The sequence below is a fragment of the Anomaloglossus baeobatrachus genome, chromosome 1 (assembly GCF_048569485.1).
Source record: "Anomaloglossus baeobatrachus isolate aAnoBae1 chromosome 1, aAnoBae1.hap1, whole genome shotgun sequence".
NCBI lineage: Eukaryota > Metazoa > Chordata > Amphibia > Anura > Aromobatidae > Anomaloglossus > Anomaloglossus baeobatrachus.
In genome coordinates, this window is record NC_134353.1 from 153,690,652 (window position 1) to 153,834,830 (window position 144,179).

Consider the following 144,179-nt stretch of genomic DNA (forward strand, 5'->3'; position numbering starts at 1 on the left):
ACAAACCATCAGTCCAGCTTTAGTTGTTCCATTGACATCATGTCATCACACTCAGAAGCTATCATGGTGAAGAGCAAGACAGCAATGGAGGTTGGAATGGAGGCCTATAAAAATCTGAAAATTGTGACTTGCATTTGTGTTCAGCCCCCCTGAGTCAATACTTTGTAGGACCACTGTAAGAGGATGACTGGATCTCTTAAAGCCTCCTTGAACACCTGCATTGTTATGATATGTAATTTACTGTTGTGGCTGTGCGTTGATGTATTTATTGGTGTTATTTGTGTGAAACTATCTGTATACTGTAATGGGTATGTCATAGTCCCACCGGCTACCACAAGATGGCGCTGAGCTCCACTAGTTAAAGGCAGAAGTGTCAGGCACAAAGTGATAGTGGTGGGGTTATTAGGGCAGGAAAGATAGCCCGGCCCACGGTAACAGGGAAAGGAGCGAGGAGGAAAAGGAGGAACAGTAAAAGAGAGCAGAATAAAAAGGTAGAAAGAAGCAGTGAATACAGAGCGGATCCTGGGAGCAAGTGAGGAGCGCTCCTGCGGACAAGGGACTGACGTGATGTGCACGGTACATGGAAAACGTGGGGGCCAAGCCTTAGGGGCAGCCGCCATGGGCACGGATCGTAGGGTCTCCTGGAGTGGGAATCACCCTAGTCAAATGTCCAAATTTGTAGTGAGAAGGGCCAGTGCTCCAGGAAGACGGTGGGACTCTGTGACTGCCAGAATGAAGAACAGGATATTGAAAAGTGTGTCTTGTCCAAAGAAAAATTGTGCCTCCCGTATGGGGAAAAAGTTGTAACTGCAGGTGTGATCTATAGTAAAGTTCAAGCGTTGGAAGAAAACTCTGCGTCTGTCATTGATTTATGGAAGCAACAGCTCCTGAGAGTGGGTTCCCAAACATCCATGTGCTACACCCTATCCCCTTTTCATGTAGCAGGTCGGCTGGGGACACGACTACAACCGCCAGCCTCGGCTGAACCTCCGGCCAACGTTACACCACCTTTTGCTGCAAATACTGCTGCAATTTTTTGAAGTATGAATACTTTTTCAACACACTGTACTCTTCAGTGATGAGTCTTGCTTTTGCCCTGGATGCAATGATACCTGAAGATTGCTCTTGAAAACACATTGGCAACCGTATATGGATGCCTTCATGGGAGAAGGAGAAAGTGTCCCAGGAGCTGTTTTTCAACACAAAACCAGGCTGCATGTAGATAGTGCTACTGTGAGCAGCCTGTATGGCTTAAACATGATGCGATGGCCTGCAGCGTTTCCGTATCTGTCTCCCATCAAACATGTCGGAAATGTCATTGGTTGGCAATTGTGAAGGGGCCTGCCAGCAGCTGATCTTGATAATTGCCCAAATGTATTTAGTGTGGCAAAGCATTCGTAAGACAACCATTACTAACCTCATGGTTTGCAGCCAATGTGCGTAAGTATGGAAATTTCTGCTTGTGACGCTTATACATGATGAATAAATTGAGATGTTTTGAAAACATTGTTTCCATTTTTTATCATTTGCATATCATTAACATGTTTATCCATCCTATTCCTATCATTTCTGATGTCATGAAAAGAGAGACTGCAAGGAGAATTAAATTTCTTTTTCTCTCTGTAGCCACTGCTCCAGTAAACCGACTATACAGGATTTACCGTATCTGTAGAATAAGCCTGTATGTGCAAGTAAATATAATTCCTGGATGTGAAATGTTCCCTTTAAAAAAATTATGTTGTTTCTTCTTCTTCATTCTTAAGATCGTTGACGGACCTAAAAGTCAATCCTCCGGTGATAAAACTGCAGTGGCATATTCTACATATTCTAGTAACTTACCATTAGTTTTAATATACAAAAATAAGAAAAAAGAAAACTACATTTGTTAAATTTTGCTGGACTTTCTTGATATATCCGTGACTTTAATATCACACTATTGGTAGGCTTTGTCAGATGCTTTCTTCCCTCCACTTTTTAATACATACTGATAATAACTATGGTGAAAAAAAGATATTGAATACATAACGTGTGATTTTTTTTCTTAGCAATTTTATTGAAAGGAATCTATAAGATTGAATTCAGAGACTACAGGCTCCCCAATCAGTTTAGATAGTTTGGCCCATCGTTTGGCTGGCAGCTATCTCAGCCATCTCTTCCATACACATGAGCGCTCCCTGCCACTGCCAGACATGTCTGGCTGCGAATTATCTCAAAAGTTCAAAAATCAGACATGCCTGATCCTTAAAGAAAATCTGTCAGCAGCATTTTGCTACCTCATCTGAGAACAGCATGATGTAGGCAAAGAGATTCTTAACCCAACTGTGCATCACTTAGATCACTGACACCAGCCATTCTGACACAATCTTAATTTTTTAGCTTCAGTCATCTAGCTGACCCTAGGGAGCTGTCCTCACCCACACCAGGCTCAGTAAGTTGTCAATCACAGCAGGGGGGCATGCTGGACTGCCAGCTAGACCATGCAATGATAATCACCAAGTGTTAAAGCCTTTAGTTTAAGTAAACAACAACATGGAGCCTGATACGAGAGGAATAGTTGATTTTTGTTATTTAACCCCTACAACATGCTGACTTCAGCTTACATAGCAAAAAAACTTGCTGACAGATTCCCTTTAAATCCCCCCAACAATCAACTTTCCGGGAGTCCAGGGATGCCATATACATTAGGTGGTCTGCCTGATCAGTTGATATTGGCAGGTTCGGCAGAGGTTGATCTAATGTTTATGGTGGGCTTAAAATACTGGCATTTATAATGATGGGTGAGGAAATATACACATGATTGCATTAAGCAGACAGATGTGTCTATGAAACTCTTGTGCATAAAAACATATGAAAAAATGATCATGTACTCAAAAGTTACCCAAATCCCCTCCACAATAGATTTGGTAAAAATAGAGATTTGACTATTTTTTTTTCTTTACGAAAATGTTTGCACAGTATTTTTCTCTAATTAATACTCATGAGAATATCCAATGTTTTTTTTCATACTAAAATTTCAGCTGCCTGGAAGGCATCACATTATTAAAGCACATATTGAAAAACATTATAATAGAGCTGGACAGCGACCTTCATCAGAAAAAGTGGAGGCTAGAAATATTTCTATATATATGATATATACGGTATGTGTATGTGCAGACTGACTATAAATCAATATGAAAATACACAAGGGGAATTCATAAAAGAAAGGCTCCTTGGTTTACTTCAGTGCATGTATTGCTTGTGCTTAATTATACATTACGGTAACGGTAATTTAATGTATTTTGTAATGTTACCACGAGATGGAAAAATTATGTTTTTTTTTAATCATGCAATTTTTTTTATTTTCGACAATAAAAAAAACCCAATTAAATGCTATCTCCACCAAAATCGTTAAAGGTGTCCTCTGAGAAATGTAATAAAATAACTATGTAAAACACTTTTAAAATGTAAGCATCATTTTAATTTTTATTTCATACATCAATAGTACACATGAAAATACACAACTTTTTAATATATCTTATCAGACAGATTTGCTTCTTTCAGCTCCTAGACTGAACTTTCATTCTCAAAATTCTCACTTCCGAGGTGAAATCTGTATTCAGTGAAGACTTTCCCATTACTGAGATAAGAGATGCAACTGTTACTGATGAGAATCTATGATGACAGGAGGAGGAAAGAGCTAGAGGCAGAGGGAGGAGCTAAATGCAGAGGGAGGAGCTAGGGACAAAGCTCCACCCCTCCACTTTTTTCTATCTACCTAGAATCTCATTATTAACATCTGCCATCTCCTGTCTCAGTAACGGGAAAGTCTTCCCTGAAAATAGATCGTTCCTCAGTATTGAGAATAGTGATAATGACTGATCAATTCTGGCAGAGAAAAAGGAAAATTGTCTGAGAAATATTACAAAGTTCATTATTTTCATGTGTACTATTGATTTATTAAATAAAATTTTAAACGACAGTTTCATTTTAAATATTAAACATTTTCCTATATACCTTTATTTAGCAAAACATTATGCTCTATCTAGTGCACTCTGTCAAGAATTTAAAAATGGCAACAACTATCTAGCAATGTGTAGCCTATCCTAGGACGGGCTGCCTGAAGAGCGGGACAGACTGTTCTCCCTTACTGCACTAAAACTGTCAGGCTAACTAAGATGGATGTTCATTCTCAGTCTGCTATAAAAAGGAGTTTATCGTCTCCTTTAGATCACTCGACTCCACGTCCTGTCAGGTTAACTAAACAGAGGAATGTGAGTCAAAACAGGACGCTGCTCTGACCTGACAAATGTGTCGAGCAGATATTCTTTACACAGCCTGTCCTACTGCATGTCCTCTGAAATCTAGGATTGGTGCACACTGATTTATGGCATCTGCCATCTTTAAAACCCAGACAAAGTGCACTAGATAAAGCATACCTTTTTGCTAAATAAAGGTATTTGGAAAAAAAAATATTTAAATGTGTATTATTTATTTTATTTATTGTAATTCTCAGAGAACCCCTTTAAATTTTTTCAGCAAAAAAATTAGTTGTATTCTTACATAAGTGTCACAGCAGAACACATACACTTACCATGTTACACATCTTGTACCAAGGTACTGAAATAATTTATTATTATTGTGAAGAAGAGGAGTTTACAAGTTTAGATTTGTTAGTTCATTTTAAAGAGTACGTGTTCAGACCTTTCAGTAATGTCACATGACAAATACGCCATATTACATAAAATATAAGATTCATTAAAGGGGTTATCTGGGACTATGTCATTTTTGTTTACTATGGACCTAAGAACTAACAGGCAGGTAGTTCCTAATCTGCCTGTTCTGCCCAGCGCCAACCTCTGCCGCCACAGAGCAATCACAGACTGCTCCTGCCGGCAATTCTGCCCCTTCTTCTGACTTCAAGTCAACAGAGCATCTTTTTCTGTTCCACTCTGCTCTGTTGACAGCTTGTTACTGCTGAATGACAGCTAGCTCCCTGCTGGCAAACTGCAGGGAGCCAGCTGTCAATCAGCATGACTTGGTGGTCACACACCATCAACAGAGCAGCATGGGAGAGGAAGAGCTCCTCCGTGGATGTGAAACTGCAGAATCACCAACAGGAGCGGTCTGGGACCACTTTGATCTGACAACAGGTAGACCAGGGAGGTAGTTAGTAGTTACATGTCTGTTAGTTCTTAGGCACATAGTAAATAAAAAAAAGCAATGGATAACTAACTTAAAGCCTAACCGTTGTTTTATTTTTTATGTCATAAATCAATAGTACGGATAGTATAGTTCCACCCTGCAGAGGTGGCAGACTATGTACGGATCTATATATGTATGTAATAAAGTCGTTGCTGTATGATGTCTGGCCACCAGGTAGCAGAGTGGCCCAAGTAACTGCTTCCCTGGTACTTTTTTGGTTAGGAAGAGGTTGGTTACAGGGTGGGCTGTAGGTTATAAAAGGTGCAAGTAAGGCCTGTTTCAGACGTCAGTGATTCTGGTACGTATGTGCTTTTTTTTATACATACCAGAATCACTGACATATGCAGACCTATTATAATCAATGGGTCTGCGCACACATCAGTGATTTTTCAATGACCGTGTCTCCGTGCGGCATACACGCGTGTCTGTGATTGCCGCATAGAGACAAGTCCGTTTTTTTCTGGCATCACTGATGTCCCACGGACCACACTATGGTGTGATCCGTAAAACACGTACCAGAAAAAAACGTACATATAAAATAAAAAACATTTTCAACTCACCTAGGTGTTTTTTACACGTCAGTAAAGAATGTCTATTGTTGTGAATACATTTGAATTAGATTCCAGTTTGGGGGCTCCCTCTTGTGGTCAGTGCTGGTAATGCAGTTGACTTGCTGAGTGGGAACTGGACAGCTGAGTAGGATTTGCAATCAGGCCATTTGGTTTGGGCCTATATAGCTATGTAACTTCCTTTTGCTCCTTTCCGGTGCTCAATTGTATTTCCTGTGTTCTAAGGACTTCCTGAAACCAGCCCTGTTCTCTGTGTCTACCAGAACTCCTCTCAGATAAGTTGGTCTGTACCTTTGCTTATGGTTTTTCACTTTCTTGTGATTTTGCCTGTGTGGAGTTCCTGGTGGGATTGGATTATTCCCTGCTGGGAGTATCTGTGTACCTTACTCCATGTTCTGTTATGTATTGTGTTTTGTCATGCTTGGTAAAATATTCAGTCCCCTCTCTATATCAATGTTTTTCTTGGATCCCAGTAACACCAGAGTACTGACATAGCGGGGGAGAGCCTGTTCAGGCTCAGTATTTTTCCATGTCAGGCGTGCTGGTATTTATTAGGGTTTTTACGGCTGCAGTCAGTGCTCTTTCCTATTCTTTCCTATGCAGATAGTTTTGGGCCTCATATTTGCTGAATCTGTTCTCTAGCTACATATTGTGTTTTCCTATATCACCGTAATCTTTACATGTGTGGGGCTATCTATATCTTTGGGGACTACTCTGAGGCAGATTAGCTTTTCTACATTTCTCTCTGTTAGAGTATTTAGTTCTCCGGCTGTGTCGAGACGACTAGGTCATCGTAGGCTCATCCCACGGCTACTTCTAGTTGTGTATCAGTATTAGGTCTGTAGTCTGTTAAGGTTCCAGCCACTCTGGTTATTTTCTGGGTTTCCTGTTATTGCTCTTTTCTGATCCTCCTCGATCACTGGATCACAACAGTCTGTGTTTTTTTACTGATGTGTGAAACAGGCCTAAGAGGAAGAGGATAGGAGAGTCCCCAGAAAGGAGCAAGTGTTTAGAAGCCTAAAGTATTGATTTGATCAGGCCCTCTGGGTCGAACTAATATCCCGGACACATGGGGTCCTAAAGGGGTAGGACTGAAGATAACAACGTCCCCTGCAGTGGGTTGTAGACCGGACGGTGTGAGTGTCGGCCATTCACCTGGAAAGAATTCCCAATGATTCCCTTCAAGAGACTAACGGTTAGTGTGCCCCTAAGGATAGGGTGGAACCGGGGGTGTGAGCAGAAGATGAGCCTGTCACGCGTTTTATTGTCTAAGGAAGAGATGAGGATCCTAGCAGTGTTCTCTGAGACCCAGGTGCCAGGGAAACGGTCAGCCGGAAAATTGAATTATGTAACGGAAACCAAAGTGAACCCCGCTAGGGTCAGAAGCGGTGCCCACAAGATGCGAGGTGATGATGTGGAGAAATTGCCAAGTAAAGTTCCAGTGTTTAAAAAGAATCCCTGTGTCCAAGTTATTGTCTTATGCGGGCGTCACACGAGACGATCTATCGTGCGATATGTCGTCGGGGTTTTCGTGACGCACATCCGTCATCGTTCACGATGTAGTTTCGTGTGACACCTAAGAGGGACTCTTAATCGGTTGTAAATCTTGTATCGTGTACACGTCGCTCATTTTTAAAAAATCGTTTAATCTTATTTGCGCAGATTGTTCATCATACCCAGGGAAGCACACATCACTCCGTGTGACGCACAAACGACTGGGGTGGGTACGATCGCTCGTGCGATCGCACGATAGATCGTATCATGTGATGCCCACATTAGAGGATGAACGGACTGACGTATGAACTGATTTGTACTGGAGTGGTGCCCGGGGTGAAAGGGGTTACTGTCCGGCTGCGCTGCGCCCTAATAGCCCTTGTGACGACTACAATGGCCCCCACTAGCACCCCAACAGCTCCACTTACATATCGCTTTTGATGTGAGAGCATCGGATGCAATATCCTAATGACCCTCGTCTCACGCTCTGCTGTGAATGTTAAATACTTAATGTGTTTAAGTTGCTTACCAGATTGCAATGCAAAAGTAATATACATAGAATGGACATTAGAGGATGACGTTCAGTGGGAACACGGCATCTACTGTGTGTGGAAAGCCTTATTGGCATGTATTCAGGAGTGAGTCAGTATGCACTACATAGTGAATGTGCTCCAGAAAAGACATGTGCAAGAAAATTATGAAAGGGACTGAAACAGCACATGTGACAAAACTGGCATGTGCCCGAATGGAGAAAGGAAACATCTGTACGAGCACTGGAAGGGCTATATAAGTCATAGGACAAGGTACTGTGTGGGTGCACATGGGAGATGACGTGTGCCTGTTGGCATTGATTGCAAAGTGGCACAGCATCATATGTCATATAAAGGAGGGGCGTCATGGTGTGAAATATCTTGTAAGCAGAAATGAGAATAAAGAATGAGTGATGTATATGAAAATGAAAACTTAGAAATGAGAGCAAAAGAAAGGCCCACATGTAGGTGAAAAAAATAATAAAAAAAGGAAAGATGAAAAACATAAATGGATAAGACAGAAGTGAGAAATAAATAAAGGAAAAGAAACAGTCCCATAATTAAAAGGAGTAGAAAGATAGGGGCTGCAACAGAGATTTAGAAGAGGAAGGCAAGGAAGGGTTATAGGTAGACTGGTTAGGAATGGGTTTATATAGGATTTGACACATACACAAACTAAAGTTGAGGGGGTGTTTGGGTTATAGGCTAGGTCACATAGTTTGGGGATTCAGCTTAGGAATGAATAGGAAGTTTGTAGGAAGATGTATGGTATGAGTGAGGGTACCTTTAAAAGAAGAGGATAAACTGTTGAGGCACAGTTTTTCCCTTGGATCCAGGACTAGCAAACGACCAACCCACCCTTATTTAGATATTTCATTTTGCTTAAAAATATAAATTTTGGTGGTGATGTGTTGGTTAGGAAAATATTATAATGTCATGGCAGCTGGAGGTGAGGAGGACAGGAATGGCCTTGGCTAATGGAGCAGGGTCACATCGAAGGTATGTTGACCCTTCATTATCAAGTTATACTTAAGGTGGTGTCACACACAGCGACGACGACAACGACGTCGCTGCTACATCACCATTTTCTGTGATGTTGCAACGACGTCCCGTCGCTGTCGCTGTGTGTGACATCCAGCAACGAGCTGGCCCCTGCTGTGAGGTTGTTGCTTGTTGCTGAATGTCCTGCTTCATTTTTTCGTCGTCGCTCTCCCGCTGTGAAGCACACATCGCTGTGTGTGACAGCGAGAGAGCGACGAAATGAATCGAGCAGGGAGCAGGAGCCGGCGTCTGGCAGCTGCGGAAAGCTGTAACCACTGTAAACATCAGGTAACCAAGGGAAGACCTTTCCCTGGTTACCCGATATTTACCTTCGTTACCAGCCTCCGCCGCTCTTGCTGCTAGTGCCGGCTCCTGCTCTGTGCACATGTAGCTGCAGTACGCATCGGGTAATTAACCCTATGTGTACTGTAGCTAGGAGAGCAAGGAGCCAGCGCTAAGCAGTGTGCGCGGCTCCCTGCTCTCTGCACTGTGACATGTAGCTGCAGTACACATCGGGTTAATTAACCCGATGTGTACTGTAGCTAGGAGAGCAAGGAGCCAGCGCTAAGCAGTGTGCACGGCTCCCTGCTCTCTGCACATGTAGCGACGTTATGATCGCTGCTGCGTCGCTGTGTTTGACAGCTAAGCAGCGATCATAACAGCGACTTACAAGGTCGCTGTTACGTCACAGAAAATGGTGACGTAACAGCGATGTCGCTGTCGCTATGTGTGAACCCAGCTTTACTTCCAAGGTACAGGTTATCAAAGTTGGAGAAGGGACAACATTCTGACATTTGTCAGCCCCGAGTTGGAACGGTGCAATTGAGGAGTAGTTATTCTTGTTCTGTTCAGTGGTTTTGAGGCCATCCAGGATCTCCTCAAAGTAGAAGGTGTTATGGTTAATGTGCTTATACTTTGTAATCAATGAAGGCGGCTATGTCTATATAATTCCATCTGTTATTCAGCATTGTTTGGTATTAATTTATGTCTTAGACACTTTAGAATACCCTAGTCAAGTCAAATTCTAGAGGTTATATAGAGGGAAACAAACCCCCTTCTTGTATCAATACAAGAAATGAGTTAAGGAAAATGCCGTATCTTTGGGAACAGAAAATAATTAATAAAGACGGGAAATTTCATAGTCTCTATTCAGTCCTTTCAGGTATAGTGTCTGTTAATAGTAGATCTACAAGGCTTCCCTAAATTTAAATTTCCTTGTACAGTCACACCTCTTCTCATTGGACGGACATGCTCTAATACCTGGAACATTAGCTATGAGCCAGTATGACCTGCTTTTTGAAAGTGGCGTGGTAATAGTAGACAAACTTTGCAACATATATTGGATGTTGTAACATGTGGACCGATATATGTTGGGGACTGAGTCTGAATAGATACTTAATAGCATAAACCTGAAAGGTGGAATCAAAGTGAACTGCCTTTAAGCCCTTACCAACATTGAATGTGCTGGGTATGTTACTGGCTGTCTGTGCCTTTGTGCGTTAGGCTCTGGAAAAATGCTATGGCCCCCACCAAAAAAAAAAATAAACCCAGCAAAATCTGATCTCCAAAATCCAAATGCCCCCTCCCTTCTGAGCACCACAATGAGCCTAAACCACAGTTAGTGTCTACATGTTTGGCAATGTTGTAGTGAGGAGAACCGTCTTAAATATACACAGTGCAGGTTTACAGAAGCACGAGCTATTCACAATATACAAGAACTACAATGTACTGGGCATGACAAAGGCTTATTTGCAATTTTTAATTCTGTAACATTCACTACGTTTGACACCATGGTTGTTTTCCAGAGACAAAATCGTCACTACACCTGTAAATGAATTCCCAGAGGAGTGTAATTTCCAAAATTTGGTCACTTGAGGTAATTTCTTCTTTTCTGGCTCTAAGGGGCTCTGCAAATGGTGTACGCAAACTATTCTAGGAAAATCCGTGCTCCAAAAAACAAATGGTGCTCCTTTCCTCCCAAGCCCTGAGGTGTGGCCAAATAGTACTGTACTGTCACATGTAGAGTATTGCCACATTCAGGAAAAATTATGCAACACATTACGGGGCCTTTTTTTGTAATTTTCATGGCTCAATGTTGCAAAATTTTGTGAAGCATCTGGGAGTTCAAGGTGCTCACCAAACATCTAGATAAATTCTGTGAGGGGTCTAGTTTCCAAAATGGGGCCACTTTTGGGGAAGCTCCACTGCTTAGTCACATCAGGGGCCCTCCAAATGTGGCATGACATCCATTAACGATTCCAGCAAATTTTTCATTAAAAAAAGTCAAATGACGGTACTTCCCTTCCGAGCCCTGCTGTGTGCCGAACCAATAGATTTCCACTACATGTGGGGTATCGGTGTACTCAGGAGAAATTGCATTGTATGGTGCTTTTCTTCTGCGCTGTCAGGCTATATATATATAAGCTAAGTACTAGCCTTCAAGAAGCTGATGATTTTATAAACTTTACTTTCTTGGATTTCAAAACCTAAACATCTGAGCTGAACGCTACAGGTATGTATAGAATCAGCCTGATTGTGTCAATATAGCAGTGGCTTTAGGTCATATACGAAAATCCTGATGATTGGTTCCCTTTAATATCCATCCCTGTCTAGGGATAATAGCTTATTCCCTCTTTAGGACATGAAGGCAATGCAGACGTGGAAACGTTTTCTGTGTGGACAGGAACGTATTAGTTTGAGAAGTTTGGAACACTCTTACTTGATTGAGTTTGTGTTTGAGGTTATGAGGAAGTTTCCCAGAATTTTCCTGGCTTACAAATTCTTAGTACAGACACATTTTCGTGGATCAATTTATGCATCCTGTAGAAGATCAGATGATAGGTATACAGTTAGGTCCAGAAATATTTGGACAGTGACACAAGTTTTGTTATTTTAGCTGTTTACAAAAACATGTTCAGAAATACAATTATATATATAATATGGGCTGAAAATGCACACTCCCAGCTGCAATATGAGAGTTTTCACATCCAAATCGGAGAAAGGGTTTAGGAATCATAGCTCTGTAATGCATAGCCTCCTCTTTTTCAAGGGACCAAAAGTTATTGGACAAGGGACTCTAAGGGCTGCAATTAACTCTGAAGGCGTCTCCCTCGTTAACCTGTAATCAATGAAGTAGTTAAAAGGTCTGGGGTTGATTACAGGTGTGTGGTTTTGCATTTGGAAGCTGTTGCTGTGACCAGACAACATGCGGTCTAAGGAACTCTCAATTGAGGTGAAGTAGAACATCCTGAGGCTGAAAAAAAAGAAAAAATCCATCAGAGAGATAGCAGACATGCTTGGAGTAGCAAAATCAACAGTCGGGTACATTCTGAGAAAAAAGGAATTGACTGGTGAGCTTGGGAACTCAAAAAGGCCTGGGCGTCCACGGATGACAACAGTGGTGGATGATCGCCGCATACTTTCTTTGGTAAAGAAGAACCCGTTCACAACATCAACTGAAGTCCAGAACACTCTCAGTGAAGTAGGTGTATCTGTCTCTAAGTCAACAGTAAAGAGAAGACTCCATGAAAGTAAATACAAAGGGTTCACATCTAGATGCAAACCATTCATCAATTCCAAAAATAGACAGGCCAGAGTTAAATTTGCTGAAAAACACCTCATGAAGCCAGCTCAGTTCTGGAAAAGTATTCTATGGACAGATGAGACAAAGATCAACCTGTACCAGAATGATGGGAAGAAAAAAGTTTGGAGAAGAAAGGGAACGGCACATGATCCAAGGCACACCACATCCTCTCCAAAACATGGTGGAGGCAACGTGATGGCATGGGCATGCATGGCTTTTAATGGCACTGGGTCACTTGTGTTTATTGATGACATAACAGCAGACAAGAGTAGCCGGATGAATTCTGAAGTGTACCGGGATATACTTTCAGCCCAGATTCAGCCAAATGCCGCAAAGTTGATCGGACGGCGCTTCATAGTACAGATGGACAATGACCCCAAGCATACAGCCAAAGCTACCCAGGAGTTCATGAGTGCAAAAAAGTGGAACATTCTGCAATGGCCAAGTCAATCACCAGATCTTAACCCAATTGAGCATGCATTTCACTTGCTCAAATCCAGACTTAAGACGGAAAGACCCACAAACAAGCAAGACCTGAAGGCTGCAGCTGTAAAGGCCTGGCAAAGCATTAAGAAGGAGGAAACCCAGCGTTTGGTGATGTCCATGGGTTCCAGACTTAAGGCAGTGATTGCCTCCAAAGGATTCGCAACAAAATATTGAAAATAAAAATATTTTGCTTGGGTTTGGTTTATTTGTCCAATTACTTTTGACCTCCTAACATGTGGAGTGTTTGTAAAGAAATGTGTACAATTCCTACAATTTTTATCAGATATTTTTGTTCAAACCTTCAAATTAAACGTTACAATCTGCACTTGAATTCTGTTGTAGAGGTTTCATTTCAAATCCAATGTGGTGGCATGCAGAGCCCAACTCGCGAAAATTGTGTCACTGTCCAAATATTTCTGGACCTAACTGTACACAAAAGAAATTCTTTTACCTGTTTGTTTCTTTTGTCTGGCACCATGGGATTTTCTACCCTCTACGAGGATTTTATTGAGATAGCCCTTTTTGTATTATTTACAATGCATCTCTTCAATCTTATCTCTCCTGTTTGTGTCTGAGATTATCCTGTTCATATTGTGAGATAACGATGGCTTTCTTTGTTCCCATAGGATGACAACTGGCGAAATATCAGAGGTTGTTATGGTCCGTATCTTTGCAATGTTGGTCAATGTAAAGGCCCAGTCACACACAACAACTTACCAGCAATCCCGAAAACGATGCGACCTGATAGGGATCGCAGGTAAGTCGCTGGGAGGTCACTGGTGAGATGTCACACAGTCAGATGTTACCAGCGATGCAGGAACAATACAGGTCGCAGTAGCGACCTGTATAATGATCTCAGCAGTCACTGTGACCCTGTCACACAGTGTCAAACACAGCGATGTGTCCTGCCAAGCAGGACATCTCCTTTAAAGAAAATGGCCTGGACCATTCTGCAACGACTAGAGATCTCACAGCAGGGGCCTGATCGCTGGTAGGTGTCACACATAACAAGATCGCTAACGGGATCGCTACTGTGTCATAGAAACCGTGACTAAGGGTGGCTTTACATGCTGCAATATCCGGCCCGATATCGCTAGCATGAGACCCGCCCCCATCGTTTGTGCGCGACGGGCATATCACTGCCCGTCGCGCACAAAATCGCGCACCCCCGTCACACGTACTTACCTGCCCTTTGACATCGCTGTGACCGGCAAACCGCCTCCTTTTTAAGGGGGCGGTCCGTTCAGCGTCACAGCGACGTCACAAATCGGCCGCCCAATGAAAGCGGAGGGTCGGAGATGAGCGGGACATAACATCCCGCCCACCTCCTTCCTTCCGCATTGTGGCCGGAGGCAGGTAAGGAGATGATCCTCGTTTCTGCGGCGTCACACGTAGCGATGTGTGCTGCCGCAGGGACGAGGATCAACTTCGCCCCAGCGACAGCAGCGATAACTGGCAGCGGACCCCCATGTCAGCGAGGAGCAATTTTGGCCATTTTTGCAACGATCCAAAATTGCTCCTAGAAGTCACACGCTACGACATCGCTACAGCGGCCATATGTGCGTCACAAAATCCGTGACCCCAACGAGATCGCTGTACCGAAATCGTAGCGTGTAAAGCCCGCTTTAGCTGTGATCTCGCTAGCGATCTCGTTATGTGTGACGGTACCTTACGGATTATATATATATACACTGTAGGAGAAGAAAAATGCTAAATTAGCACTATCACACCAACAAAGTGTAGTATCACTCCAGAGGTGAGGTAAATAATGCAATTTTTCATTCAATGTCCAGTGGCATACATGAAAATCAGAGTGCCCCATAGCATACATTCTAATTGGCCCCCTTCCAAATAAAAATATTCTGCATACATGGCCGAAAGTGTTGGCACCTTTGAAATTGTTCCAGAAAATGAAGTATTTATCCCTGAAAACTATCTGGAAGCCCAGCTCTGCTAGTTTTGCCGTGGTCACTTGTGCAGTGTGAGCGGAGGCGTTGTCTAGCAGAAACAAGATTACTTTGGACAGCTTTCCGCGCCTTTTGGCCTTCAGAGCTGCCTTCAATTTGTCCAAAAGTTGAATGTAATACTTTGCATTGATGGTGGAACCCTTTTCAAGGTAGTCCACTAGTAGCATGCCCTCTTTATCCCAGAACACAGATGCCATTACCTCAGTGGCTTATTTTTGCACCCTGAACCTGTTTGGACAAGATGAACCACTGTGCCTCCACTCTTTTGACTACTCCTTGTTTTCGGGGTCAAACAAATAAATCCAGGTTCTCATCCATAGTGACCAGTTGATTCATGAAGTTCTTTTCAGTCCAGAAACGCTGACAAATGGACCAGGAAGTGTTCACTCGCGTGCTTCTCTGATCTATTGTCAAACATTTGGGGACCCACTTTACAGATAGCTTCCTCATGTCCAAATGTTCATGGATAATGACACAAACACGTTTACAGGAAATCCCCATGATGTCTGCTATTACTTTAGTTGAAATTTGTCGATTCTCCAGTATGAGGTTGTGCACAGCATCGACGATCTCCGGAACAACAACCACTCTCGGTCATCCAGGAAGTTCCTCATCATTTGTGCTGAAGTGGCCCGTTTTAAATTTGGCAACCCAGTTCTTAATGGAATATGAAGGGCATTGATCAGGGCGGCACAGTGGCTCAGTGGTTAGCACTGCAGTCTTGCAGCGCTGGGGTCCTGGGTTTAAATCCTACCAAGGACACTATCTGCAAGGAGTTTGTATATTCTCCCCGTGTTTGCGTGGGTTTCCTCCGGGTACTCCGGTTTCCTCCCACACTCCAAAGACATACAGATAGGGACTCTAGATTGTGAGCCCCAATGGGGACAGTGTTGCCAATGTATGTAAAGCGCTGTGGAATTAATAGCGCTATATAAATGAATAAAATTATTATTATTATTATTATCTCTAAATGTCTGCGACATATCACGATGAATATCCTTTGCGGACTTTCCTTGCAGAAACAAGAATTTTATTACTGTCCATTTTGAGAAGGAACCACTAGGCACAATTCTATGTTATGTTAAGTCCGTGTGCACAGCACTCTTATCCCTCCCCTGTATGTCTAAAGAATAAAGTCTGAAAAACTCCAATAAACCGGTGAGTGCCTGCTATTTTTCTATACCTGAAGAATTTTATCACTCCTCTGCTCTCAGTTGCTGTGAATATTGCACTAGACTCCGCCATTTTGTTTTCCTGCATGCATAGAACACTGTTGTCATGAGCAACCAACACAACATTTTGAAAACATATTTTAGACACACAAGACTTTCATGTGATGTAATATTCTTTACCATAGAAACAAAAAAAGATCACAAACCCAAATACTTATCAGCAGCCCCTCGTAGAATAACAACATATTGGATTCTTTGCGACTTATGAAAAGAACGAATCTTTCAACAAGGATCAGAATAAATTATTCTATTCTACTCCCAATTCTAGGCATTTTATACTGTTTCATGTCCTGGACTGGACTCAATTGAGAGGTTGGGTGATATGCCAAATTAAGACCGGCATAAGAGATAAAGCATTGGATTCAATTGTATGGAAATGTGAGAGCAAATGTATTGTTAAGAACTCACTGAGGCCACAGGGACTGAATAAGAATTTCAGTTTTGGTTGTTTTTTTTTATAAGACAATTGTGACTGTTTATCATAACAGTCATTTAATAACGGAAATTTGAGATTTCCATAGGATTTCCCCATGAGAATTTGTCTAAATATATTTCTCCCTCATAAATCATTACAAGTGTCCTTAGAGATAAAATAAAATAACCTCACATATTTACAGTAGGTTGGTAGTACCTCCTCAAGCCTTCTAAACAGTGATACAATTAATTTTAAAGAAACAGAAAGAAAAATAAAACTGATTTAATATAATGTGATAATCGTGCATCCAGATGACCCATAGCTGAACCATAACCTGAAATTATACTTGTTTATAATTAATGATTCCAACATATCTTGCAAATCAGTCAAATATAATAAATCTCCTTTGTTTAGTCAATATGTTTTAAGGGAAAGACATTTGATTGATTACATAAACTGTCAACCAAGAGGTGACCTACTTATACAGAGACCCCACATCGGACAAATTATTCAAGTCCAAATTTTCGCTTTGATTATAATATACTAGGTATTCCAGTCTATTGCCCCTTCTCTAATTTGGGATACTACTGGTCAGGAATAGGCACATTTTAAAATTTAAAATTTTAACCCCCTTCACCCCAAAACCTGATTTTACCTTCATGACCAGGTCAATTTTATTCAATTCTAACTAGTGTATCTTTATACGGTAATAATTCTGGACAACTTCAATGGATGCCAGTGATTCTGAGACTGTTTTTTCGAGACAAATTGTACTGCATGGTAGTCTTAAACCTAGACAATATTTTTAGTGTTTATTTGTGAAAATATCAGAAACTTGGTGAAAAGTTTTCAATTCTCAAAGTTTTAATTTTTATGGCCTTAAACTAGAGAGTTATGTCACATAAAATAGTTAATAAATAACTAGTGATGGGCAGACTCACAGCTACCCAGGGATATGGGGATTGGAGCAAGCACGTTATACTTACCAAGTCTCCCAGAATACTAGCCCCCAGCTGTCGGCTTTATCATGGCTGGGTATCAAAATGGGGAGGGGGGGAGGACACGACTTTTTTTAAAATTATTTAATTATTTAAAAATGCTGCATGTGGTTCCTCTTATTTTAATGCACAGCCAAGATAAGCACACTGCTGGGGGCTGCAGCTTTATCTGTCCTGGGTATCATAATATGAAGGGACTCTACTCCAATTTTTTTATTTATCTATTTTACACCAATAGAGACGCACTCATAGTGCCTCTGATTGGTTGCAGTCAGACACACTGTCACAAAGGTTGGGGGCGCATCTGACTGCAACCAATCAGAGATGTGAAGACTGCAGATGGGCGGAGGAAGCAGTGCATATGCATGAAGGATAATGAACGGTCCTGGAAGTAGTATGAGCGAACCCGGAAGCAGTGTACAGCCGCGTGAGACACATGGTAAGTATACTACACCTACTTTTCACTTTTTTCTTTATTTTTCTTTAGTTACCCGAGTTGCTGGACCTGGATCACTATCCAGAGTTCCCTGAACACTCTGGGCCTGGGGTCGGTGCTCCAGTACTTTTGAACCCGTGCGGAACTGGACTTTTACTTTTTTGTTAGCAAGTTAAAAGGGTTAAAAGTTTATCAGCAATTTTTGATTTTTCCAACAAAATTTACAAAACCAATTTTTTTATGAACCATGTCACATTTGAAGTAACTTTGTGGGGCCTATGCAACAGAAAATACCAAAAAGAGACACCATTTAAAAAAACTGCACCCCTCAAAGTGTTCAAAACTACATTGAAGAAGTTAATTAACCCTTTAGGTTAATTAAGCTTCAGAGGAATTAAAGCAATGTGCAAGTAAAAAATGAAAATTTTTACGTTTAACACTAGAAGTCCCAGAGAGGGGGCATTTAACATTTCTACCTTTGGAACCCAGAGACGGGTGGAATAACCTGAAGGATTTTAGCTAACATCCTATAATCACCGTCTTTTGTTCTGTAATTAAGGCCATTGCTGTCGCACCACAGGAGGTTGTTGTTTTCCATTGAGTTTAGCCATTTAGTTTCTAGTTAGGGTAAGTTCACAAAGTGCGTTTTTCGCGGCATTGTTGCGCATTTTTCGGGTGCGTTTTTGCTCAGAAAACTGCATGACTTTGCTTCCCCAGCAAAGTCTATGAGTTTTCATTTTTGCTGTCTGCACACAGCGTTTATTTTTAGCTGCATTTTTGTGGTGCCCACAAAAACGCAGCATGTCAATTATTTTTGCGTTTTTCACTGCGTTTTCCACCCATTGAGTTCAATGAGATGTTCAAAAACGCAATGAAAACAGCAAATCGCAACTATAGCTGCGTTTTGTGCGTTTTTATTACTAAAAAAGCAGCTATAAACGCAAGGGGTGGGTAGTAAAGTGACATGTACAGGAAGAGGATTCCTTCTGTCAGTAAACACAGAAGCGTGAATCCTCCCGCTACCGTCACTGCTGCTTCCATTTCCTGCCCGGTGCCATGTCAGCTCCCGTGCAGGAGGTGGAAGCTGCTGCTAAATCAAAAGTGAACAGTAGAAAAGTGTCATACTCACCTGTCTGCAGACTCCCGGTGCCATGTCCGCTCCAAGCAACTGTCCCGGTCCCGCCACCCCCGCTCCGGCTGTGTGCTGGCTCAAAGGCACGTACGATAGCTGCATGACCTGGCCATGAGGACCTGGCGGAGATCACCTGATGCAGTCACCTGATGCATCAGCTGATCGTAAGTCTCACAGTGACGCCGGATTTTACCGCCGAGTGACTGATTCCCCGGCGCTTGCAGTCAGTTCATGACAGCTGCAGATAGGCCGGGGTGATCTCCGGAGCTCAGGTGAGAGCACCGAGATTAGCCCGGGATGTCTGCAACTGTCATGAACTGAATCGCAAGTGCCGGGGAATCAGTCACTCGGCGCTCGCTGTACAGTCTAGGCTGCAGTCTGGAGCTCAGGTGAGAACTCCGGAGTGCAGTGCAGGTACCTGAATCCAGGCCTGGCATTACTGGAGATTCCTCCGGTAGCCAGTCCGACGCCGCACAGAAGTGTTTTTTTTTGTTTGTTGTTTTTTTTTTTTTTGCACTGATGCATCAGCTGATTGTATAAACGGCTGTTATGTAATCAGCTGATGTGTGATGTGATTCACGTCCTTTAACCTGACACATCATCTGATCGCTTTGCCTTCCAGCAAACCGATCAGATGATATTGGATCCGGATTGGACGGCGCGGGACCCTTGACCTAGGATTACTGTGGAGGGCGGTTCTTTATTTCAATAAAGATGGAGTCACTAATTGTGTTGTGTTTTATTTCTAATAAAAATATTTTTCTGTGTGTTGTTTTTTTTATCTTTACTAGAAATTCATGGTGGCCATGTCTAATATTGGCGTGACACCATGAATTTCGGGCTTAGGGCCAGCTGATAATATACAGCTAGCCCTAACCCCATTATTTCCCAGCGAGCCAGCCGTCACCAGGGCAGCTGGAAGAGTTGGATACAGCGCCAGAAGATGGCGCTTCTATGAAAGCGCCATTTTCTGGGGTGGCTGCGGACTGCAATTCGCAGCGGGGGTGCCCAGAAAGCATGGGCACCCTGCACTGTGGATTCCAATCCCCAGCTGCCTAGTTGTACCTGGCTGGACTCACAAATTGGGCGAAGCCCACGTCATTTTTTTTAATTATTTCATGAAATTCATGAAATAAAAAAAAGGGCTTCCCTATATTTTTGGTTCCCAGCCGGGCACAAATAGGCAGCTGGGGGTTGGGGGTAGCCCGTACCTGCCTGCTGTACCTGGCTAGCATACAAAAATATGGCGAAGCTCATGTCATTTTTTTTGTTTGGGGGGACAAAGAAATACTGCATACAGTCCTGGAAGGAGGATGCTGAGCCTTGTAGGTCTGCTCCCCCTGACTCTCCCTCCAGCATACAGTCCTGGATGCAGCACGCTGAGCCTTGTAGTTCTGCAGCTGTCTGCTCTCCTGCATACACTAGTGGAGAATGAAGAACATATGGAAGAAGGAAATGACATCAGACCTTTTTTTTTTTTTCAACAATCTTTAATGGCAATGTTCACTGATAAAAAAACGCAGAAAAACGCAGTGAGCAAAAACGCACCAAAACACGGTTAAAATGCATGCGTTTTTGTCATGCGTTTTTAAAAGATACTGCGTTTCTGTGCGTTTTTAGTGCTAAAAAACGCACAAAAACGCAGCGTCAAAAAATTGCAGTGTGTGCACATAGCCTTAGTTCTATTCAGTTTATTGTATGTCATTTGACCCTCTTTCGGGACTTCAGGGGGGGAGCTCGAAATTTCTGGGACTTCTAGTGTTAAAGCAATGTGCAAGTAAAAAATGAAAATTTTTACGTTTTCCCCCAAAAATCTTATTTTAGCCAGAATTTTTTTATTTTCACAAAGGTAAAAGGAGAAAATGCACTACATAATTTGTTGCACAATTTCTGTTGAATATGCCGATGTCCCATATGTGGTTGAAAACTACTGTCTGGGCGCACAGCAGGGCTCAGAAGGGAAGGAGCACAAATTGACTTTTGGAACACAGAATTGTCTGGAATCAATATCTATCTCTCTGTCTTTCTATCTATCTATCTAGTGTAAAGTGGCTGGGTCTCACACAGCATAGCATGACCCGAAAGTGGCTGCTGGCAAAGCCTATGGAGTGTCAGAACTAGGCACCATAAGCTTTGTTCGTCACCTTCGCTAAACTACGTCGAACCTGCATGACATTTGTTTTTATTAAATAAAAAGGTGAACAAGGGAAAGTGTTGGGGAGTATTTATTTCATTAAAGTATTTTGTGTGTTTTTTCTTTTTATTACTGGACTATTACAGAGGGTGTCTGATATACACTTCTCCATTACTAACACCAGGAATTGATGCCAGATATGTTTTTGGACACTACACAGCTGACAACCCCAAATACTATTACCCCGATTGCCAAAACACCAGGGCATCTTATGTGATGTGCCATTTCTGGGGCAGCTGATGGTTGGTATTATTAGACTGGGAAGGAACCAATAACCATGGACTTTCCCAGCCTGGTAATACCAGCCCCCAGCTGTCTAACTTACCTTTGCTGGTTTAAAAAAAAAATAGGGGGACCCCACATGTTTTTTTTTCATTTATTTTTTTGGTTAATACAAAGCTGGACAACAAGCTCCACATGCCAAGCACTAAAGGGAGCAAGGGTGGTTGTAAAGTAATATAATGTACCTAGTAGATATCTATCCATCTCTCTATGATCTATTTATCTATCTATTATTTATATACCTATCAATTTTCATTGCACATCTTTAACATATAAAAAACATTTAAAAATCAGTAATTACCTTACTGCATTTTATTCCGGTACGTGTCACACGAACGACACACATATACACACGGATGGTAAAAACAGACTGTGCCACATGTGCGTGTTCTCATGCATAAATTTGAAGGAAGTCCAAGATTTATTGTGGGGTTGTGCAGGAGCTGAGGAGTCTATCATGAGTTTTTGTAGCAGCTAAGGTATCTAATGAGGCTCTGTAGCTACTGGTGTGTGTATTACGAGGTTCTGCAGCAGCCAAGGTGTGAATTACAAGGTCCTGAAGCAGTGGTTGATGTATTATGAGATTGTGTAGCAGCTTGTGTGTGTATTATGAGGTTCTGCAACAGCTGAGGTGTATTATGAAGTTATTATGATGTAGCTATGTAGATATACACACATATTTACACTCTTGCACACACACATTACTATAGACTTTTCACTTCACATTTGTCAGATGTCAGGGGTAATATGGGGACATGTGACACCTCTACCACCCCTGTGGGTGTGGTGTGAAGGGTAGCAACTGGTGCAGCTTTCCGCATATCCAGTATGCCCCTTAATAAAGGCCATCATAAACAAAGTCTGTCTTGATGAATCAGGGCCTAAGTAAAATCTGGTTCCATTTTTGCAGCCATTTATGTTGAACTTTAACACACTGCATTATTTCACTGAAAACATACCTTTAAAATCTGGCCAGGGACAAAGTTTTAAGTATGACAAGTCCAAAGGCAGGAGAATGAGCACTCTCCCTGGCCTATACACACACATAAGAGGTCTGTTGTTAGAGAGTGGAGGTGACACTTGCAGTGTCGCCTCCCATCCATGGGGGTTTCTGCATAGGCTGGCCAAGAGACTCTTTGAATTCAGGTGCAGGAAATGTTTTTTTGACCTAGGCTCCATGGAGTGCATGGAGTGACCTGCTCTTGGTCCATTTTACCAGAGACTCTTCTGTCTCTGGTAAAGTGAGTGAATGGTGCGAGTGCCACACATCTGGGAAGCGGTGCATTTACTATCGTAACAAGAATGGATATCAAGAAGACATCTTCAGGTATTGTCAGTACTGAACCCCTAGTTGAATCCGTTCCTACAGTGACCGGTTCAGAAGACTGTCGGCCACTGAATATCTAGCTATCCCTGGACCAGGATGAGTGCAGATAACTGAGGGATCTAACAATCGTAAGTCCTGAGCTCAGGCCCCGTGCGGACATTTTTGGCAGGAAATGTGCACACATCAGTTAGCGTTTGGTGCCAAACTAGCCTTTTATAAAGGAACTGAACTCTTCTTCACTTAACACTGTAGTTACTGTTAAAGCTTGGCACCCAGGTAGCCTGCTGCTGTGTGTGGGAGGGGAAGTTAGCATTATAGATAAGTTTGTGAGCCATTGTGCTGACCCAATGAACGGTCTTCCTGTACACTCAGTGATTTTCCCTACATCAATAGAGTAGTACCCACGCCCATACACTAGGCAGAGCACATGTTAGGTAAATTTGTTCTCAAATCCCCGACAAATTGGATAGTCGTTGGGGCAGTACAGTGGCCCCAGTCCTTCCTGACCGGGTGTATGTTGCATTTACTTTGTGATTATCCCAGAAATTTACTCTGCTATTTCTACTTCAACTCACTTTTATCATAAAAAACCTAGTCCCCTACAACGGTTGTCATGGACAGGAACAACAGGGAGGGAAATGATTCCTCAGTGCCAGCATTACCATTCCTGGTACTAAACCCACCAGTTGTATCTCCGGCCCTGGGGGATATTTACAACACCTGTCTAAATACGACAGGAGAAATATGATGTTGCAAGACTGGATAGAGAGGATGCGGAGTGTCCTTACAATGTTTAATCTGGCCCCTGAGTCGAGAACGGGGGCAGCAATGAATCCTTTAGAGGGGGACGCTAGGTGGAAAGTCATGTTACCCCCCAGAATTAGATACAGATGCGCTAGAGAAGATCCTTGTGTTATTAAAGCGGAACCTTGGAAGCCATGCCAGGGTGGCAAAACTACTTCTTTAATCACCCCCATTGAGAACATGAGTTCCTGATGCAGTACTCCAACACTCTGCAGGAGACACTGAATGAGGTTCGTCGGTTGGACCCTGAGGCCATGGGAGCATTCTGGGAGGTGGACAGATTTCTGTGCGATCAGTTCATCACTGAGCTAGAGATCAAATTCCTCCGCGATAAGTTGGAAATGGTTTACACCTGATCTTATGTTCTGAAACAGCTTTTTGAGCTGCCATTGAGAGGGATGAGGAGTCTGCACCTGTGGTCAAGAGAACAGTAAATAGTGTTCAAATGACTGGCAGTCGAGCGACCACCACCAAAGCCTTGAAGGAGGTGGTTCAAGCCCTGAGAGCAGAGCTGAAAGATCTGCACTTAGAAGTGTCCAAGAACCAGAGAGTGGTGTCTTGGCCCACTACAGAGGCTCCACCTTCTCCATCCTTCGCTCCTGTTCCAACCTGGGCAGTGGTATTGCATGGAGGGGCAGGGTCCAGTGCCCAACTCTATGCTGGGTATGTCTGCCAGAGATGCCACCAGCAGGGCCATATAGTTCGCCTTTGCTGTGCCAATATTGTTGCAGAGGACCGGGCACCAGGGTTGAACTACTGTCACGGCTGTGTCAAGCTTGACAGACAGTCCTTTCTGCCTGTAGAAGGTTGCAGCTACACAAGCCGCTCTCTAACTTTCCCTTTTTCCATGCTTGGGGCTTTTCCCTTTCTCTTAGGGACCCTGTGGATTTACTCACCTTTTCAGCTGTTAATCTTCAGCACTTCCCTTTGTGTTTTTAAATACCCTCATTCCCCCTTATTCTTTGCTAGTGATAGGTCTAATACCCTTAACAAGTCTTCAGTGCAAGCAGTCAGCTTGTATTCATCTGGAGAAACTTTGTTGCTCTTGCAGTTTCTCTCCCTGAGTCAACTGGAGATAAGTTATGTGTTTACTTACCCCTGTGTGTTATTCCCTGAGTGTTCTTTAGAGCTTAGTGGGGTTGACAAAGTGCTCATCCCATCTGTTCCCTACATAGGGCCTATTTCAGGGTCAGCCACGGTCAGGTATCCGGTTCAGCGCATAAGAATGGAACCTATCTAGGGTGATGAGGGAAGCCAGGGGCCAGCGGTAGGTTTGGTCAGAGATCACCATCTCTCCCTTCTCTAGACACAAGGTTTCCCTTCTCTTTTTCCATCGGCTTGATAATTCTCCAAAGCTCACACGACAACTACCCTCTGCTGCAGTAGAAGGGCAATCTGCAGTGGGCTACAACTCAAAAGGCACCCAGTGGGAGGAACATAACTTATACTTCTGCAGTCCAGTGCTGGAAGCTACGTTTGAAAGGCGGAAGGTGAAGTGCTTGGTGGACACCTGGTTGGAGTGCACCATTATGCCCCTAGAAGTGTTTGAACATTATTTCAGCCAGTTGATGGTTCCTAAGGACAGATGAGTGATCCACCTTACCGTTGCTAATAGTGGGCAGCTGATGGTAAAGAGGATCACCTGGTTGAGAGTGAAGCTGTTTGGCCAAGACCTTGGCAGAAAAGGAGTAGTGCTGGTTGACCACCCACTTTGGAGGGGGTTCGACGTGACACTAGGGATGAATGTCCTGAGGGACCTGGATCATCATCTGTATGCTAGAGAGCTACCATGATACTATCAGCGTGCCCTCTCACCAACCAACCAACACAAAGAATGCTACAATAGTTGGTGAGGAGCTGTGACCTTCAGTGGATTTCCATTCCTGGGTGGCGGGTTGGCATGGTCACACTACCGCCAATAAAGATAGCACCAAGTTGGCAACAACTCCTGATGCTTCCTGTGGGGGCTAACCAAAGGCTGAATGGTCTAGAAGAACTGCTCAAGCCAGCCCCAGAGAAGGGACCATCCACCAATACCTTACTGACCTGAGCACTGACTGTCGTGAGGATGGGCTCGTACTGGTCAGGTGCATTACCCTGCTTTACAAAATGGTCATCATCCCGGCTAGGACCCTACTGGCAGACATCTTCTTGCCTGATGGAGAAGTACCCAGAAGGTTAGGGTTCAAACTTTATCAGGATTAACGGTCAACTTGGACTTAAGCAATTGAGTTGACAAAGTTGCAGAGTGGAATGGCTGAGTAATAATGGGCCAAATGGAGGTGGAAAGAGGAATGTTGACCCCCCTACTCATTTAAAGCGGTTAGAAGATATGTTATGGGAATTCCAGGAGATCTTCTCACAACATGGAGAAGACTTTGGTTGCTCACCCACCATTAAACACAAGATTTTCATTGGAAACACTCCTTTAATTCAAGATTGCTACCGGCAGATCACACCAGGAAGTGAAGAATATGGTTGCCAGCATGCTTGACACCCAAGTCATCCGGGAATGCCAAAGTCTTTGGGCAGCTCTGGTGGTCCTGGTGCAAAAAAAGATGTGGTTTTGTGTTAACTTGCAAAAGTTTAATACTCAAACAGTACAGAATGCTTATTTATTGCCTCGGATCAAGGCGTTGCGGTCTGTCCTAGGCCAGGCAGAGTATCTTTCCAAGGTGGACCTGGCCAGCAGTTACTGACAGATTCTCGTGGCAGAGAAGGACTAAGTGAAGATGGCGTTCATCTTTCCGATGGGACTCTACGAGTTCAAAAGGATGCCTTTAGGCCTAACGAACTGGAACTGTTCAGCGGCTTATGGAACATTGTCTGGGTGACCTGAACTTTTAGTCCATTCTGATTTATCTGGATGAAGTAGTGATGTTCGCGTCACCGTTTGAAGACCATATGGAGAAACTGTGGCAAGTCCAGCAACAGCTCAAAAATCATGGACTGAAGGTCTAGCCCAAGAAGTGTCAACTGTTCCAGGACCAGATAGAATACCTGGGCCATGTGGTAACCTGAGAAGGTGTGCTACCAGCGAATAGCAAGGTCGAGGCGGTTCAGAAGTGGCCACAAACACCAACAATGCAGGTGGTAACTTTTCTGGGTCTGGTGGGTTACTATAGGTGATTTGTCCCAAAGTTCTACCACTTAGTAAAGCCCCTGAAAGCCCTACTGAGGGGAGTTACTCCAGGGTCCCGGACCCGCCATGTCCAGTAGAGACCACTGCAACAAGAAGCATTTGAGGGTGTAAAGAGTGCCTTGACCAATGCCCCGCTCCTAGCATATGCACAGATGGCTAGGAGTGTGTGATTGCATATGGAAGCAGCCAGCGCTGAGTGGCTGGAAAGGTGAGAGTGCAGACATCCCTGCCAGGGAGGGGAGCAGGACAGTGCAGGCAAGAAGGTAAGGGTGTTACAGAGGTCAGGTGCAGGAAAGTTTTTTTTCTTGGAGCAAGGCCCTGTGGAGTGCAGGCATGCTGTGACCTGCTCTCAGCCCAGCCTGAATCTGGTTGCCAGAAAGAGACTGTTCTGTCGAGCATGTGAGTGGAGCGAGTGCCACACACTTGGGCAACAGTGCATTTGGTATCGTAGCAAGAACTTATATCGAGAAGACATCCTCGGGTGTTGCTTGCAAGGAACCCCTCATTGAAACCTGTTCGTCTACCAAATATCCAGCTGCTCTGTTTGAACCTACCGAGATCCACTGCAGCCCATTATTACTTGACTAGGAAGAATGGAAAAGACTGCGGGATCTTACAACCGTAAGTCCTGAGCTCAGACCTCAAGTAGACAGGCCTCAAGTAAGTGTGCACACATCAGTTAACGTTACAGATAATTATGCCTACTATAATAATCAAATAAACTGAAACCCCACAGCCATTAGAATTGTCATCCAATTTTGGGATGAAACAAATGTTTTTCTGAAAAATCATATACTTGTTCAACAAGCAATTAAAGAAAATGCAGTGGCTTCTTATCGCGTTGGCTTTCAACAGCATTATGGCCCTTTATTTGTATGAATTACTAGTTTTGGTATGACGAGCTGATGTGATGTGATCATGATGCAGTCAAAAGAAAGCACACGGCTGACTGCATGTGGTTTTCCATTACCAAACATATTAATCGGGTACACCTTGTCGCAGTGGGATGGCTTTTATGCTCTTTTGATCAAATTAGTGTCAACTAAGTACCGTATGTTAGCTACATGCCCTATTACAATTTATTCATTTACTTACTGCAGGTTATTTGCTCATTTATTTTTTTCTTGGGTTTTTCATGTTTTTTTTATCAGCATGATTTAAAGGGGTGTATCACTAGAATGATATCGATGACTTATTCTTATGATAGGTTATTAATATCAAATTGATGGGAAAACCGACACCCAGCAAACTCACCAATCAGTGATTTTCATTAACCCAGCTAATCAAAAAGGATTGCTGGGAGGTAAGGCGATTTGCAGGCCACCTGCCCAGCTGTCACAGATTACTGAACTGGCTGAGGGACTGGAGTAAGGTTATGTGCGCACATTGCGTTCTGCCGTGACAAATATTCCGCAGCGTTTTGTCATGCATTGTGAATGCAGAATTCATGTGCTCTGGATGCTTGCTCTGCCATAGACAGAGTGGGAAAAGCATCCAAAGCGCATAAAAGAAATGACATGTTGCTTTTTTGAGCGCAGCGATTTGGATCAAAATTTCTGCATGCAAATGCTGCGCTCTCAAACGCAACGTGAGGATGGATTATGCACAATCTTAATAGATTGTGCTGGGGACGCAGGACGCATGCCTTTACACAAGGTTTGCAAGGTATGAATACTTTTTCCTATTAATCAAATTAGACGATAGGATGATATGGTTATAAATAACTTTTTTTTTGGCAGCCCATAAAATACATATTTTTAGGCCAAACAAGCTTTAGATACAGCTCATAAAAGGCCATTAGAAAGGAATGAAACTTGGCAAAGTTTACATACCATGATCCAGCAGTTATGGTTCATCTGTAAGATTCTGGACTCTGCACCACATCAGTTTATTGTACCTGTGCCATTCACTGAAGCACTACTGTGTGGTATGCAAAGCTCCATTGTCACCAGTCACCTGTATCACAAAGGGTTACACAATGTAGTAGCAGGCGATGTGTGAGGGCTCCTGCTGAGACAAAGAGGCCCATCCCTTCCTGAAGAGCAGCCTCAGCTCTTTTCTCAGATTCAGCAGCATTGGAATATTGGGAAAACATCCCGCTGCAACCATGGCCCCATACAGACCCTTGTGTGTCCTGCTCCTCACTCTCATCCAGGCCGCCCCATCCACGGCAAGCAACAAACTTTTGCTGTTCCTGATTGATGGCTTCAGATATGATTATATTAATGAGAAAGAACTTCAAGTCCTTCCTGGGTTTAAAAAGTTTGTGCAAAGTGGAGTCAAGGTGGATTACATGACCCCAGACTTCCCGAGCCTGTCCTATCCCAACTACTACTCTCTCATGACAGGTGAGTGCTGCGTCTTGTAGTATTTGTGCGGACTACGGGTTTTATTATTTATTTCAGTATAAGGTTATGTGCACACACTGCAGATTTGGTGTAGACATTTTCAGCATGAAATCTGCTTTTGGCAGAAAAACGCACCAAAAAAGCATGAGTTTTAGTGCCTTTGTAGCTTGTTTTTGTGCCATGTGATTTTTTTTTTTTTTTTTTTTTTAATGAAATCAATGGGTGGAAGGGCTAAAAATGCAGGAAAAAACGCACCAAGAATTGACATGCTGCAGAATATTTTCTGCACCAGATGTACAAGTAATAAATAAGCAGCATGTGCACAGCACTTCAGAATTCTCACTGACTGCTGGCATGAAGAGTGACATGCAGATTTGGGCCACAAACTGCATAAAAAAAATGCACCGTGAGCACAAGGCCCTTATAAATATTAAAATTAAAGGGAACCAAACATCAGGATTTTGGTATATAAGGTGCAGCCAGTGCAGCACTGCCACTATCAGGCACAGACTGTACATACCATTAGTGGGCAGCTCAGATGTTTAGGCTGTGAAATCCAAGTTTATGAAGTTTGAAAATTCATCCACTTTTTGATTGACGTGTGCACCTCTCCAGATAATATCCGGGCGCGTTATGCACATGATTCACGCCCCCCGCCGCCTGTTTCTCCCTCTCTTTGGATGTATGCAAATTTCTCTATTCAGAAACACGGCGTCTGAGTTGGCGCCTGCACATAGCTCTTATCTCCGGCGCCATGTTTCTGTAGCCCGCATTACTTAGTCTTGTGCATGAGAGGGCAGCGCATGTGACTCGCCCACCCCAGGGCGATGGGACACCCGGTGCCGGGCCGGACTAGTCCGGTGGTAGTCAGTGGTGGCTGGGCCCGGCTCCGTGGCCCTGGTGGGTGTCAGTAGAATATGTGGCTGATGACTTTAAGTTTGTGTTCGTGACGCCACCTGTGGTGTGCGGCTCTTAAGCCGCCGCTGCTGTGTAAGGCCTCCAGGGTGATGAAGTGGCAGCGATGGTGGTACTGCTCCCCACAGGTGGAGCGGTGCCCCGGGACACAGTTGGTGCTTGTGGAAGTCTATGGTGTTGTGTGACTAGCACGGTGCAGGGCCGACAAGCAATGAAAGAAACAGGCACAAACAGTAGTCTCTTTACCTTCTCCTCTTTTACTCGGCAGAAGTTTAGTCCAGGGAGACCGTCACAGATGGTAAAGATGATCCGGCCGGCCTGGAAGTGCCTGGGGTGATCTTTGGCCAGTTGAGTATGAGGCCTACTCCTTAATCTTTCTTTGCTGTTTAGGACACTGCACTTTGGGTTAGCAATTGCCCTCTTGCTGCTGGGACCGGTGGTTCGCCCCTTTTTCTGTGGGGTAGACTGCGCAGGCCCTCTCTGGGGCTTCTCTGCTGGAGTCCACACCGGGCCCTTGGATTGCAGCTGTTCCTTCAGGTTGCTTCTGGGCCAGGGGGCTTGCAGCTCTCCTGCCCTCCGGATTCGGCTACCAGGGACGGATTTTATACCCTGGCAACCACAGACTCCGATGTCCGAGTCTCTCCGCTGCCTCTCAGCTACTCCTGCTTCACTGGGCCAAGCTACTCCAGCTCCAGGCCCCAGTTCTACAGGACAGCTCACTCTGCGTCTGCTTCCTTCCACTTCTCCCTACAGACTAACCACTACTTCCTCCCTTCAGCCAGACTTAAGGAATGCTCCCTGAAGTTCCAGGTTCAGAGCTCCCTCTGCTGGCCGGAGGGAGAACTGTGTTGGGTGTTAACTGACTGGCCAATAGATCTCCCAATTACCTCCAGGCTCAGCATTAACCCTTTGGGAGGGCAATGCTGTTGTGGCGACCAGGTCCTGGGGCGCCACACTCCCCCTTAGTTAAATTCAGTACTCCCGGACTGTAGAAACAAACATGACATGTTAGAACATTTCATCCCATTATGGGAGGCGCAAATACTTTAACGTTACAAACTTAAACATTACTATAAGAGTCCAGTGTGGCTCCCTGCCGGGTGTCCATTACACTGCTCCATGGGGGACCCGCCGTGATCAAACCCCCAACGTAGGCTCTGGGCGTGCGTCAGAGCATTGATGACCCCACTCTATGCACGCCGGACGGGTTTTTCTTCAGGGGTGTTGAGCACACTGGTGCTAACTATGAACAATTTAGGTGTTGGCCACCCATAGTCCAGTGGCCCAATTGTCCATTTTCGCAATCAAAGAAAAAGAAAAACATTTTGTACACAACCTTACAGACATTTTGCATAACTATGTACATTCTAATAAATACTCCTTCTTTTTCCCTTATACAGTTGACTCTCTATACCTTGGAGGGGGTTGTCCCCGAGTGCTGCGTTGGGACCTGCGTAGCTTTGGTGTTTGCCCCTGACTACGTGGTGCGTCTTCTACCTCAGCACTACAGGTGGGCCTAACCCCGATAGGTAAGCGTGATGGTTGCCTATGTGGTCTAAGAGTCGCCAAGGGTATGACAGGTTCACCACTGACAGGGGGTTGATCCTCCTGTTCCACTGCTGGCGTGTCATCTCGTGTTGGAGCGGACGGTTCTTTAGGTGGATCCGGAACCTTTTCTGTTTCTGGCTCGACCAACTGCGGAAACGTCAAAACTGGTACCACTATGGCATTGTTTATTCGGGTCCAAGTTTTGGGGAATTTTCCAAGGATGGTTTGAATCATCTCCCCTTCTTTCTCTTGACTTTGGGGACTTCCTTGTACTTCTTCCATTTCTCTTTGGATTCTGCACCGTTCAGGGCACGCTTTCAGGCGGTCTCGAGAAATTGCTTGATAGGTCTTGCCTTCATCCTTGCTTATGAGGCATACCTTACTATTGTCAAAGTTGGAGGGGATAATGGTGTAGGGCTCGTTTTCCCACTGATCATCCAATTTATGCGTCCTCCGCTTCTTCTTGAGGACTTGTTCTCCAGGTGCTAAGGGAGTTGCTGGGGCTGTTTGATTGTAATGCTGCTCTTGTCTCGTTCTTGCTTGAGACAGGCTCCTCTCTACGCACTCCTGGACCTTACGGTACCGCTGCTGCCGTTCTGTATCCCAATCCTCTATTTCTTGAACCGCCTCAGGCGACACAGTCCCCATCTCAAAGTCTACAGGCAACTTGCCAGGTCTGGCTCGCATCAGGTAAGCGGGGCTGCAGTTGGTCGAATTTACTGGGATATGGTTGTACAGGTCTACCAGATCTGGCAACTTCTCTGGCCATTGGTTCCTTTCTTCCAGCGGTAGGGTCTTCAGCATATCAATAACCACATGGTTCATTTTTTCGCACAGTCCATTGGTTTGGGGGTGGTACGGTGTGGTTCGGATTTTCTTACAGCCGTACATGTTACAGAACTCTTGGAACACTTCGGCCTCGAATGCAGGACCTTGATCAGTCAGTACCCTTTCCGGATAACCGTGAGGTCGACAAAAGGATGCCTGGAACGCTCTAGCTGCTGTTCTGGCTGTCTGGTCCTTCACAGGCACTACTACCAGGAAACGAGAGTAATGGTCCACAATGGTGAGGGCGTACACATAGCCTGACCGGCTTGGTGTTAACTTCACGTGGTCCAGGGCCACCAACTCCAGGGGCTGCTTCGTGACAATTGGCTGTAGGGGAGACCTTTGGCTGGCATCATCCTTCCGCCTCAGGTTACACGGGCCACAGTCTCGGCACCACTTCTCGATCATCTTTCTCATGTGCACCCAATAGAACCGATCACGGAGTAGGGCCTCCAACTTCTTCCACCCGAAGTGTCCTGCGTTATCATGATACGCTGCTAGGACCATTGGAGCATCCCTCTGCGGAACCACTATCTGCCAGACAAGTTCATTTGTTCGCCAGTTGACATATCTCTTGCAGAGCTTGCCTTGGTAGGTGAACAGTCGTCCCCTCTCCTTCCACAGCTGCTGGGCTTCCTCTGGAGCGTCTGGGCCAAGATGGGTCTCAGCTTGCGCTAGCTTCTCTTTGACCAATCGCACGGCCGGGTCACCGTTCTGTGTCTCTTCCCAATTATGGTGGAGTAATGGGTTGACCGAGACCTCATGCTGGCTTGAGCGCTTCACTCCCACAGCATGCTCACACTGGGAAACACCTGGGTGATGGAAAGCCGGTAACTCTATCTCTTCGAGTTCATCCAGGTCTTCTCCAGACTCGGGTAAGTGAGGCATTCTGGACAGCGCATCAGCATTGTTATTCTTCTTGCCAGCCCGATACTTGATGGTAAAGTCAAAGTTAGACAGCCGGGCCATCCATCGCTGTTCCATCGCACCTAACTTGGCTGTTGCCAGGTGTGTCAACGGATTGTTGTCCGTGAAGATGGTGAACTTGGCCGATGCCAGATAGTGCTTGAAGCGTTCAGTCACTGCCCAAACAATAGCGAGGAACTCCAGCTTGAAGGAACTGTAGTTTTCTGGATTCCTTTCTGTGGGCCGAAGCTTCCTACTGGCGTACGCTATCACCCTCTCTCTGCCTCCCTGTACCTGGGACAGAACTGCTCCCAGTCCCACGTTGCTGGCGTCTGTATACAGTACAAACGGTTGGCTGTAGTCAGGGTAGGCCAGAATTTCTTCTCCCGTGAGAGCCCCTTTCAGCCGGACAAAGGATGTTTCTAGTTGGCTGCTCCATTCAAATGGAGGGCTCTGCTTCTTAGCCTGCTTTGGCTGGCCCACCAGGAGATCTTGAAGGGGCGCTGCTATCTTGGTGAAACCATCAATGAACCTTCGGTAGTAGCCCACCAGTCCAAGGAACTGCCGCACCTCCTTCACTGTGGTGGGTCTTGGCCAGTCCTTGATTACAGTGACTTTCTCCGGATCAGGTGCCACACATTCTGCGCTGACCACATGACCCAGGTACTGTACCTTTGGCTTCAAGAGGTGACATTTGGACGGCTTGATCTTCAGGCCATATTTCGACAAGGACTCAAACACTTCTGCTAAGTGCTTCAGGTGGTCCTCATAAGTCTTGGAGTAGACTATGACGTCATCCAGGTACAACAGCACGGTTTCAAAGTTGTGGTGGCCCAAGCAGCACTCCATCAACCTTTGGAATGTCCCTGGGGCGTTGCAGAGCCCGAATGGCATACAATTGAACTCACAGAGGCCCATTGGTGTCGTGAATGCAGTCTTCTCCTTGTCCGCCTCTGCCACGGGAACCTGCCAATACCCACTGGTGAGATCCAAGGTGGAGAAATAGTTAGCTGACTTTAAGGCTGTTAGTGACTCCTCTATTCTGGGCAGTGGATAAGCATCTTTATGTGTAATGCGGTTAATTTGCCTGTAATCTACACACATTCTCATTGTACCATCTTTTTTCTTTACGAGCACTAGTGGAGCTGCCCAGGGGCTACAACTATCTCTGATAACCCCAGCCTCCTTCATTTCTCGTAACATTTCCTTGGCACACTGATACTGTGCGGGGGGTACAGGGCGGTATCTCTCTTTAATGGGATGATGATCACCCGTGGGGATTTGATGTTTAACCCCTTTCACCTGCCCAAAATCTAGGGGGTGTTTGCTGAAGACCCGCTCGTACTCCTGTACCACCCGGTAAACCCCATGCTTTTGGTGCGAGGGGGTGGAGTCGGTGCCTACATGTAATTTTTGGCACCAGTCTTCCAGCTGCCCCTTGGAGCCATTGTCTTCCGCCTGGTCGGACGGGATCAAGGGTTCCACTGCTTTAATGGTATTGTTGCTGACAGTGTACAGTTTTGCTACAGTGGCGTACCGGGGCAATTTGGCCTCCTCCTCCCCACAATTCAAGACACGGACGGGCACTCTCCCCTTGCGGACGTCCGCTACCCCTCTGGCTATCAGGACTCCAGGCCTACTGTCTGAATACACCGGTTCTACCAAGGCATGGTAATCCTGACCCTTGAGGCCTATTGCTGCCCGACACCATATCAACATTTCACTTCTTGGGGGTATTGCAATGGGGAGGGGGTCACTTACCCTCACACTGCCAATTTCTCCTCCGGCCAGCTCTACCTGCTGCCTCCTCATCAGGGCTCTGATCTCCCTCTGTAGGGCACGCTGCTGCCCGGAGCTGGCAGTTTCAGACGCCTGTTGCAACAAAATTATCACTTCGGCAATACAATTTTCTATCACATTTGTACCAATGGTTAGCAGTGGGTCAGATTCTTTGCGATCAATATCTACAATTATCATCCCCTGACATGGCAATTCTACCCGCCCCACTTTAATGGTTACTTCTTTGTACCCAATTTGAGGTAAGGGCTGACCATTACTGGCCACAATTGTTAAATCATCATCTGGGCCATGGTCAATGTCTGAATCAGCCCAATATCTTTTGTACAGTTTGTGGGGGATGGTTGTTACCTGGGACCCCGTATCCAGGAGGGCATTCAAAGGGATCCCATCCAGCACAATGGGAAGGACCGGTCGTCCTCCCACATACTTGCTGCGGCTGGGGTTTGAGCCGGGCTTCCTTACACCTGGGGGTTGGCTCCTGGCCCCAGGCTCAGCCCATTTAAAGGACAGCGTCGTGCAATGTGGCCCGCCTGGCTGCAGCGGCGGCAGATCGGTTGTCCTGTTGAATCATACTGGTCTGTGTCTCTGCCTCGGGTCGGCGGAATCCTCCTCTGTCGCATCCATGGGACGTCATCTGGGCTGGAGGCCAACTCGATTCTTGCAGGCGAGGGGGTCATTTGTAGAGACTGCACGGTCTTGGCAAGGGCAGCCACAGTCTTGGTCAGCTCCTGGAACTGCTGTCTGAGCTCTGCAGTGGGATCCTTATCCAGGGACTGCGCCTCAGCCCCTGCAGTGGCTCGTGTTGCAGGCACCACCCCGGGGTACGTGATAGCAAGAGGCCGGAGGGGTACTGGGTCATTCGGTGTAGATTCTCTCAGTACCCTGATGGCCTGGTCCTTAAACTTTGCAAAGTCCAGAGCAGGGTTCTGCAGGACCAGGATACGCAGCTGGGTCCTGTGGGCATCTGACAGGAGCCCCTCTATGAACTTCTCAGTTAGGAGTTTGTCTTCTTCACGTACACTCTCTGGGTCCACCTGTTTAACTGCTTTCAGGGCCTCTTGCAGGTTTAAGGCATAGTCCCTTATGCTGTCTGTGGCCCGCTGCTTGCACCCAAAGAATCTCATCTTTATCTCTGCTGCGGTGCGGGTGTCAAAAGTACTCTTTAGCTTGGCCAGTATCTGGGCTGCTGTCCCTTTATCTGTATCAGGCCAGGACTTCGCTTCACGCTGGGCTGCGCCGGCTAGCTGTCCCATTACTATGCCCACCTTCTGGCTCTCAGTCAGCGGATACACCCGGAATAAGCTGTGCAGGCTTTCTCTGAAGTCACTCAAGGTATGGGACTCCCCGGAGTACTGCGGCAGCCATTCTGCTCCCGGTATGTACGGCATGGTGATCGGCATTACCGGCGCTACAGTGGGGGCTGGGGCGACGGCGACTGGGACTGCTTCGGCCGGTGCTGCGGCGCCTTGGGCGATGGCAGCCACCTGCTCTCCCTCTGAGTCGGACATCTTCCTCCCCCTTAGTGAACCTTACCAGGCTCCGTTCACTTTTCAAATTTTCTTCTGGGTCGCGCGGGGTTAACAGCGCTCTGCTCTGATGGCGCGCTCCCTTCGCGCTCTTTGTCAGGCACGCCCCCCTTCTTCCTGCGCTCGGCGCGGCTAATGGCGGCGGCAATTTACAACCAGTACACAGTCTTTTAAGCACAATTCCTGCAGGCCCACAGTACCCGGTGGGACCGGGCACGAAATCCTGTTCGTGACGCCAAAAGTTGACTCGCCCACCCCAGGGCGATGGGACACCCGGTGCCGGGCCGGACTAGTCCGGTGGTAGTCAGTGGTGGCTGGGCCCGGCTCCGTGGCCCTGGTGGGTGTCAGTAGAATATGTGGCTGATGACTTTAAGTTTGTGTTCGTGACGCCACCTGTGGTGTGCGGCTCTTAAGCCGCCGCTGCTGTGTAAGGCCTCCAGGGTGATGAAGTGGCAGCGATGGTGGTACTGCTCCCCACAGGTGGAGCGGTGCCCCGGGACACAGTTGGTGCTTGTGGAAGTCTATGGTGTTGTGTGACTAGCACGGTGCAGGGCCGACAAGCAATGAAAGAAACAGGCACAAACAGTAGTCTCTTTACCTTCTCCTCTTTTACTCGGCAGAAGTTTAGTCCAGGGAGACCGTCACAGATGGTAAAGATGATCCGGCCGGCCTGGAAGTGCCTGGGGTGATCTTTGGCCAGTTGAGTATGAGGCCTACTCCTTAATCTTTCTTTGCTGTTTAGGACACTGCACTTTGGGTTAGCAATTGCCCTCTTGCTGCTGGGACCGGTGGTTCGCCCCTTTTTCTGTGGGGTAGACTGCGCAGGCCCTCTCTGGGGCTTCTCTGCTGGAGTCCACACCGGGCCCTTGGATTGCAGCTGTTCCTTCAGGTTGCTTCTGGGCCAGGGGGCTTGCAGCTCTCCTGCCCTCCGGATTCGGCTACCAGGGACGGATTTTATACCCTGGCAACCACAGACTCCGATGTCCGAGTCTCTCCGCTGCCTCTCAGCTACTCCTGCTTCACTGGGCCAAGCTACTCCAGCTCCAGGCCCCAGTTCTACAGGACAGCTCACTCTGCGTCTGCTTCCTTCCACTTCTCCCTACAGACTAACCACCACTACTTCCTCCCTTCAGCCAGACTTAAGGAATGCTCCCTGAAGTTCCAGGTTCAGAGCTCCCTCTGCTGGCCGGAGGGAGAACTGTGTTGGGTGTTAACTGACTGGCCAATAGATCTCCCAATTACCTCCAGGCTCAGCATTAACCCTTTGGGAGGGCAATGCTGTTGTGGCGACCAGGTCCTGGGGCGCCACACTTGCGCCCTCGCTTCTTCAGATCTTGTTGTGACCGCGGGAGTGCGCGCGGTCACAACAGGACTAGAGAACAGCTGATCTTACCCCGATTAGCTGCAGCTACGATATCGTCTGCTGCAGCTAATCATCATGCGTTCCACAGTGGAACACAAATGTGAGGAAGGCCGGCGTGAATTCCACTTTGGAACGCTTATAAGAGGAAGTGCCTACTCAGAAGTGAGTCTGTGCGCTGATCTGTCTGTGAAGGACCGCCGTGGGAAGAGGAAGCGACATGTGGGGGCGGCCGCGGCGGGATGACAGCAGCAGGTTGGGACAGGTTCAATACGCTCCACTCTCCACATTGCAGAGAGGAGAGAGAAGGCGGTCTTAGCATGCATCATGCAGCATGCTGACGCCGGCCCTGATAATAGGTGCGTGCTCCTGCTTCTAGGGGGGGCAGCTGCCTCCCCCTGCCCCTCGCTGGGTACGCCCATGTCTCCTACGTCACGCTGGTAATGCCCCTTCTATTTATAATAATCTCTGGAGGCGGAGTTATCTTCCAGGCAGCATCCGCCCCATAGCCTGGAAGAGCTCATTTACATAGTGATAAAAGATGATTTTTCCACAACAAGGCATCTAATATGAGACGTAAGTATGGCTTTTTCAGCATTCTATAACCTGTATGCCCATATTAACAGTGTAAGAAGGTTGAAGTGGTGACAGATTCCCTTAAAGAAAATGCAGAATTCCCTACTTGGAATGTGTAACATTCACATATTATGGGTTTTTTTTCCCCCACAATTGATAATTTTTTCCAAAAGTTGTTGATGTTTTTCCACTTCTGTGAAAATAGACCTGAACCAATGTTTTGTAACAAAAGGTATCTTGTATAGTTTTCCTCATTGGTCAGATGTCAGTCCATTGGTTTGGCTTGCTGTATATAATAAAGCAGCTAGAAATATCTGATCGCCCTGTGTATTTGTTATATATTTGTGGTAACATAATCTCTTCTATGTGTTAATCTATATATAGAAGATCACTTTGTAAGAATATATGACCGATTTGTGGCAGAAATCCATCTGAGTGGGGCTTACACCAATCCTGACCATGCTACAGACATATTCATATTCTTTTTTTATGAGGATCAGTAGTGGAGAAGAGAGGGTTAAAACACCGTAATCCAGTAGGAAGAAGACTTCAAAAGTTCATTGCAGACAAGAAGTGATCCGAAAAGCGTAGAATAAAATTACTCTGCAACAACTTTTGAAGTCTTCTTCCTATGGCAGCGCGGTGTTTTAACCCCTTCTTCTCCACTACTGATCCTGTCCATATGCTATGGGAACTACTGTAGCCGGATATTTTTGTTTTATGCTTATATAGTAAATGTGATTCTCCTAATTCCATCTGACCCCCACCCGGGTAAGATCCTAGCTGCACTTTTTGTCTCTCCAGCTCTTACAATCTAATATTCTATTTATGGATATACAGTGGAACCTTGGATTATGAGCATAATTCATACCAAGAGTGTGCTCTTAAACCAAGTTACTCTTATATCAAAGCGAATTTTCCCATAGGAAATTATTGAAAAGCAGACAATTCGATCCACAACCCAAAAATATTTACTGTATTTATACTAACTTATTACACTAATACAAAATACTGTACAGTACAGTAAAAACATAAAAAATAAAAAAAAAATTAAACTGCATGTTAGCTTACAATAGAATTGTTGGTGTGCGGGAGGTACTATAGAGAGGAAAATAATGTATGAATATGACAACCTTTATTGTCGTAGAATACACAAAAAGCACACCCCAAAATTTATTCTCCCCAATATAAGGGCAGAACTAAGCCAAATGTGGAGTAGGAATACTGCACAGGCAATTAGATTACAGTACAAGTATCTACAAATGCAAATTTATAGACATGCTATATAGTATATACTGGACTGTACAATGGAATACTGTATAAAGTATACAGTACATGTGTACAGAAAGTTACCTCCAGAGAGGGTCATAGCGCGGTGAAAAGACGGAACCGGAAGTGTCCACGGTGACTATTTGCTCTTCTTGCAAAGCATTGCTCTTAAACCAAATTACACATTTGTAAAAAGCTTTGCTTGTCTTGCAAAACGCTCTCAAACCAAGTTACTCTTAATCCAAGGTTCCACTGTACACAGATATTGTTCTGGTAGCACAATTTTTGCAGCATGGCCTCAAATGCACAGAAAAACAGCAATCAGTTATACCACAAATTGCATGGTTTTAATTAGCTTCACCCATGCTTGCTGCCAGTGATTGTTTACAGTAAACTGCTTGCGTTATTGTTGGCTGCATGGCAAAAAACCCCCTGGTACTCATGGTTATACCCAGGCTTGGACTGGCCCATAGGGGAACGGGTGAATCCCCTTTTGGGCAACCCAATCTTTATATAAACACTTGTTTGCACAATGCATTTGATTGTTTATATACAGAAGAAGGCACCATCTAATCCGTTAACAAACTACCAGTGTATTATTATATAGAAGCATAGATAAATTTGTGAATTAATTTAATATGCATAGTGTCCCCCCAGAGTTAATTGTTAGTGTTGCGGGCGGAGGAGGGGACGCTGCGCTCACCCACTGCTCGGGTCCGGCTGCTGCTGCTGCTCGGTGGTGGCTCGAGCGGTGGGCCGGATCCCGGGGACTCGAGCGGCGTTCCTCGCCCGTGAGTGAAAGGGGGTGGTTTGGTTTAGGGATATTGTCTGTGACGCCACCCACGGTTGTGGTGAGGTTGTGACACCACCGCTGCTCTGGACGGGGATCCCGGGAGCGGTGACAGGGAGCAGCTTGGATGTTGGTTCTCCCCTCCGTGGGTAGGGGGGTTGGTTGTCCCGGGGCCCGGTGAAGGGTATGGATGTAGGGCAGGCGGGTTACGGGGCCTGGTGAGGTGCAGGGTCGCGGGGACAGCGCTGTGCCGCACGGCACGGTGGTATTCACTCAGCCAATGACGAATGCAAAGTCTCCGGTAAAACAAACGGCTGGATGGACGGGTCCCACAGACGGCTGCGGTGTTTCTCCTCCCGGCAGGTTGATGGTGACTGCCTTTCCCTGCACCTGTGTTGTGTGTACGGTTCCAATGGGTTCCCACCGGTAACCCGCTCCCCAGCTTGGATGGGTGCTGAAGGAGCCCCTTTTGCCCGCAGGCTCTGGCCATGGGAACTGTAGCCTTGGCGGTGACTGTGTTTTTCCTGTACGGTTTGAGCTGTTGCCTTTAATCGGGTCTTGGCTGCTGGGAAACCCCGGAGGTTCCCTTCGCTAACGGATTTGACCAGTTTTACGGCGACTCCTAGCCTGGTCGGGGTCCGTAAGCCCTGCCGGATGGTGCTGGCTTCTCTTTGCTCACCGGTCCGGTACCGCCAGGCCACCGCCCATCCACGGTCCTTACGGTTTGATCCAATAGGCCTCTCCTGCAGACGGTCACCACCGTCTGCCAACCTTGCTGTACCGTCCGGGCCACACACCCGGACGCCGTCAGTCTCCTCTACTACCACTTCACTCTTCACTTCCCTAACTGATCTGAACTGCTTTTCCCGCCTCCAGGACTGTGAACTCCTCGGTGGGTGGGACCAACCGCCTGGCCCACCCCCTGGTGTGGACATCAGCCCCTGGAGGAAGTCAACAAGGACTTTGTGTTTGGCTTTGGTGTGCCTAACCGGGGTGTGGGGTGTGTTGGTGTAGTACCTGTGACGACCTGGCTTGTCCAGGGCGCCACATTCCCCCTTAGTAAAATGCAGACCATCCGCGGGCTGCCCGTCCATCACCGGTTTTATTTTCACAAACTGGAAAAAGAGTATAAAAAATGGTAAAACATGAAACAAGCATTTTCAATCTTCCCACATCGGGAGGCACATTTCTTAAATGTTGCTAACGGTAACGGCTTCTGCTCTTCTCCCACCCAAGCAACCTGGCCCTGATGCTGCTCCTAAGCAACTGGGCAGCACCCCTTGACCCCAGTCCAGCACCAAGTTGCCCGAGCGGGTTCTGTCTTTTAGGGGACCCACGTCCATGGGGAACCCCTGAACCCCCGGAGGATCGCCACCGGTTTCGGTAGTGGCGGGCCTGGGCCATCCCTTTCCTCCAGGCCCATCCTCCAAATCAGCCTCTCCGGAGGCGGTAACGGTTTCAAGCCTTAAAACATTTTTATTTACATACCACAAGTTCGTGGTTGCCCTGTAAGTTCTCGGGCCTGTCCGTAAGTAGTCCCTTATGCAAGGGTTACAAACAGTCCCACGGGGACAACAGTTGCCGGCAACGGCCGGTTCAATCACGGTTGTAAATCAGGTCACATCTTCGGTTGATCACTTATCATTCACAAGCTTTCTACGGTACTGGTGGTCCCAACGGGGACAACTTGCAGCGGGGCTCCGCTGCTCTCACTCTGACTCTTCTGCTGAGGTGGCCTCATCCTCTGCTACTAATATTTCGAACATGCAGTGACAGGCCTGTTGGGAGAGGGGTGCCCGGTATCCGTTTCCACCGGTGCGTGGGGTGTAGTAAACCACCGGCTCTCCCTCGTAGCGGAGACGCTCACTCGCCTTCTCAAATTCAGAGGTGGGCTCAGCGCCGGGGCAGGAGTCATTATCTTTTGTCCCTGCACCAGGCGGATTGCCGCCAGCTGCCGCAGTCTCCAGCCCTCCGACATCCAGCACATCAGATTCTACTGTGGTAACACGGGGTAGCAGTTCAGGTTGGTAAACACTGAGGTGCCCCATAAGTAATGGCAGGGACGATGCGAGGGCCGAGACCAGGCCGGGCCCCCCAGCCGCAGTGGCCGGTCCTGGTAGGACATGGGGACGTGGGTTACCCATCGGCTCCGTCACATCTGCTCCCATCCCATACATTGGTGCAGTCGCAACCAGCATTTCCACCTCGTTGGTCCACTGCTCCATCATGAGGTATATCTGCTTCTGCTGGCGTTGGTTGAATTCAATTACTCTGGCCTTCATCCACGCCACGGTCCCGGGCTCGGGCACAGCACCTAGTGCTATCCTCGCCGGGGCTTCTGATACATCTTCGTTAAGGGGCCGCAGTCTCAGCGGCTCCCACAGGAGCGGTTCAGGGCGGCCCTGAGCGTCTGCAGCCGGTCGGTCCGCCGGGGCGGGTTGGCAGGGTATCGCTACCAGTTGGACGGGTAGCGGGCCTAGTGGCGGGGCGGCAGCGGCTAACACGGGTAGCGGGGGAAGAGGCATGGTGAGCGGGTGCAGGCCGGGCCCCCCAGCCGCAGTGGCCGATCCCTCAGGAATACAGGGGCATGGGTCTCTTACCCGCTCCTCCAAATCCTCCTCCACCTCGCGTCTCCGCATAGCAGCCACCACGTCCGCCATGTCGGTCTCCCACTCCTCCAGGAGGAGCTGCATGCGGGCCTGCAGAAGGTCACTCAGCGGGGCGGTCCGGTCCCTCACCCACGCCGCGGTGCCTGGCGCGGGGAGTACGGGGTTGCTGGTGGTGCTGTGCATCTCGGCCATGGTGCTTTCCAGGAACCCAGTATCGCTGCAGAGTCCTGGCATCCCTGCTTTTATAGCCGCGGGCTACATGCGGCCAGACGCCATCCGTCCCCCTTAGTCTTTTTCTGGCTCCGCCTCTACAGGGCGGGGCTTTGATTTTCGCGCCTCCACTGCTCGAGGAGACGCTCGAGCGGGGACTTTTCACGCCCAAAATGGCGGCTTCTCAAAATTTTCGGCCGGACACCTCCGGCGGTCACAAGGCGCACCTCTACCAGATGGCAGAGCGGTAAGATCCTGTTAGTGACGCCAAGTTGTCGCGGGCGGAGGAGGGGACGCTGCGCTCACCCACTGCTCAGGTCCGGCTGCTGCTGCTCGGTGGTGGCTCGAGCGGTGGACCGAATCTCGGGGACTCGAGCGGCGTTCCTCGCCCGTGAGTGAAAGGGGGTGGTTTGGTTTAGGGATATTGTCCGTGACGCCACCCACGGTTGTGGTGAGGTTGTGACACCACCGCTGCTCTGGACGGGGATCCTGGGAGCGGTGACAGGGAGCAGCTTGGATGTTGGTTCTCCCCTCCGTGGGTAGGGGGGTTGGTTGGTCCGGGGCACGGTGAAGGGTATGGATGTAGGGCAGGCGGGTTACGGGGCCTGGTGAGGTGCAGGGTCGCAGGGGCAGCACTGTGTCGCACGGCACGGTGGTACTCACTCAGCCAATGACGAATGCAAAGTCTCCGGTAAAACAAACGGCTGGATGGCCGGGTCCCACAGACGGCTGCGGTGTTTCTCCTCCCGGCAGGTTGATGGTGACTGCCTTTCCCTGCACCTGTGTTGTGTGTACGGTTCCAATGCGTTCCCACCAGTAACCCGCTCCCCAGCTTGGATGGGTGCTGAAGGAGCCCCTTTTGCCCGCAGGCTCTGGCCCTGGGAACTGTAGCCTTGGCGGTGACTGTGTTTTCCCTCTACGGTTTGAGCTGTTGCCTTCAATCGGGTCTTGGCTGCTGGGAAACCCCGGAGGTTCCCTTTGCTAACGGATTTGACCAGTTTTACGGCGACTCCTAGCCTGGTCGGGGTCCGTAAGCCCTGCCGGATGGTGCTGGCTTTTCTTTGCTCACCGGTCCGGTACTGCCGGGCCACCGCCCATCCACGGTCCTTACGGTTTGCTCCAATAGGCCTCTCCTGCAGACGGTCACCACCATCTGCCAACCTTGCTGTACCGTCCGGGCCACACACCCGGACGCCGTCAGTCTCCTCTACTACCACTTCACTCTTCACTTCCCTAACTGATCTGAACTGCTTTTCCCGCCTCTAGGACTGTGAACTCCTCGGTGGGTGGGACCAACCGCCTGGCCCACCCCATGGTGTAGACATCAGCCCCTGGAGGAAGGCAACAAGGACTTTGTGTTTGGCTTTGGTGTGCCTAACCGTGGTGTGGGGTGTGTTGGTGTAGTACCTGTGACGACCTGGCTTGTCCAGGGCGCCACATTAGCGGTGGGCCCTTTGTATCCCAGTCCAATGCTGAATATACCCAAAAGGATACGGGCACATGGCATATTTTTCAGATGTTTGTGTTTCAGGTACGTGCGACATCCGTCTTTAACACAGATGCTACACGTACCCAAGTTATTCTATGCTGTTACTCAAACGGCCGTGTTTTCACACAAACCGTGTGACCCCTTGTGACCCCGCACGCACACATGCAGACATGTCCGTTTTTTTCTCCGGCAGCACGGGTGTCACACGGATCTCATAATGATTTGATCCGTGTGACATCAGTGTGACACGTACTGGAAAAAACATAAGTCTTTTAAATAAAAAGATTTTCTATATTTACCTGCATCCAGCACTGTTTTCTTCAGCTCTGCTGCCTCCCGCTTCTGACCTATTATATTCATTGATTATTCACTGAACTGAAGAGCTGGAAGCCGGAGCATCGCCGGGGACAGGGGAGTATTCAGCAATGTGTGTGTGTATGTGTATGTGTACCTGGAAGCCGGGGACAGCATCGCGGGGACTGGTTAGTATTCAGCAAGCAGTGTGTGTGCAGTAACGTCCAGGAGGTCATTGGAGTTCCCAATGAACTCTGATGAACCCATGAAGTCACTATCCTGACACCCGCTGTAGCGCGTGTGTCGTGGGGGTGTCATCAGACTTCCAAATAAAGGATTTTTGTCTGTGTTTGTGTTTATTTACTTTCATGTAGAGGTTAATGATGGAGGTATCTCATAGACGCCTGTGCCATCATTAACCTAGGGCTTAGTAGCAGCTGTGCGCTACTATTAACCCCTCATTACCCCAATTGCCACCGCACCAGGGCAATTCGAGAATAGCCGGTAAAGCATCAGGATTGTCACATCTAATGGATGCGGCAATACCGGGCGGCTGTGGGCTGAGACTACCAGCCCCCAGCTGGCTTTATCTTGGCTGGGGATCAAAATTAGGGAAGACCGCACATCGTTTTTTTTTTTTTATTACTTATAAATTTAAAAAAAAAGGCGCATGTGGTTTCTCTTAGGCCAGAGTCACACATGCAAGGGACTCTCACGAGTTTGACATCGCATCACCGGCACAGCCGCACACTTCTGACAGGAGCGTGCATGTGTTTCTAGGTACATGCACGCTGACCACCATACTGACCGTCCTGGTGCCTGTGATTGGTTGCAGTCAGCTGACATGCTGCCACCCAGGGTGGGGGTGCATCTAGCTGCAACAAATTACACGCGCCGGTCGGCGGGCAAACAATGAATATTGAATTGGCGGCTCCGGAAGGTAAAAGTGTGACCCGGAAAGAGTTTGCCGCCATGACACAGCCTTGGTGAGTATACCGCGCGTGCTCCTACCCCCCTATCCCTTCCACCAATGTTTTTAATCTCCGGATTCTGGTCCCCATTCATTTATATGGTTGTAAGATTTTTTTTTTTTTAATTGAGCAGTGATCCGTTGATCCCGTTTTTTTGCCGATCCGATCAGCTCTATCAATGAATATAACAAGTGGCGGTCAGAAGCGAGAGGCAGTAGAGCCAAAGAAAACAGCGCTGGATACAGGTAAATAGAGAAAATATTTTTATTACAAAGACATGTGTTTTCTCCGGTACGTATCACACATATGCAAACACAGATGTCATACGTGTGACATACGCGTGACATGTGTATCACCATAAGCATGCATGTGGCTTGTACCTGATTTAAACATGGATGTCTGAAACCGCCCTGAATTAACTTTAGAAGTGCACCCAAACCCCTTAGAAGCATAGCAGAGGAGATAAGACTTCTGTTCACCATCATCTGTCCAGACTTATGCTTTAATTCTTGGTTTCTTCTCCTCGCCGGTTCCCTTTCTGCCAGTCCATGTTAGGTTACTGCTGTGACTTGTAAACTGCCTTTAACATCATCACTCAAGAACTTTTAAAGCTGACTCAGACAGCTCCTGTACTTTTGATGTTTACCTCAACATGCATTTCACTAAGCTGTTTAATCAACTCCTCAACAAATGTCTGCCTTCTGCCTGTTCATCATCTACTTGCATTTACTTGATGTTTCAGACCTGTGGTAACCATTTATTTTTGCTATACTTGCGCTGTTCAAACTACTGTACCTTAACAGTCCTTTCTGGAAGCAAACATTGTTAACTTTCTGCCTATTGTTAACCATCTGTTTGCTGATAGCATACAACAACCTTTAACCATTTATTTGCTGCAAATCCAACAATGACTATGCATTTTCAGTTCCTGTGTATATCTACTGCCGCGGGCGGAGGGGTTGGGAACGCCGCTCGCCTGGGAATCGCTGGTGCTCGGGTCCGGTGCTTCTGCTTCTCGGTGGCTCGAGCACGGGGCCGGACCTGGGGGCTCGAGCAGCGCCTCCTCGCCCACGAGTGAAAAGGGGAGGTTTGGTGGGATGTCGGTTGTGACGCCACCCACGGGTTGGGGTGATGGTGGGCACCACCGCTGTTGGTGACGGGGTATCCCGGGAGCGATGGCGGAGAGCAGCTAAGGTGTTGACCCCTCCATGGGTAGGGGCGGTTGGTCCCGGGGCCCCGGTTGGGGAGAAGGGAGGAGGGATAGGTGCAGGTGCCGATGCGAGGAGGCAGCGTGGACGCGGGGGCAACGTTGCGGTGCAGCGTGGTGCCGGATGGCACTGGTGTACTCACTCAGGTAGACAAGAACAGAGTCTCTGGTAAACCAAACGGCTGGATGGACGGGGCCCGCAGTCGGCTGCGGTGTCTTCACTCTCCTTGGACGGGTTGATGGTAGCTGTCGTTCCCTGCACCTATGTGTAAGTGTTTGACTCCTATGGCTTCCCACGGGTAGTCCGCTCCCCGGCTTGTACGTGTCGGGAGAGCCTGTTTTGCCCGCAGGCGCTGGCCCTTGGATCTCTGGCCATTGGCGGTGGCTCTTATCCGGACGGGTTGGGCTGTTGCCTTCTGATGGGACTTGGTTGGGAATGAACCCCTGAGGTCCAGACCGCAATCAGAAAATTTGACCTTTTACGGCGGCTTCCGAGCCTAGTCGGGGTCTGAGTACCCTGCCTTGGTGCTTGGCTTCAATCTGCTCCCCGGTTCGGTAGCGGCGAGCCACCGCCCGACCCTAGCCCTACGGTTCCGCTGACCTCCACCAACTCATGCAGACAGCCACCAACATTCTTCGAGAATTTGTGTCAAAATAAAATAAAGATAGTGGAGTGGACATCACAAAGTCCTGACCTTAATCCTGAAGAAAATTTATGAACAGAACTGAAAAACGTGGGAGATCAAAGAGACTACAAACCGGTTCTGCCATGTGGAATGGGCCTAAATTCCAACAACGTATTGTTAAGAAGCTTCTGGAAGGCTTCTCAAAACATTTGACCCAAGTTAACCAATTAAAAGGCTACTAAACACTAACCACAGGTAAACTCCTGAATAGAGATGAGCTAACCCATGGAACTTTGTTTCGGGGGGGTAAGCCAGACTTTTGAAACAGTTTGGTTTGGGACTTGGACTTGACATAAACCCCAATGGAAGTCACTAATTGGGCAGTTCGGGTCCCTGACCATATGCAGCCAGCCATAAACAAAACTCTTCCGGGGGCACATTACATTTGATCAGCACCAACTTTGCATCTCCTGGCAGAAAACTGCACCAAAACGTCTTCAAAACCATTTTTGTGCATTTTTTTTGCAATGAGATGCAGATTTGGTGCTGAAATTTATACTCCAAATTCCTGCACCAAATCTGCATCTTCAGGCATAAAAACGCATCAATATCGCATTAAAACTGCATCATATTTAGATGCGTTTTTTTTTGTCAAAAGATGCAGATTTGCTGCAGGAATATAGTGTTTAAATTTCAGCACCAAATCTGCATCTCTTGGCAAAAAAATGCGGTTTTCTGTTAGGAGATGCAGGTCTCATTGAACTCAGTTAACCTGAGGTGAGGTCATTGAGTTCACTGAGGTCACCTGAGATCAGTTTACCTGCGGTCATAGGTGGGGTACCATGGGAGCCTCCAGCTGTGACCGCAGAACAAGTTGTTTTTTTAAAAAAATCTGTTTGGACCCACTGATCCCGAATATTTGCGGATTCACCCATCTGTACTTCTGAGCCTTTCAGGATGTGATGCCCCATATCTAAATCATTGACTTTAGTTGTTCTGACATTTCACATTCTTGAAACACAGTAGTGATCCCAACGGACCCAATAGAAGTAAGGGGCATTACTGTAGTATTAAAAGTTAAATGTGAAAAACTGTATTTTAATCTAGTGTATGTAAAACTATCTTCAACTGTATTTAGTGTAAATGATAAATACTGCAAAGAAAGGGGGAAAAAAGTACATTCTTCACTGTATGGATTACTAACTGTAATACATGTTTTGTTCCTGCAGGGCGGCACTGTGAAGTTCATCAGATGACTGGAAACTATATGTGGGATCAGAAGACAAACAAGTCATTTGATATTGGAGCTAATATAGATAGCCTTTCACCAATGTGGTGGGATGGATCAGAGCCACTCTGGGTTACAATGGAAAAAGCTAAAAGGAAAGTTTTTATGTACTATTGGCCAGGTATTTTTTATATTTAATATTATATTGTTTGTATTTAGTTTTACAATTATATGGCACAATTTGCAATATTTAAGGTTGTGTAATTATAGAGAATTTGATCTACTGGTGATTTTTATTGTTCGATGACATGGTCTAATACAGTTGCAATCAAATTTGTTCAACTTATATTGCAAATTAAATATCCTAGCAAAATTTAGAATCTTTCTGCTGTTTGTGAAAATACAATGAAACAAAAACTATATAAATAGCTGAATACAGCTGAAATAATAAGTGGTTTCTCCTAATTCATAAATTGCCACTTTTAATGACTATTGCAGTCTCAGAATTAGGGCTCGATTCCAATTGCGTTTTGCAAGAATGAGTGCAATCCGATAAAACATCACATTGCACGTGCACCAGTACAAAACAATGGGGCAGTGTCCATCTGCGATTGATTTCTCATGCCACATTGGCTTGAGAAATGAGTCGCAGCACGCTGCAACTGGCAGCAATTCTTGGCTCACGCACCCCCATACAAGTCTATGGGAGCGTGTGAAACATCGCATTGCACTCACATGTCATCTGACCGCAGTATGATGTATGCGGAGATGGGTAGAAAGTGTTCTCTCCCTCTTCTCCTCAGCTGTGATACGATCGCAAGATCGGATCACAGTCGCATGACCCTCGGCTGACACTCGCAGCAGAGGGTAATTAGCATATCACTGCCAATGCTCTCACATCCGCAGCTATGCACAAGTGGAACCATACCCTCAGTCAACCCCTCACAATAAGCGTCTATAGTACTTATTACTTTCATCTGGCTGTTATGACCTGCTGCAAACATGATGCATAGCCAGACTCCAGCGTCTGACAGCATTACTGCCACATGGTGATTGACTCTAAACTTGCCAAGTGTCATGGTAGCATTAGACGCTGTTCAGACTACAGACTCTGACACTCCACATGCTTTCTCTGGTTCTTCTGAGTTGCACAGGCAGGCTTGGACGTCCACCAGCTGTGTGCTCATTAGTGATCGGACTAGCAGGAGTTAATTTCTGCAAGCCTGCAGATTATCTTTTGGGCACATGTTGTGGGAGATCTATCACAGGTACTCTCCTCCTTTTTTAAGATGGAGCAATCTGTCTCCCATGCCGACTATAGCTTTTGCTAACCTGGTCTGTGTGCTGTTGTGTTCCTGTTGCTGGCGATTTTACTGTGTGCTGTGGAAATCCTCTCATCATCTGGGCATTTACTCGCTGCTCTTTATTTTCTCCTGATCACGTATTGTCTTATAGCTCCAGGTGTGCTAGCTGTGTGATCAAGTTTAGGTTTTCCCGTTTGTCCATATACTGTATGTGGGCTCACCACTCCTGTCCTGGTCCTCCCCTGGGGTGGGGGAGAGTGGGTATTATATCAGGGCTGGCCAGGAGCAGGGTAAGGAAGGTGGGCCAGACATTGTCACCTTTATTTGTATCTCTGGGAGTAGGGACAGCAAGGCCCCTAGCCTGAGGGCCAGTCTGGGAGCCCCAGTCCCAGGTTATCCTGTGTCACCCCTCGACATTTAGTGAGGAATCTTAGACCATTCATCATAGGCAATGGCCTTCAGTTTATTAATAATAATGGGTTTGCTTGCTGGAACCATCTTTGCTAAATCTCTCCAAAATTTTCTGCCCACATGCAAACAAAACAGTACACCAGATATGCAATCATGTAATCTCCGGTGCTCGGCAGCCTGTGCAGCAATGGAGATAAATCAAAACTGAAGAAAAGCAGTCCTCCTGGATAAATTATTTTTTCTAAATACATATTTTAAGAGAAGATTAAAATAATCATGAAGTTATCTGATGCACTTCACAATAAATTCCTTAACGATAGTCAAAGATTTTTTTGAGGTTCAAGTCAAGCGACTGTGAAGGCCACTCTAGAATCTTTCTGGATTTCTTCTGCTGCTGTCATGACTGAGTGCGTTTTGTACTTGAAACGCGTTGATTGACATTTGCTGTTATTATGCACTTTATATAAACAAGAAATAAAGAAACCTTGTATTTTTAGAGCTAGATTCTCAGATTATCTTTATAAAGTTCTGGCAACAATGTGACAATCCTGGGCAGCTGCGGGCTCCTATTTTTAGGCTGGAGGGGCCCAATAACCATGGGTCTCCTGAGCCTGAGTATAGCAGACCATAACTGTTGATTTTATCATTACTGGGTATCAAAAATGGTGAGGACCAGACGCTGTTTTTTTAAATTATTTATCTAAATCATTAAAAAAAAAAAAAAAAGCTGTATACGGTTCCTCTTGTTTTGATACATAGCAAAGATAAGCGCATGGCTGGGGGCTGCAGCCTGTAGCCCTATGCTTTTTCTGTGGTGGGTTTCATAATATGAGGGGCCCCCACGCCAAATGAGCAGCCCAGAAACTAATCCCCCTATCCTTTCTAACACAATTTTTAAGCGCCAGATTCTGGTCCCCATAGACTTATATGAGGACAAGCATCCTGCCACATATCTGGGATCTACGCAAACGTTATGCTGTCTCATGTGGCCGCTCAGGAAAATAAATTACCCACCCCCTACCGTTGACAATTTTTGCACATATAATGATTGCCTTATTATTGTTATATATATTAATTGTCAGCAATGATATCTCAAAATATCAATGTTCATTTGTGTAGTCCTTTAATAGAGCTATTTTTCACCCTTTTGCAGGCTGCGAAGTTGAAATTCTTGGTGTTAGACCCAATTACTGCCGTGAATATTATAATTTTCCATCGGATGCTAATTTCACCAAGGCAGTAAATGACGCTGTTCAAACTCTGAGGTACCATTAAACATTTCATATTTTATTACAGTATTTTAGATAGTTGTAGTAAATATCTAAAACTTTTTTTAATTAAATAGACCTGATCAATCCTATATGTAATATAAGAAAGTTTGTTGATACAGCTCACCCCATCCAATATATACTGAACAAAAATATAAACATAACACTTTTGCTCCCATTTTTATGAGCTGAACTCAAAGATCTAAGACTTTTTTTATGTACACAAAAGGCTTTTTCCTCTCAAATGTTGTTCACAATTGTAAGGGGGCGGACTAGGTCCGTGTGCTCCTACCCTGAAGACACTGACTGCATTGTATTATAGTAATGTGAACTGTGTCCATGTATCTATTGTGTATGTAATGTGTTCATGCATAGAGTATAAGTTTGGCCGTCTAGTGGCGGTTTTAGGTAGTGCCCTTAGGTGTAAAGATTAGAATTTGCCGAGCGACAGGAGGGCTATAGGCATTGAACAGTTAAAGGGGTTTTCCCACGAACAAAATTAATTTCAAAGTTGATTTTAATCAATAGATCTTAGAATAATAATAATATATACATTTGGACGTGGTTTTTTTATTTAAATGTTCCTGTACGGATATAATCTTATGTATCTGCCTCTGCTATATGCTGTGTATTGGCTGTGTCTGACCGACAGGGACATGGTCGGATCATACCACACTTCCTGGGCAGGTAAGGGTGCAAAAGAGAGTATACAGATAGCACAGTACGGGATCATATCTGATTGTCTTTTAGAGGTAAAGCATTTCCCTCCAAAAAATATTTTACCTCATAGAATAATTTGCGATTCCATGCTGTTATGTTTGTATACTTTTTTAGTTCCTCCTCAGCCCAAGGGATGTGGTATGATCAGACCATGTTCCGTGCATGTTCAGACACGGCCATTACACAGCATATAGTGTGTGTGTGTGTGTGTGTGTGTGTGTGTGTGTGTGTGTACATATATAATACTGTGTTATATATGCACATATATAAGATTATCTCAGCACAGAAACAACTTGATTATTATTCCAAGATCTATTCATTAAAATAAAATTTAAAATTAATATTGTTTGTGGAAAACCCCTTTAAGCCCTGTGGGTAGCCCACTGAAGGAAGATCCAGCTGCAGGATATAAGGTGACTCCATCTTGGTTTAGTCCATAGTTAGTAGAAAGCTGTACTAGTGGGTACTATAGCAAGTAGGAGCAGTGTGCAAGCCAGATAGGCACCTTAGGCCGTAGTATGTGGGTGTTTGGGGCATCTTTCAACTGACCTTCTCAGTCACAGCGGGAACAGATGCCCAGGAAGGACTCCAGGGGACGTGTAGAAGGTAACCCCCGAACCGCAGTCATGAGTTCCAGCCCAAATTCTACCGAAGTTCCCCTGTCAGTGTACGGACTCCAGTGGTACGAGTCCTCAACTGGAGATTTGGCATAGATCTGGTCACTACAGAAACTTACGTTAAAGGAGGCGAGTCCGATGGCGGTCAACACCATACTAGAGAACAGGTCCCAGTGGGTGGGATGAGACCCTGGCCGGGGAGGACTATATAACTTTATTGTGCGGGACTGTGTTGCCAATCAGTAAGGAGGAGAATAGACAAACAGTAGCTGTAGCATCAGGAATTATCGATCATCCTGAAGAAAAACTGTGCCTTAAAGCTAAATGTGCTGTAAAGAATGTGTTCAACGTATTGTACAACGTGTTATATAAAAGACTGTTCAGAAAGAAATCTGTATCCATGTCTTTGACTCCCCAGCAGAAGAATCCTGGCCTGCACGATGGCCTAATCACTGGTATGGCTTGCACACACCAAGACCACACTCCCAGCCAGGATCACAGCAAACAGTCCCTTTCCTCTTGTTCTGTGGAGTTGATGGGACCACCAAAGGACTGAGCCCCTCGCCCTTGACAAACACCCTGGTCCACCCCCACACAAATTTGTCTATATCTATGTTAGCACTTTTTCTTTGTCGATATAATCCATCCACCTTACAGGTGGGGCATATTGAGATCCTAATTAGACCACATGATTATTACACAGGTGTGCCTTTGTATAGCTACGATAAAAGGCCACTCTAAAATGTGCAGGTTTATCACACAGCACAATGGCACAGATGGCTCACGTTCTTGAGAGAGGGAGTGCAGTTGGCTGCTGACTGCAGGAATGTCCACCAGAGTTGTTGACTGTGAATTGAATGTTTATTTCATTACCGTAAAATGTCTTCAAATGTGTTTTATGAAATTTGGTGGTATATCCAACTGGCCTAAAATTGCAGACCACGTTTAACCACACCAGCCCAGGACCTTGTAGCATTGGTCTCCCTGCACTGCCTGGGCTATCCTCAACAGGGATGCTGACTTACTCACTGCCGCGGCCGGGTTGCGTCCTCCTCCGCTGCCGTCCACAGCTGTCCCCCGCTGCACAAGCTCCCTGGGAATGCGCTTAGGCGTGTACGTGCACACCTGTCATTCTCTTACAGTGCCAGTATGCCATTTCCCAGAAACGCCTCTTAGCAGATGGCTGAGAGGCACTAGGTGTTTAAATCATCCTCCCAGTAGGGGAGCTGCCTGCACTACATCTTTAGTTAGTCTACCAGTCTACTAACTAGTTGTCAAGTCCAGGTCTATTGTTTTGTTGCTTCCCATAACTATCTGTCCTATGTGTTCTCACCATACCAGTCCATACCCGCCTTCCTGTTTGCCTCAGCCATTCCACCTGTACATACCAGCATCTGTGTCCATACCTGTGCCCGTCTCCTGTCCTGGAGGTCAGCTGCCACAGTCCCGGACACTGCTCTGGTAGAGGTACCTGGCATCTGCCTCATGGCAGGTGCTTAGATAAGCATCTCCCACTAAAGGGTAAGCCCGTGTTTCACCTGTGGTCCAGTAGATCCACTCTTACTCACTGCCTCAACAACATCAGCAGTTCCAGATCTCCACATCCAACATATTGCCCTATAAGAGCATCTGAGACAAGCCACCCAGACAGCTATTACAACAATTGGTTTGCATAACCAAAGAATTTCTGCACAAAATGTCAAACTGTCTCAGAGATGCTAATCTGCATGGCCCCTCGCCAGACCTGCAATACTGGAAAACTGCACATTTTAGAGTGGCCAGCCTAAGGTACACATGTGAGGTTGAGGAATTACTTTTATATACAGTACATGTAATATTAAATATCATCTAGAAGGCATTTTTGTATAATTAAATCAAATATTTTTTGATACGTTTTGTTATTATTGTCATACTAATATAACTAATTCACTGTTTTTCAGGGGTAGTAATGCTGAACTGACAGCCGTCTATTATGAACGTGTTGATATAGAAGGTCATCACTATGGACCCTGGTCTGAACAAAGGAAAAATGCTACTAGAGTAGTAGATCAAATGTTACAAAGCCTGGACCAACAAATTACAGTAATTACTTATTTATATGTTTATGACAAAATTCAAGGAACCAAGAGTATGCAATGCTTTATCCAAGAACAAACGCTAAAGCTGAGAAAAGCTCTTTTTACCATGTAGCATTTTCATACCACTGTAAGGCAGGGGTTCCTAATCTTTGGCTTACGGGTCCATGATATGTGGCTCACCAGTCCATGATGTGTGGCTCACTGGCCCATGATGTGTGGCTCACCAGTCCATGATGTGTGGCTCGTGGGTCCATGATGTCTTGCAGCTTGGTGCATTAGCACCAGACCTAGTGACGCGCCCACGGGGTCTGGGGGGTTGCTCGTCACCGGGCCGGTGTAGGGGGTGGGATGTCACAGCAGCCAGGCCCAGTTCCGTGACCCTGGCGGTGTCAATAAAAATGCAGGGGTTATTTACAGGGGAGTAGAGTTTGTATTCGTGACGCTATCTGTGGTTTGCGGCTAATATAGGAGCCATCGCTGCGAGAGGTATTCTCTGGGGCCAATGGTAGCGCAGCTCGGTTGGTGCAGTTCTCCACAGGCAGAGCTCAGGCCCCAGGGATGTTGGGAGTTGCAGAGGTGCGCCAGCATTAACTGGTCGATACCGTGTTGTATTTTCCTTTACCTTTACTTGGCAGTTGTTATTACAGGCCCGGGAGTCTGGTCCAGAAGATAACTGGGTCCAGTCAGCCTGGGAGCAATGCCAGGTGGATTGGAGGCCTTCCTTCTAGTGCTTTAGTGTACGGGTCCCTGTGGCTTGGAGCGACACAGTGACCCTCTTCCTAGCTGTTGTTGTTGTTTATCTTTTCCCTTATGGCGGGCAGCGCGAGCCGGTCACGGACACCGCCTGCGTAGCCACGGCCTCGGGCTCTATTGTGCTGCTTCACCTTTGGGCTTTCTTTGGGCTAGAGAATGTGGAATTCCCTGCCCTCCGGGCTTCACTCAAGGGGCGTTAGCACCCACTCAGCCTAGGACCCCGGTGTACTGCTCATTCGCTTGTTCCTGAGAGGGCTGTATCATACAGCCTTCCTCAGCGGCCATCTTCACTGCTCTCCTAACTCGTTCTGTTTAGTTTCATTTTCTGTGTGAGCTTATGTGTTCTAACTCCTTCCCCAGGCCAGAATGCACAGGGAAGCCCTCCTTAAACCAGCTCTTGTGCCCCCCTGGTCTGGAGTTAGAAAAGTGTTGGGTGTTGGTGTACCTCGCATGGGAGACCCCCCTCTTGCTTCTAGGCATAGCATCACCCCCTGTGAGGATGGCAACACTACTGTGGCTCCCGGACACTGGGGTTCCACACTAGCAACCAGCTATGAAGACCACCTCCCGATAGTGGCCTTTGTGTGTAGCTTTACTCAGAAGTCAGAGGGGACTTAAAGCTGGATGCAATAGCATGGTGGGTTTGCTGGATATGGAAATACCAAAAAGAGATATAGTGGAAACCCTTGGATTTTAGTACACTGTCTAAATAAGAGGGGGCAGAAAGTCTCATTGTGCTTTCTTTGTAGAAGCTTTGGCTATCATCACACCTTTAATGGTGGTTGAGTGTCACTACTGGAGAAAAGGGTGTTCAATCAAGGTAAGAAAGTTTGGGGACTTCTGCTGTAAGGCATAAAATACCATAACGTTTAAGGGGCCCATCACAAGCTTTGCAATATGGCCCCAAACGATGATAGATCAATGAGTGATCCTCTCATAAGGAAAGGGGAGATTGAGTGCACACACAAGCAGTATGGCCTAGAAGGCAATGCTCTGGGAACTGTACATGCAGTAGCTGCACAAAAGAAATCTCTGGTAGTTTGCTACAATGCAATTTTTGTCTCCAGTTTAGGCTTTTCATCTGGCAGAGCATTACCTAATTAACCTAAAATGCAGGAAACCCCTTTAATCTTTAAATATTTCAAGATCCTGATTTTTGGAAGATTTCTTTTCTTTTTTTTTTTTTAGTTTAGGTAGATTGATGTGCTGAAATAGATTTTTGTGAAATTCTCAAAGAACAAAATGTGAAACCATCTTTTCTCAATCTTTTGTGTCTCGCTAGAAATGAACTTCGTGTAATTTTATGTTAAATCTCGGTTAAATATTTAAAGACTAAAATGCTTTCAATGCACATTCCAGGAGTAACAGAACACCTAGAGAGTGACCAGAACACGCTCCACACTTACAGTGTAGTGTCCCCCATATTACATTGTGTGCATATAACATCAAAGGATACTGTCCCTGAAACTTAATGTTTAGATAAGATATATATTATTATTATAGCGCCATTCATTCCATGGCTCTGTACATGTGAAAAGGGTATACATAATAGGGAAAAGTACAATAATCATGAACAATACAAGGCACACACTGGAAACTCTATTTCATTGTAAACTTGTCTGTTGAAAAGTCATCTGTGCAGAAGGAGAAGTAAGAGTCTAGCCTATGGGCAATTGTGAAAATTGCAAGATTTGTGGATTGTTTTTTTATATATATTTATAGGGGTATAGAAAATGTAAAAAAAAGTATCAAAAATACATTTACCATGAAAATCTGAATTAAACGACAGGTCATTTTCTGACAACACATTTTCACTAAAGAGGTTGTTCCAGCCCATTTATATTTTTTAGGAAATGTTTGGAGATTTTAGATATAAATATTGTTTACCTTATAGTTTTCTTGCCAATTCCTAGGTTTCCCACTGGTCTCTATATCTTGGTCTCTACTGAGGGCTAGTATTTCTGCATGAACATGTGACTGCATCAGCCAATCACAAAAGATCAGACTATGACAACACAGGCATGCCTGAATTTTCTGTCTTAACCCTTACAGGATGCTTACTTCAGCTTATATAGCAAAAACCTGCTGACTGATTCCCTTTTTAATAGCAGATTTCTGCACACTTTATTAAAAAGCACCCCTAGAGGCAACTTGCATGTTATCATTTACAGGTATTATCTCCTTATGTGTTCCCTTTTTACATGCAATCAGAGACAAACAGTTCATGTGGCCAAGGAATACTGTAGTCAGCCAGACATTTCTCCCATACTGGCCAGTGCAAGGGAAATGTAATATTCTATACAAGTCAATAAAGGCACTTGTTTTTTTAAGGATTTCTTACTTTTATAGGGAACGAGAACAAAACATATATAAGTATAACAGCCTCATCACATACAGTAATGAATAAATTATAATATACACTAAACCAATGCAAAGCTATTAAGCTGTAAAAATGACGTGTATAAAACAATTTAAACTTCAATTGTATAGAAAGCATCTATAATTAAATAGCTTTGGTTAAGTGGTAGGTGTGAAGAAAGCGGGTGGGTTTAGGAAAAGCTCCAACGATGCAAGCGAGATTAGGAGTCCGATAGGGATAACTCTTCATATTTCCTAGACTACTGGAATTACTTACAGTAGACCTCAGTTTTGTAGAAAGTATCCTGTCTATTATAAAGAGAAGCAGTTATATCCTTCATGTGATCATTAACCTTAGTATTCCAGAGAGACAAGCCTGGAAAACTAACCTTATGGTTCCCACATCTCCAACACCGATTGAAGGAAAACATCTTTACTGGAACCCTGTACCCAAATTTAGTATTTTTCTTCATGTAAATGTGAATTTATAGAAGCCTTATTGACCATAAACAAATTATCTATTTGAGTGGGTGATAGATAAATGTCCAAGTCATCTATCCATTGGGACAGAAAACTAGGAGATTGGTCTGGGGATGAACAAAAAGAGAATAGGTAATATATGACATGACAAATTGCACCCTCGCCTGTACAAAGGGTTTCTAAGGTAGTTTGTCTGAGGAAAATGAGAGTAATTTAGGAGGGACCGAAAAAGTGGAGCAGCTGAATGGAACGCTGAGGTACCAGTGGGGTAGGAAGGATCATTTAAATCTTGCAATGTCTCATCTGATGGCCAATTTGCTCCCTTCCTAAACTTAGTTGCCCTAAACTTCCCCGTAGAAATCTAAACACTTGGTCTATCAGGATTGATGGAAACTCAAAAGGCCCAAGGACTTGAGAGAGAGGTGACAGGATAGACAAGAGCAGTTTATGCATCTCTGAAATGGAGCAACACAAAACCGTAGTACTAATTGTAAGGTGATGTTGAATTGTGGGCTTCTGAGTGGCATGTCGATATGAATCAATTACAGGCACTCACTTGTAATACATGGATGACCTACATTTGTGAGAGCAATACACACTGCAATTTAGTGGCTCGTTACTCTGACTCACGTGGGTTCTAAGCTTTGATCCCCTCTCTAAGACATACAAACACTGGAGATCAAAATTAGATAACAATGTATGATCGCTTGCTTTTTTCAGAAATAATATAATCTACATTGATGAACATTTGAAGGGTTTTTTTTGTAATGGGTACACCATGCCACTAGAGCTGTGTTTTACAAGAGATCCATAGTTTATCAACATAAAACCTTTATTTTGCCCAAAACGTGATGATCGTAATGAGAGAACAACAATGACTGTAGCACACAGAAAGATTATAACTAAATTTTCCAAAAGTAACAACAGTCACTAATCAGTAGGAAGTGTACAAGCCTTTGCTTTGAATGACTTCAGCTCATCTGCAGACACAGGACATCACTAGTCTCTTAAGCGGGCTTTACAAGCTACAATTTATCTAACGATGTGTCGGCAGGGTCACGTAGTAAGTGACGCACATCCGGCATCGTTAGTTACATTGTAGCGTGTGAAAACTCCGCGCGATTGCGATTGAACGTTAAATCGTTGATCGCATACACGTCATTCAATTACTAAAAATTGAACGTCCGGTTGTTCAATGTTCCCGAGGCAGCACACATCGCAGTGTGTGACAACCCGGGAACGATGAACAGCAGCTTACCTGCGTCTCGCGGCTTCCGCTGGCAATGCGGAAGGAAGGAAGTGGGCCGGATGTTTACGTCCCGCTCATCTCCACCCCTCCGCTTCTATTGGCTGGCTGCTGCGTGACGTCGCGGTGACGCCGAACGTCCCTCCCACTCCAGGAAGTGGATGTTCGCCGCCCATATCGAGGTCGTATGGAAGGTAAGTACATGTGACGGGAAAAAATCGTTTGTGCGACACTGTCAACAAATTGAACGTGCCGCACATACGATGGGGGCGGGTCACATCGCATACGATATCGTATGTGAAATTGTAAGGTGTAAAGCAGCCTTTACACTGCTCTGGTGTGATACTGGTCCACTCTTCCAGTTTGTTCCACAGTCCTTTGACTGTTGTGGGTTTCTTGGTCATAACTTTGTCACCAAGGATTTTCCAGAGGTTGTCTGTCAGGTTTAGATCATGTCTCTGGGCTGGCCATTTCATTGTTTCAGTGTTTTCTGTTTCAAGGAACTGCTTTACCCATTTTGCTGTTTGACAGGGGGCATTGTCCTGCATGAAAATTGCTGTCTGAGTGATGAACACAAGTAAAGAACCACGTGTTGTTGTAGAAGGTTCTGATACACACTTTCATTCACTCTGCCATGTAGCTGTTCAACTCCTGCTGCAGAAAACATTCCCTAAATCATGACACTTCGTCCATCACTTTTCACTGACTTCTTAACACACTTTGTGTTCAGTCTTTCCCCAATTTGTTGACGAACATAATGTTTCCCATCAGACCCAAATAAATTAAACTTGCTTTCATCCCTAAAATGAACTGTTGACCAATTCTTCTCTGTCCACACAACATGCTCCTCTCCAAAGGAGAGTCTAGCCTTTTCATTCTTTCTGCTAATGAGAGGTTTGGTCACTGCAGAGTGGGCTTTCAGTCCAAATGCTCTTAAACGTGATGACACTTTATCACGAGACAGTTCCTTACCCTGTTCAGTGCTGAACTGGCGAGCAATTCCAGCTGCAGTGTTGAAAAGATTATCCATGGAGATTCTCCTCATTATCCTGTTCTCTCTTAAATTCGTCTTTCGACGGTGACCAGCCTTCTTGGGGACTTGAAAAAGTTTGTGATGTTATAAAGATGCAATATTCTTGAAATCACAGACGTGGAATAGCCAACTTCTCTTGCTATGGTTGTTAGGGTCACCCCTTTGGCCTTCATCTGGACAACATGAGGCCGGAGGGTTCCAGTCACTTTGGAACAGCACACCATTTTTTGCAAAGTCAGTGCAAACTGAAAAGTTAGGCTAAGACCGCACTTTGCGTTTCCACCTGCGTTTCAGGTGCTTTTTAGGTCCGTTTTGAGATGCACCTTTTTCATGCCAAAAGGCATGCGTTTTGATTTTACAGCAAAGTCTATGGAAAATTGGGATTTATAGACCGCACTTTGCGTTTTAAAACGCTGCGTTTAATTTGCATATTTTGTGGCAAAAACCATGCATTCAAAGAAGTAGCATGTCAATTGTTTTTGCCATTTTGGGTGCGTTTTGCTAACATTGAAGTCAATGAGAAATGGCAAAAACCAAGAAACTTCAAAATTCCTGCGTTTTACCTGCTTTTTAGGTGCAGAAAACATGCGTTTTGGACAAACAAAACGCATGCTTTTCTAACATTAAATTAATGGAATCGTATATCCCTTTACACACACAAACATAATCCGACAATTAAATTAAAGAAAATTATGATTTTATTGCTATTTGAGCAATAAATATTACAAAACCGCTATAATTTCATGAAATATAACTATTTTCTTTATTCAAAAATTATATGTTTTGCTTGTTTTTCTCTTTTTTTCATTCTGTTTGACTATTTAATCTTTATTTAGTAGTTGCTTGATGTTCAAAACGTATCTGTCAAAAAGCAGGTGAAAAAGCATGTAAAAAGCGATGAAAACGCATCTAAAACGCGGTAAATATGCATGCGTTTTCAGCGCTAAAGTTCTGAAAAAGGCAACTTTGGTCAAATCAATTAAGCTCAAAACGTGCGTTTAGAACTGCAAGTAGGCGAACGCAAAGTGTGGTCTTAGCCTTAGGCTTCCAGTTACATAGGGTTTGTCAGATAATTAAGAAAATTAGCACCAGGTGCCAGATTAACACCTACAACTTGCAGGTATCTGAAAATATTCTCTAATTCTGATCCTTGTTCTTTTTCATTTAACTCATTTACATTTTTATTATGTGCTTTTGAAAAAAAATCAGTTTATGAAATAAGCTTAAAATGCTGTGAGTTTACTCATGTTAGGATATAATCACATAGGACGACACAATGACCTTATCATTTAGGAAATTGTGTGCTGTTCTCTAATTTTGATCTCCAGTGTTGGTCTTAAAATGGAATAAGAATAGGAATTGTATTGCTGGAACAATCCCTTTAACTTTAATGCTCTGCTGCAGATTTGTTATTTTGTATCAGAAAAACAGCATAAACTAAAAAGAAAGCTATGTTGGAATAAAAAAGGCAAGGGCAATATAGTCCCATTTCGTATAACATTAATTAAAAAGAAAAGTTTTGGTACTTCCAATAGGTGGCGCTGTGCTAGAGTTTGTCTCCTTTACTGGAGAGACAATTTGAATATTTCCCAGAGGGGCATTGCAGCTATAAGTCCCCTTACCTGGCAGCCAGACTGGCTTGCAAAGTCTCCTTAAGGAGAATAGTGTTCCCCCGTGGAATTTTAGGGGCATTGCAGCTATAAGTCCCCTTACCTGGCAGCCAGACTGGCTTGCAAAGTCTCCTTAAGGAGAATAGTGTTCCCCCGTGGTCCCCACATAGCTTTCTCATGAGCCAGATCAGACACCCCCATACTTTGCACTGACGAGGGGCAAGCACCCCGAAACACCGTGTCTGCAAATTGGGATTCTGATCTGGCTTATATATCCTGAGTCATATTGCAAAGGATTGTCAAAAATCCACTTGTGACTTTTAGGATCGTCACTTCCAATAGGTGGCGCTGTGCTAGAGTTTGTCTCCTTTACTGGAGAGACAATTTGAATATTTCCCAGAGGGGCATTGCAGCTATAAGTCCCCTTACCTGGCAGCCAGACTGGCTTGCAAAGTCTCCTTAAGGAGAATAGTGTTCCCCCGTGGAATTTTAGGGGCATTGCAGCTATAAGTCCCCTTACCTGGCAGCCAGACTGGCTTGCAAAGTCTCCTTAAGGAGAATAGTGTTCCCCCGTGGTCCCCACATAGCTTTCTCATGAGCCAGATCAGACACCCCCATACTTTGCACTGACGAGGGGCAAGCACCCCGAAACACCGTGTCTGCAAATTGGGATTCTGATCTGGCTTATATATCCTGAGTCATATTGCAAAGGATTGTCAAAAATCCACTTGTGACTTTTAGGATCGCTACTTCCAATAGGTGGCGCTGTGCTAGAGTTTGTCTCCTTTACTGGAGAGACAATTTGAATATTTCCCAGAGGGGCATTGCAGCTATAAGTCCCCTTACCTGGCAGCCAGACTGGCTTGCAAAGTCTCCTTAAGGAGAATAGTGTTCCCCCGTGGAATTTTAGGGGCATTGCAGCTATAAGTCCCCTTACCTGGCAGCCAGACTGGCTTGCAAAGTCTCCTTAAGGAGAATAGTGTTCCCCCGTGGTACTGTGTTAAGCAGTTGAAAAACATTGATTACTATTTTGTTTCAATCTTTTATTTATGGAAAAGAAAACTGGAGAGGGAGAGATGCGCACACACAGGGTAACGGCTTGTTTGCACGTAAATGCTGAAATTTCTGCAGTGATTTGACAGCACATGTGCGCTTCAAATCACTGCAGAAACACTGCGTAATGGATGCAGTGTTTCAGCAGATTACATGCCTATTTCATGCGCTCTGGATGCTGCCCCATGGAAAGAGTGGGAGCAGTATCCAAAGCGCACAAATTAATTGGCATGCTGCATTTTGGAACGCACGGATTTGGGTAAAAAATTTAGCACCCAAATCTACATAGATTGCTGGGGACGCAGGATGCATGCATTTACGCTGCATTGCTAAATGCAGCGTAAATGCATGATATTACGCAACATGCGCACGAGCCCTTAGACCCCAATTTAGGAGATGAATATATCAATCAGCGGTGCTTACCTGGGATGGTTATGTGAGACTTGTTAGTTTCTTCCCTTAGAGGTTGTCCACTACTTTTAAATTGCTCGACTATACTTAGGATAGGTCATCAAAGTCTGATCGGCCGGGGTCTGACACCCCGCACCCCGCCGATCAGACATTGATGACCTATCCTAAAAATAGGTAAGGATGGTTGACCTCGGGGAGATCAACATCCAACACCGCGGAGACTCCATCACGTGTTTCTCAACGCAGTGACACTAGAACAAGGCCCCCTGTGAAAATATGCAAAACAAGAATGCCGCGGAGACACCATTACATGTTTCTCAATGCTGGCAGGAGACTAACCAGGTCTTTCACCGGGAAGGAATAACCACGGGAAGGGTAGTCTCCAGTCAAGGAAACCGCCTATACCAAAACATGGTATCCATCCACAGACAGCTGTTTTGGGGTATTTTCCCCTCATCTGTGTGGAGTAGGAAACTGGCTAGTGGGAGCAATGCCTAGTAGAAGACTACATAGGTAAGGATGGTTGACCTCAGGGAGATCAACATCCAACACCGCGGAGACACCATCACGTGTTTCTCAATGCAGTGACACTAGAACAAGGCCACCTGGGAAAATATGCAAAACATCCTAAAAATAGGACAGCAATGTAAAAGTAGTGGATAACCTCTTTGATAAAGATGCCAGTATGGATTGAAACGCGTAGTGGACTATAAAGAACTTTCAAATATTACCTTTTTAAACGTGTTTTTTTTTTTTCCTGCTTGATAATCTTGTAGTTATGATGCCTTTTTAATGGCTAACAAAAATAAAATCTAACATCATCACGTATTATATTTTTGTTAGCCATGACAAGGTATCATAACTACCAGATTAATATCACAGAATTGCACTGTGACATCACATCTACAAATGGTCAGTGTCATTTTTCAACCTTCATCCAACTGCAGCAGTGATGTGACCATCAAAAATATTACCGAAAAATTCATGGTCACAAGTTGCACACGTCTTTGCCTCAATAGCCTTTAATGGAGGCCAAACAAGAAGCGTCCAAATGGACAAAATGCACAAATATTTTTGGATTTCTGATTTATCTGATAAATGCTCTCACGCAATTTAAATATTTATTTTTTTTTAAGGAAAGTGGACTAAAGGATAAAGTAAATGTTATTCTTTTCTCTGACCATGGCATGACTGATATATTCTGGATGGAGAAAGTGATAGAACTTGAAAAATATATTGACTTTAATGACATTTTACAAATAAAAGACAAAGGTCCTGTTGTGAGTCTGTGGCCTGTGGAGGGTAAGCACGCCGAGGTATGTGGTCCTCTTCTGTTCTTATGCATTAAAGCTTACAGTTTGGTCATTCTACTACACTTATTTTATTGCAGTGATATTCTGGTTCTTGGTGATGTTTAGGGTATTTTTACACTAAGGTCTCTTTTTTTTCTACTGTTGCTGCGAAAAGCAAATTTAGTTTTATTTCATTGTCCTAGTTGTCTCTTTAAACAATAAAATTGTTATTGTTTTTTGAATCTACAAATAAAATTACAAACCAAGTGTTATAAATCTAAGAAGAATATGTTTGTATGCAAAATATGTAACCGAAGTGGCCACCCCTTTAATCAATTAGTCTTTGTATTTTGAGTAGCCAGACACTGGATCTTGGGGTTCCTGCTTGTAGAAAGCTTATCGATTGATTCTAAGGGGAGAACTTTTCTCCTTGCGGAGACTGACAAACTAATCTGGCTGTCAGTGGTGGGGAGTCTTATAGCTGCAATGCTCCTCGGGGAAATATTCAAATTGTCTCTTCAGGGAGGAAGGAGAGGAACTCTAGCACCACCTATTGGAAGTAGCGATCCTAAAATTCAAAAGTGACTCTTTAATTTGCCTTTTCATATGACCTAGGATTTATACCACATCAGAATCTCAATCTGCAAATTAAGATTCTGATCTGGCTTAAATCCTAGGTCATATGAAAAGGCTTGTTAAAGAGCCACTTTTGAATTTTAGGATCGCTACTTCCAATAGGTGGCACTAGAGTTCCTCTCCTTCCTCCCTGAAGAGACAATTTGAATATCGATTGATTGTATGTAGTGTGAGTCTGGCAAGAATTGTTAATTTCCCTACAGCGCCACAACAGGTGAAATTATGCATGACCTAATTCTTATTTCAGCAATTAACTGTCTTTTATTGTATTGCATGGATGCACCTGGTCCTCCTGAGTGGTAGTCTTTATAGCCACTATGGCTTATAGTTGAGAATCATGAATTATTAGCTAATTAGGGGTGTAATTAATGTCCTTGAGCCCCCGGGGCAACTTCTACACCTGGGCCACGCTACAGCCACCAGTTTCTAGCTATGATGTGTGTGCCCTTGAGGCTCTGCTTGGGTTTATAAAAATATACGCTCCTCCTCCTTCAAACAAGAATATACACACATATAAACAGTCAAACGCATATGCTCTTATACAAGTAACAAATATCACCATACAAAATTGAGTGAACTTCCAATTGCATTGAAAAATTATTCATACTCAATGAACTTTTCCACATTTTTTCACGTTACAACCACAAACAGAAAGGTATTTTATTGGGATATTATATGATATACCGAAGGTAAGAAGCAAATATTTGTTAAGTGTAAAGAAAATGATACATGGTTTTCTAAATATTTTAAAAATTTAAATCTGCAAATTGTGACGTGTATTTGTATTCAGCCCCCCTAAGTGAGTACTTTGTAGGAATACGTTTACCTGCAATCACTTCTGCTAGTCTTTTGGGGTAAGTCTCTACCAGGTTTGCACATCTAAAATCTGAAAAGCTTTGCCCATTCTTCTTTGCAAAATAGCTCTAGCACAGTGCGATTACATGGAAGCGTCTGTGACCAGATTCGTCCACCTGAGCTGTGGATCTCTGCAGCTCCTCCAGAGTGACCATAGGCCTCCTAGCTGTTTAATTAGTTCCCTTCTTGCTTTGGATGTCCATTTAGGTGAAGGCACATGGAGGCAATTGGTCACTTGAGAATTTATTTAGGGGTATCAGACTACAGGAGGCTGAATACAACTGCACATCACAATTTGCAGATTTACTGTATATTTTTTTTAAATATTTGAAAACCAAGTATCATTTCCTTTATACTTCACAAATACTTGCTACTTAGTGTTGGTATATTACACAAAATCCCATTAAAATGCATTTAGGTTTTGGGTTTAACGTGAAAAAAATTGAAAATTTTCATTGGGTATGAATACTTTTTCAAGGCACTGTATAAAATAAATAATACGACTATACAATTTCCATCACTATTGCCACTACATAATGACCAAATAATACCACCATACTGATCATTAAAGGAGGGTTTGTCTTGAACATAGTTCATTTTAAAGTTTTATTTTAATCAATACTCCTTGGAATGATAATAATTTCCACAATTGGATGTGTTTAAAAAAATGTCCCTTTGCTGAGATAATCATCTCATCATCATCATCATATGTATCCCTGCTATGTGCTGTGTAATGGCCGTGCCTGACCATACAGAAACATGGTCTGATCATACCACAGCTCCTGAGCCGGGGAGTACACAAAAAAGAATATACAAATATCACCGCATATGATTGCAAATTATTCTTTCTTTGAGATAAAACATTTTTAGAAAAACAGGGAGGAAATTGTTTTCCTCACAGAAAGAATTAGCCGTGATCCAGTGATGTGATCTCTTTATACTCTTTTGTGTCCTCTCCTCCCTAGGAGATGTGGTATGATCAGACCATGTCTCTGTACGGTCAGACACGGCCATTACACAGTACATAGCAGGGGCACATATATAACATTATTTCAGCACAGGAACATTTTTTTAAACACATCCAATAGTGGAAACTATTATTCCAAGATCTATTGATTAAATCCACTTTAAAATGAACTTTGTTAACGGGAAAACCCCTTTTAAAGGTGTTTTCTCTTATCTACTATACCATTTATAAATATCTGTGTAGGCCCTAACCACTTTTGTAAATGGCGTTATAGGTATTAAACAACTCCTTTATTAAAACACTATACCAAGACCAATATTACAGGCCTACAGTAACCATTAGGTAGTAGACATCAGTTGTATACCATAATCATTGATTTTCCCTGTTCTTCTCCACTTTTCCAGAACTTCATCACATTGTCTTCTTTCTGCAGAATGTAGCACACGGAAATCTTTGGTTCACCACTTTTCCACTACCCTCCTCACCTTTACCCAACTCTAAACAAACTGTATAATATTCTACATGGTAATAATTTCACTCTTTGTGATATACCAGTTTTTTGTCCTCGAAAAGTAACAGTTCTCCCCTTATAACACCACAGTTATATATAATGCCCCTTGTATGCCTTCAGCCAGTAATACTGCCCCCTGCAGGTTATGATGCCTTTGTGTCTCCACACAATAATCTTTTTTATGGCCTTATACAATATGCCTTTGTACAATCATTGCAGTCGCACCCCCTGCAGCTTTCATTGTGATGTCATTGCTAATAATTATCTGAGACTTGTTTTAAAATATGCCTGGTAAATCATAGTCCTTTAAGTTAGAGATCCTAAAAGAGGCGTAAAACGTAAAAAAAAGGAGTATTTGTGGATTGATTGGCGATTATTTAGTGTGCCACTGGCGATTATTTAGTGTGCCACTTTCTTCTTAAAGTATTTTGTGGCATTTGACAGGTGTACAACCAGTTGAAAGCTGTGCAGCACATGGATGTCTACCAAAAGAACGAAATACCAGATCGATTTTATTACAAGAAGGGAAAATTTGTGCCACCATTGACTCTGGTAGCTGAACAGGGTTGGTTCATAGCACAGGTGGGCATGAAATGTGTCATTTTACTTTACACTGGAAGGTTTTGTGCATTTCCTATTCATTATGTTTTTTTTAGAGTAAAGAGAAACTTCCCTTCTGGAATAATGGCACAGCGTCTAATCAAGGCTGGCAGCATGGGTGGCATGGATACGACAATGAGATGATGGACATGAGAGGATTCTTTTTGGCATCTGGCCCAGGTAAAAATACCAGTAGTTGTCCCCGTTTTGTTGTGTTGCTCTATTTCACAACAGAGCAGAATGGTATAAATATGTTCTACGCGTTAAAATCAGCCTTTGCTATGTTAGTTAATGTGGAGCTTGTATTTCCATGCTTGGTACTTCAAATACTTAAAGGGGATCTACAGTCATGACACATTGATTTCCTTTTCACAAGATAGGTCATCAATATGTCCATCACCTGGCACCCCCACTGATTAGCTGTTATTTACTTCGTCCGACAGATGTCAACGTTTTGGTCTCGAGTCATGAAGACCAGTGTTCTTCACACCGATCCTGATTAGGGGGCAGGATTGAGTGCAGGTCCTTTGTTAGGTGAATGCCTCTTAATAAATCAAGCGAGGGGCAAAGTGGTGGACACCCCTCTGTGCGCTTTGCTACAAATCTTACTCCAGTCATGGACTAGTATAATATTTATGGCATATGGAACATCACAGTTCGTCATGAATTCAGGAAGTTTGTGGTGCCATGACCACATCCCAAGCCAGCTCCACTCACTTTGTTAAAACTGGGTAAGGCCTCTTTCACACGTCCGTGCCTCCAGTACGTGTATGGACAGTTTTCTCACGTACTGGAGACACGGGCCCACGTTGACATATGTTTTCCTATAGTTTCGGGGACACGTAAGTATTTTTGTACGGAACGTGTGTCCGTTCCGTACTTATGTGTGCCCGTGTTTTCCACACGCCGACATGTCCGTTTTTCTCCGGCATCACGGGTGTCACATGGAATGCAAACGTGTCACACGTAATACACACGAACCACACAGATGTGTTCTGTGTGACACGCACCGGAGAAAAGACATGTGTCTATTAAAAAAAAAAAAACCTTTACTCCCCTTCTCCTGCCCTGCAGTCTCTGCCACTGCTGTCACTTGCTGCCGACCGCCGCTCATTATGCTAATTGAATATTCACTTCACTGCGGCCGGAAGCAGCAGCAGCGGGGAGTCGTCAGGATCGGAGACCGAAGTTCAGCACCACGGACAGCGACGCCAGGGACAGGTGAGTAGAAAGTTCCCATTCTCCGTGTGTTATCACGGATAACACATGGAGAACACACGTGTGCCATCAGGGCTGTATTTTGCCTTCATGCTGCCCTAGGCACTTTAAGTGGTCGTGCCCCTTAGTGACAACGTAAAACTGAGTTTTCGCACACGACATCTGTTTAAGGCAGATCTACTCTGTAAAACACTTTAAAAAGTATCAATGAGAAACAAAGGGCACTAACCCCCCCAATGGGGATCACCACAGGCACATCAAAACATAGCATGAGGATAATATATTCCCACCGTCCCCACTTATATACTGTGACTGTGACACTGCCCCTAATAAACTACACACTGCCCTCCCTTATAAATTATACCCACCACACCTTCCTCAATTATGAAATATGATCTGCACATTGACCTCACATCATGCTGCCCACTCCTTACAATGTCCCATGCATGCTGCCCCTTCCTCACAGTGTCCCATGCATGCTGCCCCCTCCTCACAGTGTCCCATGCATGCTGTCCCCTCCTCACAGTGTCCCATGCATGCTGCCCCCTCCTCACAGTGTCCCATGCATGCTGTCCCCTCCTCAGTGTCCCATGCATGCTGCCCCCTCCTCAGTGTCCCATGCATGCTGCCCCCTCCTCAGTGTCCCATGCATGCTGCCCCCTCCTCACAGTGTCCCGTGCATGCTGCCCCTCTCCATGAGCTCCTAATGCTGCCTTCCTCTTTTCCATAATGACACCTCCATGCTGCCCCACTCATCATAATAAGATCACCACGCTAGCGCTTATGCTGAGACACACACACACACACACACACACACACACACACACACACACACACAACCCCACTCTTGATATTGACTCCCCTACATTGTTCCACTCCATACTGAGCCGACACATGCTGCTCCTTCTCCATAATGAGCTCCCAATGCTGCCCCCCTCTTATTCTGAGTCCTTACACTCCCCCCATCGATATTGTCATTGCTCTATCCCTCAACCCTTGTCCTCTGTCTCTAGCATTGGCCCCTCTCTCCCATTCCCTCAGCAGCATCCAGCAGCAGCCTCTCCCCCAGCATCAGCCTCTCCCCCAGCCTCCCCCAGCATCAGCCTCTCTCCCCCCAGCCTCCCTCAGCATCAGCCTCCCTGCTCCCAGCTTACCCCAGCATCAGCCTCTCTCCTCCCAGCCTCCCCCAGCATGAGCCTCCTCCAGCATCAGCCTCTCTCCTCCCAGCCTTCCCCAGCATCAGCCTCCCTCCTCCCAGCCTCTCTCCTCCAAGCCTCCCCCTCCCCCTCCCAGCCTCCCCCAGCATCAGCCTCTCTCCTCCCAGCCTCCCCCAGCATCAGCCTCCCTCCTCCCAGCCTCCCCCAGCATCAGCCTCCCTCCTCCCAGCCTCCCACAGCATCAGCCTCCCTCTTCCCAGCCTCCCCCAGCATCAGCCTCCCTCCTCCCAGCCTCCCCCAGCATCAGCCACCCTCTTCCCAGCCTCCCCCAGCATCAGCCACCCTCTTCCCAGCCTCCCCCAGCATCAGCCACCCTCTTCCCAGCCTCCTCCAGCATCAGCCACCCTCCTCCCAGCCTCCCCCAGCATCAGCCACCCTCCTCCCAGCATCAGCCACCCTCCTCCCAGCCTCCCCCAGCATCAGCCTCCCAGCCTCCCCCAGCCTCAGCCTCCCTCCTCCCAGCCTCCCCCAGCCTCAGCCTCCCTCCTCCAAGCCTCCCCCAGCCTCAGCCTCCCAGCCTCCCCCAGCCTCAGCCTCCCAGCCTCCCCCCAGCATCAGCCTCCCAGCCCCCCCCAGCATCAGCCTCCCAGCCTCCCCCCAGCATCAGCCTCCCAGCCTCCCCCAGCATCAGCCTCCCGCCTCCCAGCCTCCCCCAGCCTCAGCCTCCCTCCTCCAAGCCTCCCCCAGCCTCAGCCTCCCTCCTCCCAGCCTCCCTCAGCCTCCCTCCTCCCAGCCTCCCCCAGCCTCAGCCTCCCTCCTCCCAGCCTCCCCCAGCATCAGCTTCCCTCCTCCCAGCCTCCCCCAGCATCAGCCTCCCTCCTCCCAACCTCCCTCAGCATCAGCCTCCCTCCTCCCAGCCTCCCCCAGCATCAGCCTCCCTCCTCCTAGCCTCCCCCAGCATCAGCCTCCCTCCTCCTAGCCTCCCCCAGCATCAGCCTCCCTCCTCCCAGCCTCCCCCAGCATCTGCCTCCCTCCTCCCTCAGCCTCCCTCAGCATCAGCTTCCCTCCTCCAAGCCTCCCCCTCCCCCTCCCAGCCTCCCCCAGCATCAGCCTCCCCCAGCATCAGCCTCCCCCAGCATCAGCCTCCCCCAGAATCAGCCTCCCCCAGAATCAGCCTCTCTCCTCCCAGCCTCAGCCTCTCTCTCCCCCCCAGCCTCCCTCTCCCCCCAGCCTCCCCCAGCATCAGCCTCTCTCCTCTCAGCCTCTCTCTCCCCCCAACCTCAGCCTCTCTCTCCCCCCAGCCTCCCCCCCAGCTTCAGCCTCTCTCTTCCCAGCCTCCCCCCCAGCTTCAGCCTCTCTTCCCAGCCTCGCCTCAGCCTCCCTCTTCCCAGCCTCCCCCCAGCCTCAGCCTCCCTCTTTCCAGCCTCCCCCCAGCCTCAGCCTCTCTCTTCCCAGCCTCCCCCAGCCTCTCTCTTCCCAGCCTCCCCCCCAGCCTCTCTCTCTTCCCAGCCTCCCCCCAGCCTCTCTCTCTTCCCAGCCTCCCCCCAGCCTCTCTCTCTCTTCCCAGCCTCCCTCTCTTCCCAGCCTCCCCCAGCCTCAGCCTCTCTCCCCCCAGCCTCCCCTTGCATGATTATAGTGGACAAAAAGAGGCATCGCAACCATCATCAACTAACCTGTAAGGTGCCCATACATTCTAGGCTCTGCCTTATCTGCTCCGCTGCCGGCTGCCCTGTTCTGGTGATTATCCTCTTCTGCTGGCTTGCTCCAGCTTCAGACGCGTCCTCCTCCGCGGCGTGGTGTGTGTTGTCTGCAGCATTGGACGCTGCAGCATGGGTCAGTGAGCTGATTGTCGCGCCCGCGCGCCTCTGACCCCGGAAGTGCAGGCGATGGAACTTCCGGGGTTAATCAGCTCACTATGCCTTATGCCTGGCGCCCGCCGTGTATTTAAATAGACAGAAGTGCGCCTCTCCTCCCTCTCAAAGCACCCCCTCCCCCCCCGAACACAGCCGAGTGTAACAGAGGGAGGAACGAGGAACGGGGGGCGGGGATGTAAAAAAAAAAAAAAACATTTATTTTTTTATTTTTTTTGCTGCCAGAAAGTGCCGCCCCCCGCAACGTGCCGCCCTAGGCACGGGACCAAGGGTGCCTAGTGGCAAATACGGCCCTGTGTGCCATACACACAGCACATCGAGGGCAATACGCATCTTTGACACTTCCGTGAAACACGTGCTTGATTTTCACGAGCGTGTGAAAGAGGCCTAAAAAAGGTGTGAAAGTACCAAAAGTTGCACAAATTTGCACACCCACATTGCGCAATAAATGTTGAGACTTTTTAAAGCTTTTTATGCCAGTTTCTAATCATAAAAGCATTAATGAATATGGTCCTTCGACTGCAGTTTCACAATTCACTGTGTAGTGATGGTTGCCAGATCCTGCAGAACAGCAAACTAGTATTTTGTATAGGACACTAGGAATTTTTTTTCCCATAATTTTTTTTTCCCCCACTATGGCCAGAATATGGTTGCCCACAACCCATGTCAAGTGTCCTCATGCTTGTGTGTCCCTACACTGATATATAAATAAAAAGGCAACAAGAAGAGTGATAAAAATCTCCTTCAAAAATTCAGCAATTACTTACAGCAAATAGAGGGCAGCAGTTATAACCTGACCAGGTCAAGGAACTAATGCACTAGCAGGATGCAGCAAGACCCCCAATAAGGTGGAGGCATCACAGGTGCAAGAGAAGCAAATCACTCACACAACTCCAGTCCATGGAAGGGCGATTGCTGGATGATAAAATTGCACACAGATGGCTTGTATAGGGCGCCGTTCACACATGTAGGTGCACAGTATCTGGCTAGCAGCCTATTAGTTACGCTCATACTATTCGACCAGGCGGGCTGTCCAGTATTTTCTAAGTGCACCATACAGGGACGGGGACTCCCTGTATTGCTGAATTTTTGAGGAGATTTTTATCCCTATTCTTGTTGCTTTTTATTTATATATCAGTGTAGGGACCCACAAGCATGAGGACCCTTGACGTGGGTTGTGGGCAACCATATTCTGTCCAAAATAGCATCCAATACCTCATATACATATATTTTATATATATATTTTTTTGCACATAACATTTTATACAGGATTCAGCCAGGCCCCTTAATGTTAGGCCTTGTATATTGGAGTCCTCGTCCCTGTATGGTGCACTTAGTACTGGCAGCCTGCCTAGTCGAATAGTATGGGCGCAACTAATAGGCTGCTAGCCAGATACTGTGCACATACATGTGTGAACGGCGCCCTATACAAGCCATCTGTGTGCAGTTTTATCATTCAGCAATCGCCCCCTCCATGGATTGGAAGTGTGTGAGTGATTTCCTTCTTTAGCACCTGTGATGCCTCCACCTTATTGGGGGTCTTGCTGCATCCTGCTAATGCATTAGTTCCTTGGCCTGGGCTGGTTAATACTGCTGCTCTCTATTTGCTGTAAGTAATTGCTGAATTTTTGGAGGATATTTTTATCCCTCTTCTTGTTGCTTTTTTTATTTATAATAAAAAGTAGTATAAACTTTCATTATACAATTTCAAGAGCTTATGTTGTTTTGTTTTTGTTTTTTTTTTTAAATTTATAATTGGCAGGTGAAAAATATATTAGGGACATCAGACTACTAAGCAATTATATAGACAAAGATTAGTAAAAGGGTTAATTATCAAATTGTCTCTTCCAGATTTTAGGAAGAACCTTAGATCTGCAGCAATCAGAACGGTCGACGTTTACAACATAATGTGCAAAGTTCTCGGTGTGGAGCCGCAGCCTAACAACGGATCCTGGTCCAGGGTGGAGCGTATGTTGACAAATGGAGCACAATCTAGTGTCCTGTACTCTCCCACACCGCTATCACTACTCTTCCCACTTGTAGTACTATGGATTTAACCATTCTATTCTAGGATTATAAGGGATTTTCGAACATTTATCTTTCATATAGAACATTTTATTTTCTTTGCTCTTTTTTTACAAATCATGGCCAGCAGCACAAATTTCTGGACCAGATTGTTCTGTCAGTTTTAAACAAAACCACCTTGTATAGTTGATGTGATGGGCCTATTGGATTTTGAATGGCTTGCCTCTTGTAGACATCCATATCATAGAGTGGGTCCACTGCTCAGGACCCCCCTTATTCAAACAGAGAAGACCATTGGCAACAAGCAGCAACTCTCACTCTGGTGTACAAAAGCCATACATGTATTAGCAGCTGTAAAAGGGAAATGCCAAGAACTGGACATACCGTATTTTTCGTTTTATAAGACGTACCGGATTATAAGATGCACCCCAAATTTAGAGGAGGAAAATAGGAAAAAAAATGTAATATTAAAATGAGGGTCTGTCCTATTGCATCTTAATCCTAACACTGTCAAGGGGGGAGCGGCGGTGGTGGAGCGGCTCAGGAAGGTCTCAGAGGCAGGAGGATGGGGCAGACTCAGAGGAGGTGCTGTTGTGGCTTAGGAGGGTCGGCAATACTGCGGGGCTTGGAGGTGTCGTGGCGGGCGCCATTGACCTGCCGGCGGGCTGTGGGGGGTGACACTGCAGTGGAGCGACTCAGGAGGATCACAGGACGTGGTGTCTTGGAGGTGTGTGCCATTGATCTGATTGCGGGCTTTGTTGAATCACCCACAGTTGACGAGATGGATTTCAAGAAAATAGCCACAGAGGTGACGCATTCACAGATAGGACTCCACAGCCATTTTCTTGAAGTCCACTGTGGTGAAATTTTTGCCCATTCTTCTATGCACACCAGCTAAAGCTCAGTGAGATTGAATCAAGTGTCTGTGAACAGCAATTTTAAGTTTTGCCACAGATTCTTAATGGGATTTAGGTTTGTACTGTGTCCGGGCCATTTACACACATGAATATGCTTTGATGTAAACCTTTCCATTGTAGCTCTGGCAGTATGTTTAGGGTTGTTGATCTGCTGGAAGGTGAACATATGGCTCAGTCTCAAATCTTTTGAGACACAGTTTTTCCTCCAGGACTTCTGTGTATTTACCTCCATGCATCTTCCCATCAATTGTGACCAGCTTCCCTGTCTCTTCTGAAGAAATGCGGCCTCACAGAATGCTGCCACCACCATGTTTGATGTTGGGGATTATGTTTTCAAGGTCATGAGCAGTGTCAATTTTCTGCTACAGATAGCGTTTTGCATTTAGCACCCCAAAATCTACAATAGTATATACCAACACAAAGGAGCAAGTAGCAAAGTTCACAGGGTATGATTACTTTTTTAAGGCACTGTGTGTTTGTGTAACGTTTGGATAATGTGAAAAAATTCAAGGTACTTTTTATGATGTAGTTGAGTAAAAACAGTCCAGTGTCCACCTTGGTAGTCCATGGAGCCAGACTAAATCCCTGCAATGGTCCTATTACCTGCCACATCTCTTGCACCTCTTCCATGCACACATGACATCAATGAGACCTACTACGGTAATAAGAAGAGCATCGGGGTTGCTGGAAGGTAAGAGTTGGTCTGGCAGCCACAGACTACTGAAGAGGCTACTGCACCAGGTCCTCCAATTTTTTTTTTCTTTTTTTACGCATTATATGTAATTGTTTTTAAGTTGGTTATAGGGTTTAAGAAAACCTTCATGAGTATAAGGAGCTATATATAAGGTGCCAAAATACACCAATAAATTTGAGCATACCTTTGTAGAAATGTGGAAGGCTCGAAAGCAATAAAAAATATATTCTTTATTGGATAATATAAAAATTTTAAACATAACAATAGGCATAGAAAAAGTCAGACATAAAATACCAAAGGTAGACAAGTGATAATAAAACTGCCTTGTGTGAATATTACAAATCAATGCAGGGTGATATTGTGTACAGCCATAGTATTGGTAATGGATACTCAAAAGATACAAATTAAAATAGCAAGTGCTGTGTAAGATAAAGCCCCTTTAAGTACATACAGGTAAACAGGGTGAGAATAATATCACATGAAAGTTCACATATTGATAATAATGCAGCCCCTGACTAAGCTTGATACGAAACGTGTGTTGGGTACATTTAGTTTGGTAATGCTGGTTTCACACATCCGGCATTTCGCCGCTTTGCTAGATCCGTCACACTCCAGTACAGTGCAATACAGTACAATGGCATCGCCGCAAGCTCCGGTCACAAGCTGTCATGTGAGCGGAGCATGTGACCGGAGCTTGCCGCGATGCCATTGTACTGTATTGCACTGTACTGGAGTGTGACGGACCTAGCAAAGCGGCAAAATGCCGGATGTGTGAAACGGCCTAAAGGATACTTAATACCACTGAATTATTATCATTATGTGAAGTTTCATGTGAAATTGTTAGCTCCTTGTTTACGTATATATAATTTAAATGGCTTTAACTTACACAGCACTTGCTAATTTGACATGTAAATTTTGAGTATACTCAAATGCTGTGATATACACAATATACACTGACAAGCAAAAGGGTAACAATGTTTTCAATTTGTGACTTTCAGGCTCCATAGTCAACATTCATTACAGCTTCAAATGCGAGATTACTTTCATTTTATAGACATTCATCTTGGCTATCTCATACATAAATTTTACTTGCACCTATTTAGCATATGCTTAGTTATGCAGATTCTTGTTATGTCACTGCATTGTTAATGTTTTGTTCCTGGTTGTGGAAAAATCTTTTCTTCATGCATACTACAAATTGCAATCTATTCTCACAATCCCTAATTGTAAGAATGTCAAATCCTAATTTTCATAATTAATTCACTGTACAGATATATACTTGTTGATATCACGTGCTATTTCTGGTGATTCCACGTTGCGAGGACAGAACTTACTAAGATTAACAAGAAACAGGTGCAAGTAAACTTATAAATACCTGTACATATAAATACAGCTGTCTGATGCTGCACCATGTTACACTGATGCTGCAGCATGTCACACTATGACTTCATTCAGGATTCAAGCAAAATTGGGTAATAAAGATACTAAACTTCTGCTAAGCTTAAAGAGCAATGGACTATTGTCTGCTAGAACCTCCAAACGAAGTCCATCCATTCAAAAGCCAAGAGGTAGATGTCCACGCAAAATACCAGAGTCAAGAAGTCGGTTCATAACAAGATTTATCAGTTCTTGCGCGACAAACATGGCAGTTGAGATGGATCGTATGCTTCGTAATAGTGAGATCACAGACATGCATGTAAGCACTGTTTAACGCACATTACACAAGTCTGGAATGGTGGCCTGAAAAAACATGAGAGGCCTTGACTTCCATATCATAAGGCTCAAGGGTACAAAAAAGTACGCAAAGTGCATAGTAGAAGATCAGAAACAGTCGATTTGGAGCGGTGAGACGAAAGTCAATAGATTAAGCTCTGATGAATGCAAATAGGTCTGGAAGAAAAAAGGGAAAAAGCAGCTAACATTGAAAAATTGAAGGAACTGTCAAGTTCGGTGGAGGAAGCCTAATATGTGATTGTTTTACAGCCAAAGGGATTGGATACTTGACCACAATTGATGGTGATCTCTGTGCTGAGCTATATGTGAGTGTCCTACAAAATGAATTACTTTGTACACTTAAGTTCTATGGGTATGAAAAGGACGACATAGTGTTGCAGACGGCGAGACTGGCAAATAATTGGTTTAATGATAATGAAATAGAAGTGATGGATTGACCTCCACAGTCCCCAGACCTCAACCCAATTGAACACTTGTGGGTAGAACTGAAGACAAATCTGTATACATACCCAGGTGAGTGCCTAGTACACACCATAATTGGGAGCGTGTAGGAGAGACCTGGGATCAGATTTTGGTCGAGACATGCTCATAAGGATTCAGGCAGTGTGGAAAGCCAAAGAGGAATTTACAAAATACAAACAAAATAATAAAAATGTAAATTCAGATTTTTAGGAGCAAGACAATAACATTACAGTGACATGGCAAGATTGTGCATAACTAATCATATCCTAAATAGTTGCGAGTCTAATTTTATGTATGAGATAGCCAAGATAATTGTCTATAAAATGAAGGTAGCTTCATGTTCGAAGTTGTAGTGGATGGAGAGATATGGAGCCTCAAAGTCAAACGTTCAAAACATTGTTACCCTTTCCCTTGACAGTGTAACAATGCATTGCTTTGTAGTATTCACACAAGGGCGTTTTATTATTGTCACTTACCTACCTTTAGTACTTCATATTTTGTCGCTTTTTGTATGTCTATTTTTATGTTGTTATCCAATAAACAAATTGGGTCTTGCACATTTCCATATACTGTAGGTATTCTAGTTATAGGGTTTAGCACAAGCTCAAAAAGACACAAAACCTTGCGCAATGAAGCTTCCTTCCTCCACAATGTTTTGTTTGTATAGTGACTCTTCCACAATTTATTTTTTTAAACTCTGTTTTACTTTCCTGTCAAAACAACGGAAGGCTCGCACAACCACAGGGTGCCAAGAGGTGCCAGCAATGTTCATGTGGTAATACATTTGAAACATTTTGCGATCAATAAACATGTCACTTATCTTTATGTGCTTATTACAAACGTGGAACGTGTGTTGCCATTTTATCTGACCTTTTTTCCGTTTTATTACCATGAGGCCAATAATGCAAAATAAAATAATTCATTTTGAAAGTGTGGAGTAGGGGACGAGCTCTCACTCTTCTGTATATTAGATGGTTTAACATCTTGATTTAGGATTAATGTATAGACTAAACAATCACTAAAAGAGTAAATTTATATCTATTGCCTCAGTGTTAGGGATGAGTGAACCCGAACTGTAAAATTCGGGGTTCGTACCAGACAACTAGTGTCCGTTGCTCAAATCCAAACACTGACTTTTCACGGAAGTCCATGTCTGAGTTCGTAGTTCGATGCTAAATAAAGCTTGTTGAAAGGTTGTAGCCAATTAACAAGCATTTTGGCTGTGGCCACTTCACAGCCATCACAACTATACCGAATATTGGCATGGCTGTGATTAGCTGCCGAACCATGTAACCCACCCATATTAATGCCGGATTTTGCTCCGACTAGCATAGGGACAGAATTCTGCTTGAGAAAGGGACAGTGTTAGGTTACAGTGGGTGTAACTCTGTGTCCACTCTGCACCAGGTTTTGTGTGGGTGCACTTAAAGGATCTGTGGGGCAACTCTGCACTATTCTTTGTGGGTATTACTTTACAAAATGTTATGTGTGACCACTCACCAGGATCTCTGGGGGTACTTTTAGAAAAGGCTCCTTGTGGCCACTGTGCACTAGACTCTGTGGGGCTACTCTTAAGGCCTGAAACACACATCCGTGAAACACGTGCGTGTTTGGTCCGTTTCCGTGTATACTGGAGACACGGCCAAACGTGCACCAATGTTACTATATCTCAGCGGTTACAATTGCGTTTTTGGTTATGTCCGTGAGTCCGTCTCCGTGATGCGTTTTTTGGTCCGTGTCTCATGCCAGCATGTCCGTTTTCTGCACGCAAAACGCAGCACGGACCCAATGAAAGTCAATGGGTCTGTGCGCACGTCCGAGTGACACGGACGCATCTCTGTTTGCTCCCTGTACGTTTTGTGCTTTTTTCATGTGATGTCGGTCTTTTTTCTTTTTCTGTTTCGTTCTCTCCCTCAGTCCGTCGGTCGGTCTCTATGGCTGTCGGTCGGTCTCTCTGTCTTATCTGTCCCTCTAGCTGTCTGTCGGTCAGTTCCCCCCCCTCTCTCATACTTACCGTTCCCCGATCTCCGGCGCGGCGCTGCACGGCTGTTATAATAACTCCGGCGGCTTTTACTATTTTGAAAAAGCCGGCCGCCCATTAATCAATCTCGTATTCCCTGCTTTACCCACCCACCGGCGCCTGTGATTGGTTGCAGTCACACACGCCCACCACGCTGAGTGACAGCTGTCTCACTGCACCCAATCACAGCAGCCGGTGGGCGTGTCTATACTGTGCAGTGAAATAAATAAATAAATAATTAAAAAAAATGGCGTGCGGTCCCCCCCCATTTTAATACCAGCCAGATAAAGCCATACGGCTGAAGGCTGGTATTCTCAGGATGGGGAGCTCCACGTTATGGGGAGCCCCCCACCCTAACAATATCAGTCAGCAGCCGCCCAGAATTGCCGCATACATTATATGCGACAGTTCTGGGGCTGTACCCGGCTCTTCCCGATTTACCCTGGTGCGTTGGCAAATCGGGGTAATAAGGATTTATTGGCAGCCCATAGCTGCCAAAAAGTCCTAGATTAATCATGTCAGGCGTCTATGAGACACCTTCCATGATTAATCTGTAAGTGACAGTAAAAAAACACACACACACCCGAAAAAATCCTTTATTAGAAATAAAAAACACAAACACATTCCCTCATTACCAATTTATTAACCCCGACAAACCCTCCATGTCCGGCGTACTCCACGGACCTCCAGCGTCGCATCCAGCTCTGCTGCATGGAGGTGACAGGAGCAGCAGAAGACACCGCCGCTCCGGTCACCTCCACGCAGGTAATGAGATGAGTAGCGCGATCAGCTGCTGTCACTGAGGTTAATCGCGGCCACCGCTGGATCCAGCGGTGGCCGCGAGTTACCTGACTGACAGCAGCTGATCGCGCTACTCATCTCATTAGCTGCGTGGAGGTGACCGGAGCGGCGGTGTCTTCTGCTGCTCCTGTCACCTCCATGCAGCAGAGCTGGACGCGACGCTGGAGGTCCGTGGAGTACGCCGGACATGGAGGGTTTGTCGGGGTTAATAAATTGGTAATGAGGGAATGTGTTTGTGTTTTTTATTTCTAATAAAGGATTTTTTCGGGTGTGTGTGTGTGTTTTTTTACTGTCACTTACAGATTAATCATGGAAGGTGTCTCATAGACGCCTGACATGATTAATCTAGGACTTATTGGCAGCTATGGGCTGCCAATAAATCCTTATTACCCCGATTTGCCAACGCACCAGGGTAAATCGGGAAGAGCCGGGTACAGCCCCAGAACTGTCGCATATAATGTATGCGGCAATTCTGGGCGGCTGCTGACTGATATTGTTAGGGTGGGGGGCTCCCCATAATGTGGAGCTCCCCATCCTGAGAATACCAGCCTTCAGCCGTATGGCTTTATCTGGCTGGTATTAAAATGGGGGGGGACCGCACGCCGTTTTTTTAAATTATTTATTTATTTATTTCACTGCACAGTATAGACACGCCCACCGGCTGCTGTGATTGGGTGCAGTGAGACAGCTGTCACTCAGCGTGGTGGGCGTGTGTGACTGCAACCAATCACAGGCGCCGGTGGGGAGAGAAAGCAGGGAATACGAGATTGTTTAATGAGTGGCCGGCTTTTTCAAATTAGAAAAAGCCGCCGGAGCAGTGTGAACGCCGTGCAGCGCCGGTGATCGGGGAACGGTGAGTATGAGAGAGGGGGGGACACTTCAGTCACTCGGGGGATTAGCGGTCACCGGTGAATCCTTCACAAGTGACCGCTAATCAGTACACGGCACAAAGACAGAGCCGCGGCATGACTATGAAGTCGGGTGAAGTTCACCCGAGTTCATTCTCATCCCGCTACTCTGTCTTCTGACATGTAGTAACGACATTTTGCATCACACACGTACATTTTACACGGACAACACACACACGTCAGTTATTTCACTCACGCACACACGGACATTCCACACGCACATACGGCTAGCATACGGGATACACACGCAGGCCACACATACCATAAAAACGGACCTAAAAAACGGAAAACGGACCCGAAAAACGGCCCGTTTTACACGGACGTGGTTTTCACGGATGTGTGGCGGAGGCCTAAAAAAGGCTTTTGGGGACTACTCTGAAAAAAAAGTCTGTGTTGGCACTCTGAACCAGGCACGGTGGTGGTACTCTTAAAAGAGAATGAAAGTAAGGCTGGCACATTCTCCTTGTAGCGGGGATTCAGCAGGGTGACCACCAAATAATCAGCACTATTAACAATCCAGGCAATTTGCGATCATTGCGCATACACAGCAGCATGTATTCGCTGATGTGGGAGTTGCATTGTCTGTGTCCTCTAAATGCCCTAGTCATGCTCCAGTGATGCTCATGAGCTGCTTTGAGTGCCACCGTGCTGTAAACATGGTTCATCCTCGTCATCCTTCAAAACTTTACTCTGGCTGGACAGTTTTCTACCTGGCCGCCGTTGGTACAGAAACCCACCCTCCAAGCCATATGTAGACTATTTGCCTGATGACCATGTGAATGGTCCCTGTCGTCCTCCTCTTCCTCCTATGCCACCATCTCATCCATCATTGACTTAAGTGTTTTTTTCAAGGAGGCATTGAAGTGGGACATTAACGCTGATGATAGCTTTATGAGCACTGCTGGCTATGTTCGTGGAGTACTCAAAACAGCGCAACACAGTATACACATGGGGTCCCACTCATTGATTATGAAATTATGTTATTCCACAGAGCGACTCAACCATGCATGCCGCAGCTCAAACTCCCACTATTGCTTGCTGCTGCTCACAGTCTTTCCAGCACATGCAAGGTTGCTTTTTGCCTTGTGGGTACGTCGTATATGAGGCAGTGAATGGGAAAGCAGAAGTTACAGTGCAGCACAGACAGGCGAGCAACAGCAAAGTTTGAACGCGAAAAGACTGCCCACCCTTTCTGCAGCAGCTCTGACATTTTGTGGTAATTCTTCAGGACGTTCTGCACCATCAAATGCAGCACATGCGACAGGCAAGGGATATGTGTCAAACCGGCTAAGCTCAGATCTTTCATGGTTTTAGACCTGTTAAGGTGAACTCTTAATCAGAGATCACTAGTTGCCTACTGCCTGGCCGAATTGATATGGGCCAAGTGCATGCATAAAAGAATCCACACCAGACACAGTCGGATATGAAGTCTCTTCTTGGTCACAGTAGAAAATGGCACCAAAACAGACTGAGGAGACTCATGCGTCCTCTTGATATAGGCTAGGGGCGTACACAAGTTCAGATATGCCCATTTAGTGGGACAGTTCATGGGCTAGCCAATAGGGAGATCCGTGTTGCTGTTGATGGGCAGGTCTGACTCCAGTGGATGAAACCATGACGATGGGTTGGACGTCTTCTGGTGCATCCATGCTGATGGTTTGGTCTGTGATGTCTTGTAGCTTGACCAGGGGTCTTCCCTTATATGGAGGTCTTCTTTCATCTGGACATTCCTTGCATTCCAAGCAAGGTGTGGATAACAGGAAATGGTGGCCATCTTTATATCTGTGTCATGTATATGATCTGAAACCTGAATTATGTAAGGCAAATCAATATATTTCCCACAATCCCTTATCAAAAGGTTAATTAAGTATTTGATGTAAAGGTCCTCCTCAACAGTCCCCCCTAAATACTTCATTAACCTTCTGACCCTACTGCTAACCCATCAGTCTCCAATACCTGGCTGCAACTCTTTTCTTTTTGCTGCCCGCTATACGAGCAATGCTAAGCCTTTGCCCCCATTGGTACAGACTTCGATTGGAGCCTGATGTACTCGCCCTACCCTGACTGCCTAGCTGGGGACTGTGAAAGACTGAAGGGGGCCTAGCTGCTCTATATCTATAGAATAGCTGACCTCCTGAGCTAGGAAAGTGGGGACTGACGTTTCTACTCCTTTCTCGATCATCTTCCTTATACAGGGAAAAACACAACAAACAACAATAGCTACAACAATTAAGACAACAAGGATCACTATGCCTATCTGAGCCAGCCATCTCTGCCATCCCTTCATCAATGAAAAGTATTGGTCCCAGGGATCCTCTACGCCTGAATTCCTTTTTAATTCTTTTTGTAGAGAAGCTAGCTTTTTTATGGCTACCGTAACCTTCCCAGTGGGACCCGTATTGTCTGGCATATAGGTACAACACGCGGATTTCACCATTTTACAAACACCTCCTTTCTCTGCCAGTATCATGTCAAGGGCCATCCTGTTTTGAAACGCCATTATTGATGTAGGGCCTAGCTGATCTGCCAAACCTTGAAGAGCTTCTCTAGTGTAATTGACAAATCTTTGTTGGTTATAATAGATGTAATTGATCCAGTCTACATTTTTATTTATGGTCACTAGAGGTAGTATGAATGACTCGAAACCTGCTTTGACTTGATCCCTGGCTTTAAATTCTTCTGGTACCCCCCTTGGGACTCCTATAGCATCAATGTAAACATGGGGGTCAAAACTGCCTTTGGGTTCGGGATTTGTCTCTCTTTTTGTTCTGTGTAGCTCTTCTGACGTTAGGGCTTCCTCTCCTTCTGCTGCTATGTAGAAGGGCATTATGGCTTTGGCTAGTGTGCATTCCCCCATCCATTCACCTTCTAAATGAGTTCTGATCTTCATGTCCCCACATATCCAGAAGACATCAGAAATGGACTGGGTCTGGTTGACCAGGTCCTCTCTGGTGGCATTACTATATCTGCTGCAATATCCCTCTGTGAAATTACCCACAAATGTGTTCCCCTCAGTGCTAGTATAACAGATGTATTTTCCTGGATATATGGTGATGCCTTGACCTGGGTTAGGTGTGTCTGTGACTATGGGGTATTTCTTTTTCCAGTTTTCACAATTTAATTCACTAAGGGATTTGTTAGTGAACAGACTCAGGAAACATTTTTCCACATCTGGGGGAAGATCTAGAGGGACAGATCCTAGATGGGGTCTCGCCCCTGCACAGACAAAGCAATTAGACTTATTATATTGATTGGCGGTATATTTCATCCACTTCAACCATAAGTTGGTCTCAGTGTACCCTGTTTCAACGGCAAGGATATCTTCAAATGTGGGGTTTGCAATGGCCATCATTTTATTAAGTTTTTGAATACGGAACATTAGGGAGTTTGAGTGTGTGTTTCTATCTTTTGTCGACATTTCTCTTATGTCTGCTAATCTGAACACCCCTAGATGGGCACAACTAGCACACCCACCATATACATATGTGCCCAGTAGATAGGTGCCATTATCGCCAGGTTGAGGGTTCTCCAGGTTAAGGACTAGTGGATTACATTGGCCAATGGTATCACAGGGCTTGATGACTTTTGTACGGGAGAGTGTCATCCTGTTGAGTAGAGGTTTGCCATGGGAGTCTAGTTTATTTAGGGCTGTCTTCGGTCTATACCCCCAATCTTCACCAGTGTTCCACCCGACTGCCCTCCATGAACCACATGTTTGTCCCCAACCATCACCTGTAACCCATATATATTGTTGTCCTGATCTTAATTGTGCTGGTTGACTCATTGAGGAAGGTGAGGAAGCCCATTGAGTGTCACACTGTACTACATCACAATAATCGAATTTAAAAGAAGCAACATGTGTAGTGGTGTTATACCAGAACGTAATCACCCCCCCTGCTTGGGTGATCGCGGCCTGTTGTGCTCCTACAAAGGAGTGTAGAACTGTGTAACACATAAGGTAAAAGATATGCGGCATTATGCAGAAGGCTCTGATGGAGGCGTGAACTTCTTGCAGTGGGAGGCGTGTATCCACGTTGGTCTTCCTTCAAGTTTGACAGAAGTGGGAGTAGTCAGGAGCACTTGGTAAGGACCTTCAAATCTCGGTTCCAGGGATGTCTTTCTGGTGAACTTCTTTACCAGCACGTAGTCACCAGGTTGGAAACTATGGACACCTTCACTGGAATCTGGATCTGGAATGGATGATAAAACTCGTGCATGTGTTATTGACAATTCTTTAGCAAGGGCAACAACATAATTCACAAGAGTATCACTTCCTAAAGCTAGCTGTTGTGGGAAGTATTGACCCAGCCTTGGAGGCCCCCCAAAAAGAATCTCGTATGGTGTGAGTTTAGTGGGACCCCTTGGAGTGTTTCTGACTGAATATAAGGCAATAGGCAAAATGTCTATCCAGGGAAGTTTGACCTCCTGACTAGCTTTCAAGATTTTGTTTTTCAAGGTACCATTAAGTCTTTCTACTTTTCCACTGCTCTGAGGGTGATATGGGGTATGTAGACCCAAATCCGCTCCTACAAACGTCCATAGCTCCTTCGTCAATACTGCCGTGAATGCAGGTCCTTGGTCACTCTCAATTACCTCTGGGACCCCATATCTGCATACTAACTCAGTTATCAGTCTCTTAACAGTCACCCTGGCAGTCATATTGGTTACCGGATAGGCTTCAGGCCATCCTGAGAACATGTCAGTCACTACCAGTACATACTCATACCTCCCTACTTTTGGCATTTGAATATGATCAATTTGAATTCTTTGGAAAGGATAGAGTGGTTTGGCCAAATGTTTTTGAGTAACTTTTTGGGGTGGTGCTGGATTGCATTTTGCACACACAAGGCAGGACTTGCAATAGTTTTGGGTGACAGTAGAGATCCCCGGTGCCAGATACATCTTCCAAATCAAGTCATTCATCTGGTTCTTGCCTCTATGGGTGATACCATGTGCCCATTCTGTCACCGAGGGGTATAGGTTGCGGGGTAGACAGATCTTTTTGTTCTTCCTCCAAACTCCATCTTCATCCTTTTTTGCTCCTGCTTCTTGCCAATGCTTTTTCTCATCATCGGGTGCCTTGTCTTGGTGTAGATGAATAAACTTCATAGGAGAGCTCTGGAGTCCCTCTTCAGGATCTTGAGACACGTACACCACTGCTTTTTCTTTCTCAAGTGGGTGCACAGCATACGTTTTCGCTATTTTGTCAGCAAAGAAGTTTCCCTTCGCCTCTGGAGAATTTAATTTCCCGTGAGCTTTAATCTTGATCACTGCAACCTCTGAAGGTAGGTCCACAGCAGCCACAAGTTCTTTTATGGCAGCAGCATGTTTTACAGGATTTCCACTGGACGTTAGGTATCCTCTGGCTGCCCAGATACTGCCGAAGTCATGAGCCACTCCGAAAGCATATCTTGAGTCCGTGTAGATGTTGGCCACCTTCTCTGCCGCTTCTTGACAGGCCAGCGTCAAAGCCTTAAGTTCCGCTTCTTGTGCAGACATGTGTGGTGGTAGGGATCCTGCTGAGATAACCTGGTCATATGTAACCACGGCATATCCTGTATGGAACTTTCCTGTTTCATCTGCAAATCTGGAACCATCGGTAAAAAACGTCAGGTCAGCGTGCGGGAGTGGGTCTTCTGACACAATTTTCTTTGAGGCTGCTTCTTGCTGCATCTGTTGTAGACAGTCATGATCATCTGAGTATGTATAGGCCTCTTCTCCTGGAGCATGACTGTCATCATCTACATCCCCCCTGGAAAGAGGAAGCAGTGTGGACGGGTTAAGGACGGTACAGCGGACAAGAGTGACATTATCCGGAATTAGGAGGGAACATTGGAGTCTCATATGACGCTGTAGTGACAGATGTTTAGGTTGAGTCTGGTCAAGTATAGCTTTGAGATCGTGTGGAGCCATCAAGAGCACTGGATGTCCTAAGATGATGTCTGAAGTTTTGTCCAGGAGCATATGTGCAGCATGTACAGCTCTAAGGCAAGTTGGTGAAGCTTGAGACACAGAGTCCAGACAAGCAGAGTAATAACCGATGGGTCTTGTTTTTCCCCCATGTTTCTGGGCTAGGACTCCGGAGGCATGTCCTGCTACTTCACTGATAAACAGGTAGAAAGGCAGCTGATAATTCGGGATTCCAAGGGCTGGTGCAGATTGTATGGCTTGTTTAAGAGCATAGAAAGCTTCCACAGACTCTGGTTTTAGTGGGAAAGCAGACATCTTGAGGTCATCATACAATGGTTGCATCAACTTGGAGGCGTCTGGAATCCACTGCCGGCAGTAGGTGATAAGTCCCAAGAAAGCTTGTAGCTGCTTAGTTCCTTTTGGTAGAGGAACTGTCTCAATTGCGTCTTTTCTTTCACTTGTGAGATGTTTTAACCCTGGAGAGAGACAGTGTCCTAGGAACACAACTTTGGGTTGACACCATTGAACTTTGTTGAGGGACACTTTGCAGTTCTGTTGTGCGAGGTGAAGTAGAAGACTGAGACTTGATTTTTCAGCTACTGCTTGATCAGGACAACACAATAGAAGATCATCGACATACTGAAGGAGAACAACCTGATGGTTCATCTCTCTCCAAGGCTTCAGACAAGAGGCAAGGGCTTGAGAGAAATTACTTGGTGAATTCTGTGCTCCTTGTGGCAAGACCGTCCAGGTGTATTGTGATCCTTGGTAAGTGAAGGCAAACAGGTACCAATCTTCTGGATGCAATGGTACGCTGAAGAAAGCATTGGCTAGATCGATGACAGTGAAACGTGTAGCATCCGATGGTATCTGAGACAGCAATGTATGTGGATTGGGCACAATGGGACTTTCCAATACAGTTGCTGCATTAACAGCCCGGAGATCTTGAACCATACGGTACTTTGGGGCTTCTCCCTTCAATGTCCTCTTCTTGACTGGGAACAAAGGTGTGTTACAGAGAGAGGTACATTTGACTAGTGCCCCGTTATCCAAGAGAGTCTTAATTTGAGTGCCTAAAGACTCTTCCTGGGCAGATTTGAGTGGGTACTGAGGCACCCTTGGGAGTTGAGCTCCAGGTTTAAGAATGGCCCGTACAGGAGGTACAGCAAGACGTCCAATATCTTCAGGACCAGTGGACCATAGAGTAGATGGGACTTGCGACATCACTTCTGGTGGAATACCCGAGGCAGCATTAACGACTTTGTCCATCATCATAAGCAACGGTGCTGCCTGAAGTTGACACTCTTCACTCGGATCGAGCGGATCAGTAATGGTGATGGTAAGACCATTAGATGAATAGTTGATAGTCGCTTTCAATCTTTGGAGAAGCTCTGCTCCCAGAAGGTTAGTGGGACAAGTGGGGGACACCACTAGGCGCATAAATACATCTTCGTATGGTCCAACCTGTACTTCTCGCGTGAGCTTGTTAGAAGTAGGCTTGCCATCTACTCCCACGCATGTCACAGCTTCAGAGGATATCAGGTCGGGAAAAGGCAGGTCCTGTAGTCTGATAACACTTCTGGCTGCACCTGTATCCACAAGGAACGGTAAGGGTTTGCCTTGAACGTTGATGGTTACTTTGGCTATTGGACCAGACGTAGAAGCCAAAGTAGTGGACATGGGCTTGCCCTTGTCCTATTGGGTATTCGGATCCCTCAGAGCAGCGATGTGACTGGCATCTGGGTGGACCTGTGGTTGTGGCTGATTTAAATAATACTGGTCCTTTCGGGGATAGGCAAGTCTACGGTTGTGTCCACCGTGGTATTGTTCCCGAGAAAAGTTTCTACAGTCGCGTTTGTAGTGACCAGGTTTGCCACAATTGAAACAGAGACCTCTAGCATATGGTGTTGAAGGAAGCTGACCTTGATGTTGTACATGATGTACATCATTCCATAGGATATGAGTCTTCTTATTTGAAGTTGTTACAGTTTTTTCAGGGAGTGTTTTTTCAAACCCCTTAGCTATCGTTAAGACATCCTTAGGATCCAATGTGGCATACTCAGGTCTGATTGCTTGGAATTGCTTCCTCAGGGCTTCTCGAAGGCCTTCAACAAAAGAGGAGACGAGCAGTGTTCGTTGAACCTTAATCTGGATACTGAAGCCGAGGTCACTAAACATTTGAGTTAAACGAGCATGATATCTCTCCACTGATTCTCCTGGTTCTTGTGTGACATCCTTGAGCGATGTTGATTGATCAGCCAGCTTATCTGAGGCCCATGTCTTTAGTTGTTGGCAGAACTCAACACCGGAGTCCCACGTGGTGTCACTGACAAGTGTGGCATCATTGAATGCAGTTTCCATAACAGGCCAATATGCATCGCCCGCTTTAAGATTTGCCAGGGAAATGAGATCTTGCCACGTTGCGGAGTAGTTTCTCTGGATTTGAAGCATGCTTCTGTAAAAAGGCATCGGCTGCTTTTCTGGATCTGGAAGCTGGTTCAATAGAGTAGCAGCTTGCTGTGGTGTAAACTTGACATAGAGGGTGGGCTCTCCAGACGTGGGCTTTTCCGCTATTGGTAGTGGCACCAGCGGTGGGATTGGAGGTGGCAGTGGGGGTATGGGCATCGACACTTGTATGAGAGGAGCAGGAGGAGGTGGTAAGCCTGGAAGGAGAGTTTGCGATTGAATAGCTCCTATATCATAAGGTGGAGTCCAGGTGAGGCAGGCAGTCTTGAGAGCCTTTACAATCCTGTCTTCATTACTAATTAACCTGATTTCAGAGAGACAGCAAATGTTTGGGGGGCTGCATTTGTTCATTATAACGCCTACTATCTCTCTTGCACATGCATAAATGGGATATCCAAAAATGCCAGAACCAATAGCGGGGATTGTCAGGGTCTCAATCTGCTGACTAGTATTCGCATATTCTAGAATGCGAGTTATTGCTGTGCGAAGTTGTTGTGTACTAACGTCTGGATGCATTGGGTCAAAAGTAGATATCACAGCGTGTATAATCAATCTACAGGGAAGACTGCCAGGTTTAGTCACTGCTATGTCCCCAATAGCTATCTGCCCACGTGACTCAACAATGACTCGACTGTCAGCTTGAATAGTCGCCCCTCCTGCCTCCACTATAGCTCTAGCTATACCTCCATTGTGTTTTAAATGAGAATTTGCAGCATTGACAATAGCGTCTGTCTCCATTGTTGTTATGTCACCTTTACCCACCACCAATAAAGGTCCCTCTGGAATTTCTTTTTCAAGAACTGGTTGCCAGTATTCCCTTCCCCCTATGCTCCCTGTGGTATTAGTGTTCCCTTCCCAAATTGTGCCTTCATCTGATACAGTGGCTACCGTCCCATATAGATGTGCACTTGGTTGTGAAAGGACCCTCGAGGCGCCGGGAGTAGTATTAGAGAGACTGCGTGAGCGTGAGAGTGCTGTTGTATCAGAAGTGTTGGGAGGAAAGGTTGCTGCTTGGAGTGGCTCACGTGAGTGTGTGACTGGATTGACCTCAAAGGTGATAGTGGAAAGGGTTGGTGCTGAGAGTGATTCCTGTGGTTGTGCAGCTAAATTAGCAGCGGAAGTGACAGTGGAAAGTGTCGGTGCTGGGGATGATCCAGGTGGGAGGATAGCTGGATTCACAGCGGAAGTGGTGGGGGAAAGGGTTGATGCTTCACTGGAAATCGTTGTGACAGGAAATGTGGGTAATGTCTGCTCACTTCCCAGAGGGATGTAGTACTGACCGTTAATGGTCATTACTGGGTAGAGGGAATCTGGGCGGGTACCACTAGGGACAGCACATTTGTCTTCAACAAAATGGCTACCACCGGGTCGAGCACATTTGTCTTCAACAAAATGGCTACCACCGGGTCGAGCACATTTGTCTTCAACAAAATGGCTACCACCGGGTCGAGCACATTTGTCTTCAACAAAATGGCTGACGCTGGAAGTGGCACCTGCTCCTCCTCCAAGATGGCCGACACTGGAAGTAGCACATGTTCCTCCTCCAAGATGGCCGACACTGGAAGTAGCACGTGTTCCTCCTCCAAGATGGCCGACACTGGAAGTAGCACATGTTCCTCCTCCAAGATGGCCGACACTGGAAGTAGCACATGTTCCTCCTCCAAGATGGCCGACACTGGGAGTAGCACATGTTCCTCCTCCAAGATGGCCGACACTGGAAGTAGCACATGTTCCTCCTCCAAGATGGCCGACATTGGAAGTAGCACATGTTCCTCCTCCAAGATGGCCGACACTGGGAGTAGCACATGTTCCTCCTCCAAGATGGCCGACACTGGAAGTAGCACATGTTCCTCCTCCAAGATGGCCACCAGCAGATTCAGCACATGGCTTTTGTCCACCATTTTGCGGCCTAGAGTCACCACATCCACAACAAAATTTATCCTCATCCGAATTTCTACAACTACAACCAGAACAGGTCCATACCACAGCATCAGCATTATATGGAGGTGGTCGCTAACAAGGTATAGTCTTTTAATACACATAATTTAAAACTTTGTCTTTCTTTTTCCTCACTTCTTCTACCCAGTTCTCTCTATATAATCTTTCAGAAACTCTTCCCCATGCACAAGCAGCAGATAGCAATCCTTTGTCTTCCAAAACACCTTTTCTCTCTGTTAACACAAGCTTCCACTCTAAAGGCTGCAATCTTCCTCCTGCTGGCATCCCACACAATTTCATGAGTTTTCTACATTGTTTTATATGACTCTTCCCTTCACGAGCTGCAACTAATGTGCATGGGTCTAATTTGCCATCTGAATTTGGCTTATTGCCAATCTGACAAAACTTCATCAATTTTTCCATCCTCTCCCAAGATAAACAACACCAAACAATCTTTCTCTATGCAGACTAAGATAAGAATAACAGACAAAAACAGACAAAAAGATGGGGAGATGACACAACTGAAACACTAAAGAAAACCTAGGGTTTGCAGCATACACTTCCAAATCCTTCCTTACTCTGTCATGTGGTCCCTGTCTGATTTCTGCGTTCTGTAATTCACAAAGACACCAATGGTGTCACCCCTGGCTACAAGGTGCCCGTACCAGCCGATTCACGTCCAGCGCTCTTTCTAGACCCCAAGACACCTCATACCAATTATCACCCAAGCTTGCGCTAAGCCCCAATGGTATCCGTACCAGCCACTTCACATCCAGCGTTAGGCCCCAAGACTACCACGTACCAGCCACAACACGCAACTTAAACGCTATGCCCCAATGGTATCCGTACCAGCCACTTCACGCTACACTGCGCTAGGCCCCAAGATTACCACGTACCAGCAGTCCCACGTATTTCCTCACAGAACCACAAACCATATCACAGGCACCACCATTAACCATGTGACAGACAAAATCCTTTTTGTTTCCAGACACTGCTGCTCACAAACCCACTTGCTCTTTTAACTACCAGTCAATCTCCCCTTGAGACAAACAGGCAGCAGGCAACTGAACACGTGATGGTTCTTCCGCAATTAATATGGCCAGCAGCCGTGAGACCCGTCTGCCGTGTACAGAGACCCTGAAAACCGGACACAGTCAGGCAATCAGTGCCACACACCCTGAGATCACACAGGAAAGACTACAGATTATAAAAATCAGCAGACTCACCGTGTTTAGTGGGAGGCGATCAATCTCCTTTCTCAAGGTGTGGAGCTCGTCCTGCCGTTCCAATTGCCGATTCCAAGGGTTTCCGAGTGTCGACGTCTGATGGCCCCACGTTGGGCGCCAATAATGTTAAGGTGAACTCTTAATCAGAGATCACTAGTTGCCTACTGCCTGGCCGAATTGATATGGGCCAAGTGCATGCATAAAAGAATCCACACCAGACACAGTCGGATATGAAGTCTCTTCTTGGTCACAGTAGAAAATGGCACCAAAACAGACTGAGGAGACTCATGCGTCCTCTTGATATAGGCTAGGGGCGTACACAAGTTCAGATATGCCCATTTAGTGGGACAGTTCATGGGCTAGCCAATGGGGAGATCCGTGTTGCTGTTGATGGGCAGGTCTGACTCCAGTGGATGAAACCATGACGATGGGAGGGACGTCATCTGGTGCATCCATGCTGATGGTTTGGTCTGTGATGTCTTGTAGCTTGACCAGGGGTCTTCCCTTATATGGAGGTCTTCTTTCATCTGGACATTCCTTGCATTCCAAGCAAGGTGTGGATAACAGGAAATGGTGGCCATCTTTATATCTGTGTCATGTATATGATCTGAAACCTGAATTATGTAAGGCAAATCAATATATTTCCCACAATCCCTTATCAAAAGGTTAATTAAGTATTTGATGTAAAGGTCCTCCTCAACAGACCAAGACCGTGTAATTCGGTGGAAATGCGTTGCAAGTCGCATTTTTTCCCCCCGTGTACGGGCTGTCTGTAATCTGCCTTTTATTCCATGTGTACATGAAATATATAACTACATGGAGATCTTATCTGGAGTGTGCTTTCTCTCCTGTGCTGGATACTACTACACCATTGACTTGTATGGGGTTCATTCTTTGGGGCTAAGATCGGCATCAAGTTAATTGAACCCAATTTTTTTCCCCTGTGCTGGTTCGGAGAACCCGAATATCCACGGGTTCGCTCATCACTAGTCGCCACAGGGTACCGCATCTCTCTTAAGATGTAGTACTCATCCCGGGTAAGGAGAAGTTAATCGCTCGTGATTCTCACATTCACACCACAAACAGGTGCTTTTCCACTGGGGGATGGCCTGGGGTAGATTGGAGGTGGGGGGCTGGCACCTCTTGGGGAAAAGGGAAAGAGCATCTTCACACATAGTCAGTTAGCCCCGGGCACAGCTTGGGTTGAGACGCACACTGGGACCTTGGCCCACTTTCTTCTACCTCACACTTCTGGGAGCGCCATAGGACCTGTGGCTTGGAACATCCAGCTCAGCTCGGGTTCTCTACAGCTACACGGGATTCCAGGATCTGCGGTGAGTGCACGACCCGTTCCATATTCCACATATACCGGGATTGGAGGGACCCCGACCAGAAAGGACTCACAGTGGGAACACCAGCGGTGAACTCGAATTGCTCGGGATCGGCTTGGGCCCATCACAGCGGTGGCTGCTTCGGAAACAGCAACTGGGTTACTTAGAGACCTGTGAGTAAAACAACTGGAAACCGCAGAGACTGTGTCCACCTGTCCTACCTCGGCGCCCGCCATTACTACTTCCCTCATTATCCTCCCTGGGGCCTGCTCCATCTGTTGGGAGCAGAAACATCTCGGCTGCTACTACCATCCACCACGGAGGACAGGGACAGCAGTGGCAGCTAATTCCCTGTTCGCATACCGCAGGTGGCATCACAAAATCAACCTCCACCATCATCCTTATTTCCCCTGTCCCTCTGTGTACACCTCGGATCACGGAGCCGGGCAGGGCCACCCGTGACATCCCCCCCTGATCCTCACCGGACCGGCGACAAGTATTTATTCCCCAACCCCTGGGGTGCTACACTTACCTGCAGAGATAGTCAGTTCTGGGACATTAGTTCTTCTGTACACCACAAACCCTGCCCAATTGCTACCAAAGACATCTCCCCATCACCCTGCTAAGCTCCACCTCAATGTGACACCATCTGGGCCACTTTAATTTAATTTTCGCTCTGACCCCTAACGTCAGGACTGTCAGTACTGCCTCAATAGCCCTTCTTTTAGCAATCACAATTTGGCCCTTCTCAAAGTGGCTCAGATCACTTGCCAGTTTTTCCTCTTTGGAACACATTAACATCAAAAACTAACTGCTCAATTGCTAAAAAATTAAGCCACATTCACACACTGAGTGTTTGGTGAGTTTTTATTTCAGTATTTGTAGCCAAACCAGGAGTGGGTGATAAATACAGAAGTGGTGCCCGTGTCTCTATTATACTTTTCCTTTACTGTTCCACTCCCAATTTTGACTACAAATACTTAAGTTAAATACTGACTAAAATACTGAATATGTGAATGTGACCTTATTCCACTCCCTCGATGAAAGCAGTTACTGTATGTCTGTAGACGTATAGACACATATATAATTATTAATCTTTGTATGTGTTCGGGTACTCACACTGGAGTGTAAAAATCTGGTCCGGTTCCGCTCTTGAAAAGTTAGATGAGTGTAATCTGTATGGGTAACCGTTAGTCATGCGAGTGCTATGTGAGTGTGCAATTTTTCATTCTCGCCTAGCATACGTATGACATCCAAATGACATGCATTTCTCTTCTCAGCAACTTTTATTCTAAAATCATTTACTGGACCATTTACAGTGCTCTATTCCACAGAATGGCAACGTACTCATAAAAACCGGTTGGCATGCGGATGGTACATATGCTGTACCTCTTCTTTTTTTCTCGCAACCATTGACTTGCATTGACAACTTGTGTCCAATAGACGACTGCAGTCACAGTACGCTACCACTATTTCATCAGTCTGATTAAGCTGAGGAAAAACTTGCAGATCTGCTCTGCTTCATTGACTAAAATTGGTCCGAGTGCAATTCAACTTTTTTTCTCACATTTCACCCTTATAGGAATATTTTTCTATGTATATTTATCTTCCATTTATAATCATCAGCATATTATATGAATATTTCTATGTGCAAATAGAAATATGACAAATAGCCATAACAAAAGTATTCCTATCTATATCATCCTTTACAATATCTCCATCTAGTGGCTGATACCAGTATATTTTTCACTTCTTAACTAGGGATGAGTGACCTCGAACGGAAAAGTTCCGGGTTTGTACTGAACACCTAATGTTCAGTGCTCAAACCTGAATACAAATTTCTCATGGAAGTCCGTGGTCGAGATGCTATTCAGATGGATAAAGTTTGTTGAAAGGCGGCACCGCAGGTACTCAACAGGCTTTTTGGCATGGGGAAGATGATTTGACACTGCTGGGAATAAAATATTTTTTTTAAAAATGACTTAGTCCCCCCCTTTTTTTGATAATCAGCCAAGGTAAAGCAGACAGATGGTGGTTGGTATTATCAGGCTGGGAAGGCCCATGGTTATTTGGCCCTTTCCAGCCTAAAAATACCAGCCTGCAGTTACCCTAAAATTGGTGCATCACATTAGATGCGCAAACTCTGACGCTTTGCACGGCCCTTCCTAATTGCCTAGGTGCAGTGGCAATGAGGGTAATGGTTTTTGGGGTTGATGTCAGCTGTGAATTGACAGCTGTCATCAAGCCCTGGAGTTAGAAATGGAGAAGCGTCTATTAGACCATTGGCGGACACAGACAGAAAAGGGTCTCTGTGCAAAAAACAATATATGGGCCCATTGCAGCCCATGCATTCATCATAATGCACAATTCCACCTGCTTGGAGGTAGAAATGGGCCTCCTTAGCTTTTGGGTCCCTAAGACAACATCATCACTAACCCAGTAAGTAAAAAAAAGAAAAAAAAAAAGCACACTTTTTTTTTTTAAAAAACACTCTCCAACTCCCCCATTCACCAATTTATTCAAAGGGAATTGGTCACCAGGTTTTTGCCACCTAATCTGAGAGCAGGCTAATGTAGGGGCAGAGATCCTGATTAAAGTGGTGTGTCACTTGCTGGGCTGCTCAGTCTAGTTTTAATAAAATCACTGTTTAATCAGCAGTAGATTATCATTAGAGGACTACTTGGCTTGCTGCCAGGTAGCCCAGTATATTCATGAGTTATGTATAACTGCTAGATATGCAGCAGAAAAAAAAATTGATTTTATCAAAATGACAACAAACAGCTCAGTAAGTGACACATCGCTGGATTCAGGGTTTCTGTCTCTCTACGTTATGCTCCTCTCAGATGGGGTAGCAAAAACCTGGTGACAGGTTCCCTTTAAAAAAAAAAAAAAAGCCATGACGATTACAAAGTAATTCACCGAATCCGACTTAGTCCAAAAATGGAAACCTGAAAGACGTAAAAAGAGAGAAGTAAAGAAATAAAAACAAAGGATAGTCCCTCATTAACCACTTTATTAGCTCGGAAAAAAACCCCTCAGGTTGGACATAACCCATGGCGATCCCATGACGTCACTGATTCTGTAGTAGAACCTATGGAGCCTCATTCTGAGAACAAAGCTTCATAGGTCACTCCTGGTCATTTCTCATGAGCGTTGGTGTCAGTAACTCCGTAACGTCACAGCTCCAGAGACATTCCTGGTCTCACTCTGCCGTGTGTGTGTCTCTGCAAGATAGGTGAGATCATGTAAGGTTACTGAAGTTATCACGGCTCTCATGGAGGGCAGCATGAATCCCAGAATGTCTCACGAATGGTGATGTTAGAGTTACTGACGTCACCTCTCATGAGATATGATCATGAGTAACCTATGAAGCTTTGTTCTCAGAACGAGGCTCGATAGGTTCTACTACAGAATTAGTGGGCATCGTGGGATTACTATGGATTACATCGGAGCTGCATTTTTTTGGGGGGGGATGATAAAGTGGTGAATGGCGGACTGTCTCTTGTTATTTTCTCTTCTTATACTGTATTTTTCAGGTTTCCATTTTTGGACTACATCGGATTTGGTTGATTCCTTCGAAATCTTCATGGCTTTTTTATTTTTATTTTATTTTTTAAATAAATTAGTAACTGAGGGAGTAAAGAAGTGTTGTTTTATTTTATATTTTTTTTGAGTGTGTGTGGGTGTGTTTTCTCTTTAGATTTACTGGGTTAGTTATGAGGTGTCTGATAGTTGCTTCTCGGTTACTATTGATAGCTGACATCCACGCAATAAGTATTACTCCAATTGCCACTGCACCAACGCAATCGGGAGGGGTCAGAATAAAGAGCCAGAACTGGTACATCACATTAGATGCGCCATTACTGTGCCTTGAGCAGTGACAATCGGAGTATTACTTTTTGGGTTGATGTCAGCTATTAATATCAACTAGCATCAAGCCTAGGGGATAACAATGGAGAGAGGTAACTATCAGACCCCCAGACCCAGTAAGTATCAAGAGAAAACACACACATACACACACACACACACACACCTAAAAAATATTAATATTAATCCCTCATGTGATGCGCCACTTCTGGAGTGGCTGCGGGCTACATTTTTACCACATGTCTACTACACATCAGCACCATTTTTTTAAAGATTTGTTAGGAAGTTAGACGGGTTTATCAGCAATTTATCATTTTTACAACAAAATTTACAAAACCAATATTTTAAGGGACCACATCACATTTGAAGTTACTTTGAAGGGCCTATATGACAGAAAGTACCCAAAAGTGACACCATTCTAAAAACTGCACCCCTCAAAGGGCTCAAAACCACAATCAAGAAGTTCATTAACTATTTAGGTGCTTCACAGTAATTAAAGCAATATGAAAGGAAAAAATTAAAATGTTACTTTTTCCTACAAAAATATTGCTTTAACCCCATTTTTTTCATTTTCACAAGAGCAGTAACGCCGATGTCTCTGTACTGTCCCGCCTCCTCCTCTTGGCAGGGATGCCGACGTACTCACGACCACAGCTGGTCTGCTCTCACCCCTGTTTCTATGTTTCTTCCGTGATCTAGCATCTCCAGAGCCTGCACAGGTCTGCTGGGAGTGTCTTTAGGACACGCACGAGTGTTTCCCATCTCATAAATGGGCAGCGGGAAAACTCTAATGTGTTCCCAGCCAATGGCTGGGAATCAATGGGTATTTAAGGTACCTTCCCCAGTAAAGAGGTGCCTGAGCAATTAGGTTCCTACTGTGCCTGCTCCCACTTGTAAACCAGTTTGCTGTCAGCTCCCGTTACTGACTCTACTCCATAGATCCAATCCCATCCTGCCAAATTCCAGTGGTGACTCCATCCTGTCAGTCTGAGCATTGACTCCATTCTCCCTTGCTCCTGTACCCACTGTGTCCTAACTGGCCTTCCCTACCTGCGTCCCTGACTCGGGTCAGCTGACGCATTAACGGGGACTGTCCTGAAGTTCTACCTGGTGTCTACGCGCAGCCCAGTCTATCTTGACCATCAGACGCTCTGGTGAAAACCTGTTAGACAATTAGTCATGCCCCTTCAGGGTAAGCCAGGTCCATGGCACAGTGGGTCCACACCCGCTAGCATAGGAGTTTGCTTAGGCGTTGGACTCTGCTGACTCAAATCCCCCTCCACTCTCATAATTATTTCAACAGATGATCCACCAACATGAACAGCAGGATCAAACCCTGACCTTCTTGCAGTCAATGAACTTCCATTTGAACGCCCTGGCCCATGCCAGTTCTCTTTCACTAGCCCCTGCTGCAGAAAGCTCAGCTGCTACTACTCAACCTACAATCCCAGCAGATCCATGTCTCTCCACCCCACTATGATTTGGTGGTGACCTTAAACTATGCCGATGGTTCATCAATGAGTGCACACTGAACTTTGAACTACTGCTCTATCAGTTCACCTCGAACTGGGCCAAAGTGTTTCATCTGGGAGGAGAGGTGCTCACCTGGATCAACCCGCTATGGGAGGGAAGAGACCCTGTCACTTGTCACATCGGACATTCAGGTTTTCTTGGAGGCCTTTCACAAGGTCTTTGATAAGCCAGGTTGTGTCTCTTCTGCAGTTTCCTCCCTTCTTAGGGGCACTTTGCACACTACGACATCGCAGGTGCGATGCCGGTGGGGTCAAATTGAAAGTGACGCACATCCGGCGCCGCAGGCGATATCGTAGTGTGTAAAGCCTTTTTGATACGATTAACGAGCGCAAAATTGTCGTAATCGTAGCGTCGGTCATTTACATAATTTGGAAATGACCGATGTTACGATGTTGTTCCTCGTTTCCCTGCGGCACCACACATCGCTGTGTGTGAAGCCGCAGGAGCGAGGAACATCTCCTACCTACCTCCTGCGGCTCATGCCAGCTATGCGGAAGGAAGGTGGTGGGCGGGATGTTTACGTCCCGCTCATCTCCGCCTCTCCGCTTCTATTGGCCGCCTGCCATGTGATGTCGCTATGACGCCGCCCGACCCGCCCCCTTAATAAGGAGGCGGGTCGCCGGCCAGAGCGACGTCGCAGGGCAGGTGAGTGCATGTGAAGCTGGCGTAGCGATAATGTTCGCTACACCAGCTATCACCATGATATCGCAGCTGCGACGGGGGCGGGGACTATCGCGCTCGGCATCGCAAGCATTGGCTTGCAATGTCGTAGTGTGCAAAGTGCCCCTTAGTCAGCGTAGTCATACTGTGGGTCAATATGCAGTTCAATTCTGTACCCTTTCTTTTGATTTGGGATGGAATAATGAGGTGTAGGTAGCCGCCTTCTGGGAGGGTCTGTGTGGCAGGAAAAATGAACTGGCTGGTCGTGACATCTCCGCTAACCTAGATGACCTCATTTCCGTGGCTACCCGGATTGATCTCAGGTTCCAGGAACAGCCCAACCAGAGGGAAGACATATGAGAGAAGATCCTTGTGTCTAGCTCCACCCTTCCAGAGTCTGCTGACTTCCCAATCTTCTGTGTCCACTGCTGCTTGAGAACCAATGCAGGTTGACCATGTTAAGCTTACCAAGCAATGACAGGAACACCATCATGCCAAGCACTGTTTTTACTGTGGAAGCATGAAACATCTCATACATTCTTGTCCAATGCAGTCAAGAAACTTTCAAGCTTAGGGTTTGTTGGGAGGCTGCCCTAGGTGAGATTAATTACTCCATTTTGCTGACTCTGCCTGTGTCTGTGTCATGTGGAGATATCCGGTTCTCTTGGACTCTGGTTCGGCAGTACTTTCCTGCAGAAAACTGTGGTGAAGAATCAGATTCTGGTTCGATGTCTCCAAAGTTCTTTGATGGTATCATCCTTCAATGGAAGGGCTCTATTCAAGTCCGTACACCTTGCTAACGATCAGGTGGAACTACGGGTTGAGATATTTCATACAGGGAAAATCTCCTTTCTTGTGCTACCAAACCCGTCACACCCTCTCCTCCTGGAACTGCCTTGGCTCAGTATTCTTGAATCTGTTCTCGACTGGAGATCTGGAGATGTGCTTGATTAAGGTCATTGTTATCATGATGGCTGTCTCAACTCCGTTCGACCAGTTAGGCCTCCTGTTACACCATCTAGCCTTCCAGGCATGCCTCCTGGCTACTGTTCTTACGCGGATGTCTTTAACAAGAAGGAGGCGGAGATGTTGCCTCCACATTGGCTGTGCAACTGCCCCATTGAATTGCTTCCAGGGTCCTCTCCTCCTCGAGACTGTATCTATCTTCTGTCACTGGTAGAGACCCCAGGCATGTCTGATTATATCAAAGAAGCCTGGCAAGAGGTTTCATCTAGACATCCCCTCTGGCAGGGGCAAGTTTCATCTTTGTGAAGTAAAAAGAGGGAACTCTCTGTCCATGTACAGATTATGGGAGTCTCAAATGGATTACGATTAAGAACAAGTATCCATTGCTTCTAAATTGTTTGATCACCTAAGAGGGGCTAAGATCTTCACTATGCTTGATCTTAGGGGGGCGTATCACTTAATCTGTATTCGTCAAGGAGATGAATGGCAGACCACTTTCAACACCCGAGACAGTCACTGTCACTGTTGAAAAACAGCAGGGGCATTACTTAGCCCAAAAAGCATAACATGATATTCATACTGTGTTATGCTTTTTGGGCTAAGTAATGCCCCAGCTGTTTTTCAACAGTTCATAAATTACATCTTCAGAGATCTCTTCTACTCTTGTGTGGTGGTGTACCTTATGATATCTTGGTTTTTCTAAAGACTTTACTTGTCACAGAAAAAACGTCTGTTAAGTCTTGAAAAGACTTCAGGAGAATCAACTAAATGCCACGTTTGAGAAGTGTGCTTTTGAACAATCATTTCTACTATTCCTAAGCTATAGCATCTCAAATACTGGACTGAAGATAGATCCTGAAAATTTGTCTGCAATTCCCAAATGACCTTGCCCTTCTGGCATTAAAGCAATTCAGCGGTTCTTAAGGCCACTTCACACATAACGAGATTGTTAACGACATCGTTGCTACATCACAGTTTCTGTGACGAAACAACGACTTCACCAGCGATCTCGTTATGTTTGACACATACCAACGATCTGCCCCCTACTCTGAGATCGTTGGTCGTTGATGAATGTCCTGGGCCATTTTTAGCTCGTTGGAGTCCTGCTGGGCAGGATAGATCTGTATGTTTGACACCTACCAATGATCTCGTTAACGACCTAGATGAGAACATAAAGTGTGACACGTAGGCGTGTAGTTGCATCACCTTTTCCGCACCCCCTCTGCAACGATTGGTTGGCACTGAGAACAGTAAGCAATCACTCGGGAACGAAGGAGGGATGAATCCAGGTGCAGATGCAGCTTCGATCCGAAAAGCAAGCAAGCAACCGGGAATAAAGTACGAATGAATCCGGGTGGAGTTGCAGGTTCTATCCTCAAAGCAAGGCTCAAAAAGGGACAAAGGATGAAGCGATACAAAGTTGCCTTCTAGGCCGGCTGCCTAATCAGAACGCAGTATTGGCCAACAATCGGAGCGGAGGGATGTGGAAAAGGCAACGTATATGCACGCCTACGTGGCTTACAGCGTCAAACACTACGCCCCTATTCGAGGTCGGAATTATTATATAGCTGCTGTGTGACAGGGTCCCAACGACCAACGAGATCGTTATACAGGTCGCTGCATCGTTACTAAAGTCGTTGGGAAAATGACTGTGTGACATCTCACCAACGATCTCACCATCGATTTAACAATGATCCGGAAACTGTGACGTAGTAACAATCTCGTTAATGATCTTGTTATGTGTGACTGGACCTTTAGGATTTGCAAATTACTACTGCCAGTTTATTCCTCACTTTTATTCTCTGACCGCTCCCATTTCAGTACTGATCCACAAGTGCGCAAATCATAAGATTTAGAATATGGAGGCTGAGATTGCATTTCTTTCCTTCCAGGTTTTCTTCTCTTTTCCCATGCTTCATATGCCGACATTAATAGGCAATTAATGGAGGCGGATGCTTCATCTTCTGGCGCAAGGGTGGTCCACACACATAATCTTCCTTTGGTCAAATGGTTCCCTGTGGGTTTTCATCCAACGCCTTCTCTGTTCCTGAACGCAACTATTCTATTGGGCATCATGAATTGTTGGCAATTAAAATGGCCTTGGAGAAATGGTGGTACGTGTTCGAGGGGACAATTTATCCAGTCATTATTTATACAGGTCATAAGAACCTAGCCTACCTGCAGTCTGCACAGAGGCTGAATTTGCGACAAGTTACATGGTCTCTGTTCTTTGCTTGCATCAACTTCACCCTCCATTTTTGTTTGGTGGACAAAAAAAATCAAGGCGGATGCCCTCTAAGTCCCTCCTGCCTCCCAACCAGGAAGAGGAGCACCAACATATCATTGAGCCTACCAAGTTGATTACTCCGGCTCCAATGGACTTGCCCTGAATTCCTTCAGAGAAGACTTTCGTGTTAAGGCCACTTTACACACAAAGATAAATCTTTGGCAGATCTGTGGTTGCATTGAAATTGTGGACAATCAGTGCCAGGTTTGTGGCTGTGTACAAATAGAACAATATGTACATGATTTCACTGCAACCACAGATCTGCCAAAGATTTATCTCTGTGTGTAAAGTGGCCTTTAGAGTCTGACACAATGCAAGTTTTGTTGTGTGGCTACTTCTAAAATGGCTGGCCATGCTGGCCAGAAAAAAAAAATATTCAGCTCATTACTCATTATTACTGGTGGTCATCCTTGTGGAGGGACATCTTGGAATTCGTTTCTGCTTGCCCTTCATACACTTGGGACAAAACTCCTAAGCAACAACTGTCTGGACTGCTTCTTCCATATCGCTGGCAGCACATTGCTATGGATTTTTTTATGGAAATACCTCTGTCCGCTGGGTGCTCTTCCATCTGAGTGGTGGTGGATTGGTTCTTGAAGATGGCTCACTTTGTCCCACTGCCTGGTCTCCCATTGGCTCACATGCTTGCTAATGAGCAAATTCAGCATATCTTCTGTCTCCCTCTTCACATAGTTTCCTATAGGGGCATTCAGTTCACATCCAGATTCTGGAGAGCCACATGTAAACTTCTGAATGTGTCTTTGGATTTTCCTGCTGCATACCATCCTCAGTCCAATGGCCAGGTAATTCGGGTCAACCAGATTCTAAGAACTTTTAAGCAGTATTTCACAAATGCGCACCATGATCACTGGGCCAAGCTGTTACCTTGTGCAGCATTCTCATACAATAATCACGTAAGCGAGGCTTCAGTGAAGTCACTTTTCTTGGACTACGGTGAACAGCATGACATCCCTCTCCCTTTCTCAACCGTTTCTGATATTTCAGCAGTCGACAGTCTCATAAGGGATTTCTCTAAAATCTAAGAGCATACTAAAACTGCTCTTAAGAAATCTTCCAAATGGATAAAGAAACATGCTAAGAGGTCCAGAGACTCACCAAATTCCTGCCCTGGGAATAAGGTATGGTTCTCCTCAAAATATATTGTACTCAATGTTCCATACTATAAGTTGGGTCCAGGCTTCATTGGTCCCTTCAAAGTAATCAGGTGGATCAACTTTAAGTCCTACAAGTTAAAGCTGCCTATTTCTTTATGTGTGTCCTCAACACCTTTCATGTGTTTCTTCTCAAGTCAGTCATCATGAGTAACTTCTTCAAGGATCCTTGTTCTACGCTGTGCCAGTTTGCTCAAAAGATGTCTTTGAAGTAGAAAATATCTTGGCTATGAAAAAAATTAAAGGAAAAACCCTATTTCTGATTGACTGGAAAGGATTTGCTCCCGAAGGGTAGTCGTGAGAACTTAAGGAGAATATTCCTCCCTTCTTCTGAAGAAATTCCTTTCAGGCCTAGTGAGGAGGAGGTATAAGGAGGGGGGTACTGTAATGCAGTGTTCCCTGCACTGTCCTGCATCATCCTCTTCAAAACAATACCGATGTTCTTGCCACCGTGGTTGGTCACCTCTCTCCCCTGCTGCTTTTGCGGTGGAATGCTGGCAACGTTTTTAGGGCACGCAAGCACTCCCCACCTCTTAAAGGGGGAAGCACTCACACTCTAAAGTGTTCCCAGTTTATGGCTGGGAGTCACTGGGTATTTAAGGCACCTTCCCCTGAGAGAGGTGCCTGAGAAATTAGGCTCCTAGTGTGCTAGTTCCCACTTGTACACCAGTCTGTTGCCTGGTCCTGTTACTAACTCTAGTTTGTAGATCTGATCCTGTCCTAACAGTTTCTAATGGTGACTCCGTCCTGACAGTCTCTGTATTGACTTCCTCCTGCCTGGCTCCTGAACCCATTTTGCTCTGCCTGACCTTCTGTACATATGAACCTGTCTCGTGGGTCAGCTGCTGCAGTACCAGGGACTTCCCTGAAGTGGTACTGTTACGAGGGTCTCCTGTTCTGGGGAGACCTTTGACAGGTTTGGGATCAGAGTCTCACATTGCCTTGTGAGACTGAATATTAAACGTATTTGACCAAAGTTGGAAATCTTCGTTTGGATAGGTACATGTTTGCAGAAATCATCCTCTCCTGGCCCCATCACAGCCATGTCAAGTATTGGCATGGATGTGATTGGCCAGGGAAATCACTGTAAAAACAAAGAAGCAAATGGTTAAAGCAGGACATACTTACCGAGTCACACCGCAGCTGTAATGCAACTTGTGGGGCCGCTCATTATCCATCATACATATTCACTTCTTTCCCTGCTCACCAGCATCTCTGATTGGCTACAGTCAGACCAATCCCCGATCTGCTCTGACAGTGTCTGTGATTGGTTGGAACCACTCACGCTGTCTGCATCCTTATACTGGTGTAAAATAAATAAATTAGTTAAAAAATGTCATGCAGTCCCCCATATACACTGTGTGCAGAATTATTAAAATAAATAAATTAGTTAAGATATGGCATGCGGTCCCCCATATACACTGTGTGCAGAATTATTATGAAAATTAGTATTTTGATCACATGATAATTTTTATACATGTTGTCCTACTCCAAACTGTATAGGCTTGAGAGCCAACTACCAATTAAGTAAATCAGGTGATGTGCATCTCTATAATGAGGAGTGGTGTGGTGTAATGACATCAACACTCTATATAAAGGTGGTGTCACACATAGCGACGACGACAACGGCGTCGCTGCTAAGTCACCATTTTCTGTGACATAGCAGCGATGTCTCGTCGCTGTCGCTGTGTGTGACATCCAGCAACGACCTGGCCCCTGCTGTGAGATCGCCGGTCGTTGCTGAATGTCCTGCTTCATTTTTTGGACGTTGCTCTCCCGCTGTGAAGTACACATCACTGTGTTTGACAGCAAGAGAGCGACGAACTGAAGCGAGCAGGGAGCAGGGAGCTGGCGTCTGGCAGCCTGCGGTAAGCTGTAACCACGGTAAACATTGGGTAACCAAGAAGCCCTTTCCTTGGTTACCCGATATTTACCTTAGTTACTAGCGTCCACTGCTCTCACGCTGCCAGTGCCGGCTCCCTGCTCCCTGCATATGTAGCTGGAGTACACATCGGGTAATTAACCCGATGTGTACTCTGGCTAGGAGTGCAGGGAGCCAGCGCTAAGAGTTGTGCTCTCACGCTGCCAGTACCGGCTCCCTGCTCCCTGCACACATAGCTGGAGTACACATCGGGTAATTAACCCGATGTGTACTCTGGCTAGGAGTGCAGGGAACAGGGAGCCGGCACTGGCAGCATGAGAGCGGCGGACGCTAGTAACTAAGGTAAATATCGGGTAACCAAGAGAAGTGCTTTCCTTGGTTACTCGATATTTACCTTAGTTATGCTTCCACGCGTCGCTGCTGGCTGGGGGCTGGTCACTGGTCGCTGCTGAGATCTGTCTGTTTGAAAGCTCACCAACGACCATGTAATGACGCAGCAGCGATCCTGATAAGGTCAGATTGCTGGTCGTGATCGCTGCTGCGTCGCTATGTGTGACACCACCTTAAGGTGTGCTTAATTATTAGGCAACTTCCTTTCCTTTGGCAAAATGGGTCAGAATAGAGATTTGACGGGCTCTGAAAAGTCCAAAATTGTGAGATGTCTTGCAGAGGCATGCCGCAGTCTTGAAATTGCCAAACCTTTGAAGCATGATTATCGAACAATAAAGCGTTTCATGGCAAATAGCCAACAGGGTCGCAAGAAGTGTGTTGGGTAAAAAAGATGCAAAATAACTGCCCTGAATTGAGGAAAATCAAGCGTGAAGCTGCCAAGATGCCATTTGCCACCAGTTTGGCCATATTTCAGAGCTGCAACATTATTGGAGTATCAAAAAGCGCAAGGTGTGCCATACTCAGGGACATGGCCAAGGTAAGGAAGGCTGAAAAACGACCACCTTTGAACAAGAAGCATAAGATAAAATGTCAAGACTGGGCCAAGAAAAATCTTAAGACTGATTATTCAAAGGTTTTATGGACTGATGAAATCAGAGTGATTCTTGATGGACCAGATGGATGGGCCAGAGGCTGGATCAGTAAAGGGCAGAGAGCTCCACTCCGACTCAGACGCCAGCAAGGTGGAGGTGGGGTACTGGTATGGGCTGGTATCATCAAAGATGAACTTGTGGGACCTTTTCGGGTTGAGGATGGAGTGAAGCACAACTCCCAGACCTACTGCCAGTTTCTGGAAGACAACTTCTTCAAGCAGTGGTACAGGAAGAAGTCGGTATCGTTCACGAAAAACATAACTTTCATGCAGGACAATGCTCCATCACATGCATCCAACTACGCCACAGCGTGGCTGGCCAGTAAAGGTCTAAAAGATGACAAAATAATGACATGGCCCCCTTGTTTACCTGATCTGAACCCCATAGAAATCCTGTGGTCCCTCACAAAATGTGAGATCTACAGGGAGGGAAAACAGGACACCTCTTGGAACAGTGTCTGGGAGGCTGTGGTGGCTGCTGCACGCAATGTTGATCGTAAACAGATCAAGCAACTGACAGAATCTATGGATGGTAGGTTGTTGAGTGTCATCATAAAGAAAAGTGGCTATATTGGTCACTAATTTTTTTTAGTTTTGTTTTTGCATGTCAGAAATGTTTATTCCTAAATTTTGTGCAGTTTTATTGGTTTACCTGGTGAACATAAACAAGTGAGATGGGAATATATTTGGTTTTTATTAAGTTGCCTAATAATTCTGCACAGTAAAAGGATAGGTACCTGCACAAACAGATATCCTCCTAAGATAGCCAGATCTAAAAATACCAAAACACTCCAACTTCCAAAAATATTAAGCTTTGATCTTTATGAGTCTTTTGGGTTGATTGAGAACATAGTTGTTGATCTATAATAAAAAAAATCCTCTAAAATACAACTTGCCTAATAATTCTGCACACGGTGTATTGATATCAGCACAAATAAAGCCCACGGCTACAGGCTACAGCCCCCCACCATGCGTTTATCTTTGCTGTGTATCAAAATAACAGGAACCACATGCTGCACTTTTTTTTCTTTTTTCTTTTTCAACAGTCAAGGTTAAGCTTAACTCGTGTGTGAATTTAGTACACCACCCGAGCAGTTTTCCGCTAAATGCCTAAACCTTTTTCTACAGTGGAAAAAAAAAGTCTTATTAAAATGTGAGGGGTTTTTGTAATGTAAAAAATCACTACAAAGAATAATTTCAGATCTTATTACAACTTTAATAGCACCCAAAATCTGTTCAAATGCATTAAGAAGCAAACTGAAATCATTTTGAGAGGGAAAAAAAATAGTAAAGCAAAAATAATATGGTTAAGTATGAGCTCCCTCTTATATTTGGGGATGTGGGTGTGTTAGTTAGCTAATCACACTTAAACTGATGTTAAATAGTAGTCAATACACAGCTGCCATCATTTACAGTGATTCTGATTAGCCCCATATAACGTTTAGCTGTTCTAGTAGGATTTTTCTATTTTGTTATTTGCATTTTGCAGCAAAAGCCATGATTCGTAAACAGCTTACAACACAGCACAGGGATCTAATTGTTGAAACTTAAATATAACATAGAAGATGGTCATCAAAAAATGTCTTACAGTTGACACAAAAGTGATATTATCTAGAACTGGGCATCCTTCAAAACTTGATGAAAAAACAAGAATTAGTCCAGGAGACTGCCAAAATGCCTAAAGCATCATTAAAGGAGCTGCAGAGATTTCTGGCAAATGTTGTGCACAACAATCTCCTATATTCTTAAATGTTTAACCTGTAGATAAGATGGCTTTACAGGAGCCTTTTCTTGCTAAGAAAAACATCCAAGCCTGGCTAACGCCAAAGCCTACATCAATTCTGCCAAAAGCAAATGGGAAACATGTTTTGGTCTGATGAAGCCAAGATGGAACTTTTTGACCATTGTTCAAAAAGGTAAGTTTAGTGCAAAACCAACATTGCACATAACCAAAAGAACACTATACCTACAGTGAAGGATGTTGGAGGCACCAAGTATGCTTTAGGGTTGTTTTTTGGTAGCTGGAGTTTCTAGTGGGAGTTATGGTGGGAATTATAAACCAATCAAAATACAGTCAATTTTACATCAAAACCATTAGAACTCTGCTAAGCTGGAGATAAAACAATCACTGATCTTGGGGAGAAAAGCAAGAGAAAACACTGCCGGCAGCCAGCAAAGGCACTTAACACAGTGAAATCCTAAGTGCATTGCCCCCTGAGAAATATGCAAATCAAAAAGGTCCATGGAGCCTCTGTTAGGAGTCTCAACACGGAAAAATAGCCAGATATCCCTCCGTGAAGGACCTAGCCAAGGAGTGGCTCTTTTTAGAAGCCCACCATAACCACCATATTAAGTTGCCCTTTTAGTCAATATCCAACTCTTGACGAGTTTAAAGATATGACAAGGGAAATACCAAGGCCCAGGTATTATTTATTTATAGAGAGGTGAAAGTCCTCTCTATGGAGATAGAGAGGACTTTCACCTTTTAGCATGACAACGATCCTAAGCATACCTCCAAATCAACAAAAGAATGGCTTCACCAGAAGAACATCAAAGTTTATGGTTGGCCCAACCAGTTCCCAGACCTGAATCCAATTAAAAATATGTGGGTGACCTGAAGAGGGCGCTCTACACAGGATATGCCCTCGCAATTTGAAATATTTAGAGTAGTCACAGATTGCCAATTCTAGATGTGCCTTACTGATAAACTCCTAGCCAAACAGACTGAATGTTGTTATAAATTCAATGGTTACCTGTCACGAGTGTATCTCCGAGTGAATCTTTTGTCAGAAGGTCTTGCTGCTGGCAGGTTCACTACTGATATTGGATAACATCTCCTTGCTTGTGGTGCTGTAAGGGTTAAGCACCCTTTCCTGTCTGGCTGCTGACTGTAGCTGCACTTCTCAGGTGTGGCTATTTGCAATCACTTCCCTTCTGAATTTAAGTCATGTGATCTAATCGCATGACATCTGTGATAGAAACTGAAACCTCATTTCTATGTGGTCCACTTTGGAAGGAGCCTGCTCTCGAGTCTGAAGTCTGTTGTGTTGTGTGCAGCAGTGGTGTTTGCTGCATTGAAGCCGCCTGGAGTGTCTTTTCCTGCTCATGTCGCTCTCCCCTTCTTGTATTCATTCTCCTGTGTTTCTGTATTGTAGTGGCGAATCTAGTGATCTTATTGGCCTACACATTAGCCAGGGTGAGTGGAGGGCTAGCTGAGGGCCTAAGGTATCTGGCTCAGCGACAGGTTGCAAGAACCTGTGTAGGGAAGCTACAAAGTTCAGGAGTCAGCTTGAGGTGAGTTCAGGAGGTGTCCCCTCACCCCTCTCCCTAGTGGCAGGGACCTCCATTATAATGTGACCTCTGTGTTCCCTGTGTGTTGAAACTCTTCTGGGGGTTTAACAGGTACTATGTAAACCCTGCTAGTCATGTGCTTAACAGTACCTTAACATAGTACTGGTTTAAGGGTGTGCATATCTATGTAACCACATTATTTAAGTTCTTTATTTTTCTTATCCACTGGAAAACATGTCAGCTATTTTTCAATTGAATAGTAGATCATGGGTGTCAATAAAAGTGATATGATTTGTATACAAAAAAAATGGCATTTTAATAGGGGTTTATTGTATATCAGATCTCCAGTCTTCATAATACTGGGCAATATAGTGCCCATGGGGCATTGAATTTCCATCTTAGAGTTAGTTTAATTACTTGTCCATATGGCCAGCATCCATATATTACTACACCTAATATTGTGAACAGTGCTCGCTTTAAATAAGGCTCACAAACTTTCCAAACTTCTTCTGATTTATGTGAGGGAGGAATGCCAGTTTATAGCACCACTTCCATACATAAAGTTCCCTAACACTTCATTACACAAGAATATTTTATTACTTAATCCACCCAAGGGAACTTGGTTCCCCCATATTCAGCCCAAACTGCACGTTATATGCCAACTAATATAAAACTTTATAATGCGTTGACCTTAGTAACCCAACTAAATAAAGTATTCCATTACAGAAAGGCTCAATGTCTCCGAAGACTCATTAATATCGCTCTCACTGGGGGTTTGTTAGCTCTTAAAGGACATAGCTTACCACATGAGCAATCAATAAGTAATACAGACGATTTTTCCTCTTTTATGAAACAGAAGGGAGTCACTCTCTGATGTATCCAGATTCTCATTAATTATTTCGGCGGCTCTTCATATTTTGTGATGCTATTTATTTGTTGTGACATTTATGCTATATGTGGCGTGGACGGTTCTACTACGACTCCTCTCTATCATTGACTGCTTGTCAAAATAAGAAGGCCCTTATAAGAACGAACTTCACATTTAGTACAGAGGCATTTCAGTGTTTCATCAATGTTTTATCAAAGGAAATTAGATAAAGATACCTAAATTAAACATAACTGCTACAGTCAGCTAGAAACACTAGCAATGCAAAGTAGAAAGTCTTCCAGATTGTCTCATCATAAATGATAAATCTTCTGAAGCTTGTAAACTTTCTGTGAACTCCTACTGCCTTATTACCTGACTTGCCAGTCACTAATTGCTCTTATAAACTCACTCAGCAGAACAGATCTGGATTTCAACTTTATTTCACCCCTTTTCCTGTCAGAAAGCTTTGTAACACATCACAGATCCCTCTGGTTGTCAATATATGTGATACTGCAGAAGAAAATCATCTTAGAAATATATTTCCCAGCTTCAACACATTTTATAATGTCAGGGAAAAGTAAAAAAAATATGAAGAACCTACGGCTACAGTGGCGCATCGGCAGAAAGATAATTGCTGGAGGTGACTACACCACGTATGTCCTCATTATGAAGGTTTCTGCTCCTCCTCTGACATTTTTAGAAGTGTTATCTTATTTTAAACAGACATTGAGATGTGGAGAAGCAAGTGGAGCGAATGTTCTGTTTACTTCTGCAAGTTCTTGGAAATCTTCAACTTTCAATTGCAAAGAAATATTCATAAAAAGTATCAATTCTACATTTAAAGGGGCTATCAACTACCTGGACAACCCTTTCTTCATTTAAATAGTCTCCCTTGTAAAATAACAGATTCATACCTCTCGCCCCAACGCCGTTCCAGCGGTGTTAGGCTATGTGCGCACGTTGCGTACTGTCCCTGCAGAAATTTCTGCAGCGATTTAAAGAGCACACGTGCGCTTCAAATCGCTGCAGAAACAGTCTGTAATGTAAAAAAAAAAGCCAATTCCATGCGCTCTGACTGCAGCCCCTCCCATAGACAGGGCGGGGGATGCAGGCAAAGCACAGGAAAGAAGTGACATGTCACTTCTTAGAACGCGCGCTTCGGGCAGCAGCCGAAGCGCTGCGCTCTAATACGCCACGTGTGCACGGCTCCTGCACAATCTCCATAGATTATGCAGGGGACGCAGGACGCAAGCAGTTACGCTGCGGTGCAGATCGCAGCATAACTGCATGCAATTACGCATCGTGCGCACATAGCCTTAGAGCAAAGTATGTCAAGGATTCAGGTGATGTTTTTATGTCACGTGAACCTTGTAGCCAATCGGTGCCCCATTAAAGTGAGAGTACAGAAGGCCAATAGTGGTTGCTGATTGATAGCAGGGTTCACATGGAATACAAATATCACGCCAGCATAGGAAGACCCAGTGTCAACATCACTAGAACCGCTCCGGCGCAGAACGAATAGTATGCTATTTTTATTTTACAAGGAGGATTATTTCATTTAAAAAAAGAGTTGTCCAGGTAGTAGACAACCCCATAAATCTAAACAGGAATATGATCTGGTTTACACTTTGGGCAAAACATATACACTGTGTTAAAGCTAATGAAAAGGCCTGAGAGGCTGGTGCATGGCACAAGGGATCAGAGTACATCAAAGAGAGATTCTGTGCATCATGCACCAACCCACAAGGGCCTTAAAGGGAACCTGTCCCCAGTTTTTTCAGTATTGAACCAAAAGTATCACCTTCTGCAGCTCCTGGGCTGCATTCTATGAAGTTGCACCTTGTTCCCTGACTCCCCTTGCAGACCCCAGAAATAACTTTATAAAATCTGACCGCCACGTATGCAAATGTCCTGTTCTAGTCAGATGGGTGTGCTCTTTTTCGGCTCCTGTTTTCCCTCCTGCTGCTGTTTGCCATCCTCTTTTGATGATTAACAAGTCTGATGCCTCGGTCATCATCCACATCACATACTGGGCTGAATCTCGTGCCTGCGCAGTTATTCCAATTGCGGGCAGAGACGAAAATATAGGTTCGCTTGCGCGAGACCTGAGACATGAGCTCTCTGCGCAGATGCGAGATTGTGAGCGAGGTCACGGGCTCGCGCAAGCGCACCTATATTTGGTATGTTCTTAGGAGGTCCTAAGGATAATTTGCTTAGTTGGGACAACACCATTAGCTCCACCCCACCCTATGGCATACTATTATGTAATGGAGTGGGTACAATTGTATACAGGCAGAATCTGCCCCAAATAGCAGCAAATAGAGCTAGCCCTGAAATAAAGAAAAATAAGGAAAAGCTTTTTTGTATCAGAAAGATGTGCTCCTCCCAGGAAGATTATATCTAACAATCATCCATTTTGAAAACGAGCTTTACGGAAAAGAAATATACACAGGGAATTATAAAAGCAGCTTATGAAATTAAACTAAGAAACAAATCAAAGGACGATTGTTTGGATAAAACCAAAAGTAATATCGCTGGTACAAGCAAATCTATCATCACTAATAATACTGCGATGGATAACAAAAATGAAAATAAAAATAATATGTGGAAATATGATTTCATGACTACCTTCAAGGGGGACAATATATTGATTTGTACGATCCTTATAAAGTGTTGGTATATACTGAAAAAGATCCCATTTTAAACAAATTGCTACTAGTGATAGGCAGACCCGCAGATATCCAGGATCAGTGAGTCCAACCGGGTTTAAAAACAAAAACAAAAACAGAACTGTTCCGGGCTGGAATTGATCCTGGATATCTTGCTGGACGCCGGTCCCCATATAAGTCTATGAGGACCAGAATCCAGCACTTTAAATGGTGGTAGAAGGGATCGAAGGATTAGAGAAAGTGTATTATACTTACCAGTCTCCCGTGCAGCTGTAATGCTACTTCCGGGGCTACTCATTATCCTTCAATTATTTAAATTAATAATTTAAAAAATCGGTGTGCAGTCCTCCCAAATTTGATACCTAGCCATGATAAAAGCGAGAGCTGGGGGCTGGTATGCTCAGGCTGGGGAGGAGCCTGCAGCCACCTCAGATTGTCGCATCCATTAGATTTGAGAATCCTAGAACTTTACCCAGCTCATCCTGATTGCCCTGGTGCGGTGACAATCGGGGTAATAAGGGGTTAATGAGATCTCACAGCTGCCATTAAGCCCTAGATTAGTAATGTGAGGTGTCTCTGAGACCGCCCTCATTACTAATCTGTAAGTGAAAAAACTTGCCATAACAATGGCATAGTCTTTAGCACCTATCCCATCCCTTCACCCTTTCCTCTTACTTTTTTTTTTACTTGTCTTTCCCCTCCATACTCTTTTTACTTCCTTATCGACCTTTTTTTCTGATTGGTATTATGAAAATACAAGTTTATGAAAGAAAAAAAATTAAAAAAGCTATATAGGTTTGCTTTCACCGTAATTGTACTGACCTGAAAAATTATGTTGCCAGATTATTTTTACTGCATCATGAATGCCATAAAAGCAAAATCCAAAAAACAGTGGCAGAATTGGTATAATTGTGATGTATTTCAAAACTAAATTCCATTCAGAAAAGTGTAAAACGTGTGGCTTTTGGAAATAGAAGAGGAAAAAACGAGAAGATAAAAAGAGACATTTTCTGAGTCATTAACAGGTTAAAATGGAAATGTATACAGAATGCATGCATTTTTTCTGATGTCTGTTTTTACATTAACCACCTGTAGCTTTCAACCCCTTCACGACCAAGGACATACTGTACGTCTTTGGCCATGTCTGTCCCTTTAACATGAGCTCGAGCGGTGAGGCCACATTATTCTGTGTACATGTCTGCTGATCTGATCAGCAGACATGTGCAGGTAACAAGCGCAGGTGGATCTCCAATCCACCCATGTCCATTAACCTCTTAGATCACGCTGTCAAACTCTGACATTGTGATCGAACTCGCTCTGGCGGGGATCGAGCTATTTCCTGCCGCCATGGGTTGCCAGGACGTGTTTCTTGTGAATGCTGACATTAACAGTAAGACAGCATTGCGCTCCTGCTGAGGGCAGATCAAAGAATTTCAGTGCACATGCAAATGTGGTCCTTGACCTTTCCCCATGCCTGTGCATTAGAGTACTTTGCTCTGCCCTCAGCAGGACAGAGAGAAGTGCGCGTGCACAGGAGCGCAATGGCAGCGCTTATATGGATGACGTAGGATGTGTTATGCACATTGAGCTGGGAAGGAGGACGGTGATGAAAGGAAGATAGGATGTGCCGGACTGGCATCGGCAACACTCATCGGACCGGACCACCCCGTAGTCGAGTATAATAAAAGATGTTTTTATGTTATACAGAACGGGCTGGGCACCTATATACAGTATTCTAGAATTCTGTATATAAAAACTTACTTGTGGTTGCTGCAATTTATAGGGGAAAAACCTGATGACAGGTTCCCTGTAAGTGTCTTTTTACTAAATTAAACAAGCCCAACTGTTCTAACCTCTTATTATATGAAAGCCTTCCATCCCATGTAATTATCCAGTTGATGGCTTTTAACTGACTCTCTAACTTCCCAATATCCATTTTAAAATGTGGAGCCCAAAACTGGATCCCATGTTCAATTACATACACTGGATTTTCTCTCTCTTTTTAAACACCCTAAGGCCATGTGCGCACGTTGCGTTTTGGCTGCGTTTACAAGTGCACTGTGTCATTGACAAAATGCATGCGTTCTGATTCCCCAGCAAAGTCTATGAGAATCATGCAAAATCTGTTTGCATGATGCTTTTAGAAACGCAGCATTTTGATTGTCAAAAATTTGACAAAATCTCTGCGTTTAGAAAAGCAGCATGTCAATTATTTTCGTTCTACACCCATTAAAATTAATGAGTTGTAGAAAAATGCTGCCAAAATGTTAAGTAGTGCATTTTTGTTGCGATTCGCATGTTTTTTTGACATAACAAAGGCAGGTCTTTCGGTCTCTCTCTCTCTGTCGGTCAGTCTGTCGGTCAGTCTCTCTCTCTCTCTCTCTATCTCTCTCTCTGTCCATGTCGGTTTCTCCCTCCCACCCCCTCTCTCATACTCACCGATCCACGATCACCGGCGCGGCACTGCACGGCGTTCACACTGTGGCGGCTTCTCCTCTTTTGAAAATGCCGGCCGCTCATTAATCCATCTCGTATTCCCTGCTTCCCCCGCCCACTGGCGCCTATGATTGGTTGCAGTCAGACACGACTCCACGCTGAGTGACAGCTGTCTCACTGCAACCAATCACAGCCGCCAGTGGGCGTGTCTATATCGAGCAGTAAAAAAAAAACAAAAAAAAAAACAAAACGACGTGCAGTTCCCTCCAATTTGGATACCAGCCAGGGTAAAGCCACACGGCTGAAGGCTGGTATTCTCAAGATGGGGATCTCCACGTTATGGGGAGCCCCCCAGCCTAACAATATCAGCCAGCAGCTGCCCGGAATTGCCGCATCCATTAGATGCGACAGTCCCGGGACTGTACCCGGCTCATCTCGAATTGCCCTGGTGCGGTGGCAAAAGGGGTAATAAGGAGTTAATGGCAGCCCATAGCTGCCACTAAGTCCTTGGTTAATCATGGCAGGCATCTCCCCGAGATACCTTCCATGATTAACATGTAAGTTAAAGAAAATAAACACGCACATCCAAAAAATCCTTTATTTGTAATGAAAGACAAAAAAACCCACCCTTTTTCACCACTTTATTAACCGCCCAAAAACACCACCAGGTCCGACGTAATCCACGGAAGGTTCCACGACGCTTTCAGCTCTGCTACATCGGAAGCTGACAGGAGCGGCAGTAGAACACCGCTGCTCCTGTGAGATCCATGCAGCAACTGAAGTGAGTCGCACAATCAGCTGTGCTGTCACTGAGGTTACTCGTGGCCACCGCTCTTAGGTGGAGGACTGCAGCTGTGGCCGTGAGTAACATGAGTGAAAGCACAGATGATCGTGCGGCTCGCTGCAGTCACTCAGGGGATTTGCGATCACAGATGCGTCCTTCACGTGTGACCGCAAATCAAGCCGCGGCACACGTACAGAGCCGCACGATCACAATGAAGTCGGGTGAAGTTCATTCGAGTTCATTCTGATCGCGCTGCTCTGTCTCGCAGCCAGCCATGCTGCTCTTGACAGTGCGGTCCCACTTGGCTCTGCTGCAAGTCTATGGGGATGCTGCAGAGCCGAGTGGGACCGCACTGTCAAAAATGTGCGTTCTGGATGCTTTTCCCACTCTGTCTATGGCAGAGCAAGCATCCAGAACGCATGAATTCTACAGGAATGTGCGCACGTTGCGTTGTGCCAAATGTGTCTCAGAACGCAGCTTTTTCAGCTGCGTTCTGAGATGCACAGGCAGTGACTTACACGCTGCGGAATAGAATGCAACATGCGCACATAGCCTTAATCTTGCTTGCTTTTTCAGCTTCTGCTTGACATTGAGTCCTTCTCTTGTTCTGTAGTCCCGAGTTTACTTACTTTATGCGGCAATACAATTACTCTGGCCTAAATGCATTATGCTATATTCATCAATAGCAGATGATACTAAGATAGGAGTAGCCAACACTAGAGACGAAAGAGAGCGTATTCAAAAGGATCTAGACACACCTGAACAATGGGCTAAGAAAAACAGAATGGTTTTTAACAGGGAAAAATGCAAAGTCCTAAATCTGGGTAAAATAAATGTAAAAAGCATATATAGTATGGGAGGAATAGAAGTAGGTGATAGCACCGGGGAAAAGGACTTGGGCATAATAGTGGATCCCAGATTCAACATGAGCCAACAATGCGGAGCTGCAGCTAAAAACGCCAACAAAATTCTGGGATGTATCAAGACAAGCATTGAATCTAGATCGAGAGGTAATTATTCCCCTATAATTTGCCCTGGTCAGACCCCACTTTGAATATTGTGTACAGTTCTGGGCGCCCCCAATTCAAGAAAGACATTGCTATATTGGAGCAAGTCCAGAGAAGGGCAACCAAGATGGTAGAAGGTCTACAAACCATGTCATATGAAGAACAGCTAAAAAACTAGGGATGTTTAGTTTGAAAAAGAGAATGCTGAGAGGAGACTTAATAGCGGTTTACAAATATCTGAAAGGTAGTCACAGTGCAGAGGGAACTACCCTATTCTCATTAGCACAAGGAAGTACAAGAAGCAATGGGATGAAATTTAAAGGAAGGAGATCCAGAGTAGATATTAGGAAAAACTTTCTGGCAGTGAGGGCAGTCAGGGAAGGGAACAGGCTACCATGGGAGGCGGTGAGCTCTCCATCAATGGAAATCTTTAAGCGGAAACTGGGTAAACATATAGCTGGGATGATTTAGGAAAACCTGCACTCACAGGGGTTGGACCCGATGGCGCTTGAGGTCCCTTCCAACTCTACCATTTTATGATTCTATGAATATTTAAACTTCATCTGCCATATATATCAAGCTATCTTTTTATCTTACATACTTTTGAGTCATCAGCAAAGACTGACACTTTACTATCAATCCCATCCACAAGGTAATTAATAAAGAGATTAAAAAGAATTGGGCTTATAACAGATTTTTGTGGTCTTCACTCCTGATTTTATCACATTTAGAGAATGTACCTTTTGTAACGACTCTTTGTTTCCTATCTTTTAGCCAATTCCTTACCCTTCTGAATATAGTTTCTCCTAGTCCCGGCTTCTGTAGCTTCAGCATAAGAATATTATGTGGTACAGTATCAAATGCCTTTGCAAAGTCCAGATATATTACATCAGCTGCATGACAAACATCCAAATTTGCACTTCCCTCCACATAGAAACCCAACATGTTGGTTAGATACGACTTATCTTTCATGAATACATGCTGGTTGTTAAATATTATTATTATATTGTTCTCTGATATATAATTTTGCAGGTCATGTCTTATAATGTCTTCAAATATTTTGCACCCCACTAACGTGAATCTTACCTGACAGTACTAACGTGTATTCATCTTCTTACCTTTCTTAAATATCGGTATGAGGTCAGCAATCCTCCAATCCTGTGGCCCAAACCCAGTTACAACAGAGTCTAAGAAGATATGATACAGCTGTCTGTCAATTACTGAGCTCAACTCCCTCAATATCCATGGATGAATGCTATCCGGTCAGGGAGCTTTGTCAATATTTAAATTTGCTCAGATACAGCCATATTTCTACTTGTGCAAATTGAGTTATATTGGGTGGTGAATGTTGATTTCTGTCTTGCTTAATAATTCCTGGCACAGGCAGTGAACATGGATGAAACATGGCTCAATGCAAGACTTTTACTGCTCTTGAAAAGAACAAGTTAGTTTTATAATTTTCCTCCCTGATTACATACAGAACAAACAGTGACATTAAAACACATTTCTACACTGACAAGAAGTGCTCCATGTTTTGTTATTTGGGAGTTTGGATGAACTGACAGAAAAACACATCTGCATGCTAAACCTATGGACAATGATATGTCCCATGAGACTCTACTCTGTAAGATGGGCATACCGTAGGCAGAACTGTCAAAGCCTACTGCACTTGCCAATAAGCCAGTGTATTCTGGTTGGAAGGGACCTGTGTATTGAACAATGCGATCAATACTATTATATTGTGACAACTTAAAACTATTTAGTGGTTTGTCTGCTTAGCACCAGAATGTCCCCTGTAACGGGCTATCTGATGGCCTATCAGCTACAAGGAGAAACCTTACCCTTTAGATCCCAGTCTTAAGCCTCTCACATAGCCAAATCAGATCTCATATTTTGCAATGACAAAGGGCAACACCCCAAAACATTGTCTGTAAAATGAGATTCAGGTTTGGCTTTTATCCTAAGTCATATGGCATGGGTCAATATTGTTTTTTAGGATTGCTACGTTCAATAGGTGGCACTAGAGTTCAAGGCCTCTTCCTCTCTGAACAGATAATTTGCATATTACTCTTAAATTGTCAGGGGACCACCAGGGGTAGCTGAAGCCCTGCTGGAAAAGACACTACACAGAGCTGAATCAGCATGGAGGTGGACACACCGTGTGTGCTGGAGCACTGCCCTGCAGAGTCAGCCAGAATACAGGGGCCACGGGCGTGCGGGCAATGGTCACGCAGGCCAGGTCATACACAGTATGGTAAGAAAGAAGACTGGAGGAACGAGCAAAAGCAGGGTCGAGGTCAGTACCAGAGGAAGTAACCAAGAGGAGAGGTAGGAGAAGGGCGAATGACTGAGGCTATTGTGGGAAGGAAGGAGGTAGGACGGAACACAGACAGACCACAGGGGAAGGACGGATCATGAAACACTTACAGGGACCAGCAATCACAGGCAAAGCAGTGCTAAGCTTATAGCCGGCGCTGGTTTACCAGAGATGACAGAATTTAAAGCATCCAAGCTCCGGAAGTGACGGGGAGGTGGATCCATGACATAAATGATGTGAAATGTTTTACAGTGCACTGTGTTATCAAATGCGATGTTGCTTCCTTGTATGTTACCATTCGTTTCTTTGAGAGGTCACTGTGTGACATTACGAAGGCTGTCCTTGTGTTACAGAGCATAAAAGGGGTTGCATATAGTTCTAGAACTCAGTTACATAAATCTTTCCAGGGCAATTGACTTACCAACAATTGGCAACAAATGAATTTTAAACTATTCTATTATCTCTAGTGGTCGCACCAAATATTCTGTTCATTCAAATTCCATTATGTTAATTAGTACTGCTCAAAGTTTTAGGAAGGAGTGGCAAAAATGCTGCAACGCAAAAATGATTTGAAAAAAAAATAAAAATAAAAAATTAGAAGTGGGGGCTATGTCATCACTTCAAAAACTCCTTGTTCTTTTTTACACTGAAGATAGTTTTTAATTTACTCTGAAGATAGTTAAAGACATTGGCTAGACGTTTGGGACCGTTGTCTAATTTAGATCCAATCGGATGTCTTTCTGATGGTGTTGCATAAGGGATAAGAATGTGCTTATATTTATTAGCTTTGCGGTCACTATTAATCCTGACCAAACCCCCAAATTAATTTGCTGAAATGCAGCCCCAAACGAGCAAGAACTCTCCATCAAGCTTCACTGTCGCCTACAGACACTGATTATTGTACCCCTCTCCTACATTTTGTTTTAGTCACATTTTGACTGTTCAGTCCAAAGTATCTATTGACATTTTTTTGCACTCCAGTTTTTATGTTGTCCTTCATAGTTGAGCTACTTGGTCTTATTTTCATGTCAAGTTTATTGGCCTCAATTGTTTCATGAAGACCACTTCTGGCCAGACTTCTCCGAATAGTACTGCATGTAGCAGGGTTCCACATCTCTGAGCTGATGACACAGTTGGATTACTTCCTATGTTGAAGGGATGTAAGCATGATCTGCCATTCATTTGCTGCATTAAGTTTTCTTGGCCAACCAATATATCAGTATTCATCAACATTGCCCATTTATTGGAGTTTTTTGAAAAGAGCTTAAACAGAACATTTAGAAACCCCCAATCTGCTTTGAAATCTTTGCCTCAGAAATCTTGCTGATGTAGTTTAGCCATCTTATGTCTTGTTGCTTTGACCAGTCTTGCCATGTTGTATTATCTGTGATATGAAACAGTCTTCCTCAAACTCACCTTTGTAGCCGATTTTGACTGTTCTTCATCCAGTTTTAAGTCAGCTGTTTCTAATAATAACGGTTTCAACCTAGAATCTATACATGAAATGATCATTTTCACCTATTTGGTATAATTGGTTATTTATATACCTAAATCTAATTCTCTAAAACCTATCATAGAATCATAGAATGATAGAATGAATCATAGAATGATAGAGTTGGAAGGGACCTCAAGGGTCATCGGGTCCAACCCCCTGTGAATGCAGGCTTTCCTAAATCATCCCAGCTATATGTTTATCCAGTTTCCGCTTGAAGATTTCCATTGATGGAGAGCTCACTACCTCCCGTGGTAGCCTGTTCCACTCCCTGACTGCCCTCACTGTCAGAAAGTTTTTCCTAATGTCTACTCTGAATCTCCTTCCTTTAAATTTCTATGACTTTGTGCAAGTGTACTTAGAAAAATTAATGCTGTTTTGCTGGCAAAGGATGGTCACTAGTGATGGGTGAATAGTAATTATTCATGTTCGGATTATTCGCAATGAATTCCAAAGTACTATTCTGTTATTCGTCATGATTAAAGAACCTAATACAAGTCAATAGGCAACCCATGCACTTTTTTTGCCGTGACAAATACTGGAATAATACTTGGTATTTGGTAAGCATTATCCAAGCACGAACAGTTATTGCTCACCCATCACTAGTGGTCACACCAAATATTGATTTGATTCACAGTTGTCTTTTTTTCCATTCATGTTGTATTTTGACAAATAGTAATCATTGTAAGCATTCTTACATTGTATAATTATTTCTACACCTGCCTAAAACACAGATATACAGTACTTGTCAAAAGTGTGGACACACTTGTTCATGTAATGATTTCCTTGTTCTTTTTTGGATGTGCACAGTGTAGATTCAATCTGAAGGCAGTGAAACCATAAAGGTACAAATATGGAAATGGAGTGAAAAACCCATGGAACATACCAGAATGTGTTAAAGCTTATATTCCTCAAAGTGCCATCCTATTATTCTGATGATCACTTTACTCTTAACAGTCACTCAAGAAGCTTCATCAGGTAGTCACCTGGAATGTATTCAAATGAACAGTTATGCCTAGTCAAGAATTCATTTGTGGAATGACTGTGACACACAAAAAAGGGTCAACGGATGGTTTTTACATTTGTAGTGCCCACTGTGAAGCATGGAGGGGGAGGTGTGATGGTGTGGAAGTGCTTTGCTGAGGACGTACCACAACATTCTGCAACTACATAGTTTGTACTGCGTGAACATCATTCTTGTTGAAACAGGAAAATGACACAGACTACACTTCCAGGTTATGTAAGGGCTATGTGATTAAGTAGGAGAGGGATGGTGTGCTGCGTCAGATAACCTGGCCTCCACAATCACTCTACCTCAATCTGTTTGGGATGAAAAAGACCACAAAGTGAAGGCAAATCAGCCAACAATTGCGCAACTGTTCTGGGAATGTCTTCAAGACTGTTCAAAGTCATTCCAGATGACCACCTGATGAAGCAGTTTGAGAGAATGCCAAAGGTGTGAAATGTTGTCACTTGAGTTATACAAGGGGTAGTTTGAGAATCTAAGGTTTAACAGATGTTTGTTTTACATGTGTTTTCTTTACTCCATGCTTCCATAACTGTCCCCTTGTAGATTCATCCACAAGGCAGCAAAACTACAATGTGCACTTATCAATAAGAACAAGAAAAACCATTGCATAAACAGGGGCGAACAAACAGGTGACTGGTACTATATGTGTATTTTATTTTTTACTCCATTTGTGTAGAGTTGTGAAAAAATATTCACATGACCACTTGGTATGAGAAGATGACCTTGATACTTCAGAGGCAAATAAGTTACTTGGATACAGAAAGATACTGATCGAACACATGTGAATTCGCAAAAGATTTAACTCATTTTGGGCATATCTTAATGTCTTACTGGCTTTAGGGAAAAAAAAAGATTAACTGAGCAATATTTGCAATTTTGTAACGGTTTTTAACTAAAAGTGAGGCCTTTGCATTATCTTCTGGTTTGTGATGCCTTAGTAATAAAAATTTAAAGGGAACCTGTCTGGTGCATATTTCTGATCCCTGCCTAACTTTCCCTGTATCTAGTAGCATCGATAAAGAGATCTTTAGAAAAGTATTTCTAAAGATCATTCATTATATGCTAATGAGGCCAGGGACTAGTAGCAAGGCCGTTAGTTTCTGCACTCATTCCGCCCTCTTAACATGTTCGTACATTCACAAGGGCGTGCTAAAATGCTATTCAATGCAGCATCACCAGTGGTGACGCGCATACCTGAGTCTGCTGTGACCATTGATCAGACACTTCCGGTCATGCGCAGTAGACCTCTCTGAAGCCGGTACGCATACACCCGGCTTCATGCTGCACATGACCAGAAGTGCCCGACATTCAGATCAGCGGTCACAGTGGACACAGGTACGCGTGTACCCGCTGGTGATGCTGCATTGAAGAGCATGTTAGCATGCCCTTGTGGACGTGCTAACATGTTAAGAGGGCAGAATGAGCGCAGAAACTAACGCCCTTGCGACTAGTCCCTGAGCTCATTGGCATATCATAAAAGATCTTTAGAAATACTTTTTCTAAAGGGACGGTTAGGTGGCGATTAGCAATATGCACCCAGAACTGATCGTGGTTCTAGGTGCATATTGTACCTGACAGGTTGCCTTTAAGATTATCTGCTTTGAGGAGCCTTCAAACATAACTACTATCTGCCTAACCACAGACACACATGCATACTGTACTGTTTTGCTTTAGTTGCTTTTTGTCAGTACAGAGTATGGTTTTTGGTTGGCCATGTGTACTGTTCTTAGAGAGTATTCGCTAGTCCTATTAGATACAGGAACCAGTAATAGTGCACACTCCATACAGAGCTGCAGAAATAATGACTAAAAATACGAGATGTCAATGCTTCTAATATTACAAAAAAAGACACCTTACGTAGGAGTCTGGCCTGACTCTCTGCAGCACAAAAAGTCTGTTGGCTTAAACCATATAACCAAAATGTTATTTAATATTTTAGAAAGTAACACAATCCAAAAAAAGAAAAAAAAAAAAAGAAAAAATTGGATATTTCACACAACACTACAGAACCAACATGGACACAATATTGACATAGAAAGGGACTTTTGAATATAAGTTTACAAAAAAATCCCTGTGAACTTTTTTCCTTTTAAGTTATTATGCTAAGCATGACAGGTAAAACATCCTTTACAATATGATACACCGACACAATATAAACCATGATACAAATGTGCTGTTAGAAATCGGTAACGTCAGGGAAGACATCTCATGAACTGTATTCTCTTTTATATGAAATTCTATACAATATAAACAGAACATCCATAATAGGATGACCTTTACAGCAACCAGAGACCGAGAATTAGATTTTTTTTATTATTTTTTTTTCAGTGCAAACACATTTATACAAGGCAGTCTTGGCTGCAATTTTTTTAAACATACAGTAAAGTCCTCCTTGTATGTATTGACTTTATTCCCCTAATGCAATAGTCACATTCAGTCACTGACTTGAAGAAAGTATGACTTCTTTCAGTTTAAGTTTCATCTATAAACAACGTCATAGTGGAGTCAACTCATCGGTAGTATTGAAAGATCTGGCTTTGTTCATCATAAGAAAGTCAGGCTGGCAAATGTATGACGGAGGTCACTGGCCCCTGAAAACTTGCAATGGCCAAGTGACAACAGGAAGAAAACTTCAGCTGTAACGGAAAGTGTTGGTGAATGTTCCAACCATGATGAAACAAAAAAATAAAAATTAAAAAAAAAAAAATCACAGGATTGTTTGCCCTTAATTTACAATATACATTTCTTATAAAAACCCAAATGTAGTCTTAGTGGAAAGAAACCATGGTCATGAAAAATGATTTATTCTACAAAAACGTTGATGTATCATGGAGTTTTCCATATGATTTGAATGTTTTTGTACAGTATACTTTAACATTGCTGCCGTTTAAAAGTTGTGGAGGTAGTTGTATGTAAAAACAGGAAAAAAAAGAAAAAAAAAAGAAAAAAAAAAAGAAAAAAACATAACAAAGAAATCACATTAGCAAACAAACACAACATGTACTGTAGCAACAATAAGAATCAAGTGTGCAAAAAGCCATTAGATTTCGGTTGATCTTTTGAGGCTGCACATAGGGCATTCATAGAATTGGAACGCCTCAAACGCCAAAATAAAATCTAATACCAGTAGACAGTACTTGGATTTTTGTAACATTGTAACCTGCTTGCTATTATCTATACACAGGTCGTCATAGAAAAAGTTTTGATCTCTAGATCCTAATACTGCATATTGTTATTTTGGATTTCACTTGGGTAAGTCAAAGGATGTAACACGTTATTATAAAATAGCCATTTCATTATTGCCATATTGTCTCGACTTCTAGTACTGGGTACATTTAAAATGCTTATTTCGAGACATTTAAAAAAGCCATTCAAAATCTTGTCTGCCAAAAATGATAACAATGGAATTGTTAAAAACCATAGTATTCAGTCTACCAAAAATGGTAACCTAGCACCCATTTAAAGGAGAGGTTGACTTCTAACAATTAAAGCCTATTGCACTGGGCAGTTAATTGCTAAAGGCTCCCTGTAATAGCACAGCAGTACTCTGTCCCCAAGACAGACTTCAGGGACTTTTGCTGAGGACATGGTCTAGTTTGCGGATATAGCCCCGTCAGTACATGTAGCTCTCATGACAACCAGCGTGTATAGAAATCAATGTCCGTCGCTCATCCTAAGGGCTGCATACACAGATTAGGCAGTATAAACAAACAGCCGTGTCCTCGGATGCCCTTCTCCGAGTTCTGCACTTTGAAGTTTTACCACGGGAAACTCTTAACACTTCAGGAGCTCGGTCTAATGGACCATAAGTGTTAAAAGCAAACTTCTCCTTTTCAGATATTTGAAATAAACACAAAAATGGATATACAGGAGATAAGTGAGCAGTGAACATAATGTAATTTCTTCTGCTGTGTGGTCAGCTTAAAGTGTATCTGTAATCTAAAGAATAAAAAAGAAAAAGCTAATATTTAGTGTGCCGACTCAATATTCACATTGCCAGTCCAGAACAACTGCTGACATCAAAGAGCCACGCGACACAAAATGGCTTTCTCCATTGTGAGTAGGTGACAGATACACTTTAAAAGTAAAAATGAAGGTAGTAATATGGACTACAGACGCTCTTTTGTAGATGAAGCTGTATATCAGTACAGCAAAAACACAAGCCCTTTCGAAGAGCCAAGATTTTACTAGACTTAGAGACACATCCCTTCATCTCTTTACCTTGAGACGAGGATGATATGTTGAGAAGCTTTTTATCTTGTTGGTAAAGATCTATAAAATCAGTTTTCTTTGTTCTAGATACACAGCACCACTTACAAATCTTTAGAAAAAATGGGTACATTGAGGGTATGTTTATGGAGAATGTGGAGTTCTAGAACACAGCCGAACACCAGTGGTCATGACCAGCATTGTATCCATACGGTCAATGTATGCTTCAAGGTTGAGTTATACAATAACATCTTTATTCTTATCGTTGGGTAAGATGTGTGGGGCACGGGCACCAAAAACCTGAAGAGTATATCCAGCTGGCATGACTGTAGGTGGGCAGCTATGTGTTAGAACTCTACTAATATAACTTAATATCCACACCATTCAACTTGTAAAGATTTCAGCATCGAGTATATCGAAACATTGTATAATCCTATTCAGCAAACTAAAAATTCACATTCGCCCTGACTGTGCACATTTTTCTCCACTTGTAAAATTGTAATGTGAAACAAAACACAAATCTTTTCTTTTGTTCTCGTCGCAAATTTCTTAAAGGATAAGCAATATTTTATGTGATAAGAAAAGCCCGAATGTTCAAACATACATAACGCTTTGTTCCTAATGATCACCATCACAAATCATGTTATTTTTGAGAAGCCTAATTTAGGCATTACAATCTAATCCACATAATAAAAAATTATATCCTTCCGTTTGAAAGAAATCATGTTACTAGGCTATGCTCGCCTTTGTTTCATACAAATACACTTAAAGAAAAAATGAAATGATAAAAAATATATTAAAAAAATTGAAAAATAATTATTATTTCCATCAACTAGTTCTTGGGCTCAAGTTAAATAAAAATGGATTCATGTAAACTGACTTGATATTGCAGAAGACAAAAATATATATGAAGGTCTTAGCTTCCTAAGGATTTATGTTCTTATTAAAGGGGATGTTTATTGTTGGCCACTTATATCTGCACAGTGGTGGATGAGCTAAAAGGTTGTCCTAACATACATATTAGACTGGGTTTTTTGTACATCTAAAGGTAAATAGATGTATGTAGAAGTTAAAGGGGTTTTTCACATTTCAGTTTTTTTGGTACACAAGTTTACTCAGTCTAAAAACAATAAAATTAGCCTTACCTATTGCTGCCGCTCCACTGCTACCAGTCTTTGGTACCAACCTGAAATGGTGACCCCACGATTGCTGCAAAAGCGATCATGTGCTAGAACAAGGTCATCAACGCTACATCTGGTCAAGAAAGACCAGAGAGCAGTGGAAAGGCAGTGCAGGAATACAGTTACAATGTATATATATATATATTTTACTAATTTTAGATAGAGTAAAGCAGGCTTTACACACAGCGACATCGCTAGCAATGTCGCTGGTGAAAGCACCCACCCCTGTCGGTTGTGTGCCACGAGCAAATCGCTGCTCGTGGCGCACAACATCGCTAACACCCGTCACACAGACTTACCTGCCTAGTGATGTCACTGTGGCCGGCGAACCGCCTCCTTTCTAAGGGGGCGGTTCGTTCGGCGTCACTAAGTGGCCGCCCAATAGAAGCGGAGGGGCGGAGATGAGCGGGCCGAACATCCCGCCCACCTCCTTCCTTCCTCATAGCCAGCGGCCGCAGGTACGGTAATGTTCCTTGCTCCTGCGGTGTCACACATAGCGATGTGTGCTGCCGCAGGAACGAAGAACAACCTGCGTCCTGCAACCGCAACGATAATTGGGATTAGAACGACGTGTCAGCGATCAACGATTAGGTGAGTAATTTTGCTTGTTATTGGTCGTTCGTGCGTTTCACATGCAATGACATCGCTAACAAGGCCGGATGTGAGTCACGAATTCCGTGACCCCAACGACATCTCGTTAGCGATGTCATTGCATGTAAATCCCGCTTTAGTCTGTGCACTAAACAAGAATGTAAATGAGGAAAACTATCTTAAAACTTTGCAAATAGTTAAATAGCTATAAGGGTACTAAGGTATCAATTTAGGAAACACACTGTATGGCCATGTAGACTACTTTGGGTTGTGTGGACGCAGCTAAATCTGAGGAAGCACTTTACTGCAGGGCTCTAGAATAGTTGAAAAAGCAACCCCAAAAAAGTTGGCTTCAACACTTTTAGACTTGGGGCCATAATTTTTCCGTTGGGCCCTGCTTTAAAGCCACTAAATTGTTGGTCCACATTCAGATCTCTGTAATTTTACGGCTTAGAACATGTCCATTTATACATTTTGCAAAAAGATCTATAGTAAACGCAGATTCAAAATTTCAGCTTTGCATTAACTAAATTTGTGTATGGATTTTAGCAAAGGATTTATCACATTATGGATTGCAAAGGATAAAATCTGTTGTGAAAATTTCCAACATAAATTAACTTTTCATGGATTTGAAATACATTTAACAACTAATTTTATGCTGTAGATTTTTTTTCAGGATTTCTACAAATTTGGGAAAATCTAATTCAGTTGCTTCTGTACCATGCTGTGGACCTTCCACCTGAAATTCTGGATGAAAAATTGGCAGCATATCCTTCACGTATAATTATACTCTGGACAGGTTTTGTACCTGTGCAAAATGCCAAATGGGGTGTGTTTATGCAGTGATGCATTAATGATCTATATATAACTATAGCACAATGCCTGCAGAAATATTTTTCCAAGTATGCAAAAATCTGAGCCACAATAGTCTGCAGTGGATGCCATATTGCACCTTAGTCCTAATACTGTACAGAGGAAGGAAGTTGACAACTTCTCTGAACATCAGATGGGCCATCACTTTTTCTGCTCCCGGGTGTAAACCTATGCAATAAAATACAATTTAGTTTTGCAGCAGACTATGTACCGGCCAAATAAAACTATGGTGATCTGATGGCAGAGTATTTAATTTCAGGTCACCATTAACGCTCAAAATGACAATTGCCCCAATCTGCTGCCATTTTATTGGTACTAAAGATTTCTGGCCCAGTGGAACCTTTTTCATGCGATTTTAAAGCAGCAGCGCTAGGTATATAGAAGTGAAATATGAAGAATGTATTGTTCTAGCTCATACTTTATGATATATCCAAGCCTAAGAAGTTAAAGTACAAAGCTTGGCTAAACACTGATGGCTTCCTAGTCCATGGAGCAGCATTGTAGTGGGCAGCATAGGTAAAGAAAAGAGCGTAATGGAAAAATTACTGAAACTTAAGGTGAATCCTGATGACAGATCCCAGTAACCTCCCGATGGATTGTGTAGAGGTGTAATAGGCCAAGAACAGGCGTTTGAGAATTTAGTGGTAGGTTGAACGGATTAGATTGATTTTCACATCTAGTTTTTATTTCCTCATGCACAACGTTAATAGAAGTCATCCAACACTCTGCGAGTGAGCTTCGAAGGGGTAGTTAGGATTGGAAGATAGGGGGCACTTTTGTTAATCTTGTGTATTGGCTGGTATTTCTGGATGTCCCTCTGCAAAGTCATCCATACAACCAATATGCAAAGTGCCACCTCTATTCCCATAGCACCACGGGCACTTTAGAAGTACACAATTAATGAATACCAGTCATGACCCGTTTAGGATTACTTCTACAGTACTAGGTGGGCTACCACAACCACTGGTTATATACTCTTTGCTTCTAAAAACTAGGTTTGATAATCTGACTATCCATTTATTTATGAAGTGTGGGTATAAATGATCATGGATTTCAACGTCAACAACCTCATTTAAAGCCTTAGCTGTAGCACCAAGTGCCGATGTCCTATACCCTGACATGGCTAGAACAATTCTGCTTGCCTTCCATGAAATACCTCGTCATACTTTGCTGAGAAGTTCCCCTTTTATTTATACTGTTATGATGAGTAGGTTTGCTTGATATTTGATAATACTGTATTTTAACTAGTGTAATATTATAGAGAGGAGTAACACAACCGTCATTCTGTATAATGCATGCAGGCCCCTGAACAACACATCCAATACGCTTTATATTTATATGTGATCGCACAATGATGTGGATGTAGATAGCCAGAAGATTAAAAAAAAGCACAGATGGAGCAATTCTTATTGCAGTGTGATATGGTGTAATATTTTGGTTCTTTACATTGGCTGAACATCATGGGCACTAAGTAGGAATATATATATGTATATATATATATACTGTATATACGTTTAAAATTAGGTTTGTATTATTTGTGTGTTGGTAAAAATAAATATTTTTTCTCTCTTTTTATAATACAGAATTGAAGAAAACTGTTCTGCAAATTTACAAAGGTGTGTTTTCTACCGAGCACCGCTGCTTTAAAGGAAGTATACTGCTGTAAGCCGCACAGCGTCCAAAAATAATAAAAATAATAAGAATTACAGTGTTTAGACTCTTGAATGTGCTCTGTTACATTTACATGAAGAATAATGTGCATATTAACTTCTATCATTTTTCACCTTCTACTGAGCTCTATGTTATGAAAAGGAATGATGGCAAGAAAGAAACAACAAAACCCATATAATAACAATAATAATAACAATACAAAAAAAAAATAAAGTTGGAATTCTGTTCTTGTTGTTGCCCCCTGGGCTAATTAGCAGCACAGTTTTAGAAAGACACAAAAACTGTGGATGTGAGGCTTGCTTGTAAAGAGATGTAAACATCGGTCCCAGTGTAGTAAACTTTGCTGTAGAGGATGAGACAGAACAAGATTTGAGGCTGAGCGGCTATCAAACACTAGTTACAGAAGCTTGCAAACAGTTAGCGGGTTTCTGTAGTTTATCAGCATCCGTCGTTGTGGTTTCTGCAGCAGATGTTCGGAAGTTAAAAGCTGGACCAGCACCAGCGTGGGCAGGACTGAGCGCTGGGTTCTGCCGTCTGTTACTTTCGACAATACTTGACGTATTGGAAGCCAGGCTTTCACGCGTACTGGGGAGAGAAGAACAACAGATGTAAACCGTGTAATAAGTAGCTGATAAATTGTGCATTTCACTGCTGCCTGATCTCTTGCTGATCCACAGCATTTACATCCCATCACAAGAACATGTGACCACTTCAGCCAATTACTGGCTGCAGTGGTTGCGGCAGTCATTGGGTAGAGGAGTCATGTTCCCATCATCACTGAAGTTGTAAGTAGAGATTGACTAGGAACCACACAGTATGGGAACATGATCAGCAGGAAATCGGTGAATTTCGTTCTGTTTGTTTTTGATCATGTAAAACATGTTCCCACAGCACAAAACCCCTTAATACTGTCAGACAATGACCTCCGTTAATACTGTGGACTCCATCAAGCATTAACATTATATGTAGCACATTACAGGGGCTGTCCACTACTTTTACATTGATGGCCTATCGTTGGGATAAGTCATCAATGCCTGATCGGCCGGGGTCCGACACTCCTCCCCCACACCGAGAGCTGTTCTCTGTGCCGGCGGCAGCAGCAGGCGGATGGAAATACTCAGTTGCAAAGCTTCTGCATCAACTGATAGCGGCAAAAGGAAGCAGATGTGCTCTTACCGGCCATGGACGCTATCAGAAGATGGGACGGCTCCAGAACTGAGCATTTCCGGCTGCCTGTTGCTACCACCAGAACCATGAACAGCTGACCAGTGGGGATGCCGGCTGTCAGACCCTGGCTAATCAGACCTTGATGACCTATCCTAAGGCCATTAATGTAAAAGTAGTGACCAACCTCTAACTTTAAAGTTAACGTTTGCTACATCTTAATGCTTGGCCTCCACTCCATTAAACTCCTTCTTACTGCCACAGAACAACTTGGTAATGACAGACACACAGTCACCTTGTTGATCTAAGCACCAGCTTAAAATTCAGCTTTGGCTGTGTGTACTAGAAAAATAAAATTTTGGGTGCTACAGATAACAAGGCCACTGTTTCTGAGACACATTTGGATACATGTATAGTTTAATGACGCTTGCTGCAGTAAGTGAACATTTTGTTGAATAAGACCAATTAAGTAAAACATAAAATTTAATATTTCATGATGTAGATTGAGAAGTATATGGGATGAACGCTGCACTGCTAGGATATTCCCGTCTTTTCCCACACTTGCCTCTACTTCTTACTGATCAGTCTGAACAAAAGGAATATAAATCACAATTTGCCACTGAGATCTTAGACAATACATCTCCAGTTACCCCGTCGTCTTTACATACACCCCGTCCCCAGAATGGCACGTTTACCCTGTTCTAGAGACCATTGATAATGACGTGTAAAGCAATGTTAATGGTAATAGAAGTCCGATGAGCTGTTTGTAGTGTTACAGAATTTCAGTGCAGATCCCCTAGAACAGAGGTAAAAAATTTAGTGTGCTGTATACTATCACTGGGGCATACATAAATGGATAGAATTTTTTTTTAGTATGCTTCCAAAGGTCACATTATGGGGTTATTCTCTTTAACCAAATACAGGACACAGCAGGAGACAACGAGGATTAGGAGTTACCGGTAACTAAACCTACTATAAGATAACATGCCAATACAATACATTAATACAAGCATAATCTTTAGGTCAGTTGTAAAATATGTTGTAAATAATATCTCATATATAAAATAAAAAATGTAAAGTTCTATATTTGGCCTAAAAAAGCAAATTACATTGAAAATTGATTCTATACAAAAGGGAAGACATCCACATCCAGCATCTGATATGGGAGAAGGTTCTGACAGGACAGGTCACAGAAGTCATTTTTACAGATCTCTCTCTTGTAACTGTCATGTATTAACTCAATGTGAATGATCAAATAACTTTTCACTATTCCTGACATTGATCCAGTGTGGCCTCAGTGCTCACCCATGTGCACAGTCCATTCTAAGAGCTTTTATGGTTGCGCGTTGAACATGACATCAGAAGCTTGCACGCTATTATATGGTGATACACAGACTTGGAAATTGAGCTGGCACGCATGTGGAGCTCAGGGAGAGCAAGCACCATTGTCTGCTCAGCAGCTGTGATCCCATCAATGCCCTTTCACACTCCTTTTCTAAAAATAGATCCTTCCATTTTAGAAGTTACATCTGTCAGTCACGACATGCCCAGATAGGCCACAAGAGGACAGATACTAAAAAGCTGCTCTAACTGTGTAAAGAGAATTTATAGTATGGGCAATAACAAATTCTGGAAAATTTTATTTCAAACTGACCACATTTTTTATTCATCTATTGAGGAGTCAAAAAGATTTTAAGAGCTAAAATTGCATTCTCATATCTATATCTGAATTTAGGACACCTTGGCAACACCTTGTACTAACCAAACACTCAACATTTGGTAATACAGAGCCATGTTGATATTTGGTGGTGGAGTAATACCCAGGAATGGACAAATTCCAGCCAGTATGTCTATAAATATAAATAAGTTCCATTGGCATATATTATACTGAGTCATATATCTAGAAAGAGTTCTTCGACTGGAGTCACATTGTGACTGCTTGTGACTGGCGCAAGGATTGCCCGGATCGGCCGGTCGCTCTCCTGACAGGAGCGTGTCAGCTTCATGTATTTCTATACAGCTGACACGTGTTTCTATGGCGCCGACCTGTCAAAGGATTACCGTTTGATCCTTGCACGAGTCATACGCAAGTGAATCCTGCTTTGAGCAGGGAGTTGGGCGTTGGACTAGATGACCCAGGAGGTCCATTCCAACTCTAATATTCTATGATTCTAAGTGTGACTCCAGCCTTGGCAACTAGTAAAAAAAAATGTTGCGCCAAACCTGGTCCGTCACTGGTGTAGTCTACGGTACATCTATAACATTCCAAAGCCAAGGTAATAAAAAGAATACAAGAAAATAAATTATTTTTTTGTGGGAGCTTTGACAGCACAGAAGAAGCATTTTACCATTTGGGGGCACAAAAGGGACAATGAGGCACAGAGGGGGCATTATTAACAAATGGGGGCACAGAAGAGGCAATATTACTGTGATGGGGCACAAAGGGGGCTTCCTCACGGTTTGAGCCACGGAGGGGTTAATATCATATAGAAGCAAACATACAGCGCGGTTACTCTTTTGGGGTGCAAATAGAGCGTATCATTACAATGTAAGCCTAAGGGGTAAGGGGGTATAATTACTGCCTTAGGACAAAGATGAGAGACCCTTGGGCAGTTTGCCAAAAAAAGTAATCCAAAATGTCAGTTGAGAGGTGTAAGAAACCTGTTGATGGTTATAGGAAGCGATTGATTGTAGTTATTTATTCCAAAGAGTGTGCAACCAAATATTGAGTTGAGGTTGCAACAATTTTATCTGGCCCAATTTTGGGGTTTTGTGTGAAATTATGTTAAAGTTGCCTTTTTTTCCTCTCTTTTTGTGTTGTTCCTATAGTCACAAAGGAACTAACATGTGTATAACAAAACACCTGTAACTGCAATACGTTTCTGGGAGAAAAACTTCACTTTCTGGAACATTTTCAAGGGTGCCAACACTGAACATATAGAAGGTCTGCAGTGTGACTCTCTAAACCTAGTACTATTATATGATCACTGTATTATAGAAATATTAGTGTCACATATGACTGCAGGTAATATCTACATGATCTGTACAGTATCTGTAGAGTTATCAGCAATTATTAGATTGGTGGTATGTCTATATTTATACAGTCCTTAATTCCTAGACTATATATGTAAATATCAAACAAATCAGTCAAGAAAACTAGTAGATGTACAGTACAGACTAAAAGATAAGATAATCGATTTAATGAAAGTACATTTTTGAGTTGAGTTTTTTTAAATTCACAATTCCTGGTGAAGTCAATTTGCAATTAGATTGGTGCAAATCACTCCCCAAAAATTGCCTGATGAATTCTTAGGGTAAGTTCACACAGTGCGTTTTTGCGCGTTTTTCGGGTGCGCTTTTGCTTAGAAAACTGCATGACTTTGCTTCCCCAGCAAAGTCTATGAGTTTTCATTTTTGCTGTCTGCACACAGCGTTTTTTTAGCTGCGTTTTTGTGGTGCCCACAACAACGCAGCATGTCAATTATTTTTGCGTTTTTCAGTGCGTTTTCCACCCATTGAGTTGAATGAGATGTTCAAAAACGCAATTAAAAATGCAAATTGCAAATATAGCTGCGTTTTAGTGCGTTTCTTTGACTAAAAACACAGCTACAAAAGAGCAAGGGGTGGGTAGTAAAGTGACATGTACAGGAAGAGGATTCCTTCTGTTAGTAAACACAGAAGCGTGAATCCTCCCGTTATCGCCACCGCTGCTTCCATTTCCAGTCTGGTGCCATGTCTGCTCCCGTGCGGCGCCATGTCCGGGCGGGAGATGGAAGCAGCTGCAAAATCAAAAGTGAACAGTAGAAAAATCTCATACTCATCAGCGGTCGGACCGGGAGTCAGCACGGACGTGTGTAGTTGTTTTTTTTTTTTTCTTTTGCACTGATGCATCAGCCTAGACTGTACAGCGAGCGAGCGCCAAGTGACTGATTCCCCGGCGCTTGCAGTCAGTTCATGACAGCTGCAGACAGGCCGGGGTGATCTCCGGAGTTCAGGTGAGAGCACCGGAGATCAGCCCGGCCTGTCTGCAGCTGTCATGAACTGAACCGCAAGTGCCGGGGAATCAATCACTCGGCGCTAGTGGTATAGTCTAGGCTGCACTCCGGAGCTCAGGTGAGAGCTCCAGAGAGCAATGCAGGTACCTGAATCAAGGCCTGACATTACTGGAGTTTCCTCCGGTAGCTAGTCCGACGCTGCACAGAAGTGTGTAGTTTGTTTTTTTTTCCACTGATGCATCAGCTGATTGTATAAAAGCCGTTTATACAATCAGCTGCTGTGTCATGTGATTCAGGCCCTTGAACCTGACACATCATCTGATCGCTTTGTCTTCCAGCAAACCGATCAGATGATATTGGATCCGGATTGGACAGCGCGGGACCCTTGACCCAGGATTACTGTGGAAGGGGGTTCTTTATTTCAATAAAGATGGAGTCACTAATTGTGTTGTGTTTTATTTCTAATAAAAATATTTTTCTGTGTGTTGTGTTTTGTTTTTTTTTCTCTGTACTAGAAATTCATGGTGGCCATGTCCAATATTGGCGTGACACCATGAATTTCGGACTTAGGGTCAGCTGATAATACACAGCTACCCCTAACCCCATTATTACCCAGCGAGCCACCCGGCATCAGGGCAGCTGGAAGAGTTGGATACAGCGCCAGAAGATGGCGCTTCTATGAAAGCACCATTTTCTGGGGTGGCTGTGGACTGCAATTTGCAGCGGGGGTGCCCAGAAAGCTTGGGCACCCTGCACTGCGGATTCCAATCCCCAGCTGCTTAGTTGTACCCGGCTGAACTCAAAAATTGGGCGAAGCCCACGTCATTTTTTTTTAAATTATTTCATATAATTCATGAAATAATTAAAAAAGAAAAAAGGGCTTCCCTATATTTTTGGTTCCCAGCCGGCTAGTATACAAAAATATGGTGAAGCTCACGTCATTTTTTGGGGGGCAAAGAAATCCTGCATACAGTCCTGGAGGGAGGATGCTGAGCCTTCTAGTTTGGCAGCTGCTGTCTGCTCTCCTGCATACACTATTGGATGGAGGATGCTGAGCCTTGTAGTTCTGCAGCTGCTGTCTGCTCTCCTGCATCCACTAGTGGATGGCGTATGCTGAGCCTTGTAGTTCTGCTCCCCCTGCTTCTCCCTCCAGCATACAGTCCTGGATGGAGTATGCTGAGCCTTGTAGTTCTGCAGCTGTCTGCTCTCTTGCATACACTAGTGGAGAATGAAGAACATATTGAAGAAGGAAATTACATCAGACCTTTTTTCTTTTTTTTTCTTTTCAACAATCTTTAATAGCATTGTTCACTGATAAAAAACGCATAAAAACGCAGTGAGCAAAAACGCAGCAAAATGCAGCAAAAAACGCATGCGTTTTTTGCCGCAGGTGCGTTTTTGTGCGTTTTTTTGCCGCAAAAACGCACAAAAACGCAGCGCCAAAAAAACGCAGTGTGTGAATTTAGCCTTACATTTCAGAATATTGCGTAAGTCACAGAAGGCTGACAAGATCTTCAGTGAAGCTGTGGGGGCTTCCCCTTAACGCCTTGCAGCTATTAAATAACATGCGAAAAAGAAGAGGCTATTATAGTCCAGGTAGGAAATTCAGCATTTAATTTAGGATGATTTAAAAAATTGAGAGGACATCACAGCTCAGAAGAGAAGCACTCAAATATTTTACAACTTCTGTATTCGGTACTTTGTTACACAATTGCAGCACTGCAGCATTCTGAGATTACTACAGATACAGAGATTACATACAAAGGAGGAAAGGTAGGAGAGGTGCAAGCAATAGCAGCTGACATCTGTTCTGCTGCACTTGAATTACAATTGTACTTTTTTTCCCCCATAATTCTTAAAGGCCCAGTCACACTAAACAACTTACCAGCGATCCCAACAACGATACAACCTGATAGGGATCGCTGGTAAGTTGCTAGGAGGTCGCTGGTGAGATGTCACACTAAGCGGCGCTCCAGCGATCCCACCAGCAACCTGACCTGGCAGGGATCGCTGGAACGACGCTACACGGGTTGCTGGTGAGCTGTCAAACAGGCAGATCTCACCAGCAATCAGTGACCAGCCCCAGCAAGCAGCGCCACGTGGAAGCGATGCTGCGCTTGGTAACTAAGGTAAATATCGGGTAACCAACCCGATATTTACATTGGTTACCAGTGCACACCGCTTAGCGCTGGCTGCCTGCACTCCTAGCCACAGTACACATCGGGTTAATTACCCGATGTGTACTCTGCTACGTGTGCAGGCAGCAGGAGCCGGCTTCTGCGGACGCTGGCAACCACGGTAAACATCGGGTAACCAAGAAGCCCTTACCTTGGTTACCCGATATTTACCTTCGTTACCAGCGTCCGCCTCTCTCACACTGCCAGTGCCTGCTGTTCCCTGCACTCCTAGCCACAGTACACATCGGGTTAATTACCCGATGTGTACTGTGGCTAGGAGTGCAGGGAACAGGGAGCCGGCACTGACAGCTGAGAGCGGCGGATGCTGGTAACGAAGGTAATATCGGGTAACCAAGGTAAGGGCTTCTTGGTTACCCGATATTTACATTGGTTACCAGCGTCCGCAGAAGCCGGCTCCTGCTGCCTGCACATTCAGTTGTCGCTCTCTCGCTGTCACACACAGCGATGTGTGCTTCACAGCGGGAGAGCAACAACTAAAAAATGGCCCAGGACATTCAGCAACAACCAGCGACCTCACAGCAGGGACCAGGTTGTTGCTGGATGTCACACACAGCAACATCGCTAGCAACATCGCTGCTACGTCACAAAAGTTGTTCCTTAGCAGCGATGTTGCTAGCGATGTTGCTTAGTGTGACGTGGCCTTAATGCACTAGAAAGCAGCAGCAAGGCAGCACACAATTTTTACATAGAAAAAAAAAATCTGAAACCAGTGTCTGTGAGACACAGTGTGCTTGTCAGTCAGTTTTTTAATTTATTGTGCAATAGTTTTTGTGAAGGGGTAATATATTTTATTTTTTAACTACAAAAGAAAATCCCCCAAAATTGAGACATTTAATTGCGTCTTATTTGCGTCACAAAATGTGTGCTGCAAACAATTTTTTTGCTCATCCTTTTTTATAGTCAAATTTTAGATCCTTACATACCACACCAATAAAACACTCTGTTGCAGGTGCTGGCATTTTAGATGGCTACCTACCTAGCAATTGTTATACAGTTGAAACCAGAAGGTTACATACATTATCTAAGAAAACACGTATGCATGTTTTTCTCACTATCTGACATGAAATCAGAATAAATATTTCCCGTTTTCGGTCAATTAGGAACCAAAATTATTTATATTTTTCAAATGCCAAAATAATGAGAGAGAGAGAGAGAGAGAATGTTTTAAGGCATTTTTATTACTTTCTGCAAATTCAAAAGTTTGCAAACATTTCATTAGTATTTGGTACCATTGCTCTTAGACTGTATAACTTGGGTCAAATGTTTTGGATATCCTTCGCACAAGCATCTCACAATAGTTGGTAGGAATTTAGGCCCATTCCTCCTGACAGAACTGGTGTAACTGAGCCATGTTTGTAGGTCTCCTTGCTCGCATCTGCCTTTTCAGCTTTGTCCATAAATTTTCAATAGGATTGAGATCAGGACTTTGTGATGGCCACTCCAAAACATTGACTTTGTTATTCTTAAGTAAGTCTGTAACCAGTTTAGCAGTATGCTTTGGGTCATTGTCCATTTTGAAGACCCATGTATGTAGTCCAAGCTTTAAGTTCCTGGCTGATGTCTTGAGAGATTGCTTCAGTATTGCCACATAATCTTTTTTCCTCATGATGCCATCTATTTTGTGAACTGCACCAGTCCCTCCTGCAGCAAAACAACCCCACAACATGATGCTGCAACCCCCGTGCTTCGCAGTTGGGATGGTATTCTTAAGGCCCCGTCACACACAGAGCTAAATCTTTGACAGATCTGTGGTTGCAATGAAATCATGGACATATTGTTCCATTTGTACACAGCCACAAACCTGGCACTAATTGTCCACAATTTCACTGCAACCACAGATCTACCACAGATTTATCTCTGTGTGTGACAGTGCCTTTAAGCTTCAAAGCTTCTCCCTTTTTCCTCCAAACATAACTATGCTCATTATTGCCAAACAGTTAAATTTTAGTTTCGTGAGATCACAAGACATGTCTCCAAAAATAAAGTCTTTGTTGTTGTGTGAATTTGTAAACATTAATCTGGATTTTTATGTTTCTTTTGGAGTAATGGCTTCTTCCTGGCAGAGTGGCCTTTCAGCTCATATTGATAGAGTACTCGTTTCACTGTTGATAATGACACAATCTTACCAGCTTCTGCCAGCATATTCACAAGGTTTTTTGCTTTTGTTCTTGGGTTGATATGCACATGTCTGACCAAAGCACGTTCATTTCTGGTACACAGAACCAGTCTCCTTCCTGAGTGGTATGATGGCTGGACATTCCCATCTTGTTTGTACTTGCGTATAATTGTTTGTACATCTGGAAATTTCACACAAGGATGAACCAGACCTGTGCAAGTCCACAATTCTCTTCCTGAGATGTTGGCTGATTTCTTTTTACTTTTCCATGATGCTACACAAAGAACCAGTGTGTTTCAGATGTGCATTAAAATACATCCACAGGTGTGTCTAATTAGCTCAGATGTTGCCAATAAACCTCAGAAATTTTGAAAGACATGACGTCATTATATTGGCTGTCCCATGTTGTTTAAAGGCATAAAACTCTTAAGGGTGCTTTACACACTACGACATCGCTAGCGATCTCGTTAGTGATGTAACACGCCAGATCGCACATGCGATCTACCGAGATCGTACACAGGTAATTTTTGTAGCACCGGTCGCATGTGCGATCTCGGCAAATCGTATGTGCGATCTGGCATGTAACATTGCTAATGAGATCGCTAGCGATGTCGCAGTGTGTAAAGCACCCTTTAGTGTATGTAAATGTCTGGTTTCAACTGTATGTCATTTTTTGGGAAGAAG

The 144,179-nt window shown here is 44.5% G+C and overlaps 2 protein-coding genes across 3 annotated transcripts in view; one reads left to right on the forward strand and one right to left on the reverse strand.

Annotated features, from left to right (window-relative positions):
* Nucleotides 1-28,904: 28,904 nt before the first annotated feature.
* Nucleotides 28,905-78,010, forward strand: ENPP6 (ectonucleotide pyrophosphatase/phosphodiesterase 6). The gene is made up of 8 exons (XM_075334668.1): nt 28,905-29,161; nt 49,315-49,494; nt 52,182-52,293; nt 55,574-55,715; nt 65,792-65,971; nt 69,361-69,498; nt 69,573-69,696; nt 75,614-78,010. Exons 1-8 carry the CDS (start codon nt 28,921-28,923, stop codon nt 75,817-75,819), a joined length of 1,323 nt encoding a protein of 440 aa, XP_075190783.1. The 5' UTR covers nt 28,905-28,920; the 3' UTR covers nt 75,820-78,010.
* A 49,486-nt stretch (nt 78,011-127,496) lies between these two features.
* The window catches only part of STOX2 (storkhead box 2), a 185,975-nt gene continuing 169,292 nt past the window's right edge, over nt 127,497-144,179 (reverse strand). For both annotated transcript variants that reach the window (XM_075347154.1, XM_075347155.1), the window contains one exon: nt 127,497-134,607. In XM_075347154.1, coding sequence (XP_075203269.1) covers nt 134,409-134,607 — 199 coding nt within the window. In that variant the 3' untranslated portion in view covers nt 127,497-134,408. The remainder of the gene's footprint in view (nt 134,608-144,179) is intronic.

Bases quoted from the DNA above. Each gene is read 5' to 3' on its own strand.
- ENPP6 (XM_075334668.1), top strand. From the start codon at position 28,921: ATGGCCCCATACAGACCCTTGTGTGTCCTGCTCCTCACTCTCATCCAG. The intron at 29,162-49,314 runs GTGAGTGCTGCG...TTGTTCCTGCAG, and splicing joins CTACTACTCTCTCATGACAG to GGCGGCACTGTGAAGTTCAT. The intron at 52,294-55,573 runs GTACCATTAAAC...ACTGTTTTTCAG, and splicing joins GACGCTGTTCAAACTCTGAG to GGGTAGTAATGCTGAACTGA.